The 108,383-nt window shown below is 37.4% G+C and overlaps 1 protein-coding gene across 1 annotated transcript; it reads left to right on the top strand.

The window, feature by feature from the left end:
* Positions 1 to 15,384: 15,384 nt before the first annotated feature.
* Positions 15,385 to 106,772, top strand: LOC125916874 (lon protease homolog 2, peroxisomal-like). Its single transcript, XM_049623135.1, has 12 exons — positions 15,385 to 15,721; positions 22,186 to 22,420; positions 26,265 to 26,396; positions 27,753 to 27,875; positions 33,074 to 33,237; positions 34,552 to 34,646; positions 39,838 to 40,096; positions 48,952 to 49,093; positions 70,194 to 70,344; positions 72,432 to 72,558; positions 81,561 to 81,694; positions 103,502 to 106,772. The coding sequence occupies exons 1-12, from the start codon at positions 15,489 to 15,491 to the stop codon at positions 103,741 to 103,743; spliced, it is 2,037 nt and encodes a 678-aa protein (XP_049479092.1). The 5' UTR covers positions 15,385 to 15,488; the 3' UTR covers positions 103,744 to 106,772.
* Positions 106,773 to 108,383: the final 1,611 nt, after the last annotated feature.

The raw sequence follows: 108,383 nt of genomic DNA, 5'->3' as shown, positions 1-108,383 counted from the left end.
TTATAGTCAGTCTGCCTAAGATCCAAACAAGGTCCACACATTGCATTTAATTATTTTTTTAAAAGCAGGCTCCACACCCAGCATGGAGCAAAACATGGAGCTTGAACTCACAACCTTGAAATCAAGACCTGAGGGGAGATCAAGAGTTAGATGCCTAACTGACTGAGCCACCCAGGCATTCCACACACATTGCATTTAAAAGACAAATCTGATAGATTTCTTGCATCTCATTTTAACCTGTAGCAGTTTCCCCTTCTCTGCACGTTCTGCCATTTGTTTGTTGAAGAAATTGGGTCATTTATCCCATAGAATTTCCCACATTCTGGGTTTGACTGATTACATCCCTGTCTTGTCTAATATAACCTTCTATGCTCTGTATCTATTAAATTCTTAGTTAGATCTAGAGGCTTAATGAAATTCAGAATTCAGGTCAGCTGGCAAAAATATTTAATAGGTGATGTAGTGTACCTCTTTTGCATAACATTAGAAGACACAAGGTCAGCTGTCCCATTATTAGTAATGTTCAGGGTATCGGTGGATTAAGGTGTATCAGCCTGACTCATTCACCGCCATTCATTCCTCATCATTGATGACCATTGCCTAGATCCACTTCCATTAGTGCTGGCAAAATTATGATTTCTAATTCTGGCATTCCTTCTGTATGTAGTAGTTTGAATTTTTCTATAAAAAATAACTTTATCTCATCAACTATTTTGTTATCCTAGAATACATTTAGTTGAGGAAATAGCCTAAGACTTCGAATAATGTCACTTTTTTTTATACACAGATTAAGATTCATAAAACCCAAAACTATGACCTCCAAAAAGTCCCTCCACTTATTTCAAAGCCCCCTAAAGGGCGACCCAATGTTGGACCACCTAATTGAAAGTGCCCTTAGGGGCACCTAGGTGGCTCACTCAGTTAAGTGTCTGACTTCTGCTTAGGTCATAATCTCATGATTCGTAATTTCGAGCCCTGCATCGGGCTGTCTGTTGTCAGCATGGAGCCTGCTTCAGATCCTCAGTCCCCCTCTCTGTTTGCCTCTCCCCCCACAAAACTAAATAAACATTTTAATTAATTAACTCAAGTTTAAGAGAAACTTAAAAAAATAGATAAATAAATATAAAAATGTGCCCTTATTTTGCCAATCTGAGTGAATGATGTCTAGGCTGTTTGTGTGACACCAGCAACACAAGAACACCAAAAACATTTCTTTGGAGGAAAAAATTGAAAAGCAATATTTCAAGAAAGCATCAAAGAAGTTATCATGACAGAAATTAAGAATTTTGTTGACTCTCTCATACTTCTCTTTTATTTTGTATTATATTTGATACAGGAGCTGGTGACTGGAAAATAGCCATTGTGGTGCTTACAGCTTCCAGAGTCTTAATGTGGCCCAGGATGCCTCCCACACATCCACAATCCAGCCTCTCAGCTGCAATCATCATGTTGGCACGTGCCCTTTTACTTCCTGGCTCCTGCTCCACCATGTTCCACTCTCTGGAAGGCAATGACCACTGCCCATAGTGAGAACATCAAGGACGATGCACAGGGGCTCCAGGACTACTTACAGAGCAGGAGCATGGAGAGCCAACTTTTGTGCTCAGGGCCTGAGAGCAGCACTGCTTATGCATGTTATGTCACTAAGGCTCTCATGGCAGGCATTTCTAGTACTTTCTACCCTTCACTCCTATAGCCATGGACACTTGTGCCCAGCCTAAAGCCAGAAGGAAACAAACATCATGAGAATTTTCCTGTCCTACCTTCCCTCACCTGCTATCAAAACTCCAGGCTGCTTTTTCCTCCCTGAATTTATAAAACAACTGTCCTATCCCATGCCCATCTGTGTGGGCCAGATAACTTGGGGGGTCTGGGCCCTAGGTAAGTAAAGCAAAAATGACACCCATATGTGTTAGAGGATTTCATTATTCATGGGCCAGACTTTGGGGCCACCTCCCTTCATTCCAGCTCTATCCCCACATGTAACCCAATCCACAGAGATAAAAAGCTCTGGAGTTTGTTCCACTTTGACTAAACAAATCCAAGTTTCCCCATAGCCTGCTCTCAACTCTCTTAGCAACTGTATCAATTTCTCACCATGATTACCAGATTCAAAAGACTTGGTTTCAGGGGCATCTGGGTGGCTCAGTCGGTTAAGCGTCCGACTTTGACTCAGGTAATGATCTCATGGTTCATGGGTTCAATCCCCGTGTCGGGCTCTATGCTGACAGCTCGGAGCCTGGAGTCTGCTTCCAATTCTGTGTCTCCCTCTCTCTCTGCCTCTCCCCCCGTCTCAAAAATAAACAAACATTAAGATAAATTAAGAAAAAATTCTTCAAAAGACATGGTTTCAAACTTCACCTCCTCCATTCATTAACTATGATTCAAGGAACATAATTTTGCTTCTCTGAGTTTTCAGTTTCTTCAAGTGTAAATGGGGGAAATCGCATCTTTCCTATTTACTTCATAACCCTTTTGTAATGGTCATGGGAGGTGCTGGATGGGCAAATGAGAAATACGAATTGTGATAGTAATAATGAAGGTGATGGTGGTGACAATGGTGGCTCTGCTGCTGTGGCTGATGTGAGTGGTAGTGACGATTGATGGCTGGCAGTTTGTCAGCAAATCCTCACAGAAGTCAAAGTAGTTCTCCTGAAGGACTAGGGAAGATGCACCCCAGAACCCTGCTGGTTCAGTGGTGAACACAGAGAAAGAAGCCTCTGTAAAGGTGTGAATGCATGGATAATTATTTAAAAAAAAAAATCCCAAAGTGGAGTGATTTGTAAAAAAGTATTGGTGGACACTTTCATGTGAGTTATAGAACAAAAACGGCAGAATCAGTGAGCCCTAAGTGAATAGACGTAGATCAGGAGATCCTGTGCTCATAATGGTCACAGAAGGACAAACAAACACTTTGGTTGTCTATTATGCACTAGGCATTTTTCCAGGGTCTTCATATTGAATTTACCATCTCTTTTGATTCTTACATCAATTCTGTGAAGGACCATGAGATAAATTTTATAATCCTTTATTTTATACATAAAGACACAGGGTCTTGGAAAGGGTAAATGACTTGCCTGACATCATAGCGGGTAGCCAGTGAGATTCTGATCAACATCTGGCATTATGCAAGAGGTTGGTGTTCCTTGAAAACTTTTTTTTTCTTTACTGAATAATTCCAAGAAGCAATGGGTCAAAGTTAAACCAGTTTCTGTTTTCCCAGTGACTTAAGTACATTAATTTGCTTTGTAAACAAATCTCTGAGACCTGGCAAATAAGTATGCCACATTTCACAGACTCTCTTGACCGCAGAATGCTCTCTTCTGGGAAGCTCTCCAGGGACTACCATTTCCTGGAGCATATTTGGATAATGTGATTCTCTACCTGGTGTCTCTCATGAAGTAGCTAGAGGTAAGAACATGAGTATAGAACATTTGAAGTCGTTTATTCATCCCCCCCCCCCTTTAATCCTCATATTACCTTGTGAAGTAGGTTGTGTAGGAACCTTAACCACACACCTAGTTAGTGATGACTTAAGGATTCGGAGACTAGTCACTAACCCAGAATTTAATGATGAGTGACATAGGTAAACATCTGATCCAGAAGAAAAAGCAAAAGGGACAATAGGCAGTAATTTCTAACTTTCTTGGGGTCTTGGGCCCTTAGGCAAATCAGGTAAAAGATGTGAATCCTTGCTCCAGACAAAGGTCTCTAGCCGATACATATAAAGTGAGTACCATTTCAGGGGGTTCATGAAGTATAGTGAGGCCTCTTGCTAGAGTCAATATTCTTTGGTTGTCTGAAGATAGACCCTACCTGCTACTCTTAAGCATCCTTGGTCACCAATCCCACAAGACATGGTCTTTAACCAACCCAGTGGTTTGTCCAATAAGACTTTACCTTTTAGCATTTTTGTCTGAGGCATCATGGACCGACAGCTGGGGGATGGTGTTCTCATCTAAGCGTCTCTGCAAACCTCGGACCATGAGTGGGGTGAGCCATGACAACGTGAAGTAGGAGAAGAGGCCAGCATCATCCATGGGCTGAGGGGCAGGAAACCTAACAGAGAGGTCACAGGTCATATAGTTGCCCTTATGATAAGGGCTGTAAAGACATAAAATTAAGCCAAGGGCAAGATTTTGCAGGAATGAATTATATACTATGTAAAAAGCACAGTGTGGTCATCTGGATGTACAAAAAAAAAAAAAAAAGCATGTTTGTTTTTTTTTTATTACTCTATTATGTGTGATAGTTAAAAACCAGAAATAACAAGGGTGCCTGGGTGGTGCAGTTGGTTGAGCATCCAACTCCTGATCTCGGTTCAAGTCATGATCTCACAGTTTTTGAGTTTGAGCCCTGGCATAGAGCCTGCTTGGGATTCTGTCTCTCTTTTTCTCTGCCCACCCCTGCTGTGTGCACTCTCTCTCTCTCAAAATAAATAAATAAACTTAAAATAATTAAAAAAAAACAGAAACAACAAAAACACCTATTATTAGGGGAATGACTTAAAAGAAAGAAAAGAAATAGGGTATACCCATATGTGGAAAACAATGCACAAGCGTCCACAAACGGAGTTGACCTATATGTAGAACATGAAATGAGCTCTGAGCATAGTAAGAAAGGAAAAAAAGGCCACTTGTGGGTCAAGAAATTTATCATATTTTTACGTACATAATAAAAGTAAAAAGTATTTTTACTTACATAAAAAAACCAACTGGGTGGCTCAGTCAGTTAAGTGTCTGACTTCAGTTTAGGTCATGATCTCACGGTTTGTGAGTCTGAGCCCTGCATCAGGCTCTGTGCTGCTAGCACAGAGCCTGCTCTGGATCCTCTGTCCCCCTCTCTGTCTCTGTTCCTGCCCCACTTACACGCACATGCTCACTGTCTCAAAAATAAATAAACATTAAAAAAGAAGAGGAAGGGGTAGCCTGGGTGTCTCAGTCACTTAAACATTTGAATCTTGATTTTGGCTCAGGTCATGATCTCAGGGTTTGTGGGATCAAGCCCCACATCAGGCTCTGCACTGACAGCACAGAGCCTGTTTGGGATTCTCTCTCTCCCTCTCTCTCTGCCCCTACCCAACACGCATGTGCTCTCTCTCTCTCTCTCAAAATAAATAAATAAACTTTTAAAAAAGGAAGAAATGAGAGAAAGCAGACAAAACTATATATATAAAGTCAACCACTATTAACAATTGTATATACACATTTATATATTTATGTATATGCACATTTATATATTTATGTATATGCACATTTACATATTTATGTATTATACGTACATGTGCATTTGCATTTTTATATATACACATTTATACATGTATACATACATTTATTTCAAATTATTAATAGTGGTTGACTTTGACAAAGGGATTAGAATTGGTAAAGATAAAAGAAAAGAGATTCTTACTGTTTCATGTTTTCTATATTTTGCTTATGTAATTTTCACAAAAATAAAAAATGGAATAAAAAGTAAATAAACTAGAATGACAAGGTCATATTCCTGGAAATGATTCACAAATACAGAAATAATGATTGGACTAGGGTGTTGGGATTGTATATAATTTCTACTTCTTTTTTTCCAAAGTTGACTTTAATGCTGTATGTTTCAATATGAAGAAAATTCAGTTAAAAAAAAAGACTTGGGGTGAGAGATGAGAATACAAAATGCCAAATGCATGGGATGCTTTTGTTTTGTTTTGGGCTACACCCTCTTCTCCACTCACTGGCCCTTCCCAGCCTCACCGCCCACCAGCCCCGGACTGTGCATTCTGGGCAAGGCTAGCCACACCTTTGTCTACATGCTGGAGAGAGAAGGGACTAGGAAGGTGGGAGTCTGTACCAGGTATCACTAGATATGTGGGGCCATGTATGATTGCAGAGAAAGGGCAAGAATCTGTGAGCTGGTGCCACTATGCCCAAGGTCTGGTAGAAGCAGAATGTTTCTCTCAATGAGGCTGCCTGGGCGCACTTAAGCACCCACATTCTTTATTCTTGGTGGAGATAAGAGCAATTCAGTGGGAGTGATGTGGTGATGGGAGCTCAGGTTTTCAAAAAAATAGGAAAACAACTCCAGTTCGTTGATAAAATCTTAGCAAACGTGAGAGAGAAGATGGGATTGTTAATACAAAACAGAGTCCTTGTGGCAATTCTAGGATGATTCTAGAATCATTCTAGAAGAATGTTAAGGTCCTGTCCATAGACGATAAATAAATGAATATGTACCTGATTCTGTGCAGGACCCTGAAAGCAAGATTATAGAAGTCAGAAAGACATTTGGGAATGGTTATTTTAAACTTTGATTTACTGGAGAAGGATACATCGAATTTCTTTAACTCATAAGTTTAAGGGTACCATCATAGGGCATTTAATAGCTCCTCATTTCTCTTAGAATGAAGACTAACATATTTAATGTGCCCTGTGGAGACTTATGTCCCTCTGCAATCTCATCTCATGCCATGCCCATCATCACACATGATTCTAGTGATGCTGACCTCCTTCTCAGTTCCTGGACACATCATGTTGTATTCCTTTCACCTCAAGGCCAGGCCTTTGCACATGCTGTTCCCTCTGCTCAGATCATCCTTCTTTTACTTTGGCCTGGTAAAATCATGTTTATCCTCCAGAGCACAGCTTAAGTACCAAGCACCTACCAAGTTGTCACTGTTTCAATGTCCCTCAGCACCGCCCACCTCCCCCCTCCCCCAAACTTCATAGCACTGTCTTCAAGCAGCTTGTAACCACATGTTTATTTATGAGTTTACTTGCTATTGTCTTTTTCCCCAGTGCGTGGTCCATGATGGGCAAGAATCATGTCTGCCTTGCTTAGTACTTTTCCTCTGAGGTCTAGCACAGTGTCTGGTAGGTTCTCAGTGAATCTTTGTTGGATGAATAAATAGATGAATGAAAGAATAAATGAATGAATGATCTGACTCTGCCTTCTGATGTGCCTCAGGCTGCTCTAGACTTATTTGGCTGTGCTGGTGACATGAATGTTCAGACATTTTTGGGAGGGATGTATGTGTTTGTGTCTGAGGAACATTGTCATAATGGGTACTGCCCCTCACCTCCCCCTCAGAACTCACTGTGGCTTGGGACGGAAGGGAATCATGGTTCTCCAGGCAGCATCATACTTCCCCCAATGGAGCTCTGTTGCTGTCCCTCGTGTCTCAGGCTTCCTCACCTGCTGGCTCCAGGGGCTGTCTTCTAGGGTGTAAGTTTTCTTGGGAAAGAAAAACCAAAAGAGCATCAGTTTCCTGACCTCATACTGTCCTGGAGTGTTGGCCACCCAAGGATGATGGATCTTTCCACATCCAGCTGCTAGAGTCAGAGAAAGACAAACACTGTATGATCTCACTTACATGTGGAACTTAAAAACAATACCAACAAAGAGCTCAGAGAACAGATCAGTGGTTGCCAGATGCAGGGGTGGGGTGTGGGCAGAATGGGTGATGGGGATGAAAAGACACAAACTTTCAGTTATAAAATAAATAAGTCATGGGGTTATAATGTATGGCATGGTTGATACAGTTAATAATACTGCCTTGTATGTTTTAAAGCTGGTAAGGAGTAGATCTTAAAATTTCCCATCACAAGAAAAAAGTTTGTAATTATATGTGATGATGGAAGTAATATTGTAGTGACCTTTTTGCACTATATGTAAATATTGAATAAATGTTGTACACTTGAAACTAGTAAGTTTCACATCAATTATACCTCAATTTAAAGAAAAAAATAAAAGAGGGGTGCCTGGGTGGCTCAGTCATTAAGCATCCAACTTTGGCTCATGTCATGATCTCACAGTTCATGAGTTCGAGCCCTGCGTCAGGCTCTGTGCTAACAGCTCAGAGCCTGAAGCCTGCTTCAGATTCTGTGTCTCCCTCTCTCTCTTCCCTCCCCTGCTCACACTCTATCTGTCTCTCTCAAAAATAAATAAAGATTTAAAAAATTTTTTAAATAAAAAAAAAAAGGTTGCTGGGTAGGGAATAAGCAGTGGGCCAGGAGTTAGGACAACTGAGTCCCAGCCTTGGGTATGCCCTACATTCACTGGGTGCCTCTGGACAGGTCACTCTACCTCCCCATTTTTTTTATCTGTGGTACACAGTGTAGACAAGAATAAAGGGAGCTATAGTTAGTTACCCACACAATGTGAGACCAAGTTGCCCTCTGAGAGTAAACCTACCAAAAAGAAATCAATAAGTAAGAAAGTAAGCCCCAAACATTACATGTGACCCTTTTGATAAAGTGGGAAACAGGGGCATCTGGGTAGCTCAGTCAGTTAAGTGGCTGACTTCGGCTTAGGTCATGATCTCCAAGTTCTTGGATTCGAGCCCCACATCGTGCTCTGTGCTGACAGCTCAGAACCTGGAGCCTGCTTCGGACTCCGTATCTCTCGCTCTCTGCCCCTCTCCCGCCTGTGCTCAGTCTCTCTCTCTCTCTCTCTCAAAAATAAACATTTTTAGAAATTGATAAAGTGGGAAACAACTAAAATAAAAAAGAATAGTGTCTTTAGGGCTTCATATAGGCTAAATAATAGTATCTTAGAAGCATAGTAAGGGATTGATGAGAAAAGATCTGGGACAGTGTTTACTTCAGGTAGGGAAAGCTGGGGAATGAAGTCGGGGAGAAGATCAATAGCTGGATGTGATTGTTAAGGTCCAAGGTGGTGAGTTGTTGATGGGTTTACCGGTGCTTATTGTATTATTATAAGTAAATATATAGATAAATAGGCAATAGATAGATAGATAGATAGATAGATTATAGGTAGATAGACAGACCAAGAGGGTGTGTCATGACCAGAGAGTACAATTCATCTAATTGTGAAGCCTGAGATCCATTAAAAGAAGTCAAGGTGGTTGAATAAATATGGGACAAAATTTTCTAACCTAATTCGTGACCATTGAGAATACCCTGTCAATTCAGTTTCCTGGTATTTTGATGCAAAGGAGACCTACTTACATAGCTGAGTCCTGAAACCATGTCATCGCTCATGTCCATGCCAAGATTCACGAGGCCACCAGAAGACCTGGGGACCCAGTATATCCTCTTCCTGGTCATTTTCAGCTCTTCTGCCAATCCTTCTTTTCCAAGAATCAGAGAATCTGAAAAGGCAGCAGGTAAGAGCAGCTTAGATTCAGCCCTGAGCAGTCAGGAGAGGGGGACATCCCCCTGCAGGGAGTGTGCCAGGGTCATGCAGAAGGTTGGGCCACTGACACAGCACCTGCTCTTCCCTCTTCCTGGAATGGGTCCCTCTTTTTAAACATCTACTGAGGCTTAAGATCACTTAGGGAAACCTTTTCTAACCACCCACTCCCAACCCTACAACCTAGGGCCAAGCTTGCTCATAGAACCATGCTTCTTCTCTTACCCCAGTTTGTAATTAAATATTTGTGTGAATCGTTATTTGTTCAGAGTTCATTTCCCGCTCTAAATAGAGAGCCTCACAAGGACAGGGACATGTCTGTTTAGCTCACTATTGAATCCTTGGAGCCTGGGAGAGTGCTAAAAGGATCACAGGTACTCAGTAAATAAAGGATAAATGGATGAGTAAATTAATTTAAAAAATGTAATTTTGCCATTTTCTGACTCTCAGTTTTCACAGAATCAGGGGATTGGAGCTGGACATAATTTAGGAATCTTAAATTACCCAAGGTATTTTAAAAATATATTAAAATGCAGGGGCACCTGGGTGGCTCGGTGGGTTAAGCATCCGACTTCAGCTCAGGTCATGATCTCGCGGTTCGTGAGTTTGAGCCCTGCGTCAGGCTCTGTGCTGACAGCTTGGAGCCTGCTTCGGATTCTGTCTCCTCTCTCTGCCCCTCCCCCGCTCATGCTCTGTCTTTTTTTCTCTCCCAAAAATAAACATTAAAAAGCAAAAAAAATTATAAAATATATTAAAATGCTTTCCATTTTACCTTTCTGAGTATGTGACTCACTTCCAGAACACCGATGTGCCTGGGTTGGGGGAGGGGATGGCAATTAAGAATATTTCTGAAGGAATGGAAAAAGAGAGTATATAACAGGGTATGACCAGGGTATGACCAACAGGGCCAGCATCATGGGGTATGACCAGTGCCTTACAGAGCCTTATATTCAGAAAGGCCCAGGCTTAGCTAAGGCTCTACTGTCACTATCTTGAAATCCTTAATAATTTGGAACAAGGAGCCCCACATTTTCATTTGGCACTGGATCCTGCAAATTATGGAGCCTGTCTTAGGGTTCAGATACAGCTCTTGACATTGAAATATTGGATTGTGCTTCGAGTAAGTAGACTTGCACACTACCCAGTCTTGGGAGAAGAATTTTCCAAATGCCTTTATTCCATTCCCTCCCATCCCACTTCCTTTCAGCAAATCACAACCAGAACTGGTGGATTCCATTTCTGGAATTCTGCTATAGACCATGCAAGACAGGGTCCCCAGACGGGGGGCATCAGGGTATGAGATATACTTGCCATGTGACGCTATAAGTGAATCTCTCAGGGATGATGGAAATGAACAAAGAGAGAGAAGGACATGTTTTGGGTAAGAGAGAGTGTCACACAATTTGTTTAAGACTCTGGGAAGAAACAAGATTTCTGGCTGCCGTGAACCAGCCTGGAACACAGACACATTACAGTAAAATTGGTATAATTCAATAGAAGTCCCTGGGGATCGGACCACAGTGTATTGCAGTACAGTTCATTCACTACCTAAAGATTTCCAGGGGAGGGAATGGCAGGAGGCAGGGAGTGGAGGCAACAAATTCTAGATTGCAAGTCATGAGCTGGCAAGGGGCTGCATCATTGGCGTGCCAATAAATGTTTGTGTCTTTACCAAGCTACCATTGCAATTGGTGAATGAGTGTAGTTCCAACATGAATGCACCTCGACATTTTGCTTTATGTTAATAAGTAAGAGGAAAATGAAATATCAAGATGTATGAAAAGGGTCACACCTAATTTCTTTGTTTGGTCTCTAAGAACCATGTTCTCAAATAAATAAATCAGATTTTCTGTCACCTTTCTGCTTAGTATGATCTGCCAATCTGTTTTATTTTTAAACACCTGCAGAGAGATACACTGAGGATTTCAAAGGTGTGACCCTTTTCTATACAGCATTTGTCCAGGAAACTAAAAACAGGGAAAAGTAAACCAAATGGAAATTAATGAAATGCAAACGTGTACAATGAATATATGTTTGCAGAACACAAATTGTTCATCTTAACGTACCTGGACCTCTGCCACACATTAGCATGGGCCACCCTCCAATGTGATGAGGGCCACCTCTGCTTCCTTGACTGGCCAGGGGGAATTCCCTCCAGAACTTTCTTTGGCAGTCCTTGAGAAGTCATTGGCCTCCCAATTTCCTCTTGGGAAGAACCAGAGTGGAAGCATATTCAATCTGATTAGTGGCGAGACCACCACTGTGGTCAGGGTAAGGACCAGGATGTGATGGGAATAAAAACAGAGAGGAAACAGATGTTTCCATCCCTGTATTCTCCCCATTTTGGGGGGGGGATGGGAGAGTCATGATTATGAACTTGGTTTAGACATGGGCCATTTGCATATGATGAAACAGTTTGGGAACAAGGCAGTGGGGGGGGGGGTGGTACACAGCAGCAAGGTAACCTGTGGCAAGAGCTTTCTGGAGGAACTGACTTACTTCCTCATTGTGCTTCCCACGTACCCAGCAGGATGTAGTGTCTAAGGCCAGAGGATACACCAGTGGGTAAGGAAAGTGCCCAAGGCAAGGAGCAGAGGCACCTGCAAGCCAGGCCCCAAAGAGGTTTAGATGATTAGACCTTCCTCCTATACCTCTCTTTTCCAGTCCATTCACACCCTGTGCTAGTCAACTTTCTCTGCCCCAAGGTTTATTCCCTTTTGCTAGTTCCAATAGCTTCCGGAGGAAATCTTCCCAGCTGCTGAGTCCCCACATCCCAGTACCTGGCCTTCTCCTCTGTTCCAGCAACTAGGAAGCTCTTCCCCACCTTGATGTTTGCACTAGTCCTAATCTCTACCATGAACATTCTCCTTCCAGCTCCTCGCAGAGCTGGTCCATTCTCACCATTCCAGTCTCAGGTCAAACACCACCTCCTGGGAGTAACCTTGCCAGACCTCCCTACTGAACACTGAAGTCCTCCTCCTATCACCTTCTACATAGTTTCCTATTACATTTCCCTTACTTATCAATTTCTGAAATGGCCATTTCTTTCTTTGTTGGCTTATTTATTTTCTGCCTACCTCACTAGAATGTAAGCTCTTTGAAACCAGGGACCGTGTTTGTCTGTTCATTGATGTATCTGTGAATCTAGTGTACAGTTCTCAGCATACAGTGGATGCTTAATAAATATTTGATGGAGGAGTGCCTGGGTGGCTCAGTAGGTTAAGCATCCAACTTCAGCTCAGGTCATGATCTCATGGTTCATGGGTTTGAGACCTGCGTCATGCTCTGTGCTGACAGCTCAGAGAGTGGAGCCTGCTTCAGATTCTGTGTCTCCCTCTCTCTCTGCCCCTTTCCCCACTCATGCTCTTCTGTCTCACTCAAAAATAAATAAACATTAAAACATTTAAAAATAATAAATAAATGTTTTGATAGATAAATAAACGATGTAGATGTAGAGTCTTTCAAAGAAGGAGCCAGGAAAGCCACAAAGTCACTAAAGACCTCACATTTAGAGTCCTGATGCTTTCCCAGGTGGGGTGACACATCCATCACAGGAATATAATCATAGGATTAAAAGAAAGTATTCATCAAACAAGCAATTTAAACATGGACCTATTCCCACTGCAGTTTCTATAGTGCAGTGTGAATTTGTTTAAAAAGAAAAATCCTTGGGGCACCTGGATGGCTCAGTCGGTTAAGTGTCCAATTCTTGATTTTGGCTCAGGGCCATGATCTCTTGGTTTGTGAGTTCAAGCCCCAAGATGGGCTCTGCAACAACAGCGCAGAGCCTGCTTGGGATTCTCTTTCCCTCTCCCTCTGCCCCTACCCTGCTCACACATGCTCTCTCTCTTTCTCAGAATAAATAAACTTTTTTTAAAAAGATAAATTCAGTGATTATGTGAATAGAATACCAATTTTGTGTGTTATTCTTGTTATGGGGGCAGGAGTATATGTGTGCAAGTTAAAAGCATTAAACATAAGTGTCTGAGATATTTATCACAAAGTTTATCAGATGGTTTTTAAATTTCTTTGTTAAAACACTAAGAGCCTCAAAAAATCTAACCCAGCCATTCAGGGTCTCTGCAAACTGCCTAATTTCAGTTTAAAACTGCCAGGCTTCTCTGTCCGATGACTCAAAAAAATCCTGAGCATATTCTAATAGAGTGGGATAAACCTCACAACCATCTTCATAGGATTCTGTATAATTAGGAGTATAACTTGATGGGTAAAATTCGGAGCGTTCACAGACAGCATACAGCAGCCAAAATGGTCTCTTGAAAACATAAACTGGAAAAGTTATTCTGCAACTTGGAACTGCCAGTGGCTTATGTCAGGCTTAGAGTAAGACCTTGACTTCTTTCTAGACTCCCTAATGAATCTTTTTCCTCTTGCATTGCCCTCCTGACCCTGCCCACTTCTGTTATCCATACCACAAACCCTCACTCTCAATGAATTTCAGGAGAAGGTTCTGCAAATATCCAAAATTCATTCCAGCCACAAAGTCTTTGTGTTGCTTCTTTGGCCTTGAAACAGCACCCCCTGGACCCTCACCCCCTGAGGTTTGCATTGCTACGTCTCCAAGCATGGGGCCCAGTTGAAATGTCATCTGTCCAGAAAGCCCTTCTCTAACCATCTAAAGGATTTATCACCATCCGAAATTATTCTCCTTGCTTATTGTTTGTTTCCCTCACTAGAAGTTCAACTCCATGAAAACAGTAACCTTGTCTGTCTTATTCACTGATGTATCCCCAGCACCTAAAGTAGCATCTAGTACCTGGTAGGTATTCTAATATTGCTTAGTGAGTGTATGAAAGAAGGTAGGATAATGTCAAAGAAAGAGCTGTGGGCAGGAGTGTTCAAGTTCCTGCATTTCTGTCTCCACCATAGCAGCCTGTACACCTGCCTTCTCCTTTCCCTTATCTGCGGCATACACAGAAACATACAGTTCCACCTGCCCTGTATCACACTCAGCCTTCTATGGGGCTGTCCCCTGGCCAAGAGATGCGTGAGGGTATAAACTTGTCTTATGTCATACTCTCCACAGTTAGCCCAGGGCCTTGCACTTAGCAGTTCCTCTGTGAATGTTTGTTGATTTGAATGAAATTTCAATTCTCTCTTGGATTCTAAGAGCAGTGCTGGACTTCATAGTCAGGGAAAATTTTCCATCTGCAACCTACAGCCAAACCCAAGTAAAATCCCAACATGAAGAGGCTCCTAATGGCCAAATTTGAAACAATTCAAGCAATGAAACACATGATACTACTGGGTTATAACCCATTAAAAAAATCCATGAACTCCTACTAACATAAAAAAATTGAATAGGTAAATAATGAGGGAGATGTGCAGCTTTTTCTTACAGAATTCCAATTAATACACATAATATTAACTCCCCACAACATATTTATTACTTATAAAGAGAAAAATGCTAACTTACAACAGGGAAACCTGGCAGATATCACCATTACCAGGTAATCAAAGTTAAAATCACCATTAATAATACATTTCAATCATCATGTATCACCAAGAAGGCCACATCTCTTCTGTAGTCTTTCTGCAAAAACAAGTATAATGTTGATCCCAGGAAAACATCAGATAAACCCCAATTGAGGGACATTCTATAAAATAATGGACCAATGCTGTTTAAAAGTATCACGGTTTTAAAAGAAAAAAGAAATATATATAGATAGATAGATAGATATAGATATCTATCTATCTATATATATATGTGTATATATATAGATAGATATATAGATGGATATATCTATCTATATATACACACACATTTAAGGAGACATCACAACTAAATGAAAAGTGATTTTTCTGGGATCTTGGACCAGAAAAAGGACATAAGTGATAAAACTAGCAAAATTTGGATAAGCTTTACTCATTAGATAACAGTGATGTTAATTTTCTGATTATTATAATTGAACGGTGGGAACTTTTTATTGCAACGTTTAAAAAAATCTAATATCAATTCGAATGAAACATTAAAAACATTTCAAGTAGGTACAGTTTAAACACGATCTTCTCTCTAGCTTCAACACCGGGGACAGCCCTGTGGCTGAGCCTCAGGAGAGACTGTTAGAGCAAGCCTGGAGAACGAGGGTCTCACGCGGCTGGAGTGCGCCTCTCTTTGTACACTTACGGCGCGCACCAGCCGAGCGACTCCGGGAGGGGGCGGTGCGATGCTGCGGGGTTTGAGCCCGGGGGCGGGCCGTAGGGCGGAGCCGGAAGCAGCGGCGCGCAGGCGCGCCGACTGCTGGGAGCTTTGGTTGGGGTGGTGGGGCTAGTGCCGGTTGCCGTGTCCTGCTCCCTTTGACGCCCCCCTAGCGCGAATAGCCGTCGCCATGTCGTCGGTGAGCCCTATCCAGATCCCCAGCCGCCTCCCGCTGCTGCTCACCCACGAGGGCGTGCTGCTGCCCGGCTCCACCATGCGCACCAGCGTGGACTCGGCCCGCAACCTGCAGCTGGTGCGGAGCCGCCTGCTCAAGGGCACGTCGTTGCAGAGTACTATCCTGGGGGTCATCCCCAACACGCCCGACCCGGCCAGCGACGCGCAGGACCTGCCGCCGCTGCACAGGTAGGCCCGGCTGCCTCCCGCGGTGGCGGCAGCGGGCGGCGTGGCCTCCTCTCTGGACTCCGGCTCAGGCCCGGTCCGGCCTCGGGGCGCAGGGGCAGCCTTCGCGGTTTAGTCTATCTCTTCAGTCACCTCCCATGTGAAATGGTGGGGATGACAGATGTCTGACCCATGAAGTAGTGAAAACTATGCAATTAGCTGCCACTGTTAATTTAGGTTCTCCCCTTCGCCCCCCAGATCCTCAGACTCCTAAGCCAGTGCTCTTAACTTTCCGGGCCCCCTCCTCTTATCCTTCCCTCCCTTACTCCCCGTCGTTTTTGTTGTTGGTGGTGGTGGGTTTTTTGTTTTTTTGTTGTTGTTTTTTTGCCCTCTTAAGTGAGACACTTGGTACTCCACACGCTTTCTCTTTTTCCTGTGCTATCGTAAACTGCACTACCCTTTTCATTGATTTTGGGGTACCTCTCTTCCACACTATTTGTCTGCCTCTTGTCTTTTCCCCTCAGTTCCTACCCACGTTTTCCCTTGTCTGCCTTTCTGAAACTTTCTCATATTCTCATAGCTTCTCATTTCGGACACCCCAGCCTTGCCACTAGATTGCCCTACACCATGGCCTTAGTTGTGTGACTTTGTGTTTTTGTTTTTTTAATTGTGCTATGACACACAACCTGTGCCTATTTCTTCCTCTGTATTTTGGAAACTAACAGCATTCATTTCTTGGGTGTGTTATGAATACTAAATGAAATAACCTTTGTGCCATGCTTGATAGTAGTCCAGTACTGTAGCCACTAAACACATGTGACTAGAGAGCACTTGAAATGTGGCTCGTCCAAATTGAGATACTAGAGTGACCAATTGTCTCGGTTTGTTGAGGACTGAACTAGTTCCAGCAGTGAAAGTCCTGTCTCCCAGGAAACACCTTGAGTCCCAGATAAACCAGTATGATTGTGTGATTAGTCACCACAGATGTACTTTAAATATACAGTACACACTAGAGTTTGAAAACTTAGTATGGAAAATGTTTCGCTGACTAATACATTTTACATCAATTAAATGTTAGAATGGTAGCATTTTAGCTGTTTGGGGTTAAATAAAATTTAGTATTTCACCCATTTCTTTTTACTTTTTAATGTGGCTACTAAAATTACATATGTGGCTCATACTATATTTCTATTGGATAATGCTGGGATATAGTATATGCTCAACAAATGCTATTCTCTTTAAACACACCTCCCCAGCCCCTGCCTCCTATCCTTAACTCTGCTTGAGATGTTTTTAATTTAGAGCCCTTGTTTACCTACTTGCAGTTACTCCTTTTTAAAGTTAGGGATTGCAGACTGAACGATTTTGAGAATGTTAGGAATGCCTTATTTTTATCTGAAACCTTTTGACTATATATATTTTTAAAAGGAGAGTCCATAACTGTCTGCATCTCTGAAAGGAGACTGCTATCTCTCCCCTCCCAAAACAAAGCAAAACAAATGAACGAAAAACCTGTAACAGTCTCTTATTAGCCCATATTGTAAAAACCTTGCATTTCTCAAGCACCAAAAACATTTTGGCTTCCATCTGATCTGCTGCTTTGGTTATTGCTTGCACGGAGTTGGATACTTTTCAAGTTTCATTAAACTCTGATAAATTGTGTTGGATTCTATTTTCCCTACATATGACCCCATCCTTAAACCTGTGGTTATACCACAATTTTTGCTTTCTCTGCCCAGGCAATTTGATTGCTTGTTGAGGCAAGAGTGCTCATGATTAGATTTTTTTGTTTTATTTCTGTACATATGTATGGTGATTACCCATGGGTACACTGAATTTCAAAAGTAGATTTAGTCATATTTTAGGTTGTTGGTATGTTCTGGGAAGATTTTGGATGTTTTTAAATTTCTTTTATGTAAATCCCTCGAAAACATCAATAACTAAATTTTCCTGCTTGGAAGTAATCATTAACATATTCAGATGATATGTAATATGATCCTTGATGTTCAGATTGCTGCCTTTGTTTTAAATTAATAGCAGTATTGTTTTATTTACGTTATAAAACATACACTGAAGATTCTTCCTAGAATTCTAGCATTATAAGGACCATCTTGTTATCCTAAAAATATTGTTTGCTACTTGAAAAATCTATCTAGAAAGATTGTACTGCATTCCTTAGCATTAGCCTCCAAGGTCTTTTTTCTCTAATATGAGTTTTCAACACTCTTTAAAAATTTTTAAAAGCCTCACTAGTGCAAATAATTGAGTTACCCATAACATTACTGTTTCAATACATAAATCTGTCCTTCCTCAGTTACCTGCTTTTCCAGATGTTAGTAGTACCCAAAGGGGAGGCCAGGTGCTCTACTCCTGTCTCTTGTTTTCTTGAGACCATCCAGGTGACATTGCCTCAGTCTTCAAGGAGCAGCAGAAATAATTTGTTCCCCTGTGTTCCTTGTCACACAAAGTAGCAGAGCCAGATGTTGACTTACCTGAACAACTTCCTTTACTGTTTTGAACAGGACAGTCCCTTTCTATATGTTAGTATGTGGGCATGTTACCTGACACAGGAGCCTTTTTAAAGGAGGAGCTTTGGATTATCCATACAGCTTAGAATTTGGCTCTTACGCCACCTCAGGGCACCCTGCATGACTGAACTTGAGTGAGCCATTGTTTCCTTAGTGAAGATGGATTATAACTTAGCACTACCTATACGCTGTCCTTTCATGCATTTCAAGATGGTCATCCAGTTTTCTTCCAGCCTTACATTCTTCAGGATATGTGACTTCACTTCCTCAGAGTGCTGATTTCTCAGTCCCTCTTCATTTTTTGGCTTCTTCCTCTGAGACTGCAAATTAGTTTCACTGGCATTTGTCTCACAAGAAATAAATTCTTTTATATATAGCAGATGTACAGTTTCTTATTTTGGGTCAACTCTTTGTCCAGGCATTACTCCTATTTTTATCTGTTAGCATTCTTAGATATTTAGGAAATATTACCTGATGATCCTAACATTTTAAAATTTAATCTTTTATGTTAGCAAGTATGTAATGGATAGCTCCACTTAGATTTTCCTAATCTGCAGTTATTCTTTTTAAGGAAAGTGTCTATAAGTGGCGTTTCTTAAATTCAGAAATGAAGTTCTTAATTTACCTTTTTTAAGTAATCTCTGTGCCCAGTGTGGGGACTTGAACTCACAACCCTGAGATCAAGAGTCACATGCTCTGTTGACTAAGCCAGCCAGGCACCCCCCAGAAACGAAGTTTTAATAAAGGAGTGAAAACCAAAAGTCCTGTAGCAACAGAAGTCTCATCTGTTGTAGAACTTGGAGCTATCCTAATAGACTTCTTGTTTTTAAATTATTAATCATGATGATGAGTTTTGCCCAAAATTAACAAATATTCAAGATTATAAGTAGGGTGAAGACAAGCGAAAACTAGAAAGATGTCCCAGTTGTTCTTTCCCAAAGAAGTATAACTTTTGATTCCAGAGTTTTGGTAGAAATGCTTACCTTGATGAATCAAGGGTAATTAAGATGTAAACAGGAGATATTAAATAATAGCTAAGCTTTCCAGTATCTTACCTACTTAGAAGCTATGTTAATAAATATTTATTTGTACTTATAATTGGTACAGATTTACATTGTCCATTGTGGTGCTTAAAGTAAAATTTGTCTTAAAACCTAATTCAGGCCCCCTATGCAGTGTTGCCTATGCAGTATCTTTGTAATCATGGATAATTAATCTGTTTACCCTTTTGAATCTCTGTTACTAATTTATAATAAGGAAATAATGCTACCTTCTTCACAATAGTGAAAGGCAGTATATAATGAGATAATACTTATGAAAGGCTACAGAGCAATAAAGCTGTATGTTGGAGGTATTATTTTTCCCCAAATAGGTGTAGTTTTATATGTAAATTTCACAAATGGAGATTGGGGGAGAAGGGAGGGGAGGCCCCATATTCTTTCAACATGGCCAGAACTAAACAAGTGTCATTACAGAAAAAGATTTGGAAGATTGAAGATTCCAATAAAGATGGAGAGCTTTAAAGTAAAAAAAAAAAAGAGAAAAGAAAAGAAAGTGGTTGGCATATAAACCAGAGTTTGGGTATTTACACAGTATACTCATCTTAGAAAACTGTAGTGCTGCTTTTAGGTTTTCCCACCACTACAGTTGATAGTTCTCAAATATTTTTGGAACTCTTAAATTATCTAAGTCCGTTTTCAAAGTACATAAATCATACCCATCCTAATCAGACTTTGTTTGGATGAAAACAATATTTTACAACTCTGAAAGGAGGTCCCAGTTAGGACTTTCAAAAATTCTTTGAACTATAAAATATCACAGTAATTAAAGTGTGGATTTACAGAGCTACTACCTAAAGGGAAGGAACACTACTCATTTGAATGTATGAAAATCAGAATGTTGCCTTTTGGTAAAGCCTAATAAAGCAAATATTAATAGAAGAACTAGAATATTTAGAAAGATGACTGACTTAATTCAAAGCCTGTTATCATAGTAGGAAAATATTAGATTAAATATTTTATTTACTTATTACCTATATGTGATTAAACTATTGCCCGAATACAATAAAACTTGTCTAAAATAACATTAAACATGGTCCTTTTTCACAAGAGCTTTCCACCCAAAATGTCTTTCACCAGGTACTCTTTCTAGCCACCTATCATTTCACAGATCATGTTTTTTCTTTAAAAAGGGTACATTCTAGTCAGCTATAAGTGATTTAAAGTAAAACCCAATTAACGAATGTAAAACCTTTATATATTTTATCTCATTAGGAGGAGAGGCATTGTATAAATCCAACTCGATCTCTTTTCAGTTTGAAACATCTTCCTTTCACAGTTAATAAAAGTATTCTGCTTGCTTTGTAAGAAAACTCATTTTTAGTCTCACTTTAATCAAGGACATGGCTCAAATAATGAAAATTTATCTCCTAATCTGAACGTTTGGACTTGTCTCATATCACTTTGGGTTCTCCTCGGTTTCCAGTTTGCAAACTCCTTAGGCCAGGGATCCAGTTTGTTTGTTGTCTGTTAATGTTGCTGGCAGACAGAACTGTGACCTCTCTGCATTGCGCAAGCATTGATGGTCGATATCCGAAGGGAATTGTAGTTTTGGTCTCTGATCAGTTCAGGTATTGCTAACTTTCTCAGGCAATCTGAGTTGGTTTTCAGGAAGTGGGAGGTATAGCCTACTACCATTAATGACTGAAGAAAAGCAGCCACAACACAAATAAAACAATAGGGACTTGCCAAATTATCTCAGGTTTTTTTTAAGTATATCATATTTTTTCTTCCCACCAAATTATCTTCCTGATTTTTTGGCTTTGGATACCATTTGAATCAGTTTTTATCCATGTACACATGATATGACTGAAAGGGTGAAGGAAAGTTGGACATCACTCAAAATAAACTGAATGGCAGAGGGAAGCCAAAAGTTCCACATAGTCTATGGAATGAATAATTTATAAGGAAGTAGTCAAGAATAAATAGTGTATAGAAGTAAGCAAATTCACTGAAATATTCACACTGTATTTGTGTGTGATTCAGTGTGTTTGAGATGGGCAGTTGCGATATTCCAGGATTACCATTTCCCCAGGGTGTTGGGAGTTCTAGTCACCTTACTTCGTTTCTTTTCTGAAATTGCAACCCTTCCTGTGGCTGAGGGGAGAAGATATAATTTTAGTTTGGGATTTAGACGTGTCTTCTGAATGTGGAGCTTTGTATTTTGTATAATTTTGGCTTAGTTTGGGTGAGACTTCCTTCCATGAATTAAGGTTATATGTGACTTGGTCAGAATTCTATGTTCTGATAAGGAGCTAAGACTTAAATAGAACTTTTTTAGTTAGTATTAGATGGGGTGTTTACCACTTAGGTTCAGGTTTATAACTTTAATCATTCATGACAGTGTGTGCCCTCTAATATTTAGTCCCCACGTTTAGAAATTTCATATTCATGGGCATAGGTGTTAATTCTCAGATTTGGTGACAGTTTGTGATAAGGTAGATAAGTGGAAGTTTCAGTAATTGATTCTGTAAAAAAACCTGGCTTGATGTTGTTAGCAAAACTGGTTATTAGAACAGATTTCTTAGGTTGGTTTAACATCATGCTGTTTATATTTCAGTCTGTTTAAAATGCTAGTATTCTGGTATAATATTGCCTCATTCCTAGCAAAATGAATTTAAGCTATGTAATTGTCAACTACTTTTACATTTTTATTTTTAGGAATTTCTACCTAATCTTAAAGGAGGTAGTAATTAGAATGAGATGGCCTGCTTTGCCCCCCCTGCTCATGGTAATGACTTCATAGACCATGTGCTGGATGCTAAATTAGAGAAATAATTCATTTCCACTTCAGATGTTCTTTGTTCTTTAAAGGATTTCTCAACAAGGGCAACCTTTTGAGGCAAGTGTCAGTTTTACCACACTGAACATTTGTAATGCTGCTGTTTTGTGTGTTTTTCAGGATTGGGACGGCTGCCCTGGCGGTTCAGGTTGTAGGCAGCAACTGGCCCAAGCCCCACTATACTTTGCTGATTACAGGCCTGTGCCGTTTCCAGATTGTGCAGGTCTTGAAGGAGAAGCCATATCCTGTTGCTGAAGTGGTACAGTTGGACCGGCTTGAGGAATTTCCCAACACCTGTAAAACTAGGGAGGAGCTAGGAGAACTATCAGAACAGTTTTACAAATATGCAGTACAGGTGAGTTGCTTTTAGTTTTTTCCTTAAAACTCCATTTTCTTCAATTCCTTTGCTGCCCTAAGACATGATGAATCTGTTGAGTGGTTGCAGTTTTAGGGCAGCATATGTTTAAATGCTTTAGTAATATAATATATTGATTTCAATTTGCTTGTGTCTGTGATTGTACCTAAATCATTCTAGGAAATATTAGCCAACCCTGTCTATTTTTTCAAAGAGTATTTCTAGAGCTTTCCTTATAACTTGCAGTATCTCCAAACCAGATGGTTCTTAAATCTAAATAATGCTAAAAATTAAAATATTGCACAAAAGCTATTTGTCACAAGAACATCTAGGTAGCAAATTATATAACTGTTGGCTCAGAAGTCAAGGCCACACTGAGATTGGCAGTAACTATGGAAGATGAAGTCTATGGTAGACTGATTTCTAAAATGGTTCAAGCCTTGATTAACTAGAATGCTGGAAGGCAAGCACATATTAGGGGTGCATTAAATATTTGACTTTTTAATTCTAGGTTTGAGTGTTTTGGTTAACTTTCAGTTGAACAGAAAGCTCCTCCCCTCACCCCATTTTATTTGGAACCTTACTGAAATATATCATAAAATGTAGTCTTCTACTTTCTGTTGGTGTCATCTAGTGGCTGTTACTGGCTCTGTGAGGATCAGGCAGAGTCTAAAGGTCTTAGTCATTGAAAAGACTGCTCACAGTGTCTGGCATTTGTACCTGAAGTGGCATTTGAAGCAACACACTTAGTATGGTGCACAATAGGAAGATAAAAAACTTGAAGCTATAATTTCTATGAGGACTGAAAGGTAGAACCTACTCTGAACAAAGAAACTTCATTTTGAAGACTGGAATAAGTGATTATGCCAGTTAAGAAGGAGATGGAGGGAGAAAAGAGTGTGGAAATTCCTCAAAAAATTAAAAATAGAACTACCCTGTGACCCAGCAATTATACTACTAGGAATTTATCCAAAGGATACAAAAATGCTGATTCAAAGGGGCACATGCACCCCAATGTTTATAGCAGCGCTATCAACAATAGGCAAATTATGGAAAGAGCCCAAATGTCCATCAACTGATGAATGGATTAAGATGTGGTATACATACACAATGGAATACTACTTGGCAATGAAAAACAATGAAATCTTGCCATTTGTAACAAAGTGGATGGAACTGGAGGGTATTATACTAAGCAAAATAAGTCAGAGAAAGACGTATGATTTCAGTCCTGTGTGGAATTTGAGAAACTTAACAGATGAACATTGGGAAGGGAAAGAAAAATAAGATAAAAACAAAGAGGGAGGCAAACCATAAGAGACTCTTAAATACAGAAATAAACTGAGGGTTGATGGAAGGAGGTGGGTTAAATGGGTGATGGGCATTAAGGAGGGCACTTTTTGGGATGAGCACTGGGTGTCATATATAAGAGATGAGTCACTGGGTTCTATTCCTGAAAGACTATACTGAATGTTAACTAACCTGATAATGAAAAAAAAGGAAGGAGGTAGAGGGAGAAACAATTTTTTTTTTTTTTTTCTGGGTTATACTCCCTGAGTCTTCATTCTTCTGTTAGACACAGCTTCATAGAGATTGTATTTTGCTTTTTACTTCTCCTCACTTTGAATCAACAGAAAAAATTTAGACAGGTAAAGATTTATAATGACATTAAAGGAATTTTTAGAGAGAAACATCATAATTTTACTGCTATCCTGCATCTAGTTTAATTTTTGGCTTGTCTTCTGATCTCAGTCCAAATTAAGTCATGTTGTGTTTTCCTGTCCATGTCTAATTTTCATATTAAGTATGTTTATAAATTTCATTGAGTTAGGGTATCATAATTTTATCCTTCCTCTTTTTAGACATTGAGGTTGCTTCCAATTAATACTTTTCTTTCATCTCCTACATTTCCTTTTATAGCCGTCCTTGGTAGACTTCTTCAATAACTTCCTGACCAGTCTCCTTCTGTTTTTTTTTTTTTCTCTGACCCATCAGTTCTACGAAGTTTTGGACCTACCTTTCCCCTGAAAAAAAAAAAAGACTTTAATGAGTATGGGATAAAGTTTAAATTTCTTAGGATAACATTAAAGGTCTTCCTAATTCTATTTAATCCCATTTTAACCATCTTCTAGTCACACTGTTCATCAGAGAGCTTCACAGTTTGTTGTTTCATGTCCCTTCTGTTCTCTCTGCTGGGAGTGCTCTTCCTTTTCTGAATTTTCAGATTTTATGCTTTCCCAACTCCTGTGGGCTCTTAGTGTTCCTTTGCCTGTGCTTCCACAGTCCTTTATATGATGCTTATCACATTGTATTGAAATTTATCTTCTAGGTCTGTTTCCCCTACCAAACTCGAATTCATCCCTGCTGTAGCCATCCCATACTGAGCAGTACATTGTGTCTAACAAGTAGTTTGTGCTCAGTAAGTGCTTGCAAAATAAGTTTTAACTTTTATTTTCTTAAGATGAATTCTTAGGAGAAAGGGTCTTTAAATTTTATTATCTACTTCTCCCACCTGAATAACTTCATCATAACTGTGCTTTCATTCCCTTGATTCTAGGCAGGTTCTTAAATTACGGTGCCTTTAGAAAGATTTGATTCTACTGGCCTAAGAAATCTTACCAGAGTTATTACTAAATGAGGATTTGGCATGTCATCTGTGAATTAGCCACTGTGGGCTAAGTTTTGCTGCATAAAGTACTCGAAAATCTCAGCATACAATATTACAAAGGTATATTTCTCACTCATGCTTTATGCCTAAAACTAGAGCATGTGGTGATCTACCTGTTAGAGTCACTGAGGGACTCAAGAGGGGTAGACATTCATCTCAAAACATGCTGAGGCTGGAAAAGGAAATGTGGCAGATCTCTCAATGGTTTTAAATGCTTCTGCCCAGAAGGAGCTGTCACTCCCCCCCCCCCCCCCCCCCCCCATTTCATGGATCAAGGCAAGACTCATAGCCTCATTTGTATTCAGAGGAGGTGAGAAAGAGTAGTCCTGCCACGTACCCAGAAGAAAAGTGGAATTTTTGTCAGTAACCTAATGATTTCTTTCAAGGATATACCCTGGAAGTTGTTTTTATAAAAACCATTCACAGTCAGTGCTCAGATTCTACTTAATCCAAGTGTTCTACTAAAAAACAGTATTTCAGCTGGTTAGCATAATAGCATCAGCTATGTTAAATTTCCGGAATTTGATAATTACACTGTGATTATGTAAGAGAATGCCCTTGTTCTTAAGAACAAGGGTCATGATGTCTGCCACTTACTTTAAAATGTTCAGTGGAGCGCCTGTGTGGCTCAATTGGTTGGATGTCTGGCTTCGGCTCAGGTCATGATCTCAGTTCAAGCTGGGCTCTGTGCTGACAGCTCAGAACCTGGAACCTGTTTCGGATTCTGTGTCTCTCTCTCTCTATCCCTCCTTTGCTTGTGCATACATACCCTCTCAAAGACAAATAAATGTTTAAAACAAATAAATAAAATGTTCAGCAAAAATGTGTGTGTGTGCATACGCTTAGAGAGAAAAAGGATAGTTTATTGTACTATTGTAAATTTTCTGTAGATTTTTATTTTTTTCAAAATAAAAAATAAAATCACAAATTTGCAAAACCTTTTAAACATTTGTATTATACACATTTGAGGGCCATTTTTGCTTTTCAGTTCTGATTGATATTTTGAATGTGCTTCTCTCTTTTCCTCTGAGGCCAATAAAATGCCTAGATTTCTAGTAATCAGTGATCTTTCAAAAACAAAGACTCTGAGGCCTGAACATTAAACCTATATAGCAACTTGACATTTTAAATTCACAAATAATACCAAATTTCATTAAAAAGACTTCTTTTTCCTTGTAGTTGGTGGAAATGTTGGATATGTCTGTCCCTGCAGTTGCTAAATTGAGACGCCTTTTAGATAGTCTTCCAAGGGAAGCATTACCAGACATTCTGACCTCAATTATTCGAACAAGCAACAAAGAGAAGCTCCAGGTACAGTATTCCCTTCTTTAATACTAAGTTGTTTTGTCCCTTTTTATTCAAGACAATAAAATTTGACCTTCAGTAAGAGATACTGGAGATTCACAGTAGTTGAAATGTTCTTATCCTAAAATTGACTTTTACTGATTGCTTTATATTTTTATATACTCAAACAAGTCTTTTATTCACATTGTCAGTACTAGTAGTTTGTTAATTTATGGAAGAAGTTAAAGTGAAGAATAATTTTTAAAAATGGTAAATATATATTTTGTCTGTTTTTAAACATGTGGAGCGGTGACCTTTTCTTTGTGAATTGCCTGCTTTATTAGAATTCTTCATGATGTTTCTTACACAAAGCATCCCTGTGATGCAGTATCTATGATTTTCAGTTTCTATTTCTTTAGAGTGAAATAAGTTGTAAAGACACTCATTCTGCACTCACTAGATTCTGCATTTTCCCCCAAAATTGTAAGTTTTCTTGCATACTTACTTTTATAGTATTTTTAAGCAGTCTGTTTTATTGAATCTTCCTAGAACATTTAAGTTAGTTTTATTGAAACGTCCTTTATTTTATCAATTTATGCATTTATGTCTTAACAGTTATATAGCAAATCTAGCAAATTATAATAGTGAGTGCACCAAACAAAGAAAAGTGTATACACACCTACTCTAAACACAAAAATTCAGTTCAACTGATAGGAGCAGAAGAGTGCTGGGGTACCAGAGAGTAAGCTGGCTGTGGACGTCAGCAAGGATGTTTGGGGGAATGGAGAGTGTTAGTTACTCAGAGCATTAGCAGAGGTTGATTAAGAGTACTCGTGTTCTTTCATGAATGTAAAAATTTAATATTTTCAACCTAGAATCTGTTTAAACCTAATATGTAGACAACTATCTGGGTTTTAAGAGAATAATGCCAGAAAGAGTTCACATTAAATGTGTGTTTTGGGGTGCCCGGTGCCTTAGTTGGTTAAGTGTCTGAATCTTGATTTCAGCTCAGGTCATGATCTTAAAGTTTGTGAGTTTGAGCCACACATCAAACTCTGTGCTGATAGTGCGGAGTCTGCTTGGGATTCTCTCTCTCCCTTTTTGCCCCTCCCCACCTCAAAACAAATGAATAAACTTAAAAAATGTATGTCCTTGCTGTTGGAACAATACACATGGCCTCATTTTTAAATGAAAAGTCAAGATTCCTTTTTTTTTAGGATTCTAGTGATTTAATAGAATTAATCTTGGTGTGTTGGCCCTAACTTAGCTGTGAGTATTGATATTTCTCTTTCTTACTTAATAATTTAAGTCATGACTCTGACTGCCTTGTTTTGGGAGCTTGTGTTTCTGAGAGATTCTGCTAATCGACTCATGTCCCCTTAGATTTTAGATGCTGTGAGTCTAGAGGAGCGGTTCAAGATGACCATACCGCTGCTTGTCAGACAAATTGAAGGCCTGAAATTGCTTCAGAAAACCAGAAAACACAAGCAAGATGATGATAAGAGGGTAAATATGACCTTTAATTGTTTCTTTGTGTTTCTGGTTGTTTTTATGTGATGTGAGATTCAGTTTTTTTGAAGTAAAAAAAAAAAAATGGAATAAAGAAAGGAACAAAGAAAAAATTTCATTGTTTCTTAGCATCCAAGTTACGGATAGCATTTTGAATTTGGTGTGTGTTTCTAGTCCTCTTCCATGTCTGGATTTTGTTTTTAACATATTTTCTCATTTTCTGTTCTTGGTAAATTTGGGTAATCATTGAAAGGTATACTTTACTAAGCCATTTCTCTTTGCCAAACATTGTGTGTTGTTTCCAATGTTTTCTATATTTTAAAAGCTAAATAACTGATGAGTGTCTTTGAAAATAATTGGAGGGGGGAGTTGTACATCTTACATTTCTTTTTTTTTTTTTTAAGTTTTTGTTTTAACTCCAGTTAATGTACAGTGTAATGGTAGCTTCAGGTGTACAATACAGTGATTCGCCGCCACTCCCATACAGTCCCCTGGGGCTCGTCACAACAAGTGCCCTCCTTAATCCCCATCACCTATTTCCCTCATCCCTCCCACCACCTCCCCCTTTTAACCATCATTTCAGAGTCTGTTTCTTGGTTTGCCTCTCTCTCTTTTTTCCCCTCCCTTTGTTTGTTTGTTTTGTTTCTTAAAGTCCACATATGAGTGAAATCATATGGTATTTGTCTTTCTATGACTGATGTATTTCACTAAGCGTTGTACTCCCTAGGTCCATCCATGTCATTGCCAATGGCAAGATTTCATTCTTTGTTATGGCTGAGTAATACTCCATTGTGTGTGCGCGCATGTGTGTGTATACATATATATGTGTATACATGTATATGCCTATGTATATATGTGTATGCATACACAAATTCTTGATCCATTCATTTGTGGATGGATACTTGGGCTGCTTCCATAATTTGGCTATTTTAAATAGTGATGCTTTAAACATCAGGGTGCATGTATCCCTTTGAATTATCCCTTTGAGTTAGTATTTTTGTATTCTTTGGGTAGATGCCTAGTAATATAGTTGCTGGATCTCAGGGTAGTTCTGTGTTTAACTTTTTGCAGTACCTCCATACTGTTTCCACAGTGGCTGCACTGCACCAGTTTGCATTCCCACCAACAGTGCCTGAGGGTTCCTTTCTCTCCACATTCTCACCAATGGCTTGTTGTTTTTTGAGTTTTTGATTTTAGCTATTCTGATAGGTGTAGGGTGTTATCTCATTGGAGGTTTTTTGTTTTTGTTTTTGTTTTTGATTTTGTTTTTTTTGTGTTCTCACACTTCACCTCCCTGGTGAGGCAGGCGAGATGGGCTGGTGGTATGCCCTCAGTGGACTGGAGAGTCCTCGGGATCCTACCTCAGCCAGGGGGCAGCACCGGCCATCACCTTCATTGCACTCTCATATAGTTTTGACTTGGCGTTTACCTGTTGATCAGTGATGTTGAGCATCTTTCCATGTGTCTGTTGACCATCTGTATGTGTTTGTAGAAATGTCTATTCATGTTTCTGCCCATGTTTTAAGTGGATTATTTGTTTTGGGGGTTTTATAAGTTATTTTGGATAATAACCCTTTTTATTTATTTTTTATTACTATTTTTTTTAATGTTTATTTATTTTCAAGAGAGGGAGAGACAGAGAGTGAGCAGGGGATGGGCAGAGAGAGGAGTCACAGAATCCAAAGCAAGCTTCAGGCTCTGAGCTGTCAACAGAGCCTGATGCAGGGCTTGAACTCACGAGCTGTGAGGTTATGACCTGAGCTTAAGTTGGACACTTAACCAACTGAGCCACCTAGATGCCCCTGGATAATAACCCTTTATCAGATATGTCATTTGCAAATACCTTCTCCCATTCCATAGATTGCCTTTTAGTTTTGTTGATTGTTTCTTTCACTGTGCAGATTTTTATTTTGACATAGTCCTAGTAGTTTATTTTTGATTTTGTTTCTCTTGACTCAGGAAACATATCTAGAAAGAAGTTGCTACAGCAGATGTCAAAGAAGTTGCTGCTGATTTTTATGATTTCAGGGTTCACATTTAGCTCTTTAATCCATTTTTAATTAATTTTTATATATGGTATAAGAAAGTGATCCAGTTTCATTCTTTCATATGTTGCTGTCCAGTTTTCTCAGTACCATTTTTTTGAAGAGACTGTGTTTTTTTTCTATTATATAGCTTTTTCTGCTTTTTTGAAGATTAATTGACCATATGGTTGTGGGTTCATGTCTGGTTTTCTGTTCTGTTCTATTGATCTATGTGTCTGTTTTTGTTCCAGTACCATAGTGTTTTGATTACTACTGCTTTGTAATATAACTTGAAGTCTGGAATTGTGATGCCTCCAGCTTCACTTTTCTTTTTCAAGATTGCTCTGGCTACTTAGAGTCTTTTGTGGTTCCATACAAATTTAAAATTGTTCTAGCTATGTGAAAATATGCTGTTGGTATTTTGATAGGGATTGTGTTAAATGTGTAGGTTGCTTTAGGTGGTATAGACATTTTAGCAATATTTGTTCTTCCAGTCCATGAGAATGGAATGTCTTTACATTTCTTTGTGTCATCTTCAATTTCTTTCATCAGTGTTTTATAGTTTTCAGAGTATAGGTCTTTTTACCTTTTTGGTTAGGTCTATTTCTAGGTGTCTTACGGTTTTTGGTACAATTGTAAATGGAATTAATTCCTTAATTTCTCTTTCTGCTGCTTTATTTTTGGTGTATAGAAATGCAGCAGGTTTCTGTACATTGATTTTGTATCCTATGACTTCACCAAATTCATTCATGGTTCTAGTGGCTTTTTGGTAGAGTCTTTCAGTTTTTCTATGTATAATATCATGTCATCTGCAGATAGTGCAAGTTTTACTTCCTCCTTGCCAATTTAGATTCCTTTTATTTCTTTTTGTTGTCTGATTGCTGTGGCTAGGACTTCCAGTACTATATTGAATGAAAGTGGTGAGAGTGGACATCCCTGTCTTGTTCCTGACTGTAGAGGAAGAGCTCTCAGTTTTTCCCCATTGAGGATGATACTAGCTATTGGCTTTTCATGTATGGACTTAATTATGTTGAGGTATGTTCACTCCAGACCTACTTTGTTAAAAGATTTTATCACTAGTGGATGTTGTACTTTGACAAATGCCTTTTCTGCATCCACTGAAATGATCTATAACTTAAAAAAAATAGTATTAAGAATACTACAAAATTGTTTCCTAGGAGGACTGTATCACTATGTTTTACCATAATTTAGCTGACTTTTTTGCTTTTAACTTATAAAAATTTTTGTTTTCATTTAGTCCAACTATGTAAGTCTTTTTCTGTCTTCTAAGCTTAGAGTCCTCTATCCTCCAGTGATTTGACAAATACCCACTTTTAGTTTACCTTTTACTGATTTTTAACTCAACAGTATTATAAATAATTCTTCACTTCTCCATTGATTTGTGATACATTCATTATCATACATTACATTTATATGAGGTCTGTCTGAAGTCTACCTTGAGCTATCAGTTTTACTTTTGTTATGTGTGGGCAGAGTTAAGATCAAGAAAATATATTTGATATGGACAAGAGTGGAAATGATAGTTCTCTGAAGGCTGTTGGAAAGTAAGTGAAAGGTTGAGAATAATGTTAGATTTGATGGTCATCAGCGCAGAATTGTTCCTTCATCAGAAAGAATACATTATTGAGAAAGAAGGATTCCTCACCAATGGGACTAAGGAAAGGAGCAGAAAATAGGCTGGAGGAGAACGATGACAGAAACAGGAGTAGCCTGTCTGGTGTTTGTGTTTCAGGACATAATGGCATAATGCCGTTTAAAACAAAAAGCAGAAATGTGAATTATTTCTGGTTTGAGATCAGATCATTAATTTAGTTATCCATTTTGTGTAGAAAGACAAACCAGTGCACACTCTGTCTTGGCAGACACAGAGAACTGCAGCTTCTTATCAATTAAGTGTTACCGTTGCTTAAGGAGACAAGTGTTCAGAATTGCTCCAGAAAATGATCACACAGGTGACAGTTACTTGAAAATGTAGGAATCAGAGGGTGATATTTGGAGTTAAGCCTAAAACTTTCTCTGCCTATTCCCTTAAGAGTTGAAAGGCACTTTCTTGTAGCTGGGAAAAAAACTGCACAAAAAAGTACTTTTGTTTCAATGATGAAAAAATTAATGTGCTTTTTAAAACTCTCATTTAAAATTTTTTTTATTTTCATTTAAAATTTCATTAAAAAATATTTTGTCTATTATGTAGGCTAAAAGTATATATTTAATATTTTTGTTTTTATAAAGTTGTATTTTTATTTGTGTTTTTAATGTTTTATATTTGAATGTATTAAATAAGTAATAGTTTAAAAAATAAATTCCCAGGCTTTTAAATTAAATACCAGTGTATCATTTTGCTCCAGTGATGGCTGGTGTTTATTCATGATATTATTGAGTTGAGAATTTCAAAAGAGCATTTTAGAAGTTTTAAAATATGATATAGATCATGGAGAAAGAGAACACAAAATAAAACCATTTGACTTGGCACAGAAGATGGTTGTTGGATTTCAAAGCACAATTTCTCAACATAGTGGAGATAAAGGCCAAAGTACAAAATAGAGATTATGGAAGTAATTCATGAGGATGGGGAAGTAGTGGTCAAAGCCACTTGTTGGAAAAGCAGAACTTCGCAAGAAGGGATGTAAATAGTGTGTAGTTAACTGAAAGGGATATAGGTAAGATAAAGTATTTGAAAGGAGGAAGACTTTTCTGTGTATTGGAGACAAAGAGAACAGAGCCAATGGTGGAAACATTAAAGATGTTAGAAAGAAATTTTGTAATCTAGGAGGAAAAATGGAATTTATTCTGTTGCCGATTGGTAAGTAGTAATATAATCAAGAAAGTAGTGGCTATAATAGTAGCTCAAAGAAAAATAATTCCTAGATGTTTTCATTATTTCTAGTAGCCAGCTCTTGAATTTTTTCTTATATTGTAATATAAGCATATACTAAAGAATCATGTCCATTTTATGTTGATCCACTTTTTAAATTCTGCTGCTTCCATATGTGCTTGTGTCTCTTAGTTATCATTCTGAACTTAGTTCCTAAAGATGTAGACCCTAACCATAAAAATGTTATTCGGCACCAGTTATAATCTTGTGTGTAACTAGGTACCTCGTTTCCAATTTGTTTTTAACACACAGTTTTACTCTTCCACTTTCTACTTTAGGTTATAGCAATACGTCCTATTAGAAGGATTACACACATCCCAGGTGCCTTAGAAGATGAGGATGAGGATGAAGATCATGATGACATTGTCATGCTAGAGAAAAAAATACGAACATCCAGTATGCCAGAGCAGGCCCACAAAGTCTGTGTCAAAGAGATAAAAAGGTAAATTGAAGCTAAAAAGAAGCTATTCATTCATTGGCACTTTCATTTTGCTTATTAATAAATATTAAAAATTATTGGTCATGGAAACTTGAAACTGCTTCTTTGGATCACAAACTGAAAGCGGAGTTATTTGTTTTATATCCTTTGATCTTTCTCCTTTTCTTATATTTAGTATAGTCATAAACCACCACTCATTTTATCTTTCCTTTGTCAATTCTTATCTTTCATGGTTTTCCAAATTGTCAGATTAGAGCTGTGATCTGTAGAATCTTCAGGTTATCCCTCTTCATTCCTCAACTGGAAACTGTTTTTAAAGGATTCTTAATACTCCTGAATTAACATCAACTTCCCTAATCTTTTTCTCAGTGGCTGAGTGTTAAGTGGTACATCGCTTCCACCTCATATGCTGTCAATATGATCACTATTGTTAACCGCTTTTTCATTGTCTTAATATGGGCTGTGCTTTGTTCAGACACAATGTTCAGTTGGCACTGTGCTCTTCACATGTCACTTTTTTCTTCTTTAGAAAGAAGATTGTAAACCCTAGAGGGCAGGGACTGTCAGTTTCTCTTTGCATAAGAAAGTACACAGAAACCTTGATGACAGTATAGGGTACATGAATAATCTCAGGGGTAAATAGAAAACCAACTTTTTCCTTATGTACTTGAAACTAATTGTGTTGCATTTTCTTTTATTAGTGAATTATAATGAACCTAATTGAATGCTCAGTAACAAAAGATTGGACTCTGGGTTCACAGATAAGGAGATTAGTTGTAGTTGAAGGATATTTTATATTCACTGGCATTGGTTAATAAATGAGGAACATCTTTTGTGGGCAAAATACTTTGTTAAATACTGCATATATTATGGAAGTTGTATTTTTAGTTAAATATCTGATGTTAGCTTGTTTTTACAAGATAATTTTATCTCTGATTCCAAAAAAAGTAAATAATTATTGTGTTATGCATGATTAGGCACTTAACTCTTACTGTGAGAAGTAAATCAGGTAAGTGTGACTTGAGACTCCCCCTGCGAGATACTGATACTGATAAGGTTGAATTTCCAGGATAGAATCAGATACAGTGTTCCCTCCCCCACTTCCCCAGTTTGCAGGGATCTGTTTAATTTGTTCCATAAGTACTTCACAAAACAAAATAACTAGTTTTTTTTTTTTTTTAATGTTGCCAGATTTCTTAAATCAATTATTCATGATATATCTGACCCAGAAACGGAGATATATATGCTGGATTTTTGTGTTTTTTATGGAATTCTTCTATGTTGTGTAACATTTTGCTATGTATTCTTTCCCCACAGACTCAAAAAAATGCCTCAGTCGATGCCAGAATATGCTCTGACTAGAAATTATTTAGAACTTATGGTGGAACTTCCTTGGAACAAAAGTACAACTGGTAAGCCAACAAAGTAACAGCCTTTTGCAGTCTGATTGTCATTCAGAAAGCTCATGTAGATTCTATTGAAATATCATTGATTATCTTACTGTTACTGTTGTTCTAGATGTATTTAGGCAGTGAACTTGTGTCATCTAGGTCTTGGGATCAAACAGGAAAAGAAGGTGCTACATGAAAGTGCCTTTTGCCTGATTTTAGAGAAAATAGGATTTTCTGTAAGAGTGATATAAGTGTTTCTCAATACCAATAGCCAATCAGAAGATAAACTTTTACATCTAAAGAAATAGTTACATATAGTTACGTACTAGAACAGTTGTACCATTTGGAATCTTATTTTTCTCATATAAAAACCTATTAAATTTAAACTCTTTTTATCCTTCTGTCCTTCGTTAGAACTGTTCTCTTTCCTGTGTATTTGCTATTTTATCTTGGGATGAGAAATACACTGTATTTAGATGCTCTATTGTTAAATTTACATACAAGGTCTGCTGAATTCAACAGTGGATTGATTACCTGAACTGCTGTTGGCATAGGAGTAGCTGTATGATTGACTTGTGAAAATTTAAAGATTTATTATCCTAGTTAGTAAAATTCTTACATTTAAAAAAGACGCTAGAGATTTTTTTAAATGTTAGCTCTAAAACACACATTTGTGCCCCCACATAAGATATGCTATACATGCCAGATTACAGGATGTTGAATTTTTAATATTAAAAAATACTTGCTTATTAACCTACAGAGGACCATACTTTCTGGTATTGATAACTTAAAAAAAAATTTTCCCCTCAAAGAGGGCCCAGAATAAAGCACCTTTGTGTTAGATTAACTATGCCGGGACAATGTTAAGGTTAAAGTAGTTCCTTTCTTAATCATTTTTTTGGAAAGGATCATCTAACACATTTTTAATGTGTATGGCTAGGTACTAAGATGAAATTGACCTAATCCTCTTCCTTTTATTTTGACTACCCTTAGATTTCAATCATATTACAGTTCTTAGGTTCTTGTTGTAGAAAGCAGTTACATTCTGGGTTATGCTAATTATTCCTTCATGAATACTCCGTAACTTTGCGTTTATCCCATTCTCTAGATTTTGGGTTTTTTCCTAAGTTTTTCTCTCTGTTTGAATGTTTGTCTATAAAATTAAAAAGCTAATTCATATTTGTTCTCTCTTAAATTCTGAGAATCTGTAAATTTTCACTAGATTAAATCAGGTTGCACTAGTGAACTATAGAAGAAATTTTTTAGAAGCAATTTTGCTTTACTTTCCAGTTTTATTGTGGTATAATTGATAAACAGTAAACTGTACATCTATAATATGTGCATTCTGATAAGTTTTCACATATGTATATGTATCTGTAATACCATCACCGTAATTAAGATAGTGAACGTACCCATCACCTCCTAAATTTTCTCATGCTTCCCTAATTCCTCCCTCCCTCCCTCCTTTTCGTCCTCATCCCCAAACAACCACTATAGATCAGTTCATATTTCAAAACTGTTACACACATGGAATGATATAGCATGTACTCACTTTTTCTGATTCTTTCAGCATAGAGGTTCATCCATGTTGCTGCATAGATTAATAATTTGTGTATGCGTTTACCTGTCAGGAACATTGAGGTTGTTTCCAGTTTTTTGGCTCCTATATATAGAGCTGTTATGTTACCATACTAGTAAATTTATTTCTTATATCATATTTGCATAACAACATTGCCTTCTAGTTGAAAGTGCTTTACCAAACTGCAGCTGAATTTCTTGGTTTAATTCTTAATTCAAAAATATTTTTTGTAATTTTTGGAAACTCCATAGTGAGATGAATGCCGGAGAGCATGGGGTCCCATTGAATCAGCCTCTCTTTGTGCCACATGATCAATTTGAGATCAGCTGTTGGTCTGGATCTAGCTGGGCTGTGGGGAGGTCCATTTTATTTCTGGTAGGCTTCTGTTCACTCGGTGCCTATTTTTTAAGTGAAGTGGTCCTATTCTGTGAGATTTGGAGAGGGCTCTGCTGCCTGTTAGTTTAGACCTGGGAAAGAAAGTCACATTTCAACTTTGTGTTTTTTAACTGCTGCCGTTTTGTTTCACCTGCCAAGCTTCCATGTTGATATATATTTGATAGGTATTTGTCATTGATGCAGTCGTGACAATTTTCAAACCCTGCTATTTTTTCTTGACAGTAGGACGAATGCACAGTCTGAAGAGCATCTAGATAACTTGGTAATCCTAGGGGCCTTATTTTGAAATTTTGGTATTCTCTCAGTAACATTTTTCTATGCTTCAGGATTTATTTTAACTAATGACTTAGGAGAAATGCAGGGTGCATATAGTGGATATAGTATAATGGCCTGAATATTAAAATTGCAGATTTGATTATTTGCCATTAGTAGCTTAGTGAGTTGCTTTCAGCTTCCTCCCCTCTCCACTTGTCCTATTTAAAAACTGAACTTAATTAATAATCAGGAATTTTTACCAAGCTTATACAGTATAATTGTATAGGTTTCGGAGCAAAATGTTTATTTGAATACAAGAGTGCTGACTCCTTTACTGAAATAAACAAAATATAAAAATGGGACAAAGCTGTTATTATTTTCACAACTAGGGATGGAGGCCACCCACATGCCAGAAACTCAAGAGAGTTTCTGCTGGATGTGTATTAGCATTAGAGATGCATAGCACTCATGTACCCCCATGTGAAAATACTTTTCATTGTTTAGTATTCCAGCAGAGAACTGAAGATGCATAAATTGTGGTATAAAAGGAAGTGTGTTGAACTTTTAAACCATTTCTGTATGGAATTAGATTTAAATAATTATTATGAGTGTGGTTATAAAACCGTGAAAATGTCTTTCATAATTTTTGAAAGAGAAGCTTACCTAAGTAGCAATCCTCAAAAGCAGAAAGGAAAGATTTGAAGGAAAGAAGTTTCCTAATTTTCCCATCTTTATAAATAGAAAGAGCCAGTAGATACTATTTAAGTCTTTCAGTTGTAAATAGAGAAATATATGTTCAGGTAAGTTTTAAATTTTTTACATGTATTATTACAAGTATTATTTTACATGTATTATTCAAAATAGGAAGCATGTATTCTGAGCCATTAAAAAGAATAATCAGAAAAAAACGTATCCTATATAGAAAAGACACAATAATTTATATAGCATAGAAATTGTCTTCCTTAAAAGTTTGAGGAACTTTTAAAAATTGTCTTCACTTGGCATGTTTCTTAGAAAAACTTCCTTCAGAGTATCATCATTTTTTTCTAAATTGCATGGAATTCTGTTCTTAAACTAGTAAATGTTAATTAGGGGTGAGTGTTACATTATAACAAGTGACAAAATGGTACAAAATGACATTTTGATGGAAAGTTTTTCTTATGTATGGTGATGTAATAAATATATTGATAACATAATGTTAAACTTTTTTGCATAACTAAAATAAATCCCACTGGGACTTAGTAGATTATTCTTAGTAGATCTGATTTATTAGCATTTTAATATTTAGAACTATACAAAATGGAATTGGTCTGAAGTTTTCTTTTGTGTTTGCTGTGGTAGGTTTTTAGAGTCTGGGTTAGCAGTGCCTAACAGTTGGAAAACTTCCTGTCATTTATTCATGTGTTCGTTAGTTGGGAGTCTGAAGCTAGGAAAGGGGGAAGAAATTTTGTTTTTCCCTTTCCAAATCACTCAGCCTGAAGTAAAAGCAACAGTACTGTAATTAAAATACATATATTACTGCTTAGCTAGGTTTTTTCAGACTAACTTGGGAACCAAACCACCATTAAAGGCTTTTTTTTTTTTTTTTTTCTCTGCAGGAAAAATGCAGAGCAAGTTCCAAATAATGGATTGAAAGAGTGGCTTGTGTGTATTTTCTCTTTCCCAGCCTCTCCTCTCACCATCAGTATGATTATGCAGCCATGTATTACCCCTGGGTGTCATGCAGATGATGAATTCATGCTGGCATCCATGAGTATTTAATGATTCAATCTATAAGTATTTTAAGTAGTAAAGCACATCAATAAACCTGATGAAAGCTTGGCTATAGAAACAAACCTAATTCATACCTTCCTAGTGAGACCGTGACAGTTCTTTACATCTTAGTGTTTTTTTTTGATCCAGCATTTCTGTCTATAGAAGGTTAGTTGAAGGAAATAATTAGGGATATATGTGGGGATTGAATTACAAGGATGCACTGCAAAGCCTGTTTTATAACTGTAAACATTTGTAGATAACCTAAATGCTTAGCAATAGGGAATTATTTAAATGAGTATGGATAATTAAATAATAGAATATTATGTAACCACTAAAGTATTACTCAAAAATACATTTGACACTGAAAGGTGTCTGTAATATATATTAAGTGAAAAAACAAAACTTGAAGGCGTCATATACTCTCAGTTTGAAAAATCGGTCTGAAAGTACATATATACACATACACACACATACACATACAACCTGCAAGAATACATACCAAAGTGAAGGTAGAGATGCTCTCTTGAAGACATGAGATTATGGGTAGCTGTATTCATTTTTTTTTTTTTTTAATTCGTGTCATTGGGTTTTCTAGAATGAGCATACATTACTTCTCTAATAAAAAAAAAAAAAAAACTTTAAAAAAGAAGGAACAAATGCCAGCACAAATAGAATATGTAGTAATTATGTCTCCATATAAATAATGTGTATCTAGAAAATTAAATGAGTATTAATTCCTTGAATTTTTAATTATGTAGTGCTTACTAGTTCTGTTGATACTAAATTCTCTTGAGCAAAAAAGCCAGGTCTCCCTGCAGACTCATGTAGAAAGATCCACTTCTGTTCTTGTCATGTTTATTTTCTAAAACATATTTTGACTCTTGTCAGCCTTGAAAGGAGTTCTTGCATTTAAAAATTCTATGTGCTGGGTGCCTGGGTGGCTCGTTTGGTTAAACCTCTGACTCTTGATTTCGTCTCAGGTCATGACCTCCTGGTTTGTGAGATTGAGCTCCCGGTTTGTGAGATTGAGCTCCGTGTCAGGTTCTGTGCTGACAGTGTGGAGGCTGCTTGGGATTCTCTCTCTCTGTCTCTCTGCTCCTCCCCTACTAGTGCATGTGTGCGTGCTCTCTTTCTCTCAAAATTAATAAATAAATATTGTAAAAATAAATAAAAATTTTTAAGTATCTCAAGCATCTCAAAAAGTGCTTCTGTTGGGTTATTTGACAGACCGTCTGGACATTCGAGCAGCCCGGATTCTTCTGGATAATGATCACTATGCTATGGAAAAATTGAAGAAAAGAGTGCTGGAATACCTGGCTGTCAGACAGCTGAAAAACAACCTGAAGGGCCCCATTCTTTGCTTTGTTGGCCCTCCTGGAGTTGGTAAAACAAGTGTGGGAAGATCAGTGGCCAAGACTCTTGGTCGAGAGTTCCACAGGATTGCACTTGGAGGAGTGTGTGATCAGTCCGACATTCGAGGACACAGGTAAGATATTTCTCTCAGTTCAATCTCTGGTTCTCTGTTTTAATTGACTAGAGCCCCTCAAAAGCCAAGGCATAATATATGTATGTATATTTTTTTCTCAAAGGGATATTTGTAATACCGTGGATCGAAAGGATATTTACAGTACTTACTTATGGTACATCTGTAGGACATTTATAGCTAACCTAGAGCCTCTACCATAATAGTATACCCAAACTAACCTTGGTAATTGTATGACAATGGATAGTGAGTCTCTGCCTCGGCTTTTCTGGAATCTCATTTGAGTGCAATTATAAATTAGTTATGGTTAGATAATACAGTGTTTTTACATGCACTTTGGCCCAGTAGCATTTCATAATGACCCTTAACTCTTAGAGTTTAAAAAATAAGTACAACAGCTGGGGGAGGTAGGAGAAGGTACGAAATCTTTGGTAACAAATTTATGTTTGCGGTTTAAACTCTTTAAGGAGGCTGGTTTTCAGTATACATATGAATAATGAGAAAGTTCAGGGTAATTATTAAGATGTGTCCTTGCATTTTTGGCCCTCTTTCTATAAAAATACATTAAACTGTGAGAACTGTGTCTGTGTTTATCTGACATTAATAGAATCAGATTTGCATGTTACGTTAATTGTTTTATGTTCTCTGTGGTCTCTGTTGCTCAGATTAGAAGATGCTTTGGGAAAGCATGAACTTCTGTTTCAAGGTTTAAGGGTTTCCTAAGAGTTGCAAGTTGTGAGAAAACATACATACCGATAGTGTATGCAATTTAAAATGTAGAATATTTAAAAATGTAGAAATCACGAATGCTTATAAAAGAATATAAGGTTGTATGCCTGAAACTAACATCAGTGATACCTCAATTTAAAAAAAAAGTTTTTTAAATTTTTTATTTATTTTTGAGAGACAGAGTGCAAGCAGGGGAGGGGCAGAGAGAGAGGGAGATACAGAATCTGAAGCAGGCTCCAGGCTCCGAGCTCTTGGTACAGAGCCCATTGTGGGGCTCAAACTCACAAACTGCAAGATCATGATCTGAGCCAAAGTTGGACACTTAACCGACTGAGCCACCCAGGTGCCCCCCTCCCCAAATTTTTTTTGAAGAATCTGCTCAACTTCCAATAGAAAGTTATTAAACTGAAGATAAAACTTCTCTCCTCAAGGTCATACCATCAGTCTTGAAGTTGTTAAAGCAATCTAAATTATAAATGAAGGCTTTGAAAAGCATGCCAGTGCAGGCAGTGAACAACTGCCAATGGCCAAGGGTAATTTAAATGCATATTTACAGTTTGGTGAATATGGATTAAACTTGGATTGTAGGGGAAAAAGAATATGATGCTTTTTATAATGTCTTGTTTTCCATTTGTCTTATTCACGAGATCATTGGCATTAGGCGAGGGTGGAAAACACTTTTAGAAACTTTTCCATGAAAAGTGATTCTTTTTCTCTGACTTACAATTTTTATGCATTAAAGAAAAATCATTCCAAGATTTTAATAAATAAGCAATGAGGGCTGCAGATTAGATCAGGGAATTGATCTGGGTCATTCTTTCTGGCAATTTCAAACAATACTTTTGTCACCTAGACTTGCTTATTCTCACATGTGCCACTAGAGGCTGTAGTTTGCTTTTGTAAAGACATTGGTGGCACCTTCTACCAATCTTGGAGAAACTGAATCTAGGACTTGAATTTTTTTATTTTAACTAGAGAGGTTTGGGGAGATATTTCCCACTCAAGTGACTTGATTCATGCATTCAAAGTTTTTTTAGTTTCTTTCCTTTTTTTTAGTATCTGTAGCACTGTATTGTGTAAGCATTTGATGGAATTTAGAGAGGAATTTATGGAATTAATGTCATGAGCACATGACCTGTGGGCAATTTGTCCTGTTTCTTGCCACATTAGTATTGCTTATTCACTAAGGCTTAGAAAGCACTTACTCAGTGCCTGACACACAGTGAGCATTCAATAAAAAATAGCTTTAATTATTATTTACTTTTAAATTCTCAGGAGGACAAGTTTACATTTAATAGCTTCAATGAGTTTTTATAAAATTCAATCTGATTTTTTAAAAGTTTATTTATTTTTGAGAGAGAGAGGGAGAGCATAAGTAAGGGAGGAGGAGAAAGAGAAAGAGAGAGAGAGAGAGAGAGAGAGAGAGAGAGAGAGAGAGAATTCCAAGCAGGCTCCACGCTGTCAGCTCCATGCTGAGCCCAATGTGGAGCTCTATACCACGAATTAGCCGAAATCAAGAGTCGGACACTTAACCAACTGAGCCACCCAGGTACCCCAATTTGATTTTTAAATAGTACTTAAAATATCCTATTCTTAGCATTATTATTTAATTTTTTTTTTAATTTTTTTTTTTAACGTTTATTTATTTTTGAGACAGAGAGAGGCAGAGCATGAACGGGGGAGGGGCAGAGAGAGAGAGGGAGACACAGAACCGGAAGCAGGCTCCAGGCCATCAGCCCAGAGCCTGACGCGGGGCTCGAACTCACTGACCGCGAGATCGTGACCTGAGCTGAAGTCGGACGCTTAACCGACTGAGCCACCCAGGCGCCCCTATTATTTAATTTATGTAGCAGAATTGTGGGAAAATGTATTTCTGTGATGTGTGTTAGTGGGCAGTATATAAAGTCACAGTTCTCACCATTTTGTGTGAACATTGTTGGTTTTAAGCAGAACTCTGTTTTCAGTCTTTACTGATATTGATAGATACAAAATTTGTTCAATGAGTATACTTTCACATGTGTAGCTATCATTAAGAAAACTGAACTTACTGTGAGTCTTTTGTAAAATGAGGTTATGTATTTGCCTAAAAAAAATATGTGTAAATAAAGCTTTCTAGAAATGTATCGTATGCACAGAGGCTGTGATCATTGCCAAATAAAAGGGATGTGGTTTAGTCTATGAATCATTCTACTATGGCTGCTACTAAGTACTCCCTAGCCATCACTGTACCAGATGTTTCATTAAACACTACAGCAACCTGTCCTTGTGCTACTGGGGCCTTATTACCCATTTACCTTCCCAAATTATCAAAGCCTGGAGAAAATATTTATTTGAAAACCCATTTGGAAGTAGGTGGAGAGTGGGGTTAAGGTGAGCAGAGATTGAGAGCAGAGTATGGGCTTAGTTCAGAGCTATGAATTGGAGGTGAATAGGAGAGGAGGAAGAACAGTAGCTAATAGCACAACCATGGGGTGGAGTTCGTGGGAACAAGTGGTTCCATGTAACAGTTGAAGCATTTTGGAAACACCCAGGTCTTGCCATTTAAGTATTGGTCACATGCTCACAATTAGAGTTCATGCAAAGTTTTGTTTTTCCTCAGCCTCTGAGTAGGCACCACTGTTCTGCAGTCTTAAAATAGCCAAGGAAAAACAGAGCTGCTTTATATTATCTTCCTTGCTGTGCTCTTGATTTTGTCACTCACTTTTTCTATTTTCCCATGCTTGGAACTCCATCCTTTTACTAGAAATACTTGTTTATGTGAAGGAAGGTGCTAGTAAGTTAGGAATTGATCTTAAAAAACAAAGATGTGTTTTTTAGAGTTCAATGGTAATGAAGTGAGAGATGGGAAGAAAGACTTGATTCACATTTAAATCTTAAACTTGAAAAATAGTGATCTGATTTTACATTGACGCATTGTTTTTGTTCCTGTTAATTTTGAGTGCCTTAAAGAAAGAAGAGTCAGGTTTATTAATGCAGCTTTTCAGTCTGCTCTACATTTCTCATTTGGGTCTGTCTCCATTGGGACTTTTCTGTCCACTTTTAGGAAGCTCTGTTCCTATCAGTTTTTACAACTTAATATTTTTAAATATTACATTTTTAAAGAATTTAAATCAGTTCATAGAAATTAAATAAAACAACTTCTTTTAGGATGAAGTTTTATGAAATCATGTTTCCATAATCATTTTTCATAAGTTGTTTCTTGGTGAAATATGCTTATTGCTGTGTCACAAGTTATTGTTGATAGTAACTCTTTGGAAGTAGTATGCCAGCTGTTTGTTCAGATAATAAAATTATATCACTGCAAGGAATCTTTGGCTCAAACAGGATGAGAACAAAATAATCTTTTGCTTTCCACATCGATACATTTTTGTATGTATAAACATTTTTTTTAAGTTTATTTAGAGAGAGAGAAAGAGAAAAAGAGAGAGCGGGGGAGGGGCAAAGAGACAGGGAGAGAGAATCCCAAGCAGGCTCCACTCTGTCAGCATGGAGCGCATTGTGGGCTCCAACTCACAAATCCATGAGATAATGACCTGAGCCAAAATCAAGAGTCAGATGCTTAACTGACTGAACCACCCAGGCGCCCCAGAAATGGTGATGTTTTAAATAAATTAGCTATTTCATTGTTAGTCTCCACAAGGGGAAAATAACCAAAGCAGCAAGCCTTTAATGTATTTTTAGCATAGTATGCCAGACATGTATGGTTTGCTCACCATACTCTTTATAACCTGTATTTGCATGTAGCTCTTCTTTGCCTCTTTAAAATTTAGTTTCATTTTCAGGCCCCAATTCAAGGATTTCTCCATTAATATAGGTGCAGTCAGTTATGATCTTACTCTTCTCTAAACTGACCACTTACTGTCTATTGTTTTCTTTTATGATTAAATAATATAGGCCTCTGGCATATGCAGTATGTTGCTGTAGAGATAAGACATAAATATGGAACAAGTATAAGCTCTTTACAGTAGGGTTTTTAGCATATCTTATTCTCCTTTTTATCACTCTATGCTGTATAGCACAGTGCCAAACATGGCTCTCTAAATGCTTTGTGAATTCAGGTAAGATTAAAACATAATTATATTTTGTAAGTCTTGTGGTCCTTTAAGTGAGTGCATCCATACAAATGAGTGCACGAAAAGATTTAGGAACGACTGCTGGAAGAATAACAATTTGATTTGTTTAGATATGCTATATTAAAGACTGTTCTTCTTTTGAAATCATTAGGATCTCTTTTAAGGCTTATTACTCCCAGTTGGAGAGATATATATATACACCCTTGGTAGAAAATTTATAAATAGTTTTTAAAAAGGAAAAAAATTCTCATGTATTTTTGATTTTTTGTTTTTTTACCATACAAAGATTATCACTGTTAACATTTTATTTCCTGCCAGACTTTTCAATGGGCAGCTTTTGCCATGTTTCTAAAAAGCAATTCTAATCCTACTCTTTTGACTTAATATTACAATATACAATTTTTATATTACAGATTCTTTGTAAATGTCACTTCAGTAGTTTGCATCGTAACCCATTAGAGCTCTTTAATTGAGTAGGTGTGAAAAGGTGATGGTAAAATGACTGTTTTCCCCCCCCTTCTTTAAGTATCAGGAAAGAGGTGAGTAATGTTTTAATGTTTATTTATTTTTGAGAGAGACAGAGACACAGAATCCAAAGCAGGCTCACAGAGCCCGACGCAGGGCTCGAACTCACGAGCTTTGACATCATGACCTGAGCTGAAGTTGGATGCTCAACCAAGCCATCCAGGCACTCCTATTCCTGATGTTTAGAAACTGTTAGTGGCAGTGACAGGCTGACCAGCCTTTTGGCTTAAGATTTGAAGATGTCCAGGCACAGAGTAGTAAAGTAATTGATTTACCATGGAGCTCCTATAAATAGAGGATATTGTCTGTAGTTTTTTGAAGCATTAACCAGACTATATTTTGGAACATGACAAATGCTGATCTTGCAACTTAAATTTTTGAACCATGTAGATACTTGGTTTTGTGTATTTCATATGCTAATCCTTATAAACCTGTGAACTGCCTATACCAATCACAAGAAAAATATAATTCATGTATTTTTAAAATTAACTCATGTACTTCAATTAAAAAAAAAAAAACTTCTACATAATCATGTATTTAGGCTGAATAGTAAGTAATTGAAGAGACACATTCTTTGCAAACTTACCTGTATTGTGCTATGTTGCTTCCTAGATGTTGTTTCATGAGGAAGGACATGGCAAAGTATGTATTTTGCCCTCAAAAAAGTTAATAGTTTGTAAAAGAGTATTAATTTCATTAATCTCCTACTTATGTGGTTTCTCAGGAGGATATTTTGGTATGCTAATTTGTTTTTTAAAAGTGGTTATAGGGGCACCTGGGTGGTTCAGTCGGTTAGGCATCCAACTTCAGCTTGGGTTATAATCTTACAGTTCGTGAACTTGAGCCCCGTTTCAGGTGAGCTTGAGCCCTGCTTCAGGCTCTGCACTAATAATGTGGAGCCTGCTTGGGATTCTCTCTCCCTCTCTCTGTGTCCCTTGCTCACTCATGTTCTCTCTCTTTCTCTCTCTCTCTCTCTCTCTCAAAAATAAATAAATAACAAAAAATTGTAAAAAAAAAAAAAAGTAGTGATTTATATTGGGTGATGTTGAAAGAGAACATTTTTGTTTTGTGTATTGCTGCACTTTCCACCATCTGATTCATACTCCAGAGGTTTATTCAAAGTATATTCTGTATCTTTAGTCAGTGAATTGCATGCTATCATACCTTCTGGTAAAGGATGTAGCACATTATAGATATTTTCCACAGCTGATCGGCCCTCTGTAATGGTTCTCTTCTTTGTTTGACCTGTAGACTAGTGTTACATATTCGGGGGATGTCGTCACCTGTGATTGAGGAACACTAAGGGGATTGAGTATGCTTGGTGCTATGAAAGATGTGAACAACAATGAACATCTTTTGAAAGCTTACTGTGTGCCAGGCACTACACTGTGTGCTTTACCTGTTATGCTTTCATAATCATATAATCTATGAGGTTGGCAGTTACTATGTCCATTTTCCAGATGAGGAAACTGAGACTTAGATCAAGTTATTTGTTCAAAGCAGTATTCAAAGACTTGTATGGCCTTCGCAGTGGTGATACTTCGGGTGCTGGCATGGTTGACCTGATGTCATCAAATAAATAGGAAAAACAAGCTTCTGTTTAGGGAACAGTCTGATAGCTCTATATCCAGGGGATCTACTCTGTAATAAGACCCACTCTCTGTATCAGAGTGCTCACTGGCTCTCTAGAGGAGGTACCCAGAAACTAAGTTGTAACTGCATCAGATGAATTGTAGGGCCAGTAAATGCTGTAGATGTTGCATTATTGGAAAGATCACTTTGTGAGAGGTGGTCAGGAAAAGTTTTTTTAGAATTCCTGGATTTACATAGGAAGAAAGAGTATTCAGGGCAGGAAGGTACCATATTAACAAAAGTTAAAAAACATAAGGAGTATAATAGGATTGTAATTGTGGATAATGCAAGAGCATTATGGCAGCAAGTTAGGAAGGCTGGTGGGGACTGCATTGTGAAGAGCCTTGAATTCCAGACAGAGGAGTTTGGCTTTATGCTGTAGGCTCTGGAAAGCAATGGAAGGTTTAGGAGAAGTTGTTTATGGACTAGTGTCCATATTTCCGCTTCTTTAGAAAGGTCCCTGCTTAAAATATTATTTTTCTCTCCATGACTTTAGGTCATTAGTACCTGTTTTTGAAATCTACCTGTCAAAAACATTACGGGAAAGAAAGACATTGATGCAGTAAAATTGACCCTTAGAGGCTTTGTGTTTTGTTTTGTTTTAATTTTCCTTACCTACTTAATCACAGGATACTGGCAAATTCATTAGTTCTCTAAAGAAATAATTTGAGAGGCTTTTATTAATTTTGAGTCTTGTCCTTCCTGTATCCCATTCTGAAATCTTGAATGTGCCAACTCCTTATTGTAACGGGACAGTGTTTATTGTATTTGGTTCCAGGGCCTCGGTCACCCTCCCTCCATGTAAGGCATTCCCACGATATGTTTAAGGCTTTCTTGTCTTTTCAAAGGTCACTGTATTTATTCTGTCCTGCTTTATACCAGTCATGTGGTAAAACTTAGGCCTGCTCCAGGAATCGGCTTTGTGCAGATCATAAGATAACTGTTGCTGTTACACTTACCGTTGATTAGTTTCTTGTAGGCAGTCACCCTTTTATGCCTTTTCACAAACAGCATCTGCTTTGCACATGGCCTAGGCAACAGGGTTATAATTAAAATTGGTAAATTGCTACTTAAAGTTTTGCTGGCTTTGTAAACAAGGCACATTTTTCAGTTTGACAAACATATTTGTTTTTATTCATGCCACCCTCTACATCTGTCACAATTATGTAGATGATTCTTGTTCAAATATAATAAAGGAGCCTCTAATACTTTAATGGATAACAAAATATCTGGCTGAACTTGGGCATAACAGTGTATATAGGATGAACACAGTTTTATTCAAAAGGCCAGAATTAATGGAATTTTGATATACATACTATTGACCCCATATCTTACTATAATTACAGACTATTGCTTCTGAAAATAAAAGAATTGGGAATTTTTCTTTCTTCTTTTTGGTCTACGTTTTGAGTGGCCATTTGAACCAATTCTGATTTCCTTCATGAAGATGATGATGTTTTCACTAGCCCTGGGACAACCATTTCAATGTGTAAAAAGATGCTTGTGTTGAGGGAGTGTGGGAGGCTCCTTTGGACATTTTGAAATCCTGAAAAGTAAGAATCACAATCATATGCTTAAGTATAATGTTTTTCAGTTTCACTAAATGGCAGAAACGAGCTACAATTCTTCCAGTATTATGGGTAACTTACAGCCAGCATTGGCTGTATCTTGAATTCAATTCAAGAATTGAATGAACCTAGCTGTCTTGTTCAGATCACCCTTCACTTCCCGCCATGTTGAATTTCCTGGTTGTATCAAAGAACTTTTTAAATATATAGTACCTCTTTGCTGTGTTACTGTGATAACTAAATGACTTTTTCCCAGGCCTGAGTTTTGATTTCTAAATGATACTCCTCTTGCCTCCTGATGTCTTGTTAACTTGCTGTCTGCTTTCTATAGGCGTACCTACGTTGGCAGTATGCCTGGTCGTATAATCAATGGCTTGAAGACTGTTGGGGTTAACAATCCAGTGTTCCTATTAGATGAGGTGGACAAACTAGGAAAAAGTCTGCAGGGTGATCCTGCAGCAGCTCTGCTTGAGGTAAGATACAGAAACTTCCTGGTCTGTGATCACCACAGTTATCTGAGAGCAGATAATTGTATTCAGTAGCATATACATTGATATGAGTGTAGTCATGGGAAAAAATGTTATATGGACTAAAATCTGAAAGCAAATTAATATCTAAATTGAAGTGTCTTAGAGATTTCTTCTTTTTCTAATAATTGTCATTTCTTTTTTCTCTTTTCTTTTTACCAAATATTTTAAATTTTATACATGCTTTTTGTTTAGAGACCAGTAATTCTATAAGATTATTACATAACACAGCAAGCAAGTTGTCTTCTCCCTGGGGATCCCCCATTTCCGCTTCTACACTTTGACCTCTTTAACTTTTAGTTAATTAGACCATATACAGTTTCTGACATCATTTGTTGATTACCCTCTATAGGAGACGAGGGTTTTTCTTGCTTTCTTCCCTCCACCCCTACTATATCATTTTTATACTCCCAGTCTCCCAATCTAAATTGTATCCTGATTTTGTTATGTCACTGTCAAATACTTAACATTATTACAAGTATGTAAGTGCTTTTCACAGCTGAGCCATGTGATAAATGGTAAACTGATCACTTTTCTTCTCCTGCCCCTCCTTTTTGTTTTCCTGTACATTTTTAAAAAAATCTTTGTAGGTTAATAATTGTCTTGTTTATTCTGTTTACTTCCAGCAGTTGTGTTAAGTCTCCTTTCAAGACTTGGAGACACTTTCCAAGTGTTATGTCTGTTTTATCTTCTTCACTCCTCCAGTCTGAGCTAGTCGTTGTCCACATCTGGAACCTAGCTGTCTTGTTCAGATCGCCCTTCACTTCCCACCATGTTGAATTTCTTGTTTCCTATATTCCATGCCTTCTGCTTTCTTGCTTTATTCTCTCACTTTCTTGGTGTTAATCTCCCAGAAGTTTCCTGAGAAAGCTTGCATGGGTGGGAGATGTTTTTAGACTTTGTATATCTGAAAATATGTTTCCCTCATCCTTGATTGGTAGTTTGCATTCTAGTTAGACATAATTTTCCTGCAATATTTTGAAGACATTTCTCCATTGTATTCCAGTTTCCTGTGTTGCAGTTGATAAGACCAAAGCCTTCTGGTCTTGTCTTTTGTGACTTGTTTTACTCTGAAAATTTTTAAGATCTACTTTTTATCCCATTTTTCTGAAATTTTACAGTAATCTGCCTTGGCATCAGTCTCTTTTTCTCCATTTTTGCTGATGCTTTGAAGATTCTTTGAATTGGAAAATCCTGTCCTTTATTTCTGTAAAATTTTCTTGAATTCTCTTGATGATTTTTTTCTTCATTTTTTGGGGGGAACGCCTATCAATTGGGTTTGAGATCTTTAATCTTCTTATCTTTTCTGTTAGTCATCTTTTTTGTTTTTTGCTGTATTTTTTTATGAAGACTTTCTTAGCTTTATCTAGTAATCCTTCTATGAGGTTATTATTTCAAAGATCTTTTTCTTAACTTCTCTGCTTGTTCTTTTTATAGTATCTTGCTCTCATTACATGGATGTAATATGTCCTCTTATCTCTGTGAGAAATACCCTACTAGATTTTTTTCTTTTTCTTTTTCTATAAGCCGCTTTTATCTATTTGTTATATATGTTGTGTTGTTTTGTTTTGTTTTGTTTTGTTTTGTTTTTTGGTCTCTGTCTTTTATATTAGAGTCTTCTGTTAGATGTCTGGCAATTTGTGTTTGTTTGTATTTAGTAGTGAGGAACAGAATGCTGATTGGAATCTGAGGACGGTTTATTGACTCAGTTTCACAATAGGGTCGGCTGGGCCATTTGGTTGAAGAATCTCTTATGTCAGTAACTTTAGGTCGAATTTCTCAGAGAGGGCTCCCTAAGTCTCTTGCCTTTAGAATTAAGGCTTGGCTGCCAGCTTCCTGGGAAATAAGCAGTGGGGAGAAAGTGGGGACTGTCACTGCATTCAGCATCCTGGATGTATGCATTCACCTAAACTGTTATTTTCAGTAGAGTACATACTCCGCTCAGCTGTGCCCAGGGTCACCTGGGCAGGGAACAGCTGTTTTATGTTCTTAAGAAAATAAACTTCCAGGTTTTCCTGGGATGGGGGAAGGGATCTGGGACCTGACTGCTTCATAAATGTAATTTAACCAGTCCTCCTTAGTTTACTACCTCTGCTCCCCCAGTCCTTACCCTGGTTTAAGTAAAATATTACTATTCGAACTGATTTGTAGAATTGAGGAAAAACTTGCTTTGTGAGTTTGGTTTTTTTGTTTATTTCCTTGCTTTGAATTCCTTCTGGCTTCCTGTTTCCTTTTTTTGGTTTTTGTTTTTGTAATCTTCTTAGAACAGGATGACCCTGGGAGATGTTTCTTGTAAGCAGGGAGACCATACATTCTGGTTTGCCTGGGACAATCCCATTTTATGCCTAGTTATCAATTGCACTCTCTTCTGGTCTCAGAAGTGGGTCCTGTTTGGACCATAAAAAGTACAGTTGCCATATTTAAAAGCCACAGAACTTGGAGATAAGAGTTTCACTTGGTTTGGTTTTGCCTATTTTTATTGTAGAACAGTTCTGACTCAATGACTGGTTTACCCCTTAGTACTACAAACAATAAAATAGTGAACATTATTGGGGCGCCTGGGTGGCTCAGTCAGTTAAGCGGCCGACTTCAGCTCAGGTCACGATCTCGCGGTCCGTGAGTTCGAGCCCCGCGTCGGGCTCTGGGCTGATGGCTCAGAGCCTGGAGCCTGCTTCCGATTCTGTGTCTCCCTCTCTCTCTGCCCCTCCCCCGTTCATGCTCTGTCTCTCTCTGTCTCAAAAATAAATAAAACGTTAAAAAAAATTAAAAAAAAAATAGTGAACATTATTGAAGGCTTTAGTGGCTTCTTAGATGATTACTTTAGACTTTCAGTTTAATTTATATTGGCACATTTTTCAGGTAATCTGACCGACTCTCTCATTAGACAGTTATAGTTACCCTTTTGAAAAGAATTTGAGAGTATTTCTCTGATACTTGGGTTTCTCAGTATACTGTTTGTGGGAGTCCTAAAACAAATCCACCAAAAGACAGCTTCACAAGTAGTAGGAGATAATTAATCCCTGTCTATTTATTACACAGCGTGTTTTAGTTCTTCACCGTAGTGCTTTGTAATGATTTAGTAACATTTGTTGGATTGAGATGACCTTTGATAAGAAGCTGGCATAGTGATATTTCTTTGTCTGATATAGAAGTTGGTATTCACTTTTTTGGCAATTGCTTTATTAATATTCCAAATAAAAATGTTAAAGCCTCAAATGATACCTCAAAGTAAATGATACCTGGGATCACATACTTATACTGTAGTTTAGTTATGAGTAACATCAGTTCCTTACAGACTGGGGTTCTTTTTTGTTGTTTTTTTTTATTTATTTTGAGAGAGACCGAATACAAGCAGAGGAGGGGCAGAGAGAGGAAGAGAGAGAAAATCCCAAGCAGGCTTCATGCTGAGCATGGAGCCCAACTGGGGGCTTGATATCACATGACCACGAGATCATGACCTGAGCTGAGATCAAGAATGGGACATTTAGACGACTGAGCCACCCAGGCACCCCGAGACTAGGATTCCATAGGGTGAAGCAAGATACATATACAGAAGAAATGAGTATATTGGTACCTGATGTCCTTCTCCCTCCCACGTGCCCCAGTCCTTGGTGGAAACATCTTCTATCACAGAGGTTGTTGAAACAATTAAATGAGTTATATGTAAAAGTGCTCTGGAAACCGTAAAGTACTCTATACATGTTATTTTAATTTGATGTCCACTCAGTTTCATCTATGTCCAGTTTGAAAATGACTTTCTGTTTCCATCACCTTTAGACCCACCTAAATGAAAAAAAGAAACACCTTGTATTTAAAGTAGAATGTTACTGAGAAACTGGAAATACCAGGAGTATGATTTATCTTCCCACATAGAAAGCCTACTCTTTAATGAAATGATTTCTAGATATTATTTATAAGATATAGTCATATGAGATTATTTTATAGCTAATTTATATTCTGCCTGTATATATTAGATATAAAGAACATAAGTATAGAGTGGTTACTCTAAATAAATTAAAGAATATACTTTTTCTATCTATAGATTCTTCTCAGCTTCATATTTATTCATGGTGGAGATGCCTATTTCCAGTTACTGTTGTCAACAAAGGAATATTTACTCAAAATTTAGATAGCCTCTTGAAAATTTATTGGAAGAATAAAAAACAGATGTAACTAATTGATAAGCAAATGTTGGTAGACAGAATTTGGACAGGTCTGTTGTTGAATAGTATTAAAATGTCAGATACAAGGAAAGTCCTTTTATGTAATTACTAGACTCAAAAGAAAATTATAGAATTCTTATCAGGTAGGTACAATCATATTTATAATTGATGCAAGATCCAGACTTTGTTATAAAATATATGTGTATTTCCGAAATACACTTTTAACGTGAATGGGCTAACAAAATGCATGGATACTTTACCAGTTTTCTATATAAACAGTATTTACAGTTCTGAATAGATAGATAGATAGATAGATAGATAGAATCCCCAAAGTGGAAAAGTCCCTAATGTAGACATAATAAACTTTTTTTTAAAACTGACATTCTTAATTAGAATTAGATCCATTTAGTAATTAGAGTGAGTTTAGTAGATTTACTACTTGGATACAGCAGACCTAGGGTCTTCTAATCTAAGCTCTACAACTATTGTCAAAGAATTTCAAGGAGAGGGACTTTCCTTTTATTAAGGAAAATTTTGAGGTTCTGGATGTTACCTTAATTTTTTATCTCATCACATGCTGTATTTACAATGTAAATTCTAAGACCCACCAGAATAAAAGATGTCTTAAATACTGATGTTATCAGAGAGGTGTGGCTGAAGACACCTTTTTCAGCTTTCATTTCCTCTTTACTGTCTCTGATTAAGAGGGATACTGCCATTTAATGATTAAACTAAACTACATTAGGGAAACCTACTAATCATTTCTTTTTAGTGCTGGCAAACCCTGTCACCAGCGCCCAAGGCATACTTGCAAGTTACACAAAAATGTCTTGATGTCTATGTTAGCATTTTTCTTTTTATACCCTGCTCCCATTTTTTGTCTTGTTACCCACCCACTCTCCCCCAAGCACATACACATGTACAAGCTGCCACCTGACTGTCCACAGCCCTCCAGCCCTTAGCTATATTTGCAACCAAAATTACTGTTTCTCATTTCTACCCTATTTAACACTCTTGTTAGTAGAGTTTGGTGGTGATTAGATTGTGTAGTCAAGTTTACCTGAAAATTAATTTTGGAGTGGGTTGAGGGAATTATTGTTATGAATTTGTGACTTGATAATCACCAAGACTTTCTTTTCCTCTCTTGGCCATCCTCAGGGATGCTCTATGAGGGGATCATTAGACAAACCTGTGGCCCAAATCCTGGCTATGTGTCTTGGCAAGAACCCTACTACCGGATTCAGTAGTAAACTAAGAAAAGGAAAAAACCACCTGAGAGAAGTATAGGCAGCAAATTGTTGAGAAATAGTAATTTGACTAATAAATTAAGAAATAATGATGAGTTGGGTTTAGTTTTTATATACCAGGTTTTCAGGAGCAAGTACTTTTCAAAATATCCTGTTCATTTGGGGAAACATTTTACCAGTATTAAATCGATTATATATTCTTATTTTTTATATGAATAGGCAATATTTACAAATTTAGAGACCTCTCTTTTATATTAATGATCCTCTTTTGCCAAAAAAGAAATAAATGAAATTTGAATGTTCTAAAAATGTTTGATCAGCTTTGGGCAATTTTAAGACAGAAGTAGAAATAGGCATTCATAGTGAGATGTAAGCTTTTTGCCTCTGATTAAACTAAAGCAGCTGACCCTATTTAAAAATTATTATTTAAATATATTTTATTAATTTTTTACAGTGTCAATGAGGTATAATTACATACAGTAAAGTGGGTGTATTTAAAATGTATAGCTTAATTTTGATATGTGTATTAATCATGAAACCATAATTATAATCAAGGTATTAGACATAGAAGTTCTACTTCTGAAACAAAAAATTCACTAGAGGGCATCAACAGTAGATTAGAACTGGTAGATCTTTGAATTTGAAGATCAGTTGCTAGAAATTATGCAGTCTGAAGAACAGGAAAACAAAGTGACTAAAATGAACAGGGAAATGTGGGATACTGTTAAGCACAACAATGTACGCCTAATTGAACAGGACAGGGAAGATAGGAGCAGAAAAAGTTTTTGAGGGAATAATGGATGAAAACTTCCCAAATGTGATGAAAAACATAAATCTACACATTTGTGAAGCTTGATAAATTTCCATGTAAAATAAGCACAAAGAAATCCATAGATAGATATCATAATAACAATCCTGAAAGACAAAATAGAAAACTTTGAAAACACCAAGAGAAAAACAGTTGGTATACCCATAAACCTTTTTGATCAGCATTTGGATTTTTCAAGTTTTTGCTATTACAAATAAAGCTATTGTGAATACTTATGTACAAGTCTTTCTATGGATGTATACTTCTGTTTTTCTTTGATAAATACCTATTGAGTGGATAGCTTGGTCAAATGGTAGGTGTCTGCTTAACTTTTTAAGAAACTGCCAAATTGTTTTCCAAAATGATGGTTGTACCATTTTACATTTCTCCTACTAGTGTATAAGAGTTCCAGTTCCACCTTTTTGTCAGTATTTGACATGCAGTAAGTTTTTTAATTTTAATCATTCTGGTAGGTGTATTGTATTATCTCATTGTGGTTTTAATCTGCATTTCCTTAATGATTAATGATATGTTGAGCAACTTTGTATGTGATATTTGCCTGTATCCTGTATTTTTTTGTAAAATGTCTAGCTTTTTTTTTTCTTTTGAGTTGTCTTTTTATTATTGAGTTGTAAGAATTCCTTATATGTTCTAGACAGATTTCGTTTGTCAGTTACATATTTTTCAGATATTTTCTCCAAATATTTTATTTTATTAATGTTTATTTATTTTTGAGAGAGAGAGAGAGGGAGGGGCAGAGAGAGAAGGAGACATAGAATCCAAAGCAGGCTCCAGTCTCTGAGCTGTCAGCACAGAGCCTGATGCAAGGCTCAAACTCACAAACCACAAGATCGTGACCTGAGCCAAAGGTCATGCTTAACTGACTGAGCCACCCAGGGGCCCCTCTTCAAATATTTTAGTAACAATGTCTTTGGAAGAGAGCCCAAAAAGCTTTTTGTTTGTTTTTCAAAGTTCAGTTCATTGATTCTTGTGTGTGTGTTTTCTTTTGCATTGTAATTAATAAATCTTTACTAAACCAAGGTCACACAGATTTTCTCGTGTTTTCTTCTAGAAGTTATATATTTTTGGCTCTAACATTTGGGTCTGTGGCCCATGCTCAGTGAGTTTTTGTATTCAGTGTGTGGTGTAAAGGTCAAATTTCCATTTCTTTTCTTAGGTTTGTTTTTTGTTTTTTGTTTTTTTGTCCCATTTCACATATGGGTACTTAATTGTTCCAGTACTATTTGTTGAAAGAAGTATCTTTTTCTCATTTGAATTGCCCTAGATACCTTTGTCAAATATTAGTTGATAGATTGTCTGGCTGTGTTTTATATTTCTGAGTTCTCTATGCTGTCCCATCAATGTATGCTTATGCTAGTACCCTCCATACCAAGTTGATTACTGTTGCTTTATAATAGGTCTTGAAATTCTATAGTGTTAGTTCTCCAACTTTGCTTTTCTTTTCCAGAAAAACTTTGGCTATTCTAGATGCTTTGCATTTCCATATAAATTTTAGAATCTTTGCTATAAAACAGTGCTCATATTTTACTGGGATTTTAATTGACATTTCATTTCAATTTGTACTTCATTTGGGGAGAATTGTCATCTTAAAAATATCATGCCTTCTCGTCCATTGCATATCTCTCCATTTTTTTTAGGTCTCCCTTACTTTCCAGCAGCGTTTTAGCACTTTCAGCACATGCATATTGTACTTTGTCATATTTATCCCAAATTATTTCATAATTCTTGCTTATTTTTTTATTTCAATTTCTGATTATTGCTAGTATTAATAAAAAGTACAATTTATATTTTGTGTGTTGACATCATATCCTACATTCATTTATTCTAGTCCCTTTCTCTTTCAGCCTTTAATTTTGTTTGTTTGGTCCCTGTATTTTATGTTAGGGCTTTCCTCCAATCTTTGATGATTCTTGGTTGTCCTTTTGTATATATAATGTATAACATTAAGATTATTAAAAGTTTTGTGTGCACATGCAAGGTGACACCTTGTAAGCTTTACCACATGGTGAGAAGTTTGGAATGGGTTCCTCAAATTTCAGGACCTATAGATCATATTTCTTCGAACAGTTGGTATTTTCAGAGAAAGGTCCATTATTATTTCTGCTAGAGGGAGTCAGGCTCTCTGTATTGTAAAACCTACTATTCTAAACAGCCTGTAGTTAGAATGTTGACTTTCACTTTGACTCAAGAGTTTAAAAGATTTGGGGCACCTAGGTGGCTCAGTCAGTTAAGTGTCCAATTTCAACTCAGGGCAATGATTTCATGGCTTGTGAGTTCAAGCCCTGCGTTGGGCTCTTTGCTGACAGCCCAGAGCCTGGAGCCTCTCCCACTCATGCTGTCTCTCTCTCTGTCTCAAAAATAAATAAAAACATTAAAAAAATTTTTTTAAGAGTTTAAAAGATTATTGTTTTAACATTTCTAAATTTTTATGTTTTTATTATAATTTTGATGTATAATATATTGCCCAAGTATGCAACTTCATTTTTTCAAATTTTAGAGTTTATTGAGGATCCATTTTCATAAATATTCTGTAGATTTTAGGAAAGACAGTTTATTTGTAACATACTGACCTTTGAAATGTATATATGTATATCCATGATGAAGTGTATATTTGTATAAGCATGCATATGTGTTTGCACATACTATACATACACCTAAAGAACAGCAATGTTATAACAGTTATATGTGTGTAAGTGTTATAAGATTGCTATTCTCTAGGTTTAGGTCTTTTTTCTGCACATTAAGATATACATTAAACTTACCCACTATAGTTTTTGTCGGTTTCATTTTGTAATTTCTAATGAATTTTTTAAATTACATTTTAAGAGTATTCATTTGTTTATATCATCATTATGGATATTTTCTGCTATCTAGGCACAGCCCTTTGTTCCATTCATGGTTCCTAACTTCAGTTTCTACTTGGGTTACTAATATTTGTACAGTTCTTCCTTCCTTTTTTGTTAATATATATCAGGCATAGCTTTTTCTGTCTTTTAACTTTTAACCTTGTAGTATTATGTTTTATTAGTATTTCATATAATCAAATTTTAGATTACCTTTTGATACTATCTGGAAGTCTCTAATATTCAGTAGGCTTTTTTTGTATTATTATCTAACTCAGGTTTGGAGCCTTTTGTCATCTCATTGTTTAGTTGTTTTCTGTACCCTTTTTAAGGAGTCCTAGTTACTTTCTTTGAATTATGTTATTAACTATATGGACACTTTGTTCAGAAGGCATTTATTCTGTTTTTTATACTACGTGTGATACTTTTAAGTTAAAAAAAAATCACACATCTCAGGTTCTCTATCAGTATCATACATGAAATAGGATATATTGTTCCTCCCTTTAGTAAATCAAAATGAAATAATACACAGTAATCCACCACATCCTTATCTCACTACCTGGTTACTTTAAGTGATTTCATTTTTTACATTATTTTGATCAGAAACCATTTTTGACTTTTATATTATTTCTTTTTTTTAAATTAATAGCCTTCCCCTCTTCTTTTCTTTTTCTTTCTTTCTTTTTTTTATAACAGTTTTAGGTTTATAGCACAATTGAGTGAAAAGTACCGAGAGTCTCATATAACCTTTTACCCTCCCTACCCCAGTTTTCTTTTTTTTAACATCTTGCATTAGCATGGTACATTTTACATATTCAGCAGTCAATAGACATTTGGGTTGTTCCTACCTTTGGTTGTTATGTATAATGCTGCTGTAATCATTTATGTGCAAGTTTGTGTGTATAATAGGTTTTCAGTTCTCTTGTTATCTGGGAGTGGAGTTGCTGGGTCATATGGAAATTCTGTATTTAACACTTTGAGAAACTTACCAACTATTTTCCAAAGTGACCATACCATTTTAGTTTTTCACTGTGTTTGAAAGTTCTAATTTCTCTGCATCTACATCAATACTTGTTATTATCCATTGTTTTTATTTTAGCCATCCATTTGTTTAGTAGGTGTGAAGCTATAGTTAATTGTGATTTTTATTATTTCCCTAATTACTAATAAAGTTGAGCATCTTTTCATGCATTTATTGGCCATTTGTATATCTTCTTTATAGAAATATCTATTCAAATCCTTTGCCCATTTTTAACTGGGTTATTTGTCTTTTTCTGTTAAATTCTTTACATATTCTAGATACAAGTTCCTTCTCAGGTACAGGATTTGCAGATATTTTCACCAGTTTTGGGGGCTTTCTTACCACTTTTTTGATGGTGTTCATTGAAGCACAAAATTTTTTAATTTTGATAATGTCTAAATTATCTATATTTTTCTTTCGTTGTTTGTGGTTTTGATGGTATATCTAAGAAGCCATTTAATCCAAGGTCATAAGAATTTTTTTTTATGAGAATTTATTCTTAACATTTTCTCTTAAGAGTTTCACAGTTTTAGTTCTTGCATTTAGATCTACAGTTGATTTTGACCTAATGTTTATATATGGTGTAAAACACAGAGATTCAGCTTCCTTCTTTTGCATGTGGATATCCAGTTGTCCCAAGCACCACTTATTGAACACTTTTCTTTTTCCATAGAATGGTATTCTCACCCTTACTGAAAATCAGTTGATTGTAAATGCAGGTGTTTATTTCTGGTCTTCCAAATCTATTCCATTGATCTATATTTCTGTCCTTATGCCAGTATCACATAATCTTGCTTACTTTAATTTTGTAGAAGCTGTTAAAATCAGGAAGTGTGAATCTTCCAGATTTGTTGTTTTTCAAGATTGCTTAGCCATAGTGGGTCCTTTGTATTTCCATATGAGTTTTCAAATCAGGTTATCACTTTCTACAAAAAAGGCAACTAGAATTTTGATAGGGATTGCATTGGATCTATAGATCCCTTTAGGGAGTATTGCCATATTAATAGTAATTCTTCTAATCCACAAACATAGGAGTCTTCCTATTTACTTAGGTCTTCTTTAATTTATTTTAACAATGTTTTGGGGTTTTGAGTATATAAGTCTTACAGTTCTTTTGTTAAACTTATTCTTAAATGTTTTATTCTTTTTGATACTATTGGAAATTGAACTTTTTTTCATTTCTTTTTCAAATTGTTCATTGCTTATATAAAGAAATACAGTTGATTTTAGTATATTAGTCTTTTATCCTGTAACCTTTCAGAACTTCTTTATTAGTTCTAATATTTTTTTCTGTGGATTCCTTAGGTTTTTCCATATACAGATCATATAATGTGCAAGTAGAGATATTTTTACTTCTTTCCAGTTTGAATGCCTAGAGATAAATTTTTCCCCCGAATTGCCCTGGCTAGAACCTCTAGTATAATATTTAATAGAAATGTCAAGATCTGTTCAGATTTTCTATTAATTCTTGATACAAATTACTTTCAATAGTTTGTATCTTCCTAGGAATTTTTCCATTTCACTTATGTTACCAAATTTGTTGGTGTACTGTTGTTCATAGTATACACATATATTTTTCATTTCTGTAAGGGTGATAGCAGTGTGAACTGAGTCATTCCTGATTTTAGTAATTTGAGTGTTCTCCCTGTAGTCAATATGGTTCCATAGTCACTATGGCTACATGTTTGTCAATTCTGTTGAACTATTCAAAGAACAAAGTTTTGATGTTTTGATTTTCTTAATTGTTTTTGTCTTTACTGTTTAGTTTATTTGCTTTAATTTTATTATATTCTTCTGCTTGCTTTGGGTTCAGTTTGCAATTCTTTTTCTACTTTCTTAAGGTGGAATGTTAGGTTATTGATTTGAATTTTTTAAACATAGCTTTTACAGCTGTGAATATTTTTATAAGCAACACTTTATCTGCATCTCAAGTTTTAGTAGTAAGTTACATTTTTGTTTTTATTTATCCCAAAATATTTTCCAACTCTTCTTGTGATTTCTTTTTGACCTTTTGGTTATTTAGGGTTTAATTTCATATTTTTGTGAATTTCCAAATTTTTTTCTTACTCATTTCTGATTTCATCACATTGTGGTCAGAGATTATACTTTGTATGATTTCAATCCTTGAAATTTAGATGTTTATTTAATAGCCTTGCTTATGGTCTGTCCTGGAGAATGTTCCATGTGCACTTGAGAAGAATATGTATACTGCTGCTGCTGTTGGATGGATTGTTCTCTAGATGTTTATTATGTCTAATTGATTATAGTATTGTCAAGTCTTCTATGTTTTTGTTGATCTTTTCCTAGTTTTACCTGCTATTGGATATATAGAGATAAGACTTAGATATAGATTGTCTATATCTGTGTGTATGTGTATATATAGATATCTAGATATATCCATGTAAAGAGATTTACTATAAAGAATCAGCCTATGTAGTTATGGAGTCTGGGAATTCCAAAATCTGTGGTATGGACTGGCAGGCCCAAGACCCAGGAGAAATGATGGGCAGATGAAGTTCAAAAGCAGTTTGCTGGAGAATTTTCTCTTGCTTAAGGATGCCAGTCTTTTTGTTCTATTCAGACCTTCAAATGATTAGATGAAGCCCATCCACAAGGTGGAGGGCAGTCTAGCCAAAGTTCACTGATGTATGGGGCACCTGGGTGGCTCAGTCGGTTAAGCACCTGACTTTGGCTCAGGTCATGATCTCATGGTTTGTGAGTTTGAGCCCTCTATTGAGCTCTGTGCTCATAGCTCAGATTCTGTGTTTCCCTCTCTCTTGCCCCTTCCCCTGTCACTCTCTGTCTCTCTGTCTCTCTCTCTCAAAAATAAATAAAAAAAATTTTTTTAAAAGTTCACTGATTTAAATGTTCATCCAAAAACACTCCCCAAGTTGACATATAAATAACATATAAAAACTTAGCTTTAGTAAGTCCCCCTTCCTTCTGCCCTCCTTTGGGAAGTTATTGTCATATAAAATATATCTATATATACTGTAAGCCTATCCCATAGAGTTGATTCTCATTCTTGCCATAGTTATGTTGTGTAAAATTGTAGCAAACACTGAATTAGTGAATACTGAATTATTGCTCCTGGGAGAAATAGGCTTCTTTGAGAGTCAGTTTGTCAGTTAATCAATACATAACTTTGTTTTAGCTGTGTTTCTATTTAAAGTTGCCTTATATAATATATATTGTTCATTAATTAACATTGAACTCATGACCATCAACACTATAACTCATGCCTAAATGAAGCTTATCTAACACATGTATTTTGTCCATAAGGCTTGTCACAGCCTTTCACTTACTAAACAGTACTTCAATACTTCCTTTTGGGAGTCTTTTAAACAGCAAAATCACTAACAAAAAGCATAGAGGTGCAAAAAACATGGCACTAAATAGACTGCAAGAATGATACTTATTTAGAGTATGAGAACTGAAACAAGAAGGCAGGGCATCACTTTGTTTGACCTCAGTTGGAAACATATGCCTTGGACCATGAGTTGTTGTATGTCTGCAAATGACTACAGAAGTACCACAAAGTATTAATTTTGGAGTTATAAGTAAATTCTAGGTATTAGGTGAATTTGCAAATGCAGAAACCATGAATAATGAGAAACAACTGTAATTATTGTTTGGAAGTCCTTTGAATCAAATAAGAGGTCAGAAATACAAAGAAAAAATACGTTTATACCGTCTCTTATATTTACCAATGTAATTATTTTCACTGGTGTTCTTTGTTTCTGTGGTTACAGCTTAGTGTCCTTTTACTTTATTTAGCCTTTAGCATTTCTTATAGTCTGGTCTGCTGGCTATAAATTCTCTCAGTGTTTTTTATCTGGGAATGCCTTAATTTCTCCATTTTTTTTTTTTTTTTAAGTTTATTCTGAGAGAGAGAGAGTGAGCAGGGGAGGGGGAGAGAGAGAGTGCCAAGCAGACTCTGTGCTGACTGATGCCAGGACTCAGTCTCACAAGTTGTGAGATCATAGCCTGAGCTGAAACCAAGATTTGGGAGCTTAACTGACTGAGCCACTCAAACACCCCTTCTACTTCATTTTTGGAGGGTAGTTTTAATGCTTTCCTTCCTTCATGGTTTCTAATGCAAAGTCAGCTGTTAATCTTATGGAGGATCCCTTATACTTCATGAAAGAAGTATTTTCTTTTATTGCTTTAAATGATTAACCTTTGGCTTTGGCTTTTGACAGTTTGTGATGGATGTAGGATCTGAGTCTACTTAGTATCTGTTTTATATATACGTATACATATGTATATATATATGTATATATGTACACATACATATATATACATACATATACATTATATATATATACACACACACATATATAGTGTGTGTATATATATACACACACACTATAAGCCTATCTAGATGTGGTAGATTAACGGTTTTCATCAGATTTGGTAAAGTGGTGGCTTTTATTTTTTCAGATATGCTTTATGCCCCTTTCCCTTTCTTCTCTTTGTCTCAGACTACCATTATGAGTATGTTGGTAGTCTGTATAGCATCCAATACATCTTTGAGGCAATGTTCATTTCTTTGCATTCCTTTTTCTTTCCGTACCTCAGACTGGATAAACTCAGTTGACCTATCTTCATTGATTCTAATTTCTGCAGTTGAAATTGCTATTTACATTTAACCCCCATAGTGAATTTTTTGTTTGTTACTATGTTTTTCAACTCCCATATTTCTATTTGCTCCTTTTTTTAATATAATTCCTGTCTTTTTATTGATATTTTCTCTTTATTAAGGCATCATCCTCATAGTTTCCTATAATTCTTTTGGCATGATTTCCTTTAGCTTTTTAGTTTTGGTAAAATTTGCCATCTTCACCATTTTTAAGTGTACATTTCAGTAGTGTTAGGTATATTCACATTATTGTGCAACCAATATCTAGAGCTTTATCATCTTGAGAAACTGAAACTCTGTGCTTATTAAATAGCTATTCTGCATTTCTCCCTTAGCCGCTGGCAACTACCATTCTCCTCTCTGTTTCTGTAACTTTGTCTAATCTATATACCTTATAAGGAGAATCCTTTAGTATTTATCTTTTCATAATTGGTCTTTTGCATTGCATACTGTCTTCAGTGTTCATCCATGCTGTGGGGGCGCCTGGGTGGCTCAGTCGGTTAAGCGTCCGACTTCAACTCAGGTCATGATCTCATGGTTTGTGAGTTTGAGCCCTGCGTCGGGCTCTGTGCTGACAGCTCAGAGCCTGGAGCCTGCTTCAGATTCTGTGTCTTGCTCTCTCTCTGCCCGTCCCCTGCTCATGCTCTGTCTCTCTCTGTCTCAAAAATAAATAAAATATTAAAAATTTTTTTAAAAATATTCATCCATGCTGTTGCATTAGTTTTTGTTAACATATTTACAATAGCTGATTTATAATCTTTGCCTAAGAAGTCCAGCATCTGGGCTTGTTGAGGGACAGTTTTATTCACTGTTCTTTTTTTCTTTTTCTTTTTTTAAGTCATACTTTAGTGTTTCTTTATGTGTCTCATAATTTCTTTGTTGAAATTGAACATATAAAGTGTTGCAATTATATTTAAATAATATAAGACCCTGCCCCCCTCCCACACACACATACCAAAGAATTGTTGTTACTGTTGCTATTTGTTTAGTGATTTTCCTGATCTCATTCTTTTAAAGTCTATTCTTTCTTGTATGTGGCCGCTGAAGTTGTGCAGTTTCTTTAGTGGTCAGCTAATGATTTTGGGCAGAGATATCCTTAAGTGCTTAAACCCAAAGGTCTTCCACTCTTTGTCAAAGGCTCTGTGTGTGTTTGTTGAGGCATGCCTTTAACTTTGGGCAGATACTTTATAACTCTGTCTTAGCTAGCACTTCCTGCTTGTACACAGCCTCAGTGTCTGCCATAGGTGAACTTTTAGAACCATTTCTCTTGTCATACTTACAGTCCTGTATATTTGCATGACCTTCAGGATTCCCTGGAAAACTTCAGAGCTTTTCAAAGGCCCCCATGGTATCTCATTCCCCAGTTTTTCCTTTTAAATTTTTGATCAGCCTCTTGTTAGCCCCAACTGGTATTGCTGCCTGAGGCAGCTGCAGTGTTGAACAATTGCTACTGGTTGTTTTTGACAGATGCCCGAGGGATAGGGCAGTTCACACATTGTGTTTTCTGAGTCAGATCAAATAAAGATAAATCCTGAGAATAGAGCTCTTCCAAGGAACTGCCCAACATGCCAAATATTGACAATTCTTTTGGGAAAGGGCTTTTGGGAAGTTCTAATCCTATTCTGCCCCCTACAGCGGTTGCTAGGTTACTGTATTTCACAGCTATTGTGGTTGTGAAGCTGTTGGTTTTCAAGGCTACCATTAATTTGGGAGAAGAGGATGAGAGTAAAAGCAAGTTAAAATACCACAGAGCTGGCCTTATTTGCTGAGATTCATCAGTTTTTCGTGAATAAACACTCCACAGATTGTTGCAAATTAATTTCTAGAGTTCAAAAACCTGTTTTGACAATTGTTACTACTGTTTTCATTGCTTTTAAGGAGGAGCAGATCTTCATAATTCCTTATACTGCCATTCTAGAAGTGCTTCTTCAGACATTTAGTTTTAACTCTGTGCTTAAATGATTTCATCACTTCTGATCCTTTTATTATGATTAATCTATTGTTTAGTTGGAATACTTTTTTCAAGGATTTGTTTGTAGGTAATGTTTTGAGGCCTTTTATATTTACTAATGTGTCTTTGTTGTCTGCACCAATAATCTCCATATGCTTTGTTCTCAAAATTTTGAAAATATATCCCACTATATACAAATATATGTGACAAGCAAATGTTTATGATAATAAAATACCATAGACTGGGTGGTTTTTAAAAAAACAGTAACAAAAACAAAAACCCACATATTTATTTTCTTAGCAGCTCTGGACGCTGGAAGTCCAGGATCAAAGTGTTGGCAGTTTTGATTTCTCCTCAGGTCTCTTTCTCTTTGGTTTACAGACTATTGCCGTCTCACTGTTCCTTACATGGTCTTTTCTCTGTGCCTCTGCTTCCCTGGTCTTTTTGTGTCTCTCTTTTCTTATAAAGGATTCCAGTCATAATGGATTAGGGCCCCACCCTTATGACCTCATTTAATCCTAATTACCTCCTTTAAGACCCTACTTCCAAATATAGTCACATTAAGGGACACAATTCAATGCATAACAAAGAATATACATATAATATAACATGTAAGTACCACTGTACTAATATTATGTACATATGTAACAGAATAAATTTTAAAAGATAATTACATTTTCATTGAAAACAACATGTTCTAGTTATATAATTGTTTTTATTTCATGATGTGACTATCAAAGCTTATTCAGGAAATAAAAGTGTCTCTGTCATTTTCTTGTTCACATCTTTGCCTCTATTTAATGATACTTTGCAAAAATCTTTTAAAACTACTCCTTTTACTCCTCATTTTTAATCTGTAAAAACACTTAATCAGGCTTACATGGACTACAGTCCTCTAACTACAGTGCAAGCAGGTAGTGAGTGCAACACAACCAGCCCTTGCACACTGTGGAGTTTCCACTCTTCTGGAATATCCCAAAATGTGACATTTGTGCCAAGTGAGGGCATTACTTCCATTCTGTACATTAAGTATTTTAAAAAGTTATTTCCTGGGTAGCTCAGTCGGTTAAGCATACCATTATCTTTGGCCCATATCATTATTTTACGGTCCGTGAGTTTGGGTCCGTGAGTTCGAGCCCTGCATCAGGCTCTGTGCTGACAGCTCAGAGCCTGGAGCCTGCTTCGAGTTCTGTGTCTCTCTCTCTCAGCCCCTACTCTGCTTGTGCGCTCCCTTTCTCTCTCTCTCTCAGAAATAAACATTAAAAAAATAATTTCTTTCTGGTGTTTATGGATAAAGATGTATAGTGCATAAAGATTATATAGGCTAATATTTTCTACTTGCACTTTAGTAGGTCATTATAAACCATCCACTTTTGTGGACATTAGTCTAAACATAAAATGTCATCAATAGTTGGGTAGTGAGTTCATTCATGGGTGTTCATTTGCTATGCTTCATATCTTATATGTGTTACATATATTCTGTATTTTAAAGATTTTAAAAAAGATTTTAAGCTAGTCATAATTTTGCTTGAAAATTCTGTAGGTGGTATTTCAATAATAATAGCCTGTCATTTATTATTGTACAAGAGGAGTCTATGGCTTTTTGATGTGTAGTGTTGCGTCTTCCAGAATATTTTCATGATTATTTCTTTAATTATTCTGTATTTTACATTTGTTGAGACCTTTTCTTTAGCTATGCCAATTAGCTATGAATTAGATGTCTTTATTTTTTACATACCTGTCCCCTATATAGTTTTAGTGCCTTTTTCTCCAATATTCTGGACATTTTTTTCAAGTTTGTCCTTACCACTTAATTTCTATAGTATTAATTACGTATAGCTTCCAGGGTTGATTTTAGCTATTTTATTTTACTTTATTTATTTTTACTTTTTGTTGTGGAAAATTTCAACCATAAGAAAATTAAAGTAGTATAATGAATTATGTAAACTCATCATTCATCTTTAACAATTATCTCATGGCCAATCTTGTTTTATCTATTCCTACCCATTCTCCTCCACCGTTTCTATTTGTTTTAAATCAAATTTCAGACGTCATGTCTTTTCATAAGTATTTAGTCTTTATCTCTAAAACATACAGATTTTTTAAAAATATAATTATACTGAAGGTGACAGTTACCTTGTTATCTCTAATGAGTGGAGTGTATTCCTGGATTGCCTGCAAACATCTGTAGTTCTTCTCTTGCCAGAAATTATGGCTGAAGAACAATTCTTAGCATACACCCCTCCCCATAGTTTATTCCACCTCTGATTTCATGATCCTAAGAATAAGGTGTCATATCATGGCTATTTCCATTACCAGTCATACTGTGTAGGTAGGAATTGTAGTCCTAGGATGGATGTAGAAGAACCTTTTAAAGAGAGAAAAAACAGCTCTAGCTGTTCTTGAAAGCAGCTCCTTTGTGTGGATGAGTTGGTCCATGGAAGCCCTGGCTCTAAAGTTGAGGAAAACAAGAGATTTGATGCTAAAAAGTTCTTTTGTTTTGTTTTTTTTTAAATTTATTTATGTTTGAGAGAGAGAGAGACAGCATTGAGTGGGGGAGGGGCAGAGAGAGGGTGAGAGAGAATCCCAAGCAGGCTCCACACTGTCTTCACAGAGCCCGTTGCAGGGCCTGAACTCATGAAACTGTGAGATCATGACCTGAGCCAAAACCAAGAGTCAGACTCTGAACTGACTGAGCCACCTGGGCGCCCCTAGTGGCTAAAAAGTTCTGACTGTGATTTTTATCTCTCCATGGACTCACCAATTTACCTGAAGATTTCATCTAAATAGTGATTACTAGAAATTCTTTTTAGCTGGCTGTTCATCAGTATTTCTGACGCTATTTAAACTCGACATTCTTTTGTGTTTTCCTAAATAAAAGATGGAGGCAAGCAAATTGGGCATTACTGGTTTTCTCTTCTCATAACTATTGCTTTACTAATTTTCCTACTTTCTTTAAACCCCATTGTCTTTAAATTTTAAGTGAAAAAAATCACTTGGTCAGGTCCCACAGCCATTTCTAAAATTTATCCAGCATGTATGTATTAGATTTAATTAGAGGCATTAAAGAAGAGATTTTATTTATCTATATATAATGGATTTAACTAAGACTACCTTATTTTCCATACCTTGATTAACAGTTTTCAGATAATTGATAGTAAGATTACTCTGAACCAATTTTATACTGATCACAATTAGTATGATCTTGGAAAAAAGACCTTTTTTAAATAATGTTAAACATTATTAAATCTTGTGAAAACATGAAGAGTAGAACTTTCTGAAAATTGAATTCTAGGTAAACAGTGAGTTTCCAATAATGAGTGTTTACCAAATTCACGATTCTCTGTAAAGGGCTTTGAATTACGACTAACTTATAGATATGTTTAAAAATAAGTAAAGCCTACAAAGGGAATCAGAACCAAGAAAAAGCAGCTTCTGTGGTAAAATTGTGATTGGTAAACATTTTAGTCCATTTACTTCCTTTTTGAATATGTTGTATGTCAACCCTGTTTATATTTATACTAGTCTAGTGTAAATGAAACTAATAACATACTAAAGGTTTACAACAGGTAGAAGGCACAAAGTCCTATGTAGACCTCTCCACAGTGAGTGCCTGTGACTGGGAGCATTTGAACAGTAACCTAAAGAAGATGTTCTCTCATACCCAGTAGTTCAATGTTTTAAGAATCTAATTGATAAATTACATAATTTTCCAATTAAAATATTCTAAGAGATACTGATATTTTGCTCATTTAAAACAAGTTTTGCTTTAAGGCATTTTTAAAAAGTGAATTTTTCCTTGTGCTGTATCAGAATATAGTAGCATGGTAATTTTTACTAGTTTTCTCTTCTTTAGAATTCTCCTTTCAGTTAGAGACTTTATAACCAGATTTTCTGATAATGTTTGAGAAGTATACTAATTATTTTACCTATTCCTGAGAATTTCAAAATACTCTACACATTTTCTTCATATGCCCAAAGCAGTTAAGAGGGGATGTGTTACCAAATGAAACTGATTCTGTAGGATTGGTAACTTATTTATGGCCACAGAGTCACTCATTAATAAGTAGATTTAAGAACAGAGCTTGAAAGGGTAATTTTTGCTTCCTTGTACATTTATATATATTCAAAAATTTTGACATTGAACACATTTCTTTTTTCTTTCTTTTTTTTTTTAAACTATTTAGAATGTGGGGAATGTAAGAATGGTGCTCAGGTTTTAGTGCTATACCCATGTTTTTCAAAGTATATTGAGCAGAAATATTGAACTTGCTAATACATCATATGTGTTTTAATTTATACAGCTTTCTGTTGGAACTTTGTATTTAAATGTTTATTGTTCTCTCACAGGTGTTGGATCCTGAACAAAACCATAACTTCACAGATCATTATCTAAATGTGGCCTTTGACCTTTCCCAAGTTCTTTTTATAGCTACTGCCAACACAACTGCTACTATTCCACCTGCCTTGTTGGACAGAATGGAGATCATTCAGGTCCCAGGTACTTGATTCATAAATAAAATCATTATTTGATATTTTTTGCCTTTCTGAACATAACCCTTGAAGTTGTGCTGTGGAGTTTTGAACAAAAAGTTGATTTGCCAGTGGATGATCTTCAGAGTTGTAAGTCTGATATAAACCGGCTTTTATACAGAGGCTCCTGGCTGGCTCAGCTTGTAGAGCACGTGACACATAATCTCAGGGTCGTGAGTTCAAGCCCCACATTGGGCGTGGAGCCTAGTTAAAAATAAGAAAATGAAAAAATAAAAATTAAACCAGCTTTTATGTAGATTCAAAGTCTGGAACAGCAAAACTTTGTTTTAATCATGACATAAGATTACGTGTATGTTCTGTAAGATGTCAAGAATAAATTTTGTGTAACAGTTTTAGACTTAGCATTAAAGAACGTTTTCCAGTGTCTTGGAAAACAAGACATTCTTCTTTAAAAGTATTTCTAAACTCATACATAAAAATAATTTTAAATATGGTGGAGTAAAAAATTGTGTGCATATTTATAAGACTAAAATAAATAAGTAATGAGATCCAATTGCCTGGAAACTCCCAATTAAGGCAGAGAATCCATAAGATACATGATCTGAAGTGAAATCATCAGGACAGCTGCTGCACAGGTAGACACATACGATGCCATTCTTTTCCTGTAGGTTCAGTTATCCTATCTCTTACTTTTTTGGCATTTTTTACTACCTTTTTCTACTCAAAAACTGTCTTATCAGTTCTTTTTTATTTTGCTTATTAAATGGAAAGGGGGCAATTAGTTCAGGGAGAATTTTGTCTTACAGGATTTAAAGGCAAAGTCTATGCTCATAAGGCCTTTAAATAAATAAGAACATAAAGTCTTTTAACTATATCAATTATATGTATAATTCCAAATGTACAGAGAAAAAAATTTTAGGGAAATGTCTTACTTTTTGTTTTGTTGTTAATATTTATAGCCAGGGTTCTGAAAATAGCTCCTTTGCATCTCTTCCCTTGGAACCTATCACTTACTTAATTGAAGTCTTTGTTGTTGTTGCTGTGGTAAATTTTTCCATTTACGTATCAAATTATGCTAAAGAAAAGAGATGTATTATTTGCCTTTTAAATAATAAAAATTTGCATTTGAGTTGAGATAATTACCTCATAAGATTTGACTGAGATTTTTCCTCTTCTTTGAGAGATGTATTATTTTTTTTTAATTTTATTTTTTATTTTTTAAAACTTACATCCAAATTAGTTAGCATATAGTGAAACAATAATTTCAGGAGTAGATTCCTTAGTGCCCCTTACCCATTTATCCCATCCCACCTCCCATAACCCCTCCCATAACCCTCAGTTTGTTCTCCGTATTTATGAGTCTCTTCTGTTTTGTGCCCCTCCCTGTTTTTATATTATTTTTGTTTCCCTTTCCTTATGTTCATCTGTTTTGTCTCTTAAAGTCCTCATATGAGTGAAGTCATATGATATTTGTCTTTCTCTGACTAATTCTGCTTAGCATAATACCCTCTAGTTCCATCCACGTAGTTGCAAATGGCAAGATTTCATTCCTTTTGATTGCCGAGTAATACTCCATTGTATATATATACCACATCTTCTTTATCCATTCATCCATCGATGGACATTTGGGCACTTTCCATACTTTGGCTATTGTTGATAGTGCTGCTATAAACATGGGGGTGCATGTGTCCCTTCGAAACAGCACACCTGTATCCTGTGGATAAATGCCTAGTAGTGCAACTGCTGAATCATAGGGTAGTTCTATTTTTAGTTTTTTGAGGAACCTCCATACAGTTTTCCAGAGTGGCCGCACCAGCTTGCATTCCCACAGAGAGGTATTATTAATCAAGAGACTTTCAAACCGTGCTCAGTAAATGTTTTTTTTTTATTTGTTTGTGGACAGAGTTGGAAATATTAACGGTTATTAGCTGGAGATTAAATTTCTTTATTCTGATTATAATTTTAGTTGAAGTAACACTTCAGTCTGAATTGAAGATCCATTGAGTCTGCATTTGATTCATTAAAAAAAAATGTGGCACCGTGGAAGCTGTGTGAATAATTACATTTTGTAATCAAAGGTCACTTTTTTCCCAGGGTATACACAAGAAGAGAAGGTCGAGATTGCCCACAGGCACTTGATCCCAAAGCAGCTGGAACAGCATGGGCTGACTCCTCAGCAGATTCAGATCCCACAGGTTACTACTCTTGACATCATCACCAGGTTAGTCAGCCATCCTGAGGCCTCTGTAATGTTGGAGTCTCAAAAGAAGATTATTTTACTGGCAACTCATAGCATCCATTTCTCTCTCCCCATCAGATTCCCAGCAAGCATTACCACAACTTGATTTACATAGAGCTCTGTATTAGGCAGAAATTCATAGGGAAAGCATTTAGAGTATCTTCATAGCTGAGGACTTTAGTTGAGCCAGAATTTCAACTTTTTCACAATAGCAGTGTAAGGGATTAATTTGATAAATTAAGAACCAAAAACAAGGAAAATATTGAGACACCTTATATGCCCAGGACCTTAAAAGTTAAATTCTCTTAAGAGGTGGGATGCTACTTTTAGATACCTATTTTAAGTTATTCAGATTTTCTTTTCTTCTCTTTGAGAGATTTTAAACATCCTTAGAATTTTCATCTTGGGAATTAACACCAGAACAATAGAGAGGGTGCTTTCCCAAGTTAGCTACCAAGTGCTTAAGCCTGTAGCCAGCACTACGTAAATTATCTGAATAGAGTATTGCTTCATCTGATTTATAGATTGCATGTTTGAATGGAAAATATACCCTGTTGAGAATTTATATCTGCAACAGCCTCTTACAGTTTTCCTGGCTCAGTGTTACAGATCCATTGCATCATCTGGCAAATTGTGTTGAGCTGCCAAACACTCCTCACGCGGCCCTCTCGCAGTAACTGCTTTTTTTTAGGAGAAGCAAAGTTATCTCTCCATTTTAAACTTTGACTTAGAGTTTGGCCAGTCAGACTGTTTTTTTTTTTTGATCTAAGCCAGCCTTCTTATGGAAGTCTGTTTGGAAGTCTGTTTAAATTTATACACAAAACAGTAAGACTAGATCTGACCTGGGAGTTCCTTTTCATAACTTGTGATTCATGGTGTGGATAATGCCAGGGGAAATAAAATAGGTGATTTATATGCCGAAGTCTTCCAACAATATTATTCCAGATAACACCCCTGATGCCTTTGCGTAACTTTCAACAAGTCACTTAAACTTTTTCCTAGCTTCCCCATCTGTAAAATATGAGTGAAAGAAAAAAAAAAAATCTGGATCAAAATAATAATGACTTTGAAGAGTAATCATTATTTGTATTTCCCAATTGTTGCTTCGAGAACTATTTCTTTTTTATAAACTTGTTTGCCCAAAACATCAAATATTAAAAGCTATGGACATTAGGAAATGTCTCTGAGCAGTTTTAATATATTTAAAAACAGCGTAGGTATTTGCCACTCCAAGCAAGTTTTGGCTATTTTTTAGTGACCTACCAAGCTTAGGATATAGTTTTTCATCTTTTGATGTATTTTTCATCTTTGTGTGTGTCCTAGTCTGAGACCCATAATGTTCAGGAGGAGGGGAGGGGATCTCAGGTCTCATCTAGTCCTACCTCCCTCATGGTATAACTAGCCTACTTTAGCTCCTCCAGTGCTAGAGGGCTCACTGCTGTCTACTCTTTGGTAAGTAAATAAATGGTTATAAAATAATCTTTATGTTCTCCTCCCTATATTTTTCTAGTTCTGCCTTAAACAAGCACCTGGAATCTAAGGATAAATTCCTCCCTTGTACAGCCCCTCTGGCATTAAAAAAAAAAAAAAAAAAAAGTCAGGTCCACTTCCCATAAATGTTCTCTTTTTCAAGTTAAACATTCCTATTCTCTTTATGCTTCCTCTTGACCCACTTTCAAGACTTTTCACCTTTCTGATTAGTCATCTTCTGGATGATGTCTGTGAAATCAATGTCCCTTTTAAAATTAAACACCCAGAGTGGAACTCAGTATTTCAGATGTAGCCCAAACAATTTGTGGTATAAGACTACTGGTTTTCTTATTTTGATTATATTATTTTATGACTGTATCTGAAGATACAGCTTTCTTAGGTTATTCTCTTGCATATTGCACTTACAGTTACCAAACATCTTCACTTGTTTTTCATATGAATTTCTGAGTTCAGTCTGTCCCATTCTGTATTCATAGGGTTGAATTTTTTAAAGCCCAAAGGGAGAGGAGTTTGTAGTTATGTATATTTTGTTGTCGGTCCCAGCTACCATTGCAGCAAATTGATTTTTTTTTATCTTGATTATCTTTAGTTTTATGTCTTCTGGAAATTGGCATAGGTAGCATCTTCATACTCATATCATAGATAAGAAACATCAGCTACTTCTCATTTGATAATGGTCATTCTTCCCTTTTTGGTTTAAAAATAGTAAATAGAGATGGTGTGTCTAGTTTCTTTCAATCAGTTGTTAATGTTATATTGTCTCCATTAGCTCCTAGCCCGTTATTATTCTGACCACCTTAAAAAAAAAAAAAAGGCAGTATTTCATTTGTATTGCTATGGTTGTCATTATTTCTGGCAGTTTATTCTGAACTTCCTGGTACCAATTCTACGTGTTCGTGCCATTCCCCGGTAAGCTTCTGCAATCCCTGTTCTTTCATCTTTTGTCCAGACCCTTTAATCTGAGCTCATCAGCTAGTTGTCTAGGAAGCTACATTGGGTTTTTGTTTTTGTTTTTGTTTTTACATGTTGGTTTGTTTAGTTTTAACATGCCTCTCTTTTTTCTTCCTTACTGAAATTATATGCAGTTGTATAATAATGGACTTTATGCTTACCTCTTCCTATCCCTTTGATTCAAATGAGTTTTATTTTAGAGTGTTTGGCCAAGAGTTTTTGTCTTTTCTCAGAACTTTTGAATTTAAAAAAATTTTTAGTGTTTATTTTATTTATTTTTTTTTTAATTTTTTAAAAAAATTTTTTATGTTTATTTTTGAGAGAAAGAGACCAAGTGCAAGCAGGGGAAGGGCAGAGAGAGAGACGGAGACACAGAATCTGAAGCAGGCTCCAGGCTCTGTGCTCTCAGCACAGAGCCAGATGCAGGGCTTGAATGCACGAAACCGTGAGATCATGACCTGAGCCAAAGTCAGACACTTAACCGACTGAGCCACCCAGGTGCCCCTATTGTTTTTTATCTTTAATTTTTTTTTTTTAATATTTATTTATTTTTCAGAGACAGATAGAGTCAGAGTGCAAGTAGAGGAAGGACAGAGAGAGAAGGAGACACAGAATTCAAAGTAAGCTCCAGGCTCTGAGCAAGCTGTCAGCACAGAGCTCAACACAGGGCTCAAACCCACAAACCATGAGATCCTGACCTGAGCTGAAGTCGGATGCTCAACGACTGAGCCACCCAGGCACCCCAATGTTTATTTATTTTTGAGAGAGGGAGAGAGAGAGAGAGCAAGCGCGTGAGCAGTGGAAGGGCAGAGAGAGAGGGAGGAGACACAGAATCTGAAGCAGGCTCCAGGCGCTGAGCTGTCAGCGCAGAGCCCAACACTGAGCTCAAACATGAACCGTGAGATCATGACCTGAGCCAAAGTTGGATGCTCAACCAGCTGAGCCACCCAGGTGCCCCTAAACTTTTGAAATTTGCTTCCCTAAAGTTTAGAATATATGTGTGACTGCCTAATCAAATCCAGTTTTTCAGATAAATCTATATTCTCTACCTGATGCTATTCAAATCTATCCAGAGTTGGGAGGCCAAAAATGGTTGTGCCAAATAATGTTTTATGCAGTAGCTTATAGAATTTAAATCTAACATAAGTTTTTTAAGACGGCTCTGCTTAACCACATTTAGAATCTTCTTCGCAAATTCACGGTGCTTGTATCAGCATACTTTCTTTCTTTAGAAGTCTCTGAAAATACACTGAATAGAGGTGACTAGTTCAGTTCCTAGTAAACTCTAGATTTCTGTTGGGGCACCTGGATGACTCAGTCGGTTAAGCGTCTGACTCTTGATTTCGGCTCAGGTCATGATCTCCCAGTTCATGAGATCGAGCCCCCCAATAGGGCTCTGCACTGATAGGGCAGAGCCTGCTTAGGATTCTCTCTCCCTTTCTCTCTGCCCTTCCACTACACGCGTGCTCTGTCTCTCTCTCTCTCTCTCTCTCTCTGTCTCTGTCTCTGTCTCTCCCTCTCTAAAAATAAATAAATAAACATTAAAAAAAAAACAGATTTTTATTTATGATTATTTTTTGCTTTAGTTGGAAAAAAGTTTTATTTTTCTGATTCTTCCAGCAATTTTTCAAGTATGATAAATTCATCTTAAATTTTCTTAAATTGACAAATTTTGGTTTAGAAAGCTCTTAACATATCATCAAGGAGTAAATGATGTCTTATCTGCTGCCAGATTTACTTTGGCAATATAAATTGAAGAACCAAGGATTCATTTTTAAGTATAGGATAATTATTCAAGATAAAATCCATATAAAGGGGAAAGTTATAGCTGAAAATACATCTGAATATTTAAGAAATAACAATAATGAGGAATTTTTAAATGTGAGGAAGTTTAGCACTTAAGAAAATGTGATGAACATTTGGGGCACCTGAGTGGCTCAGTGAAACATCTCCAACTCTTGAATTCAGCTCAGGTTATGATCCCAGGTTGTGGGATTGAGTCCTTTGTTGGACTCCATGCTGAGTGTGGAGCTTGCTGGGGGTTCTCTCTCTTCCTCCTTCATTCCCTCCCTCCCTCTGTCTATTCCCTCCCACCCCCCTCCCCTGCTCACCTACACGCTCTCTCTCTAAAATAAAATAAGTAGTTCTCTCTTTTTTTTTTTTTTTTTTTTTGCTGAGTCTCTGTCTGGTTTGGGAATCAAAGTAATGCTGGCTTCATAGAATGAGTCTGGAAATTTTCCTTCCCTTTCTATTTTTTGGAAAAGCTTGAGAAGGATAGGTATTATCTCTGCTTTAAATGTCTGGTAGAGTTCCCCTGGGAAGCCATCTGGTCCTGGACTGTTCTTTGTTGGGAGATTTTTGGTAACTGATTTCAATTTCTTCACTGGTTATGGGTCTGTTCAAGTTTTCTATTTCTTCCTGTTTGAGTTTTGGAAATGTGTGGGTGCTTAGGAATTTGTCCATTTCTTCCAGGTTGTCCAGTTTGGTGGCATATAATTTTTCATAGTATTCCCTGATAATTGCTTGTATCTCTGAGGGATTGGTTGTAATAATTCCATTTTCATTCATGATTTTATCTATTTGAGTGTTCCCCTTTTCTTTTTGAGAAGCCTGGCCAGAGGTTTATCAATTTTGTTTATTTTTTCAAAAAACCAACTCTTGGTTTCGTTGATCTGCTCTACAGTTTTTTTAGATCCTATATTGTTTATTTCTGCTCTAATCTTTATTATTTCTGTTCTTCTGCTGGGTTTGGGGTGTCTTTGCTGTTTTGCTGTTAGATTTTGTATTTGGGATTTTTCTTGTTTCTTGAGATAGGCCTGGATTGCAATGTATTTTCCTCTCAGGACTGCCTTTGCTGCATCCCAAAGCATTTGGATTGCTGTATTTTCATTTTCATTTGTTTCCATATATTTCTTAATTTCTTCTCTAATTGCCTGGTTGACCCATTCATTCTTTAGTAGGTGTTCTTTAACCTCCATGCTTTTGAAGGTTTTCCAGACTTTTTCCTGTGGTTGATTTCAAGTTTCATAGCATTGTGGTCTGAAAGTGTGCATGGTATGATCTCAATTCTTGTATACTTATGAAGGGCTGTTTTGTGACCCAGTATGTGATCTATCTTGGAGAATGTTCCGTGTGCACTTGAGAAGAAAGTATATTCTGTTGCTGTGGGTTGCAGAGTTCTAAATATATCTGTCAAGTCCATCTAATCCAATGTATCATTCAGGGCCCTTGTTTCTTTATTGATCCTGTGTCTAGATGATCTATCCATTGCTGTAAGTAGAGTATTAAAGTCCCCTGCAGTTACCACATTCTTATCAATAAGGTTGCTTATGTTTGTGATAAATTGTTTTATATGTTTGGGGGCTCCCGTATATGGCACATAGACATTTATAATTGTTAGCTCTTCCTGATGGATAGACCCTGTAATTATTATATAATGCCCTTCTTCATCTCTTGTTACAGCCTTTAATTTAAAGTCTGGTTTGTCTGATATAAGTATGGCTTTCTTTTGACTTCCATTAGCATGATAAATAGTCCTCCATCCCCTCACTTTCAATCTGAAGGTGTCCTCAGGTCTAAAATGAGTCTCTTGTCGACAGCAAATAGATGGGTCTTGTTTTTTTTTATCCATTCTGATACCCTATGTCTTTTGGTTGGAGCAATTAGTCCATTTATATTCAGTGTTATTATTGAAAGATATGGGTTTAGAGTCATTGTGGTGTCTTTAGGTTTTATGCCTGTAGTGATGTCTCTAGTCCTTTGTGGTCCTTGCAACATTTCACTCGCAGAATCCCCCTTAGGATCTCTTGTAGGGCTGGTTTAGTGGTGATGAATTCCTTCAATTTTTGTTTGTTTGGGAAGACCTTTATCTCTCCTTCTATTCTGAATGACAGACTTGCTGGATAAGGATTCTCAGGTGCATATTTTTTCTGTTCGTCGCATTGAATATTTCCCGCCATTCCTTTCTGGCCTGCCAAGTTATAGATGCAAAAATTCTGAATAAGATATTAGCAAATCGAATTCAACAGCATATAAAAAGAATTATTCGCCATGATCAAGTGGGGTTCATTCCTGGGCTGCAGGGCTGGTTCAACATTCGCAAATCAATCAATGTGATACATCACATTAATAAAAGAAAAGATAAGAACCATATGATCATATCAATCGATGCAGAAAAAGCATTTGACAAAATTCAGCATCCTTTCTTAATAAAAACCCTCGAGAAAGTTGGGATAGAAGGAACATACTTAAACATCATAAAAGCCATTTATGAAAAGCCCACAGCTAATATCATCCTCAGTGGGGAAAAACTGAGAGCTTTCCCCGAGATCAGGAACACAACAGGGATGTCCACTCTTACCGCTGTTGTTTAACATAGTGTTGGAAGTGCTAGCATCAGCAATCAGACAACAAAAGGAAATCAAAGGCATCAAAATTGGCAAAGATGAAGTCGAGCTTTCACTTTTTGCAGATGACATGATATTATACATGGAAAATCTGATAGACTCCACCAAAAGTCTATTAGAACTGATATGTGAATTCAGCAAAGTCACAGGATACAAAATCAATGTACAGAAATCAGTTGCATTTTTATACACTAATAATGAAGCAAAAGAAAGAAATAAACTGATCCCATTCACAGTTGCACCAAGAAGCATAAAATACCTAGGAATAAAGCTAACCAAAGATGTAAAACATCTGTATGCTGAGAACTATAGAAAGCTTATGAAGGAAATTGAAGAAGATATAAAAAAATGGAAAAACATTCCATGTTCATGGATTGGAAGAATAAATATTGTTAAAATGTCAATACTACCCAACGCTATCTACACATTCAATGCAATTCCAATCAAAATTGCACCAGCATTCTTCTCGAAGCTAGAACAAGCAATCCTAAAATTTGTAAGGAACCACAAAAGACCCCAAATAGCCAAAGTAATATTGAAGAAGACAACCAAAGCGGGAGGCATCACAATCCCAGACTTTAGCCTCTACTACAAAGCTGTCATCATCAAGACAGCATGGTATTGGCACAAACACAGACACATAGACCAATGGAATAGAACAGAGACTCCAGAATTGGACCCACAAAAGTATGGCCAACTAATCTTTAACAAAGCAGGAAAGAATATCCAGTGGAAAAAAGACAGTCTCTTTAACAAATGGTGCTGGGAGAACTGGACAGCAACATGCAGAAGAATGAAACTGGGCCACTTTATTACACCATTCACAAAAAAAAACTTAAAATGGATGAAGGACCTGAATGTGAGACAGGAAACCATCAAAACCTTAGGGGAGAAAGCAGGAAAAAACCTCTGTGACCTCAGCCACAGCAATTTCTTATTTGACATATCTCCAAAGGAAAGGGAATTAAAAGCAAAAACGAACTATTGGGACCTCATGAAGATAAAAAGCTTCTGCACTGCAAAGGAAACAATCAACAAAACTAAAAGGCAACTGACAGAATGGGAAAAGATATTTGCAAATGACATATCAGACAAAGGGCTAGTATCCAAAATCTATAAAGAACTCGCCAAACTCCACACCCGAAAAACAAATAATCCAGTGAAGAAATGCACAGAAAACATGAATAGACACTTCTCTAAAGACATCCAGATGGCCAACACGCACATGAAAAGATGCTCAACTTCTCTCCTCATCAGAGAAATACAAATCAAAGCCACACTCAGATACCACCCCACGCCAGTCAGAATGGCTAAAATGAACAAATCAGGAGACTATAGATGCTAGAGAGGAGGTGGAGAAACGGAACCCTCTTGCACTGTTGGTGGGAATGCAAACTGGTGCAGCCGCTCTGGAAAACAGTGTGGAGTTTCCTCAAAAAATTAAAAATAGATCTACCCTATGACCCAGCAATAGCACTGCTAGGAATTGACCCAAGGGATACAGGAGTGCTGATGCATAGGGGCACTTGTACCCCAATGTTTATAGCAGCACTCTCAACAATAGCCAAATTATGGAAAGAGCCTAAATGCCTATCAGCTGGTGAACGGATAAAGAAATTGTGGTTTACATACACAATGGAATACTACATGGCATTGAGAAAGAATGAAATCTGGCCTTTTGTAGCAACGTGGATGGAACTGGAGAGTGTTATGCTAAGTGAAATAAGTCATACAGAGAAAGACAAATACCCTATGTTTTCACTCTTATGTGGATCCTTAGAAACTTAACGAAAGACAATGGGGGAAGGGAAGGGGAAAAAAAAAAGTTAGGGAGGGAGCCAAACCATAAGATAAGAGCCTCTTAAAAACTGAGAACAAACTGAGGGTTGATGGGGGTGGAAGGGAGGGTAGGGTGGGTGATGGATATTGAGGAGGGCACCTGTTGGGATGAGCACTGGGTGTTGTATGGAAACCAACTTGACAATAAATTTCATATTAAAAATAAATTAAATAAAAAGACTTAAAAAAATGTAATGAACTTTTAAATGTACACTCTTTCGTATAAATGTTAATCATATTATTTCTATTTTTACAGGTGGTGCTTAGCCAAAATAAAATATTTTTCTTTGATGACAGGTATACCAGAGAGGCAGGGGTTCGCTCTCTGGATAGGAAGTTTGGAGCCATTTGCCGAGCTGTTGCTGTGAAGGTGGCAGAAGGACAACATAAAGAAGCCAAGTTGGACCATTCTGATGTGGCTGAGGGAGAAGGTCTGTGACTTTGATTTGGTACTCTCAGGCTTGGTGGGAGGAGGCCATGGCAAAAAAGAGTTGGATGTGGAGGGGTGGTGTAGGATAGTCCTTGGAGCAGTGGCACATAATACTCCACCGGTAAAGACGTCCAGTGAATAAGTAATAACTTAACATTGATGTATTTTATTAAGAGGATTCTCTTTTACAAATAGTACAGAGTTTAGGCTGGAATAATACTCAGTATTAATGCTTTAAGGATATCATAAATTTCTCCAGATTTATGATGGTAAGCTTACGTATGGGTTCTGGTGTTCTCTTTTTTTCCCTCTGATCCACACTGTTGTTGAGTCTTTCAGTATTTATACCATAGAAAATTATTACAGCAGTTAAAAAAATCCAAGCTGTCCAAATACCTCACGGGTAGATCTTTGTACTCTGGAAGAGCTTTATATATAATAATTTGTTTGTCTTACACATTTTCTTTGATAGGCATACAATTAAAATGTAATTTAAATTATTTTTTTCTTAAATAATTGTGGAGGTGGTGATGGGAAAAAAAAAGAAGCGTTCTATTACTAAATCAAATGTGGACATTTCCATTGGTACCCGGTTTGCAAGTTTTAATTTGTTGCCCCAGACCTGTACAGGGTCTCAGTTCATCATCCCATGCTGCTTGCCAAAACTTGCTTTAACAAAACATGACTTGGGCAGAAGGGAATTGGAATTTTCTTTTATAGTAAAAAGATTTGTTAGATGTCCTACCATTTCCATAGCTCTTCCTAGAAAGGAGTTTGATGAATGTGGTTGGAGAACTGTAATTTGTGAGACACACAGTGGAACAGATGTAAAAATCTTCCCTGTTTTTCCTTGTGTTGCTAAGCACAGTACGTTTTACATGTTATCATCAAAAGAGTAGACTTTCATATAATAATCCTGTTTCCAGTGTGATGCTTCCACCCCTGCTCCTACTGTGCCAGAACCTTCCTGGTTTGCTTTCTCCAGGGCGTCAACTTCCCATTTCTGTTCAACTAGAGAGGATAGTGCCCTGGTTCTGTGGAGTAGGGGTAGGGATCTTGAGCTCTAATTGTTTCTTACACAGACTTTAACATTTTTATGTTTAGTACTGTACATTACCCATCAGTATTTTCAGGGGTACTTCGAATTCCCTAGCTTTTGTAGGATTGTATGGACAACTCCCCTTCCCCCACAGACGTTAAGGCTTCTCATTTCTCTAGGTTAAATGTTTGTTACTTCCTGTTCACCTGCTGTTTTCCATAATACTGTCAGCATCTCTTATTAGCTGTTGTCTTCTGTCTTAATTCTTTTTGTCCTTAAGGGTTTATACTTTCTTAATTTCTTAATTGTCATTTTAGTAGGACTTGGAGAGGAAGTTTAAAGATAAACACTTGTTCAGACCATTATTTTCAAAAATCTGAATTTTCTTTTAAAATTTTTTAACGTTTATTTATTTTTGAGAGAGACAGAGTGCAAGCAGGGGAGGGACAGAGAGACGGGAGACACATAATCTGAAGCAGGCTCCAGGCTCTGAGCTGTCAGCACAGAGCCGGATGCGGGGCTCGAACCTACGAACTGTGAGATCATGACCTGAGCCAAAGTCAGATGCTTAACTGACTGAGCCACCCAGGTGCCCCTCAAAAATCTGAATTTTTAAAAAATGCCCTAAATGAGTGGTAACCTATCAAGAATGGAATGAATCACTGGTGTAGCTGACAGTGACAGTGGAGAACTGAGGTGTTTTTCCCCTTTTTCTCTTTCTAAATGTAAGACCTACATCCTCCTGCATTTCCTCCTTTTTATTCTTGGAACACTCCCTTTGTGCTGTGGCCTGCAGGCCAAAGGAAGCTTACCGTAGTCATGCAGTGCTTAACGTTTATACATATGTCCATTAGCATATTTCTAACAATGTCTGTGATCATATTAGCTATTTAAAGATGGCCCTGAAATATTCAAGAACTTGTTCAAACAGCTTGTGAACTGTATGGGAAAATGCATTTTTTCATGGCAACATTTATTTGGTTACTTTTTCTTAATCCATGATTCACAGAACAAACCCTAAATGATAACATAACTAAGCAGATTTGAGTAGTTAAGATACTACCTAGGTCATCTAGATAAATAATTAGGATAAATACTTGTCTCTTGATGGTGATTTTGGTTGTGGTTCTCATTAGATGCCTGTGGACTCTACAGTGATTCAAATATTGTAAGATACCCTTGAGTTTACAATAAATGACTGTCCTCCAGATTTTAGTAAGATAATTATAAGGTGTCTTGAAATTAGTGTTTATCAACTCAACCAATCCAAAAGGAACATTTCTACAAAAGAGTTAATACTAGGTTTTTATGCCAGAAAGTTCAAATGGTGCAAGCTTAATAACTGAAAGTTCCTCATTAAGAAATGAATTATTTAACATCAGAGTATAAAATAGAACAGTTGTTTTAGAAACTTCAAGGAATGCAGTGAGGGAGTTATTTTTAATGTTAAAATACTGCTGGACTTGGAGTTACTGCCAGGAAGAAAAGTAATTTCAGGCCACAAGCTTCAAAACAGGCAGAAACCTCCAGTGTATCGAACACACTTTCTGGAGTAGGCCCAGAAACACTGGTCTGTGAACAGTTGTCTTTGTATTTGTGGGGTCTGAACTGGCAGTTAAACGGAACAAATAATAACGGAATTTAAAAGCCTGGTAAGATTTATAGTTGATCCGCGTTAGAGGAGGAATATTTATGGTTTCGGTCACGTACCCATGAAGTATGGGAATTATTTCATAAAAGCAGTACTGCCTGTGTTTTTCGCATGTTACTGTAGTATTCTGAATTGTACTTTTTTCCTTCTGGGATGTTGGTTGGGTTGGGAGATTAAAAAAAAATAGGTGGCTAAAGTTTTATTCTCCTTTTTGCCTGCCTTTAGCTATGGACACACATGTCTGATTTACTCAATTTTGCATACTTGGATGTTTCTCTGTAAAGAGTTAGGCAAACGTCCATTTGTTCCAGTACTTATGTATCATATGTGTCCATTTAATATCTAGTAAGATTTTCCCTTCAAAAATGATCCTCAGGAAATGATTGGTGTTCTAATCAATCCTTATAGTTTTTCAGAATATGGAACGTTCTCAATTATTTTTGAAAAATAATAGTATTTATTGGTGAAGCTACATTAAACTTAACCTCAAGATGCTAGTTTCTTACTTTCATAGAAAGAATTGAAAAATTAGCTAGAAAAAAAAGAAATAACACAGATTTAATGGTTATTCATGAGGTATATAAGACGCCATTATAAATAAGCTTTTAAAATATCACTTAAAGGAATACTGTGTTTATGTTATAGAACTCACAGATAAACACTTCTAGGAACGTGTAAGGAGTGAATGGGTACTTTGGGCCTGGGATGAAATTTCCAGTGGCGGCATCATACACAGGTTCAAGAACGACTGTGTCCTAGACAGTCTTGATAGCTAGTTTAGGGTAAGTCCTCCAGCTTTGTTCTTCAGGATTGCCTGGGCTATTGTAGGTCCTTTATTATTTTTTTAATGATTATTTATTTTTGAGAGAGAGAGACAGCAAGCAGTGGAAGGGCAGAGAGAGAGGGAGACAAAGAATCCCAAGCTGCCTCTGTGCTGTCAGCAAAGCAGGGGAAGGGCAGAGAGAGGCTGACAGAATCCCAAGCTGGCTCCAAGCCATCAGTGCAGAGTCTAGTGCAGGGCTCGAACCCAGACACTACAGGATCATGACCTGAGCCAAAATCAAGATTCAGGTGCTCAACTGACTGAGCCATCCAGGTGTCGCTGTAGGTCCTTTAGCCATATAAATTTTAGAATCAGCTTGTCAATTTCCACAAATAAGTAAATAAAACCTCCTGATACTTTGATTGCATTGAATCTGTAAATCAGTTTGGGGAGAATTGACAATTTGATATTATCATGTCTCCTAATTTATGACTAGCTTGATTTAAGTCTTAATAAATGTTTTAAGTGTTTTAATAGTTTTCAGTGATGAGGTTTTGCATATTCTTTCTTTAGATATATTCCTAGTTGCTGGATCTTTGTGTATGTATATAATTGTAAATGGTATTTTTAATTTTTTATTTTCTAACTTTTTTCTGCTACTACCATGTGGGCATACTACATTGACCTCTATTCAGCAAACTTGCCAAACTGACTTATTAATTCTAACTATAGATTCTTCTGGATTTTCTGTGTACACCATCAGTTATCAAAATTGGAAATAATGTCAGTTTCTACTTCTTCCTTTGCTGTTATTACACCTTTTATTTCATGTCTTCCCTGATGTACTAGCTGAGACCTTCAGGAGGATGTTGAATAGATATAGTGGTAATAACCAAAGTAGGCAGGAAAAAAAAAACGTGAAGAAATTACCAGCCTATATAACCTTTGTTTTGTGCCCTCAGGCGACCACTCTTCACCTAATTGATGATAAAATCTCATTTGTACAGGATTCTCAGTAGCTGTCTAGTTTGATTCAATTCATATCCCTTCACAACATTCCCCGATAAACACTGTGCCTTGCCTATTTGATTCTGTTAGCTGATGCATCTTTATAAACTTGGCTATTTCCCAGTCCCCAAGAAAATAGAAGCTATAAGTTGGGGGAGAAAAAGCTGAGTGGTTGGGTGGTATGAGTCATAAGCAGTAGGATTTGATGTCCGTGAAAACATGCCTGTCCTCCCATTATAGATTCCCTGAGGACCCTGCTGACCACAGGTCAGACTCTGACAATTTCTGTAGTTCGGTTTGGATCTCTGTTTGACTGGGTTGTATTTTGACACGTATTGTTTCTCTGGTACCTTTGCCTTGGGTACAATAGTAAAATCGACCTAATATTAAGTGGAAGAAGGTAGACATAATATGCTTAATTTTTTGGTATGTCCCTTCCAGACAACTTCACAGTTAAAAATGCGTCAAGATAAAATATTTGAATTTCACGGCACCAGTTCTCCTCATCCATTAACTTTAATTCTCCCAGTGCACCCACGACTGACTGGGGGAGGACAGGTACCCTGCTGCATTAGCACATCTGCTTAGTATTGCCAGGAGCCAGTGGGTCAGAGGCCGTGGGAAGAACCATGTGCTGAGGGAGTTTGGATGCCTGCTCCTTGCTTATTGTGCTTTTGTCACTGTACATGCCATTCATTCTCTAGGCTAGCTCTTCTCCTAGCCTTTCTCGGGTCCATTTCCGGGAGGAATCCTCTTCTGTTGGGCCACCTTCAGTGTTCTTTGTTGTGGCTTCCTGCCATTGACTTCTCAGGCCCTGAGTATCCTTTATGATAGTTATTTTAAGTGTGGCTCCTTTGTAACCAAAACAGGAAGCTGTTCCTGCAAGAGAATCAAGTGTTTTGATTCTTTCAGCTGTTTTTTTTTTTTTTTAATCAGTCCTCTGTAAATCTGAATCCTACCAATTCTCTCGTCACTCGTCTGCTGTCATGAATGTCATGAATACATTTCTTGTATCAGTGGAGAATACTGTAATTGAAGTAGTACAATGGAGAAAACATTGTAATGTTTTTAGGAAGTGACCTCTGAGCTTTATGTAACTTTTTGCTAAGTTCTTTTGTCTTTGACTTCTTGGAGCAGTCTTGTACTTGTTGCAAGAACTGTCCCTATCTTTTGGATTTTACATTAGTTATCTAGTGCTGTGTAACAAATTACACCAAAATTTAGTAGATTAAAACATTTAACAAACATTTATCATCTCACAGTATCTGTGGGTCAGGAATCCAGGAACAGCTTAAACTTTGCTGGGGGAGTTATGGCTCAAGACCTCCCATGAGGTTAGACTCAAGCTGTCAGCCAACTTGAAGGCTTAACTCAGGGAAGATGTGCTTCCACCGTCACCTCCATGGTGGTTAGCAGATTTCAGTTCCTTGCTGACTATTGGCCAGATCTTCAGTCTGTCACCATACAAGGCTCTCCCTACTCTCACGACATGGCCACTGGCTTTCCCCCATAAGAGTGATATGTGAAAGGGAAAGACAGAGTCTAGAACAGAAGCTATAGTCTGATGTAGTCATCACTTCTCCCACATTCTGTTGGTCACACAGACCAACTCTGGTACAATGAGAGACGGCACCACACAGGCATGTGAAACCTAGGAAGTGGGGATTGCTGGGGGTCATCTTGAAGACTAGCTCTCACAGATTCTTTTTTTTCTTTATTTTAAAGAAGGCTTTTATACATCTCATGTCTGTTAATACAGTCCCCATTTCTGAGAGTTGAGATAGTTTGTTCAGAGTTCTAAAGAAAACCTGTGGTTTGGTTGTTAATAGAGAGTGGGAATTTCTGTGCTGCAGAAACAGTTAAGAGTAGCTGTGTTACTCTGCTAGGTGGGCCTTTGGGGGAGAAGAGCTTAATAAGACTCGCAGGCAAATGAGTGGTTCTTTAGCAACAATTGAAACAGCCTGTTTTGTCAGCTTTCAGTGTGGATTTTGTTGATGTTCTTGTTTGTTTTCTTTGGGGACATAAAAACATTGTTAGCTGTTTTTAGTGAAGCAAGGATAATTGAGTAGTTTGCTGTCACTTGGTTCCAGTCACATGTAAACGTCCTCAAATGTCTGAACCTGAATCCCGTATCTTCTTTTCTGGCTGGTGTTAGAACAAAAAAGAGAGAATAGTTTGGGTGTGTGCCTCTGAACCTGAAAACTGTACACCAGACGCTTTGGCTGTTTTAGATTGTTATAATACTGAGAAGTCAGATTTTTCATTTCTGAGGAGATGCCTGCGTCTGATGGGTAAGAGGTCTTTGAGCACCTTGTAACAGGTCCCAGTTTTAGTATTTATGGACACTGGATTTAAATTGGCCCTACCTTTTCCTAATCCTGAAGTTACACAACTTTGAATATTTCTTCTTATTACAGAATTTACCAATTTAAACAGCTATAGCAGTTTAGCAGCCATCACAGTCTAAGAAACTTCTCTGTCAGAAGGATTTTTCCAAGCCAACAGTGAAGTCTGTGCCATTGAATCATGGCACATGCCATGCCGTTGATCATGATCCACGCATCATACTTGAGCTGATTTCTTATCTGAGATCCAGGTCACATAAACAGGGCTTAGAAGTTTTAATTCAGCTTTGCATTTCAGTATGTAAAGCCTTTCTTCACCTGTTCTTGCTTATCTTTCCTTTGATTGTGTTAGGGCTCAGGACAAATAAAATTTTTTAATAGTCAAAGGAACTAAGGTTAACTGTGGAGGAAGATGGACTAAAGAGAGAGTATTAGTCCCAAGGCACCTGGCTTGCTGGTTCTAAAGCTTTGGAGATTTGTAGGGTTCTGTTACAGCTAACTGGGTTTTACAAACCAAGATTACAAAAAAAAAAAAAAGAAAAAGAAAAATGAAATCTAGAGAATAAGAGTTTGTATGCTTAATACTTTGCATTTGTAGGGATATTAGGCAGCACGTTGTGTCCCAACATGTAAAATCAAGTGATATTTTAATGCTGAAATGAAAATATCATGTTGGCATGTAGTGCCAGTGTCATGATGATATATTAATATTTTTTTGACATTTACGCTAATTTATTCATTGTTCCCTCATCAATATTGGCCTGGTTTAAGAAAGATTTGTTTGCCTATGTAGACTGGAAGGAAGTGGCAATGAAGGAAAAACCCTACTTACGTATGATAGGAGACAAAATATTTGTTATTTAAACTCTATTTTGGGACAGGAAAATCAAATATTGTCAACAAATTAAAAAGCCATTGTTTCATTTAATGAATCATATAGGAAGATGTCATGGCCTTTAAGTGTCATTGTCTCATGTGATCAAAACCACCCTTTTAAGTTGCAAGATATTAATAACAATAGCATTTTTTTTTTAATATTACACATGGCCTCTGCATTTTGACTGATAATCTAAAGTTTCCCAAGACTATTTTTTGAATCTCTAATACAGGAAATGAGATTTATTCATGCACAAAACCTTGGAGACAGTGGTCCGTGCTTCTTTGTCTGGTACAAAGTTAAGACCCTGTGTCTTGGACCCTTGTATAGTATCTCATTCAGTCAGTGATTCAGCTAGCATTTACTGTATGCCAGGTTCTAGATTGGTTCCTGGGAAGCAGATGAAGGAAAACTCCTCTAATGAATATATTTAATCCATTGGAGGAAGTAGATATATAAAAAATAATTTTTAGATGTGAGATGTTTCAAGCATTGTGCCAGTGTTTAAAGTGCTAATAGGGGCGGTGCCTGGGCGGCTCAGTCGATTAAGCATCTGACACTGGCTCAGGTCATGATATCGCAGTTCATGAGTTTGATACCCACGTTGGGCTCTGTGCTGATAGCTCAGAGCCTAGAGTCTGCTTCAGAATCTATGACTCCCTCTCTCTCTGCCACTCACCCACTCATGCTCTGTCTCTCAAAAATAAATAAGTGTTAAAAAAAAGTTTTTAAAAAAGTGCTATGAGGCACTGAATTGGTCATTGAAAGCTTTGTTATAGATATTGTAGCTTTTTGAAATTGCTTTTAGTAAGTTGAGACAAAATGGTCGTTTGCTCACATCTCAGAATTAATTGGAATGGATAAATAGATGGGAAAATATGTTTTCCAGATATTCTATTTTAATATTCTTTGTTTTCATGAACAGATAACTACTTCTAAAATTGAGAAATGGTTCACAATCATAATTTCCATCAATATCTCAGTATTTACTATGTAGAAATGTTTAGTAGGTGAATTTGAAAGAAAATGTGTTTGGTCATGTTAAGGTTGTGATCATCATCCCCAAAGTAATGAATTAAATACTGGCAGAAAGGATGTTAAAGATTTTGTTGCTAGCATAAGGGTTTTTCTGGGCATTTGAACCACGGATTTCTCCATTAGAACTAATTCCTTTAAAAAAAAAAAAAAAAAGATTGAAAATATGCAGGCACAAATGCCTTGGCAGCCCCAGTCAGTAACTTGAATCTCAGTTGCATTTAGCACACTTCCTCTGGCTGGGAGCATGGTTTTCTGGAAAAGATTAACCTGAAACTGACAGCACAAATTATACAGTTGGAAATATTCAGGTTTTTCTGATTTGTTTTTAAGATACTTTGTTTTCCCCTTTCTGCCTTCCCAAGAGAAAGCTCTCAGAAGCATTGTGTCCATGGTCAGTTTAGCTATGAGGCACATACTTGTACTGTCTTGTAAGAAATGACAAAGCCGGTTATAATCTCAGCATCTCATCTCACTTTTTAAAGCAGACTCAGTTAAAAAAAACAAAACAAAACTTAGTTGTTTTTATAACTGCAACCATACAAATCTTTCTCTTTAGGCCTAAATGCAGTCTGGATCCATATATACATACCCATACTAAAGAGTTGAGATATAAACAGTATTCCCCTTCATTGGTCCGTGGGCAACCTGTCTGCTAACTAGCTGTTGACACACCTAGTAACACACCTCCTGCACCCATGCACACAAATAACAGTTCAAATGAATTTCATTTTGCTCCTGCTTCAGAATTCAGGAGCCCAGCATGATTGTAATAATATTATTGCATAATTAATCTTCACTAATTAAAAATGTTTATGTTTACCCCAGAAAGTCAGCATTAAGAACAGTAATCTTTTGGCAGATCAAAGTAATCATTGTTTTGGTGATTTGTCATTCGTCCAGAGATTTTACAAAGGTTTATTTCAACAGGCATAACTAAAGAGCTGTATTGTGTAAGGCACTGTGATGAGTTGGTGTGGCAAGATTAGAGCTCATCTAGGCTGACTCTCCTTCTGCAGATAAAGATCATAGGGCCCAGTTTCTTAGACAAGGTTTTGCTCCATAACTGTCAAATTATGGTCTGGGTGCTGTTCACTCCCTTCAGCCTAAAAGGTGTTCCAGAATAGTGGGAACTACAATGAGAAAGGTGATTTGGGGGGTACCTGGGTGGCTTAGTCGGTTAAGCGTCCAACTTCAGCTCAGGTCATGATCTCACAGTTTGTTAGTTTGAGCCCTACGTCAGGCTCTGCGCTGACAGCTCAGAGCCTGGAGTCGGCTTCAAATTCTGTGTCTCACTCTCTCTCTGCCCCTCCCCCACTTGTGCTCTGCCTCTCTCTCTCAAAAAATAAATACATGTAAAAAAAAATTTTTTTTAAGTGGTTTGGCATCTATTGTGGTTGATCTTGAACACAACTTCTAGAAGTTAGGAATTTGCTTAATTTGTGATGTAGGCCAGTAAAGATGAGGAAACGTGGAAGTGATGTAATCACAGCAATGATTTAGAAGGATTCATTTGCAAGTAGTGAAGAACATGAATACAGGCATACGTTGGAGATATTGAGGGCTTAGGTCCAGAACACCACATAAAGTGAATCAAGTGAATTTTTTTGGTTTCCCAGTACTTATAAAAGTTATATTTACACTATCCTGTAGTCTGTTAAGTATGCATTATGTCAAAAAAAATAATATACATACCTTAATTTAAAAATATTTTATTACTAAAAATGTTAATCATCATCTGAGCTTTCAGTGAATCTTAATCATAATTTTTGCTGGTGAAAGATCTTACCTCGATGATGATGGCTGCTGACTGTTCAGGGTGGTGGCTGCTGAAGGTTTGGGGTAGCTGTGGCAATTTCTTAAGACAGCAATGAAATTTGCCACATCGACTGTTCCTTTCACTAATGATTTCTCTGCAGCATGTGGTGCTGTTTGGTAGCATTTACCCACAGTAGAACTTCTTTCAAAATTGGGAGCCTGTCCTCTCAAACCCTGCTGCTGCTTTATCAACTAAATTCATGTAATATTCTGAATCCTCTGTTGTCATTCAAGAATCTTCACCACATCTTCATCAGGAGTAGATTCCATTTGAAGAAACTCCTTTCTTTGCTCATCCTTAAGAAGCAACTTCTCATCCCTTAAAGTTTTATCATGAGATTGCACCAATTCAGTCCCATTTCTAGGCTCCACTTCTAATTCTAGTTCTCTTACCCTTTACACATCTGCAGATACTTCCTCTAATGAAATCTTGAACCCCTCAAAGTCACTTGTGAGGATTGGAATCAACTTCTTCCAAACTCCTATACATGTTGATATTTTGACCTCTTCCCATGAATCACAAATGTTCTTAATACCATCCATAATGGATTTTCAGTTTTTCCAGATTTTCAGTTTACTTTTCTCAGATCCATCAAAGGAATCACTATCTATGGCAGCTATAATCTCACAAAAATGTATTTCTTAAATAAGACTCAGAAATCAAAATTATTCCTTGATCCATGAGCTGCAAAATGAATATTGTTTTAGCATACATGAGAACAACATTAATCTCCTACATCTTCATCAGAGGTCTTGTGTGACCAGGTGCATTGTCAATGAGCAGCAGTATTTGGAGAGGAATCTTTTTTTTCTGAGCAGTGGATCTTAACAGGGGCCTTAATATGTTCAGTAAGCCATGTTGTAAATAGATGTGCTGTCATCCAGGCTTTGTGGTTCTATTTGTAGAACACAGTCAAAGTAGATTTAGCATAATTCTTAAGGGCCCTAGGATTTTTGGAGTGGTAACTGAGCATTGACTTCAACTTAAAGTTACCAGCTGCAGAGAGTCATCTGTGCTTTGAAGCTCTGAAGGTATGGACTTTTCCTCTCTAGCAGTAAAAGTCCTAGATGGCATCTTCTTCCAATAGAAAGCTGTTTCATCTGCATTGAAAATCTTTTTTTACTGTAGCCATCTTCATTAATTATCTTAGTTAGATCTTCTGGATAACCTGCTATAGCTTCTCCATCAGCACTGCTGCTTCTCCTTTTACTGTTATGTTATAAAGATGGCTTTGTTCCTTAAACCTCATGAACCAACTTCTCCCTGCTTCAGACTTTTCTTCTGAAGCTTCCTCCCCTCTCTCAGCCTGCACAGAATTAAAGAGACTTAGAGCCTTGGCTCTGGGGGAATGTGCGCTTAAGGGAATTGTGTGCCTGGTTTGATCTTCTCTCCAGACCACTCAAACGTTCTCCATATCAGCAGTAAGGCTGTTTAACTTTCTTATCATTCATGTGTTCCCTGGAGTATCACTTTAAATTTCCTTCAGGAACTGTTCCTTGGCATTTACAACTTGGCTGTTTGGCCAAGAGGGCCGACTTTCAGCCTTTCTTGGCTTTAGACATGCCTCCCTCACTAAGCCTAATCATTGTTACCTTTTGACTTAAAGTGTATGTGTGTCTCTTCCTTTCACTTGAACACTTAGAGGCCATTGTAAGGTTATTGATTAGCTTAATTTCAGTATTGCTGTGTCTCAGGGAACAGGAAGGTCCAAGGAGAGGGAGAAAGATGGGAATGGCTGTCAGTAGAGCAGTCAGAACACACATAACATTTACCGATTAAATTTGCCCTCTTATATGGATGTGATTTGTGGTGCCTCAAAACAATTACAATAGTAACAGCAAAGATCACTGATCACAGACCACCATAAAATAATGATGAAAAAGTTTAAAATGCTGTGAGAATTGCTGAAAGGTGGCACAGAGACAAAGTGCTCAAATGCTTTAGGGAAAATGGTGCTAACAGACTTGCTCTAGGCAGGGTTTACAGGCCAGTAAGTGTCAGAGTCAAGATTCTAACCTAGGCTAAACTTAGTGGCTACACTGTGCTTTCATTATTCCTATATATTCTATGTCCATTGTCCCTATAACAACTATTTGAAGTGTAGATACGATTTCTCTCATTTCAGATGGGGAAGTGGAAGCTTAAGATGATAAGGGAAATGAACAATCTGAACAGGAAATTAAGAAAGCAGTTCTGTTTACGGTAGCAAATGGAAATGAAAACTACGATGAAATATCACCTCACACCTGTCAGAATGACTGAAATCAAAAACACAGAAGCAACAGTGTTGGCAAGGATGTGGATGGAGAAAAAGGAACCCTCTTGCACTGTTGGTGGGAATGCAAGCTGCTATAGAGGAAAATAGTATGAAAGTTCCTCAAAAAGTAGAATAGAACTACCCTACAATCCAGTAATTGCACTATTGGGTATTTACCCAGAAAATACAAAAACAGTAATTCAAAGGGGTACATGTACCCCTTTGTTTATTGCAGCATTATTTACAGTAGCCAAACTATGAAAGCAGCCCAAATGTCCATTGATTCATGATTGGATACAGATGTTGCGGTGTATACGCGCGCACGCACACACACACACACACACACACAATGGAGTATTATTCGGCCATAAAAAGAATGAGATTTTGTGATTTACAACAACATGTTTGCTAGGTGAAATAAGAGAAAGATAAATACCATATGATTTCACTCATAGGCAGAATTTAAGAAATAAAACAAGCAAAGGAAGAAAACAAAAGACAAACCAAAAAACAGACTTTTAACTATAGAGAACAAACTGTTGGTTGTACTAGAGGGGAGGTATGGGCAGAGATGGGAGAAATAGGGGATGGGTATTAAAGATTATACTTACCTGATGAGAAAAAACAAAATGAAAAAGCAAATTCCATTTACAATGGTATCTAATAGAATTAAACGCTTAAGAATAAATCTCATCAAGGAGGTAAAAGATACCAAACATTGCTGGAAAGAAATTTTAAAAGGCCTAAGTAAATGGAAGTATGGATAGAAAGACTTAACATTGTTAAGATCTACCATTTCAATGCCGTCTACAGATTCAGTACAGTCTCTTCTGGAACTTCAAGTCTTTTTCAGAGAAATGGGAAAATCGATCTTCAGTTCATTAGGAATTGCCGTGGGCCCCAGCTACCCAAAGCAATCTTGAAAAAGATCAAAATGGAGGACTCACACCTCCTGACTTTGAATCTTCTATTAAGCCACATTAATTAAGACAGTATGGTACTGGCATAAGGACAGACATATAGATCAGTAGAATAGAATAGAGAGCACAGAAATAAAGGCTCACATATATGGTCAATTGATTTTTATCAGGGATACCGAGACCATTCAATAAGGAAAGTCTTTTTAACAAATAGTGCTGGGAAAATGATATCCACAAGCAAAAGAATGAAGTTGGGCCCTTACAAAACAAATACATAAATACAAAATTAATACAAAATTAAAATAAATATGGAAATTAACTAAAATTTGATCGATGACCTAAATTTAAGAGCTTAAGTTATAAAACTCTTAAATGAAACATTGGGGAAAATCTTCATGACATTAGATTTTGCAGTGATATGGATAGGACACTAAAAGACACAATAAAATAAAAAAAGAAAACGGAAGAAAATATTTGCAAATCATATATCTGATTACGGATTGATATCCAGAAATGTATAAAGAACTCCTACAACTTTAACCAACAAAAGCAACCCAATTCAAAAATGACCAGGGGCGCCTGGGTGGCGCAGTCGGTTAAGCGTCCGACTTCAGCCAGGTCACGATCTCGCGGTCCGTGAGTTCGAGCCCCGCGTCAGGCTCTGGGCTGATGGCTCAGAGCCTGGAGCCTGTTTCCGATTCTGTGTCTCCCTCTCTCTCTGCCCCTCCCCCGTTCATGCTCTGTCTCTCTCTGTCCCAAAAATAAATAAAAAATGTTTAAAAAAAAAAAAAAATGACCAAAGGACTTGAATAGACATTTCAAAGAAGATAGGCAGATGGCCAATAAGCACATGGAAAGATGTTCAACATCACTAGTCAGTAGATCAGTGCAGATGAAAACCATAATGAAATACTGCTTCCTGCCTATAAGAAAAAAAAGGAAAATAAAAAGCATTGGTAAAGATGTGGAGAAATTAGAACCTTCATGCATTGTTGGAAGGAGCATAAAATGGTGTAGTTGCTGTGGAAAACCGTTCATCAGTCCCTCAAAAAGTTAAACATGGAACCACCATATATCCCAGAAATTCCACTTCTAGGTGTATATCCAAAAGGGTGTGGTACACAGGGACTCAGACAGATACCAGTGTTCTTGGCAGCATTATTCACAATAGCCAAAAGACGCAAACAACTCAGTTGTCCATCAGCAGATGACTGGATAAGCAAAATGTGGTGGATACATACAGTGGGAAAAAAGGATGAAAATTTGATGCTACAACATAACTAGGCCTGGAAAACCTTGTGCTAAATGAAATAAGCCAGACACAGAATGGCAGATATTCTATGATTCCATGTAATGAGCTACCTACGATAGGCACATTCATAGAGACAGAAAAGTAGAATAGAAGGGAGGGAGAATGGGGAGACATTATTTAATGGCCACAGAGTTTATACAGAGATGATGAAGTAGTTTTGGGTATACATGGTGGTGACGGTTATATCAGCATTGCAAATGTATTTAGTTCCACTGAATTGTATACTTGTGGATGGTTAAAATCCATATTATGTGATACACATTTTACCATAATAAAAAGTTTTGAAAAGGTTAAGGGAATTTCCCAAAGTCCTAGAGCTTACCAGGTGGAAAGACCTGGACCACAAACCCAGGCTTTCTTGACTCCAAGGCGTCTTGGAGGTAAGGAAAGTGGGTTGTACCTCTACTGTATATTTCCAAGGATCTACCCAAAGGGAAGAATACTGAAAATGGGATGTTTCATGTTTTTGTACCTAAAGCGATTTGGTGTATCTGTATATCTGTCTGAGGCCCTAAGATCTTTTTAATCAAAAAATATTAGCTACTCAAAATGGGTAAGAGTTGTCTGCTGGGAAGATCTGTTACTCTTTTCTTAATAACAAAATCATCACTATCATATAAATATAAAATGATGCATCAAAAGATTTTCATTAACTTATTAATTAGACATGTTACAGTTGGTTCAGTGGAGATCCAGAAAGTACACACGTATGTACATAGGCAGTCAGGAATGCTGAAATGTGCAAAACTAGCGCCTTGAGAAAGGGCGAGGATCCACTGTCCCTGTACATGACAAAGTTCACTTCCGTTTCTATGGACGAGCATCATTTGCATTACTTTCTGGTTACTATAGCATACAGAATTGAAAAATAGCTTAAAAGCAGTAAAACACAGACCAGCTGGAAGAATACACTGGACAGGATACACAGCAATCTCTTTCCACTAATTTCCAAGTCTTTCATAGGTTGTTGTTTTTTTTTTCTTTTATGAAACTCATAAAAGAGAATCCTTGTCTGTAATACCACTTAGGTTGATTATTTCCAGTTAGGAAAAAAATAATCTAATCTCTAAATTTACCACCAGGTTGCCTTGTTTTGTCAAGGAGCTCTTGAACTTTAGGTGGTTTTTCTAGACTGGACCAAAAAGGTGACCTTGGCCAGGAGCCAGGAATCCTGGTACTGTCTGTGATTTGCTATGCACTTAAGGTCTCAGTTTCCTTGAGTATAAAATGGAGAGCTGAGCCAGATCTTTGACTTTCTGCCTGGCCTTTGAAATTTTATATATCATGGTTTTATCCTATGCTTCTTGAATTCCCGATTCTTCCTGAATTCTGCTAATCTTCAGAGTGAGACCCACACATTTTCAGGAAACTATTTCCCATGGACATTGTATTAATATGACAGAAACAGGTAATATTCATTTCTTTGAAGAAGTAACCCTGTGTTTTGGGTCCTGGGGATTCTGCTACATGCCATTCTTCCCTCCTCCAACCCTACCCCACCAGCATTAAAAACCCACTCTTTGTGAAAATGAACACTTCTTCCATAATCGAGATGAAACGGTTCCTACTATCACTATGCCAGAAAATGTAGCTTTTGAACTCATGAGCTGGCACTTGAGATTGTAGTACATACTTGAAGTTAAGCAGGATATAGAGAATAAGTGATAACTAAAATGTTCTGTCTGCAATAGAGATGATTGTAGAAAACCTACAGCTGTCTGTGGTTTGTTCGATTTTCATTTCCCCCACATTCTTGGGAACTGTTGATGTTAGTAGCCTGTTTTGTGTTCCTGGTCTCTGCTACTTTCCATTGGTTGGATCACCTTTCAAGAGACACTATTTGCCACAAGATTTATTCAGAAAATAAGAAACTTTTTTTTTTTTAACACAAAGCTACTGGTGTTTCCAGAGGTATGATAGCCCTCTACTCTTCCTCCTTACCTCCCCTCTTAATGTCTTCCTCTCTCCTTCCTTCCCACAGTGATTCTTGGGCTCTTGGGCCTGCTTTCATTGAAGTCATGCTCCTCTGAGAGAGGAAAAGTGAGTGGAAAGAAACACTCAATCGTGTCCCAGGGACAGCTGCTCAGGAAAGCCTAATCCTTTCTCATGAGACATTTGTAGCTATAGAATATCCTTTCCTAATAACCGTGTGACATCAACTCCAGAGCCCGGCTTAGCCCCCACTGCACTCTTGCTTTGCCAGCAGCCATCACCACAGCACATGTCTGTTTGTTGTACTGCAGGGGGGCTGCTGTTGAGCAGAGCGAGTGCATTTCCCGCCATGCCCCAGAGTGCTCCTCCCTTATCTCTTGCCTTCATGCTGTGAAACTCTTGGTTATTCCCTGACCATCCTGGCTGTGTCCTAAATTAGACTGTTAAAACAGGCTGATAACATGGATGAAAGAAGAGCTTGGAGACATCTCTGAGCAGAGTAGATCAACAAGAAGAACTTCAGGTCCCTCCCACTTTTAGAACAACTTTATTTAGTAATAGTCATATATGTTATAGCACAGAGAAGAATCTTGAGTTTTGATATCTTTTTCTTTTTTCTTACATATGTTAAATTTATGTGATTCCCAGCTGTCCTGTGACTGTGGTCAAAGCCCTATCTGGGGCCCTGGGTGGAATTAGGTTGCATTTTGTCTTCTGCTAACAAAAGTGGCTGGAGTAAGACCTGCGAGTCTTAGCAGAGTCTGTGTAAAATATTTCTCCCAACTATATAATTCACTTCCTCCCATTTATACATATTTGGCTTTAAACATTGCTATATTCTCCCAGCGACTCTGTGAAGGTTACTATAATTATTAGGGTTTTACAGATTAGAGAAACCAGATACAAAGAGGTAAAGTAACGTTTTTCAAGGCCAACTAGGAAGTCAGAGCCAGGATTGGAGATTTTTATTGACCATTTCATCATGTAATCTTAATCTCATAACTCAGGGAATAAGTTTAACATTTTGGACTGTATCATGTCATTTGTTCTCATGTATATTATTTTATTTTATTTTTTAGTGTTTATTTTTGAGAGAGAGAGACAGAGACAGCGTGAGCAGGGGGAAGGCAGAGAGAGAGGTAGACACAGAATCCAAAGCAGGCTCCAGGCTCTGAGCTGTCAGGACATAGCCTGACATGGGGCTCAAACCCACGAACCATGAGATCATGACCTGAGCCGAAGTCAGATGCTTAACTTACTGAGCCACGCTGGTGCCCCAATTTTTTTATTTTAATGTTTATTTTTGAGAGAGTGAGTGAGTGAGCAGGGGACGGCAGAGAGAGAGATACAGAATCTGAAGTAGGCTCCAGGCTCTGAACTGTCAGCACAGAGCCTGACAGGTATATTTATATTATGTTACATTGGTAAAAAATTGTGCCTTGTGAAAGTGGATACCCTCCTCTTTCCTCAAATTGACATTGTTTCAAAACAATTTTCTCATGTTACTTAAAAACACTTGGGATACAATTTTAATGACTGTATAGTATTTTATTGGATAGATGTTCCACAGTTTACTTAACCATGTTCCCAATTTGAGTATTTATACTGGATCTAATTATAGCCAGTGCTGCCACAGGTAGGTTTGTTGTCTAAACTGTTGCCTACACAACACTTGTCTGCACCTCTGATTATGACCTTAAGGATAGGTTTCTGCAAAATTGGACCACTAGGTCTGAGAGTAGGGATGTCTGGGAGGCTTTCAGTGTATTGATAAATGGCTTTTCTGAAAGATTGAATCACTTTTTATATTTCCATAAGCTCGGTGTTTGGGAAGACCTCTTCACTTTCTTTAACACTGATCTTTGTCATTTTTTAAACTTCTGTGCTCATTAGTTTAATTTGGTAGCCAGCAAATGGTATCTTGCTTTTATAATTTACATTTCTTTGCTGCTTGGCGAAACCGTCCTCTTTCATGTGACTGTTGGCCATTTGTTAGGAAGCGCTCATGGGACAGGGCACGCAACAGAGGTTAAACTTTTTTTTATTGTTGCTGTTTGCCTTGCCTTAAAAAGCCCACCTTGCTTGGGGCAAGGCTGGTAGTGAACTGTTGGGACCCTGCCACAGTCTTCTCTTGGTACTAATCCCCCTGGCGGGAGCAGGGAAGGGGACATGACACTAGAGCTGAGTGCTTGAAAGCTCATGCATAGGACACAGGGCTTTCATCTATAACCCAGGCTTCATGCCTTCAATGGCGTCTTTGTTGAGATGATGTTTTGCCTGTTTGTTTTAATGAGGAATAGAAGTGTGAGTTCTCTGAATTTTCAGTAGTTCCTTACTCTCACTTTGCAGTACATGTAGATCCTAGTGGATGACTCTTAAAATCCAGTGCTGGCCTATCATTCCTGATTAGCCAGTACCATCTTTTTGGTTTGAGTTTTAGTTCTCTAGGCTTGCGTTCTAATGGTGGAGCATTTTCAAGCACAGATTAGTTCTAAGTGTATTGAATGCTTCATAACACAGTTGCTGTTCCTAAAGCCTGAAATAAATTGTCATCTTTTATCTTACGAGGCCTGGTTGTGTTAGAAATATCTCTCCCCATCGCCACTCCCTCCATGCTCCAAGCCCTGAGTTCACTACCCCACTTGGAAAGGGATTGGATGTCCTGAAGCATTGGTTACGTAATTGTGGATTGGCTTTCACCCATCCAGTATGACTTCCTCTTGTGATCGTGAATTCCAGGCTGGCAGCAGTAATTAGATCTCAGGAAAGCCCATCCAGCGGCACACCAGGCAAAAGGGCCTCGCAGCCTCTTTCTGTGTGTCGGCTGAAGTTTCAGAACCCTTCATTTTTAGGGTACAGCAGTAACCTTACACAGGTGATGCTTTTCTTTCTGTGCATTAATTTTAAGCAGCAACACCTGCTTTCTGTGCTGCTTTGAGATCTAATGGAGCTCATCTGGCCATTGGAGTACCTTCCCGCCCTCGTCACTGATACTGCTCAGACAGGCTGCACACGGAGCAGCAGGCAGAAAACCTCCCATTTCCACAAGCTGCTGAGTAACCCAGTGATCACTGCAGTTAGTGAGACAGAAAAGTGCTGTGAGAAGTTGTGAAGACCAGGGAAGACTTCCTAGAATCCAAACTTTGAAAGATGAAATGACATTATGAAGAAATGACTATAAGAATAGATGTAACTCCAGACTTGGTGTAAGGTACAACACGTGCGCTTCACTTTGTGATCTACAGAGGATTTTCTCCTAAATTCTGTAGAGATAGGTAGCTCAAGGTTTAATGCTGGGCCTACGGTCTGACAGCCAGCAAGTGGCAGAAAAGCTGAGCTCTTGTCTGCTTTCTGTCCTGTATCTCTCGTGATTCAGTCTTGAAGAGGAGCCCTCGTAGGGCCCTGCAGAAGAGCAGACCGAGAGAGCCATTCACCGTGAAGGTCATAGCAAGGTTGTTCTGCACGGGACTCATTTAGGAACATCCTAGGATGTCTCCAGTTATCATTAGAGTCTAAAATTAGGGTCTAATATTGTTAAACATACTCAGGAATCACTTTTGGAAGGAAAGGAGACAGTTCTTTTAACTTCATGAGATATGAGAGTGGAAGAATCATAACAAAAATAAAATAGTGGTGACTTTATAATGACTGTTTGTTGTGTGTTACTACATACAGTAATCATTTCCAGAAAGATGCCTTAAAACATTTCATGAGATAGTACAAGAACTGGAAGAATTATGTATGGCAAAGCTAAAAGAAAAGCAAAACTAGAAATGAGGATGAATACAGTCAAATATTATATACACTTTTTTAATGTTTTATTTTTGAGAGAGAGGGAGAGAGTGCCAGCTGGGAGGGGCAGAGAGGTGGGTGGACAGAGGATCCAAAGCCGGCTCCACACTGACAGCAGCAAGCCCAATGCGGGGTTCAAACTCCAGAGCTGTGAGATCATGACCTGAGCTGAAGTTGGACACTTAACCAACTGATCTACCCAGGCGCCCCTCATACATTTTTTAAACATCTATTCATTTTAGGTTTCTGGCTACAGACTTAAGTAACATTTTTCTTCCCTCAAACTGGAATTACAGAGACCAGTAGAAAGTGGTCTGATAGGTCAGTTGGCTCTTGCTCCTTGTTTGTCTAGGCTCAAACCAAAATGAGTCTGTACTCTGACAAGTTGTTAGCAACCAAGGCTCTTAGGCAGGTAAAGGAAATAGTCCTTCATTATAGGGATTTCAGACCAGACTTCATATTTTCTTACCCTAGCACTGCCATGATGTTTGTTTTATTGGAAAATGATAATCTTGGAGTTGAACTATGTGTTTACAAAAAGAAGCATTGCTTATACTGGGATCTGTCATTTCCAAGTTCATGCTGCCTATCAGGAAATGGGACACCTGATGGAACTCCTCTGAAGAGGGAATTGGAAACTTTGTGTCCCATTGATCTAACGAAATTATACAAAATAATCTATTGCATTTGGCCTTTCAGTGTCTGTTTTCTAAAGTTGAACAGAGCCAGGCATTGTTCCTGGCTTAAGAATATAATGGTTAAAAAGAAGACAGGCGGGGTTGTGCCCTCCTGGAGCTTACATGGAGTGCGAGGGGTAGAGGACAAACAGGTTTGAATAAATGAACAAGACAGCACATTACATCACCTTCAAGGGGCTCTTGAAAGACTGATTCTCTGCCTGAGTTCTACAGATCACAAGGTGAATTTTTGTGCCTGAATAAATACATAAAGGTGACTGATCTGTTAAAGTCTACTTTGCTTCTGTTTGATACATACTGCTAATGAATTTGCAAAGCTGCCAATCTCTGAGAATTTCTAAATACATTTTTCTCTCTTAGGTTGTAAAGAACACATCTTAGAAGATGCAAAACCTGAATCTATCAATGACACTACGGACTTAGCCCTACCACCCGAAATGCCGATTTTGATTGATTTCCATGCTCTGAAAGACATCCTTGGGCCCCCAATGTATGAAATGGAGGTGATCATTCTCATTTCCTTTGTTGATACCCACCAATTTATTCTGATAGTTGCTTCATGGATTGGGAGAGAGGTAGAACCGGGTGGTTTGGGAGGCTGAATTTTGTCCACAGATTGGAAACTTATTTTCTCTATGGTAGTGAATTTTAGTGCTTTATGTGATAATAAGGCTTTTTTAGAGAGCCAGGGACCTTGTCCATATGCTCTTCTGGAAACTCGATCTGAGCTCATTCTCTGCCTTCTAGTTCCATTTTATGAACAGTGTCTGACTTTCCTCCTTAGAAATTCTATATTCCTATTAATTCCTAATTAAGGATTTTTTTGTGTGTGCTATCAAAGGCTTGGGAGACAAAGGTAGGCAAACAGACTAGTACAGAATATCTGAAAACATGAGCCTAGCGTTAGCTTCAGACCCAGATGGTATCTTTGTCCAGACCCAGATGGTATCTTTCAAATATCTGTCATTTCATTGTTAATAAGTTTTAAGTTTCTTTTAGGTCAGAGCCACGAGCCCTATTTCCATCTTTTTTCCTAACTGTCCCTCACAGCGGAGTGTCCAGTCAGAAAGGCCTGAGCCCTAAGACTGAGTTGAGGCAGCTGGATGGAGAGGTATTGAATCTATGCCTACTGAGGGATTTTAATACATTTCAGAGGATTCTTATGTGAGCTTAATTTATGGGTCAGTTACTAGAAAAGAATTTTATTATACTACTGAACATAGCATCTTTCTTCAGAAGCTTTACCATCACTTCCTCCTTTCAGTTTAAGGAAAAACAAGATTTTCAGGAGAATAAATCTGATAAATTATGCAGAAGATAATCTCTTCATCTGATTTTTAAAATCACGAGTAGATAAGGTTTTCCTCAAGTCTTAAAACTGAGGAAAGGAAAAATAGTCCCCAAACCCATCTTGTTTATCTGTTTAAACTCTGAGCTGCATTAAAGCTAATGAGCCTCTCTGTAAAACTCTGTTACAAGAATAGAAATTTGTACTCTCAACAGTAAATCTGGTCTTGAACAGTCGAATCAGAGGCAAATTGGGTATTTGAATTCTTCAGTTATCATGGATTTAAATTTTGAAATGTTGTAAGAAATGGAGCAAAACTTTCTTTGGTGGAGAAAGTGAACAAAACCTGCTTTTCTGTTCTGAGAGAATGCAGTTGCCTTGAAAGTAAAGATGCAAACAGGTTCTGACTCCTGCATTTCCAGTGGGCTTTTTTCTCTAAGCTTTCTGGAACAGTACGTTCCAGCAGTCCTTTGGGAATTTAAACTAGAGCAACAGATAAAAACAAAATATCAATATGTGTTTCTGTTGCATATACCCTTCTCTCCTGGCCATTTCTGCTATTAGGTTTGGAAGCATTGTTGACATTCTTGGAGCTTTGACCAAAAAAAAGAGGAAAAGAACAGAAATGAGAAATGTCACAAATACTGTTCAGCAGCTCTAGAGAAACTCATTTTATTTCCCCTTGGGCATCTGAGCACTTTCACCAACATGAATCTGAAAGGTAGAGTCCAGTGGCCATTTTGCCTTTATAAATAGCATCTTAGAATGGTAGGTCTGGTACTTGGGAGTTTGGGACATTTCGTTCATCTTTTCCACACTTGAGAGACTTCACCCTGTAGCCTGGGGTTTCTGTCTGCTTCTAGTGGTCTGATGACCTTCAGCTCCAAACTTCTTAATAAGCCTTGCCTGAGCTTTTGCATCTCCAAGATTAAGATTTATGGAACATCTCTTTGTTGTCCCTGAGGGCCATGACTGTGCTGGGAGTCTTCCATTTTACACCAGGGAAGAAGTCTGAAGAGATCAAATGAGATTAAATCCATAAGGTACAAATGGCAAAGTCAGTATTCAGACTCCGACCAGCTGATGGCAAGTCTAGTATTCTTTCTGCTCTTCTTCAATACTGTGTCAGACCAAGCTAATTCCTGCCCTTCTCTGCTAAAAGAGAATGGCTTGAAGTATGGCAGTTCCAAAAAAAAACGCCATCTGCTCTACGTCAGATTTTTGTTTATATTCTTACCAAATGTAGTGCTGTGTTTTGGAATGGGAGAGGTTGGGATGGGTTTCTTGGCTACTTTTTGTGTATATCTGTTAGGTATCAGGCACCACAGAAGACCCTCTCACAAGTAAGACATCTTTGAATCCTCAGTTATGGCCTCTTTCCAAGAACAGATGAGGAAACAGGCTTAGAGTGTTTAAATAACTTGCAAGAAGACACATCTTTTGCCAGAACTGAGATTTGGTTCAGGCCTGACTCCAGAGGTGTGATCTGTCTCTCACGTGAGAGAGATGGAGCACCAGCACCTTGGTTCTCACAGGGGATTCACAGTGGCCAGTCTTTGTCGCTCTTCATGCACTCCCAGGTAAAAAGTCTGCAGAGACATTACACTAAGAATGTTGGAGTATGTGTAGAGGTGATCCCACAGTGTTATAAGGCACCTTTTTTGGTTTAAATGCCTATGTTCTCCATAAAGATAAAAGTCTAGGGTCTGTCATTTTCTTCTAGAGTTTCATTCATTCAGTGAATAGTCATTAAGGCGCTGCTGGCAAATACGGTAGTGAACAGGCAGGATTCAGTCTCTCCTTTCATGATACTTTCATAGCAAAAATGAACAGGTTAACACATAATTCCAGGTTGAGGGTGGTGCTGTAAGGAAGGCACACAGGCAGGACTGACGTCAGGGCCACTGCTCCAGCACCATTGGAGGCTCATTTTATAGGTAGACTCGGGCTTGCTGGTGGATGATGGACAGGGAACAAAGGAAACAGTCATCAGGTGGGAGCAACAGGATCTTCGGATGGTGGTGCCATCTACTGAGGCGGGAAAGACAGGCATGGAGGGCAAGGGCTGGTGCTCCGTTGTGAACATGTTAAGTGTGAAATGTCCGAGGCACAGGAAAGGCGACGTGTGGACATGCAGGCCTGTCCCTCAGAGGAGAGGTCTAAGGTGGAGGTATAAATTAAAGAACTGTCAGAAAAGAGAGGATATTTAAAGTCCCAGAAATGTTGAGGTCACCAGAGGGAAAAGTGTACCTAGAAAAAAGCAAGTAGCCTTGGGGCAGGCCCTAAAGATGCCAACAGTTAGGGTCATGGAGAAGAAGAGGAGCCCTGGGGGGAAAGAAAAGTTCGGAAGTAACAGGCAGTTAAGAGGGAAATAGGTTTTATGCTGCCATGAAAACAAAGGAGCATGGCAAACAAACAAACCCTCATGAAGGAGGGGACATCCAAATGTGTTTGCTGTTTGTGTATTAGCTTTGACATGGAAGTCCATGACCTCGAAAGAGGCGGTCCACAGGGAGTGGTGGGCATGGTCGATTTGGGAGTGTGTTGGACAAAGAGTGGGAGGTGACAGGAAAGTGGATTAGTGTGTGGGCAACTCTTTTCAGAAGCTGTGAATGATTGCAGAGAAATGAGGTGGCTCAAAGGGAGTGTGGAGGCCACAAGAAGAATGTTTCCAAACGGAGCCCTGTTTGCTGATAACAGCGATCCCGTAGAGAGAGTAGGATGGATGTTGCTAGAGGGTTAGCAGGTACAGAGTCTTTGGGAAGGTGAGCTGGGGGTGGGACCGAGAGTGAAGGGCAGGAAATGGCATGTGTGTGATGAGGATCCCTTTGTGGGGGTAATGAGGAAAGGGGCACAAATAGTGAGTCCCTCACAAGAAAATGGTTATAATGTTGGAACACAGGTTCATTTGTCACACAAGGAGAGAACTGAAGCTAGGACAGAGCAAGTGTATGATGTGAAGGTGGCAGAAGCAATGGTCTCGAGGACAAGCGAACTAGAAGGAGAAGAAAACGATCAGGGATGGCAGGGTTAAAATTCAGATTTCAGAGGTGGTGTGGTATCTGTTAGTGATAAGGGCCCAGAGGAGAGTGGCTGAGTTACAGTGAGGAAACCGTTGTTGGAACTGGGGAGGTGTTCAGAGAACACAGAATCCAGGAAGCAGAAGAGCATCAGCTGTTTTCTGAGGACACCGTAGGTGATAGCCAGAGGTGGATGCTAGCACGACATAGATGATGGCAGGATGCGGGGTGGTGAGGAAGAATAGTGTTTGAAAGCAGAAAATGGGGAGAAGGGAATGAATGTGGGAAAGCCAGCTGCAGTAAACAGGGGTTTAGGAGAAGGAAGGAGGAAGAAGGTCTGAGAGGAGCAGGGAGGCCTGTCCCTCACCTGGTGATGAGCCCAGCCTCCCCGAGTGTGATGTGTTCATCTGACACAGGGGGTAATTGTATGTATGTGTTTGGGTGGATTTTAGAATTTGGTGAGCTAATGTATATAAAACACCCACATAGTGCCTGGTACATGCTAAAAAAACAATGCTAGTTCCTGCAACCACTGCACTCTGTAAAAACTAACAGGACCATCCCCAATCACCAAAAAAACACATATATTTTAAAAAGAAGGTTGTTTTTACTGTTTTTGTAGTCCTGATTTTATACCTGCAATTAATAGTCTTATACCGCCCCTAACTACTTACTCTCATCAAAGAGAATCTGCAAAAATATGTTACTACCAAAGGTGTGACCAACCTAAGAAACGAACAGTGAGGGAGAAAGTAAGATGGCACATTTTAACTAACAGTTAACATTCCTTTAGAATTCCCTACACAGGTGGGAAAATGAGTTCTGGGAACTTAGTCTAGATTTCAAACTTAGGGACAGTATCATAGTCACCTTTTCCAATACAAGGAAATTTCCTAGAGAAACAAGTTCAATTAAACGCACTTTTAAAAAGGAA

The sequence above is a fragment of the Panthera uncia genome, unplaced genomic scaffold (assembly GCF_023721935.1).
Source record: "Panthera uncia isolate 11264 unplaced genomic scaffold, Puncia_PCG_1.0 HiC_scaffold_1281, whole genome shotgun sequence".
NCBI classification, from domain to species: domain Eukaryota; kingdom Metazoa; phylum Chordata; class Mammalia; order Carnivora; family Felidae; genus Panthera; species Panthera uncia.
The sequence above is the reverse complement of the archived record's forward strand: the minus strand, read 5'-3'. Positions and strand labels throughout refer to the sequence as shown.

Excerpts from the sequence above, each read along its gene's own strand:
- LOC125916874 (XM_049623135.1), top strand. The coding sequence starts at position 15,489 with ATGTCGTCGGTGAGCCCTATCCAGATCCCCAGCCGCCTCCCGCTGCTG. Across the intron at positions 22,421-26,264 it reads TTTACAAATATGCAGTACAG|TTGGTGGAAATGTTGGATAT; the intron begins GTGAGTTGCTTT and ends TTTTCCTTGTAG. Across the intron at positions 72,559-81,560 it reads ACTCTTGACATCATCACCAG|GTATACCAGAGAGGCAGGGG; the intron begins GTTAGTCAGCCA and ends CTTTGATGACAG.